Source organism: Euleptes europaea, chromosome 17, assembly GCF_029931775.1.
Source record: "Euleptes europaea isolate rEulEur1 chromosome 17, rEulEur1.hap1, whole genome shotgun sequence".
NCBI classification, from domain to species: Eukaryota; Metazoa; Chordata; class Lepidosauria; order Squamata; family Sphaerodactylidae; genus Euleptes; species Euleptes europaea.
The window spans coordinates 25691342-25811388 of record NC_079328.1 but is presented as its reverse complement, the minus strand read 5'-3'; the positions used below and the strand labels follow the sequence as shown (position 1 = coordinate 25811388).

At 45.8% G+C, this 120047-nt stretch overlaps 1 protein-coding gene across 2 annotated transcripts; it reads right to left on the bottom strand.

Moving 5' to 3' along the window:
• Positions 1-20326: 20326 nt before the first annotated feature.
• ESRP2 (epithelial splicing regulatory protein 2) lies at positions 20327-84353 on the bottom strand. 2 transcript variants are annotated; one of them, XM_056862851.1, is made up of 17 exons: positions 84164-84353; positions 83724-83879; positions 82537-82665; positions 54751-54864; positions 53506-53620; positions 52698-52796; positions 51631-51691; positions 46672-46782; positions 45123-45255; positions 43594-43636; positions 42506-42807; positions 37541-37762; positions 36083-36281; positions 33700-33922; positions 30402-30579; positions 24702-24813; positions 20379-20500 (listed from the first exon to the last, which is right to left on the bottom strand). In XM_056862851.1, exons 2-16 carry the CDS (start codon positions 83859-83861, stop codon positions 24724-24726), a joined length of 2157 nt encoding a protein of 718 aa, XP_056718829.1. In that variant the 5' UTR covers positions 83862-83879; positions 84164-84353; the 3' UTR covers positions 20379-20500; positions 24702-24723. The 2 variants fall into 2 exon arrangements, with proteins under 2 accessions (XP_056718828.1, XP_056718829.1); XM_056862850.1 differs by lacking the exon at positions 24702-24813 and having other exon boundaries at positions 20327-20500.
• Between the last annotated feature and the right edge of the window lie 35694 nt (positions 84354-120047).

Sequence of the window (120047 nt, the reverse complement as noted above, 5' to 3'; positions counted from 1 at the left end):
GCCTTTAAGCTTATATTGTTTAAAAACAGAACTTTTTTAAAAAATAAATGAAATCTTCCAGAGGCGCAAAAGTACCCTGTCATCTTAAGCCAATGCCTTGGAAGTCTTGTGTGTAAGATTATTAGCATTTTCTTTGGATTTATAGGAAGTGAAGCCAAATGTAGGTCTGTGTTCTTTATACATTTTAAAAAAATGTTTGGTTGGCTGAAAAGAGACCATTCCATCATGGAAATATTGGGGTAGAAATGACATTCCAAAATATAACTTTTTATAACTTCATAGATCATCCCCCTTGCTAGCTTAGGCCCCTGTAACAATTTATAGAAATACTACAAGCAGAGAACTTAGATGGGGGGAGGGGGGTTAATACCCACATTTAGAAGTCCTTCTCTATAAGGACATAGTTTAATCAGAGTTGTTTTAAGGAAGAGTTATCCCCACAGAAATGTTGTCTTGAAATCCCTCAGGTAGGGGCTTTTTAAATTCCATCTCCCCCTCCCTTTTTTGGTGGGTAAACCTGTTAAATCTCTTACTCAAACTTGCTACTTCAGAATATTTTCTTGATGGGATTGTGGCAGTTTATTTTTCATAGGAGTTGATGTTGTAAAGTCAGATTAGGTGCAGCATGTAGTGAAGTGGGTGAAACTGATAAATTAATGAAATATTTCAGATTTTGAAAAAATTTCTCTGGGCCTGTATGTTATGGACCATGTCAGGGGTACATGAAACACAAATATTTAATATCAGAATTACCACTGGAGAGGCTTGATAATCAGAATTTCTGTGGCTCTGTTCACAGGGGCGAAATTCTGGCAACAATTAAAGCTAGACTCTGTTCAATTTTGGGTCAGCCTATAACATGTGACACTCTAAATTGTCAAAAATCCTCTTGGTCTTTCATGAGGTAAAAAAATGAACTCCCCCCCCCTTTTTTTTTGATGAATTGCATTTCCACCCAAGTCTTAAATGCAACTGATTTTTTGATTCCCTAGTCAAAGTGATCCGTTACTAAAATGGCCCTTTACTCTCATAATGTTGTCAGCATCCTTACAGTTGATAGAGGCTGAAATGTCTGTCGGGGGGGGGGGGTTGTCCCCATTTGGTAGATCCACTTGCTGCCACCTTCCAAGATGCATAATATTAACATTTGTTAGGGGGCCCCTGCATTGCCATGATTTGAAATTTTTAAAAAAGGGCCAAGGGTAATTCTGTTCTCAAGAGAAGAGTGGTGGTGCTTTTGTAAGTAAATCTGTTTTCTGTTTTGCTGACCATTTTATAAAAAGAAAAACATATGGCTAGTTACATTTTGTAGCATTTCACTCCGTGAACTAGCATAAGCCATTTATCTTGTAATGATGGCTGTATTCCAGTTTTTGCTCATGTAATGGGTCTGCAGTAACCAATGGTTGCACGGAGATTTCAGGTTTCTGAGCTTTTTTGTACTCTGTGGGGTTTTCTGCTCCTTGACGGGTAGGGAGGTAAAGCCTTTTCTCCCTCTAGGTCATCCTGAGTAGTTTTGAATCTATATTGTACCTAAAACGTGGGAACCCAAATAAATCCCGACTTGCTATGCACTAAATGGGCAGTCCATCAAGTTCTGCAGGGTCACAACCTCTCTCTGTTTCAGCAAGGTCGATACAGGTGTACCTTGCAAGCTCACTGAGACACGAGGAGGTTTTGTGGCTGTGGAGTTGGTGAAATGCTCACGAATCTTCTGATGCCTTTTCAAATACCTTGATGCCTGTAGAAGTAGAAATGCTTTCCTATTTAAAAACGAATATAGATTTCGGTACTAAAAATTGTTGTATTTTTGCCTTGTAAAAGCTTCAGTACAAGGGTCTTAATTTTATTTTATTGCTTGTGTGATGCTATAGGTAAGACTGTTGATCTTGTGAAATGTAGTGGATATTAAAAGCACACGATCTCCATTGGACTATGCAAATTTACACATTTTTTTTCCAGTAGCAGCCTGAGACAGGCACTTTGAAATCTCCTTTACTAGCCTCCCCCACCTCAAAATGTATGATCGCTTTCAATGCTAGAGTCCAAATCTTTAAATGCTAGGGAAAGCACTAATGAAAAATAACTCTTTTACAGAAAGGGTAGAGGTTTGTAAATCAAATTGTGGGGGGCAGTATGCGGCCCGTTTGATATGGGCAGTCAAAGTAGTTTGGGTTTTACCAAAGTTTGACCACAATCCGGCACTCGTAATAAACTCTTCATTATAGAAATGGAACTGCCATCATTTTTAAAACCAAAGATTAAAGAAGAGGGGGAAAATGACACATTTTGTTAGGATGCAAACAGCGCTTTGAAAACTCTATTTTTGATACACAGAATGAATGTCATTCCTTTGAGGTTTGGAGATTGTTCAAAATTGAAGTTTTGTATTTAACAATGCAGGACAATAATGATTTAAGACTAAAGGTTACATTCTAGATGTTTACAGAGCCTTGTATTGTAATTTTAATGTACATTTTGTGTATTGAACCTTTTGTAAGTTATGATTGCAGTGCTACATGCAGAAATACAAAGGGAAGAACTTGCATTTTAGGCTCTTGAATCATAGTGTTGAAATAAAGAAGAAAATGCTTAACAATGTCTCTTGCCTTCAAAGTGTATATGCCATTGTGGATCATACTCTGGTATTCCCTGTGTGTGCAACGAAGAGAGAACTCTCATGAATATGTCAAACTATACAGGCATCAACATTTGTGCCTGAACATGGCAAATTTGATATGCCAGTACAACTAAGATTTTAGCAATAGGTAGAGGATTCCATGGGAAGGGAGGCAGCATGGTATAGCCTGATCTTGGAAGCTAAGCAGAGTCAGCCCTGGTTAGTATTTGGATGGGAGACCACCAGGGAAAACTAGGGCTGCTAAGCAGAGGAAGGCAACGGGAAACAACCTGTTAGTCTCTTGCCTTGAAAACCCCGTAAGGGGTCACCATAAATCGGCTGCGACTTGACGCCACTTTATATATATATATATATATATCTATATCTATACACACACACACACACACACACACACACACAGAGGATTCCACATTATGGTGGGGCTACCCCCAGCTGTGTGAGGCAAGGGCTAGGATCCAAAGCACATGACTAGTGAGAGCATTGGCCAATTTAGGATTCGTCCCCTTGATGGTCTCCTGTCATTTATGGGTGGCCCTTGTGTTATAAATAGGGGAGGTGGGTGGGAGTGCCAGTGATTTCATATTGAGCAGGGATGTCTGAGGCTTTCTAAATATAGCTTGGAAGCTTACCCTGTTCTGCAATCGTGCCGTGTAATTAAGAGGTAATTAGAGTCTTAATGCTGGGACTCCAGATGCATTGGCATGAGGGTAACTTGTTGATTTGGGGCGCCTTTCTCTGTGTGTGTTCAGCTGGCACTTGTGTCTGTGACGACTTGCAGAATGGAGCTGTCTCAGTCCAAGCCCTCAAAGCTCTGTCATGTCACATGGGATAATTAGTCCCATAATTTATCGGAGACGTCCTCACCTCGAGCTGAAGAGCTGCCACCAAATCGCTTTGCCCTTCAAGGCAGCAAAACTAAACGGGTTTTCGGAAAGCAGCCTCTGCAATCATGGGTCATTTATGCATGCTCGCTTTTACCTCCTTTATTCCCCGTTTCAGCCAGGATCAAAGTAACCCGGGGAAACTGTATGCATTGGCTGGAATGATTAAGGACGAAACTGTGCTAATGGAGGCATGAATACAGAAAAGCAGTCTCCCAAGTTAAAATCAAGTCCCACCCCTTTAAATGCTGCTCTGTAATTGGCTGACTTCGCAGTACTCGCCCTGAGAAGATTTCCTTCCCCCCAGACCCACCCCCCAATATGAGTGCTGACCTTATGGGGTGGTTGTAAGAATTGTGAAGTGCTTTGAATGCTCTAGAAAGTGCTACATAAATGCTGAATGTTACTAAAAGGATACTCAGCCAGGCTCTGGAAATCCTTTCTGAGCATCCTGTTTCAGGCCTTGCTGTTTGGCTCGTTGTGAACATAGAATATCATTTGCTTGCTGCTCTGGATTGAGTGGTGGATTAGTGCCTGTTTTGGAATGCCCTCTGAATTTATGCAGTAGGGCTGTTTCTCGTCTTTTCTGCAGTCACCTTCCTCTCAAAGCCCAACTACTTCCTCAGTTGCTACCTCTCGGGTAAACTCTAGGTCATGTGGCTTAATCCTCCTGGCTTTTGAGCCAGTAGGCTTTTTACTAACAACGGGGGTGTAGTTACCATGTTATTTATTTATTGACTTGTTTCATTTATACCCTGCCTTTCTTCCCAATGGGGACACAAAGCTCCTTACATTGTTTTCCTCTCCTCTGTGTTATCTGTGTAGAGGTTAAGAGTGGTGGACTCTAATCTGGAGAACCAGGTTCGATTCCCCGCTCTTCCATATGAAACCTGCTGGTTGACCTTGGACCAGTCACAGTTCTCTCAGCCCCACCTGCCTCACAAGGTGTCTGTTGTGGGGAGAGGAAGGGAAGGCGATTGTAAGCTGGTTTGAGACTCCTTAAAGGTAGAGAAAGTCGGGGTAATAAAAAACAACTTCTTCCCCAGTCCTCCACATGCAGCCTGCTGGGTGACCTTGGGTCAGTCACAGTTCTCTCAGAACGCTCTTAGCCCATGCGGAGGCAGGCAATGGCAAACCACTGCTGAACATCTCTTGCCTTGAAAACCCTATGGGGTCACCATAAGTCAGCTGTGACTTGACCGCAGGCACACACACAGACACTTTTTATCCTCACAACATTCCTGTGAAGTAGGTTAGGCTAAGATTATGCGACTGGCCACCTAGTCACCCAGCAAGCTTCCATGGCAGAATGGAGATTTGAACCAGGGTCTCCCGAATCCTAAGCTGACACTCTTAATCACTACACCACACTCATTCTCAGGTTGGAAGATGAATCTGTGTGGCTCGGGTGTATAACTAACACTCTCCCACCTCCTGCCCCCAAATTCTTTCCAGTTGGGAATGTAAAATGAGATTCAACACGAGTGATCAGGATTTTGGCTGAGCAGAATCCTTGTGCAAACGTTCTTTAATCTTTCTGATAGAACGGATCAGTTGCTTGTTTGAGCACCTTTTCTCTGTTTAGGCTGATTTCTCTCGCTCTCGCTCTTGTTCTTTGCATATGTTGTACATGATAGCTGTCTCCCTTGCAGTTCCAAGACCCTGTTTTGCAAGGTGGGCTGGGGAGATGCTGAATTTCCAAGTCGCTTTTTTTGCCATGACTGGTGCTGGGAACTACAGTGTAGGGTAGTGGTTACTATTGGACTGAGATCTGGGAGACCTGGCTTTGAATCCCTGCTCTGCCATGGAAGCTCGTTGGGTGACCTTGGGCCAGTCACACATCCTCAGTCTAACCTACCTTACAGGGTTGTTGTGAGGATAAATTAGAGGAGAGGAGAACGATGTAAGCCGTTTTGGGTCCTCATTGGGGAGAAAGGCAGGGTATAAGTGAAATAAATACATTAATTTCCAACGCCAATACAGTCAGATGCTTGCGCATGGCGGTCCCATGTACAATGCTACAAACTAGGCGAGAACTCTTGGAACCCGGTAAGTTCCCCCACCCCCTGACAAGCTCATAAATGCTGGCCTAACTGCATATGGTTCTAAGAGGAGTTCACCAGCCATACTTTCTCTGACGATCCCTTGAAATGCTTTTTTATTATTCCTTTACAAAAACCATAAAAGCTGTAAATTCAAAATGTAGATGATAACTCAAGACACAGCAATTAGCATAATGGAGCCTATGTCTCGACTCCTTTTTGTTGGTCTCTGTTTTATAGCAGAGAGCTATTACGGTTAGGTGCCTCCCTTTCTCTATAATGTAGGCCTTTTGGTCCTGCAAATTCTCAAAGCTATCTCTCCCCCACATACACACACAACAGTGGCGGAATGGAAAGATTGTGAAGCCGTATCTTAGGAACCGGGTGTATCTTCGAATCCCCTCATTCCTTGACCAGCGTTGAGAGATCAAAAGTGGAGCTTCTTTCTAGACTGACAGGCTGGGTTACCACGTTTTTCTGCACTCTAGTCAATCTCGTCTCCTGGTGGTTAAGAGCAGTGGTTTGGAGCGGTGGACTGATCTGGAGAACCAGGTTTGATTCCCAACTCCTCCACGTGAGCGGCGGACGCCATTCTGGGGAACTGGATTTGTTTCCCCACTCCTACACACGAAGCCAGCTGGGTGACCTTGGGCTAGTCACAGCTCTCTTCGAGTTCTCTCAGCCCCATCTACCTCACAGGGTGTCTGTTGTGGGGAGGAGAAGGAAAGGTGATTGTAAGCCGGCTTGATCCTTAAGTGGTAGAGAAAGTCGGCATATAAAAACCAACTCTTATTATGATGATGATGATGATATGATCATAAGTTACCAAGTCCTAGAAACTGAAAGGGCGAGAAACAAAGCGCCAGGTTTACTTTCCCATCTGAAAAATGGGGGTGTAAACCAGACCACCTGGTGAGTACACAGTACAGGAAAAAGCTAGGGGATGCTGTGGTTGGAGGGTGGAACCAGGGGACTCCAGGTTCGACTTCGAATCCCCACTCTGCCGTGAGGTCTGCTGGGGGACTTTAGGCCAATTACTTTCTTTCAGCGTAACCTACCTCCCAGGGAAAGATCATGAGATAAAATGGAGGGGGAAACGATGTTGTAAGCTGCTTCGGGCGCACTCTGGGAAGTAAAGCAGGGTATAAATATCTAAATAAATGTGTTCTGGGTGTTAACTAATTAAAGCACTGGTTCTCAGAGTGGGTTAGAGCCCCAAAGGGCACATGGATTGTGAAACCAGGAGGAAGAAGAAGGAAGCACAAGATGATGTAGGAGAGAAAACTCTGGCAGTCTTGATGGCAAATTTGGGTTTGCTCTGCAGGATGGCCAAAAAATACAGCTGGTTACTCAGATGTGCTATATGTTTATAAATATCAAAATGACGTTTGTTCAGCATTAATTGATGTGAAACTCCTGTGGTTTATGTTGGGGAGGGGAAAAGTAATGCAGGATGACTTAGTGGCTCCTGAAAATAACAATAAGTGTAGCAACAGCTCCTCAAAACGCAGTAAATTCAGAAATGGCCCCTACATCAAGCAGTTTGAGAACCACCGCATTAAAATTCATCTGTGTTTTATGCATCATTCACATTTGGATAGAGTTGATATGTTCATCTAAAACATTTATATCTCACCTTATCTCCTTAGGCCGAGGGCAGTGGGACAGATATTGAAATGAATATGGGGAGAGAACTTCGAAAACCCGCCCTTAGAAGGAAAGGTTTCTCTGCAATATCTTCCAATTACAAATTGCATAACAGAGCCAAGCTGTAGTTGGGGGACTGATGTGGTGTAGACGTTAAAGCATTGGGCTACGACCTGGAATGACTGGGTTCGAATCCCTCACTCAACCATGGAAGCCTGCCGGGTGACCATGGGCCCGTCACAGTGTTTCAGCCTAACCTGTCCTCACAAGTTGGTTGTTGTAAGGATTAAACCGAGGAGGGCAGAAGAGCCATTTTGTGTCCCCAATGAAGGAAAAAAGCAGGGTATATGTAAAAAAGTTTAAAGAATACGTTCTTTAATAAAGTTGGAGGCTAACAAGCCTGTCTTAATTCACCTCTAGGTTGTTCCTTTTACCATCTTGAGCAACACTTCCTATAAGAGGCTTCAGAAGATCTCTGGACTGGAGGTGACACAGCTCACCCATGGGTGCTCATCTCCGCACGACAGCTGACGCCATCCTTGGTTTTGAGCAACCATTGGGCTTTGACCTTTTACAAAGAGAAACACTTCCCCTTTCTTTGCACCTAGCCACAGAATGTTTGGGGTGACTGTCTCCCTGGCTCGCTTTGCCGCAAAGCTGTTCGCCCCTCCGGTCGGTCACGCCACCTGAGGTTCATAGCCCCCGGCATTGTACTTGCTCAAGCCCCTGTGGTTTCCCCAGCCCACTCAAGAGTCACGCTCTTCCAAAGCAGTCAACTATGCGTCTGGCGCAAGCATTCCTCCCCCCTTCCAAGGCTGGCAGCAGATGATGGTATGCAAATACAGCTGACTTAGACATCCTCCTGCTGTGGTAACAGCTGGGCAGGGAACGAGTCTCAAACCTTATACGGCAACTGAGCCGCCGTGGCGGCGGTGAGTCAGGAGCTCGCAGAGATGAAAAGGAGGTTTCTGAAGCTGAGCACACCTGCAGGGGTGATGGGGGGGGGGGTTGCTGAGACTCCTGTTTGCTGATTTTTCTCTTGCAACGCTGCACTATTGACACCCCCACCCCCCTTTCCTCACCAGCAAGACTTTGAGATCAGTAATAAGCCCAGCTGGAAGGAAAAAATAGATGGCGGAGGGTGGAGAATCAGCAGGAGGAGAAAAGTTGTGTAGCCCCCTCCCGTCTGCTGCTTTTCCAATATCCTTGGACAGCCCCTCACACCCCACCCTGGCAAATGTCTACCGCATTAGACTTTTTGGGAGAATGCTCACCTGAAGAAAGAGGCGTTTTGCCCCGATACTTAATGGGGAGTTCTGCCATAAGAGCTCTGGATTTCTTTTCCCCCAGAGGTATAACCCCCCTCCCCACAGAAAAGGCTGTCTGCCAGTCTCTCAAAAGTTCTCAGTTTTACGGCTGAACTTCGTTTTCATGTACAATTTTCTTGTATGCTATAGTGTTCAACCCACTTCACAGTCACTCTTGGTAGACCTTGACAGGTAGGTCACTCCATCCACCCAGGGGGGTGAAGTCTGAGGCCCCTTCGGAGCGGAGGCGAGAATGGAAGAGAGGCCAGGGTTGCTGACAGCCAATACCTTTAGTAATGTACCAGTGCTTTATGCTTGTGTGAGGGGGTGTCAGGGGAGAGGTTGGCACAGTCAATAGAAATATGAAGCCAGGCAGGAGCGATTCTGGAGACTTCGACTGGATTGCCCTGTTTACAGGGATTCTTCTGTGGCTTTCGTATTTTGCAATGAGGCAGTTGTGGCAGCCGTATTGAACATCTCCACAAGAGACTTCTGTGATAGTGAGCGTGGTAGTGAGTGTGCTGGGTTAGCAGCACCAGGGAGCGCTGGGTAAAATCCTTCTCAGCCACAAAGCTGCCACGGTGACGCTTTCTTTCAACCTAGGTTGGTTGGGAAATTCAGCTCCAGGTTGGGAAATTCATGGAGACTTGGAAGTGGAGGCGAGGGGGAAGGTTTGGGGAGGGGAGAAGAAGAAGAAGAGTTGGTTTTCTTATGTTGACTTTCTCTACCACTTAAGGAAGAATCAAGCCGACTTACAATCACCTTCCCCTCAGACACCCTGTGAGGTAGGTGGGGCTGAGAGAGCTGTGACTAGCCCAAGGTCATCCAGCTGGCTTCATGTGTAGGAGTGGGGAAACCAACCCAGTTCACCAGATTAGCGTCCGCTGCTCATGTGGAGGAGTGGGGAATCAAACTCAGTTCTCCAGATCAGAGTCCACCACCCTTAACCACTGCACCACGCTGCAGGGACTTCAACAGGGTATAATTCCATCGAGTCCACTCTCCAAAGCTGCCATTTTCTCCAGAGTAACTGATCTTAATCATCTGAAGATCAGTTGTAATTCCGGGAGATTTTCAGGCCTCACCTGGAGGCTGGCAACCCTAACATGGGGTTGTGTGTGTGTGTGGTGGGGGGGGAGGTAGATGGCCACACAGGCTGTCCTGTGCTGCTTGGAGGAAGGCTGGGATAAAAATAGATGCATTTTTTAAAACGAGAGTGTGCAAGAGGGGATTTTCGCTCAGTGGATGAGCCTAGTTATGCTTTGCCTGGGCAATGTTGCCATCTGCTCCACTTGGCACCTTTTCAAGGCTCGAGTGAGCGGTGCGAATGAGAATGAGCCAACGGCCTCAGAGGAGAGAGTGGGACAGGGGCTGTCAACATGGGACCTTCCGTCGCCCGCTTTCTTGTGTGGTGTGATGCGAGCTGCGTAGGGCACACCTTTTCTCCTCATGACTGATTCCTGACCCCCAAGCTCTCAAATGGGCCCAGGGAAAGGCAAGGAAAGGGCATGAATAGGGTTGTCAACCTCCAGCTGGTGGCTGGAGATCTCCCGCTATTACAACTGATCTCCAGCCGATAGAGATCAGTTCACCTGGAGAAGACGGCCGCATTGGCAATTGGACTCTATGGCATTGAAGTTCCTCCCCTCCCCAAACCCCGCCCTCTTCAAACTCCGCCCCAAAAACCTCCCGCCAGTGGCGAAGAGGGACCTGGCAACCCTAGCTGAGACTGTTGAATTTGCAAGGGCAGAGATTGAGCGTAGGACCTTCGGTATGCAAAGCCCCCCCTCTTCCTTTGAGGAATGACGGCTGCCCTTCTCCTGCTCACTTGGGTGGGAGGAAAGGCTGGCTTCAGTGCCCTGCACCCTGAAAGGCAACCAGAGTCCACCGTTCTGGGTATCGTCCACAATGAGGTTTATTAACCCTACTTCATCACTTGGGTTATCAGTTCAATCCTCTGATCTCTCTCCTCCCTTATTTGTAACTGCTAATCCTCTTGATTCACGACTGGCTTCCCACCTAACCTTTCTTTCTCATCTCATCTCCTTCCTTTTCCCCTGCTCTTGAAAGAGGCACGATGGAATGGAATTCATACCAAACCTTTTGGCCTCAACGACTCCCCTACCCCCCCCCCATAATCTGCGCTATAAAAATTCCCAGTACGATCTCCCCACATACCTGAAGAAAGGAGCTGTGAGTGACTCACGGAAAGCTCATACTGAAACACATGTTTGGCTTTAAGGAACTGCTGGACTTTTAACAAAGTTTTTACCTAGTTTTAAAAAAGATTTAACTCGCTTCAGTACATACGCATGTAAGTGCCATAATTAAGTGCCGTCAATTTGCAACCAACTTATGGTGACCCCAGCAAAGGGTTGTCAAGGTGAGTGAGAAGCAGAGGTGGTCTGCCAATGCCTTCCGCCACAGACTCTTCCCTGGTGGTAGGGTTGCCAACCTCCAGGTGGGGCCTGGCGATTTCCTGGAATCACAACATCTCCAGACTACAGAGATCACTTCCCCTGGAGAAAACGGCTGCTTTGGAGGGTGGACTCGATGGCATCATTCCCCACTGATATCTTTCCCATCTCAAAACTCTCCCCTCCCCAGGCTCCACCCCCAAATCACCAGGCATTTCCTAACCCAGAGTTGACAGCCCGACCCGTACTGCCTACCCTTCAACGAGCTTCAGTGCCCAGCAGAAAAGATGGACAGAGACAGCCAGCGTGGTGTAGTGGTTAAGAGCGGTGGTTTGGAGCAGTGCACTCTGATCTGGAGAACCGGGTTTGATTCCCCACTCCTCCACTTGAGCGGTGGAAGCTGATCTGGTGAACTGGATTCGTTTCCCCACTCCTACACATGAAGCCAGATGGGTGACCTTGGGTTAGTCACACTCTCTCAGCCCCACCTACCTAGGGTTGCCAGGTCCCTCTTCATCACCGGCAGGAGGTTTTTGGGGTGGAGCCTGAGGAGGGTGGGGTTTGGGGAGGGGAGGGACTTCAATGCCATACAGTCCAATTGCCAAAGCAGCCATTTTCTCCAGGTGAACTGATCTCTATTGGCTGGAGAACAGTCATAACAGCAGGAGATCTTCTGCCACCACCTGGAGGTGAGTGACTGTCCTTGGATCATGAGCACCTGCTCCTGATGATGTGACATTACACATCAATTGTACAATATTATACATGCACCAGTGCTGAACACAGCATCGTGGTATATGCAAGTTACGGTGACTGAAGAAACCAAGTGAAATGGGCTATTAGCAGCATGCCTGTCTTGCCAATAGCAATCTCTATTTGAGATCTTTTGCTGTGTTGCAAGTTTTTTTACTGTGATATCTTTTGTGAACTGGTTTATAAACATTAAAGGTAAAGGTCCCCTGTGCAAGCACCGGGTCATTCCTGACCCATGGGGTGACGTCACATCCCGACGTTTACTAAGCAGACTTTGGTTACATGGTGGTTTGCCATTGCCTTTCCCAGTCATCTTCCCTTTACCCCCAGCAAGCTGGTTACTCATTTTACCGACCTCAGAAGGATGGAAGGCTGAGTCAACCTGGAGCCGGCTACCTGAAACTGATTCCCATCGGGATCGAACTCAGGTCGTGAGCAGAGCTTTTGACTTCATTACTGCAGCTTACCACTCTGCGCCACTAGGCTCCTATATAAACATTATAAACATTAGCATGTATAAATTTCATTTTTTGTAGTAACAACTTTATAGTTATGCAATGGTTGCATAAGTTAGCAACCTTTAAAAGAATTGTCTGGGATAATATACTGTTACGGCAAGTTCACTAATTGTGGATTCTTGGATGTGTAATGACTTTGTAACCTGTAATACTTACTTAGTTGAGCCATAGTGCCACAGTCTTTATAGTTGAGGCACTTATCTGGGTTTAGCCATAGTGCTACGCTTTTGCTTACCACCTGGAGGTTGGCAACCCTACACTTACCTCATAGGGTGTCTGTTGGGAGGGGGAGGGAAGGTGATTGTAAGCCAGTTTGATTCTTCCTTAAGTGTTAGAGAAAGTCGGCATATAAAAACCAACTCTTCTTCTTCTTCATTCCTGTACCTCCGTGCAACTGCTGGGAAGTTGGATATAAGTTTCCTAAAGTCTCTTGGCACAGCCTCTGGCTTGAACCCTCTCAGCTCCTGCCCGGGCCTGTGTTTTCTCTCCTCCATGCTAAGAAGGGGGATCCTGCGGAGCCAGCCATCTCCTCCCCGCTGCTTCCAGCCAGGAGCTCGTCTCGCTCCCGGCTTCATTAAAGAGCTATTAAAAGCAGGCGGGGAGCAGGTTCTTGTTTTCCCTGGCCTCCCCTGACACCTCTCCGCCTCGCCCCTGCCAGCAACAGCCATTAAATAGCTATTTCAGGGCTCCGGCAAGCGGCCTCCATTTAGACATTTCCAAGCATTTCGCAAGCAGCTTGGCACATTAGAACAAACGGTGCCCAGGGTACAGCATAATGGCAGGGCACTTACCAAAGGAGGAGGCAGGAAGGTTGGGGGGTGCCTCCCCTCCCCCTCCTTTTGCTCTGCCATAAAGAGTTTGTGGTGCCCATCACGGCAGAGTAACTAGCACATGTTGCCATGGAGGGACTCTGCTAAGTTTGAAGATGATCACAAAGGAGGACTCTGTATTTATTTAGAGACACTTCTATCCCCCCTTTCATCTATAACTCTTTAAGGAGGCACTTACTAATGCAAACAAAACATTTCGATGAAAAAAGTAGAGCCACGGTTCAAATCTTGTCTCTGGCTGCCTCCGGCTCTGCCTTGAACGCCCTCAGTGGCCTGAGGCTAACTATAAAAGGCATTACACAATTGTGTTCTTAGGCTAATAACCACTCTTTCTCGGCTTTAACCCCCCCTCCCTCCCCAAATCTGCCCTAAAAGGGGTGATATTACCAGCCTACTTTACAGGACTGTTTGGAGTATTGTGATCATGTCCAAGCAGCACTTTGAATCCTGAAGTCACTCTAGAAACGCTTTTATTAAGTGATCAGCAAATGTTTCCAGGCTATAAGCTTTTGGGAGTCCAAGCCCACTTTGCCTTCTCAGATACCATATCTGACAAACTGTGACTCAGGCAAACGTATACCCTGGAAAATTGTGTTTGTCTCTAAGGGGGCTACTGGATTCGAATTTTGTTCTGTTCCTACAGACTAGAATCATAGAGCTGGGAGGGGCCATACAGGCCATCTAGTCCAACCCCCTGCTCAATGCAGGATCAGCCCAGAGCATCCTCTGCTTAAAGACTGCCAGTGAGGGGGAGCTCACCACCTCCCTAGGTAGCTGATTCCTCTGTCGAACAACTCTTACCAAAAAAATTTCCCCCCTAATATCCAGCCGGTACCCTTCCGCCCGCAATTTAAACCCATTATTGCGAGTCTAAACACTGCTACTAATACTGCTACTCACCTGAAAAGGCTTTTATTAATTTATTACTAGATAAATATACAGAACGCTCAGTTGGCATAGCAATGGCTGCAAACACAGGAAACATTCTAATCCTTCCAATGGCTGGCCGAAAAGAACGGTTTGGTGGCTCAAAGATGACACCCTTGGAGCTGGGTAAGTTGGTCTTCCAGGGAGGCTGCTCCATAAATGGGGTGCCACCCAATGGCTTTCCCCTCACATGACACATAGGGTTGCCAACTCCATCTTGGGAGATTCCTGGAGAGGTGGGGGCAATGCCTGGGGAAGATGGAGCAGGAACTCAGTGGGGATGTGATGCCGTAGATTTTTTCCCCTGAAGCTATTTCCTTGAGGGAAACTGAGCTCTGCGCCAGTGTAGTGGTTAAGAGCAGTGGATCTAATCTGGAGAACCGGGTTTGATTCCCCACTCCTCCACATGAGTGGCGGACTCTAATCTGGAGAACGGAGTTTGTTTCCCCACTCTTCCACATGAAGCCTGCTGGGTGACCTTGGGCTAGTCACAATTCTCTTTGAACGCTCTCAGCCCCACCTACCTCACAAAGTGACTGTTGTGGGGAGAGGAGGGGAAGGTGTAAGCCAGCTTGATTCTTCCTAAAAAGGAAGAGAAAGTCGGCATATAAAAACCAACTCTTCTTCTTCTGAAGTCTGGAGATCAGTTGTAGTTCTAGGAGAACTCCAGGCTTCAACTGGAGGTTGGCAACTGTACATCCACAGCCTGGGAACAGCCTTGATGCATCCCATCAAAGGTCCACCCACTGCACCATCTTGTGTCCCACGCTGGCTAGAAACCCAAAAGAAGGCAGAGCCCGCCCTGCTTGTTACTTCCCAGTAGCTGGGATGCGGAGCTTCACTATCACTGAACAGCAGGTCTTCCTTTGGCCATCCTGGGTAGGAACTTTGATGGACCTCTCCAGCAGGAGCTTTTCTTATCCCTTTCTCAAGCCACCGAAGCCGGTGGCCACCATGCCACACATTAACTGTGCTGCGTGATGTCATCCCTCCCACTGCCTGTCCCAGCAATGCCAAAACCACCATCTAAGTAATAGCTTTGGTTTTGGGGATTTTACTTTGGGACCAATACAACTGTCAATAACTTGTGAACATTCTCACCCTACAACAGCAGAGGAAGAAAGGAACCCAGCTTTCCAACCACCCTTTTCTGACAAGCATTTGTGTGTGTGTGTGTGTGTGTGTGAAATGCCGTCAAGTCACTTCCGACTCACGGCGACCCTATGACTCAATGTCCTCCAAAACATCTTGTCATTAATGGCCTTGCTCAGGTCTGTGGCTTCCTTTACAGAGTCAATACATCTTGTGTTGGGTCTTCCTCTTTTCCTGCTGCCTTCAGCTTTTCCTAGCATTATTGTCTTTTCCAGTGACTCTTGTCTTCTCACGATGTGACCAAAGTACGACAGCCTCAGTTTAGCCATTTTAGCTTCTAGGGACAGTTCAGGCTTGATTGGATCTAGAACCCAGTCCCATGCATTGGTAAAGGTAAAGGTCTGCCTAGTAAACGTCGGGATGTGATGTCACCCCATGGGTCAGTGATGACCCGGTACTTGCACAGGAGACTCCCTGTGCAAGCACCGGATCATTACTGACCCCCGGGGTAACGTCACATCCCGACGTTTACTAGGCAGACTTTGTTTACGGGGTGGTTTGCCAGTGCCTTCCCCAGCCATCTTCCCTTTACCCCCTGCAAGCTGGGTACTCATTTTACCAACCTTGGAAGGATGGAAGGCTGAGTTGACCTTGAGCTGGCTACATGAAACCAACTTCTGTCGGGATCGAACTCTGGTCGTGAGCAGAGCTTTTGACTGCGGTACTGCAGCTTACCACTCTGCACCATGGGGCACTTTGCCTAGGGATAATATATTTAAATATATGCATATTTTATATGGACTTGGAAGAGCAAGTGGAAGGAAAGGAGAAGGGAGGGGAAAACAGGGTTGCATTTCCTGTAACTGCCGTTCATCGAGTGGTCTTCTGTGCAAGCACACATTAGACCTTTGCACATGCAGGCCAGTTCAGTGTGTGCATGCACAGTCCCAATGTGGGACTGCACAGAAGCCACGAAGGGGAACATCGCCAACCAATCGGCTTAACACTCCGCGCCACGGGGCTCTATCATTGGTATCCTGGTCTTAATCATGGCATCAAGCATTCTCTGTGTGTGAGCCACCTGCAGTATTATTTTCAGTGGGGATTCCTTCCTCCCACTGGCCAACCATCCCCTCTCAAAGTAGCAATAGTTCTTTACATGCAGGCAAGAATCCACAGCTTTCGTAATAGACCAAACCAGCTAAGTGAATTCACAGTACATCAGACCACATTTGTGACGATAAATGAACAGGACTACTGAACGGTACCCAGTGGTGATAGCTGCGAATCCAACACACTTTCCCTTTTGTTCCCCACACTTTCAGCTTGGTATCAAAGGGGAACCAAACAAAAGAGCACTTTTTCAAAGGATCAGCATCTCTGAGAAAAAGACTCCCCCCCCCCCCCACACACACACACTTATGGCTAAAATGAGAGAACTACTTGAGTGTGTTAAAATCACTGGAAATATTGTGAGAAGTCACAAGCCTAAAAACATTCCCAAGTTCCACTTCGGTGCCTCCTGTCCAGCCAAGTGCAGTGCAAAGGGGACACCTACTGGCAAGATGTTTTCATGTCATCCTTTTTAGGATGATTTTTCCCCATTGCATCTGAAGAAGTTAGCTCCAACTCAGAAAAACAAAACACTAGAATAATTGTTGTTAATCTTGAAGGTGCCACTGGACTCCCAGTTTCATTATGCTGGGATATAGCACCATCCTTTGCAAAATTATTACGTTAGCATTGTTTTAATTGTATTTCAAATTTTGCATTGACTGTGTATGTATAGCTATGATATTAGCTACCCTGAGTCTGTAACTGCCTGGGGAGGGTGGGGTATAAATAAAATTTCTATTCTATTCTTCTTGGCTAACCTTCTGTAGAGCCCAAATTTTCAAGGATTGCAGCCTATAAGTTCTTCCCCTTATATTTCTACAGAGCTTCAGAGCCTATAGAGCCAGTGTGGTGTAGTGGTTAAGAGTGGTGGACTCTAACCTGGAGAACCGGGTATGATTCCCCACTCCACATGAGCGGTGGACTCTAGTCTGGTGAACCGGGTTGGTTTTCCCCACTCCTACACATGAAACCAGCCGGGTGACCCTGGGCTAGTCATAGTTCTCTTAGAGCTCTCTCAGCCTCACCTACCTCACAAGGTGTCTGTTGTGGATAGAGGAAGGGAAGGAGATTGTAAGCTGGTTTGATTCTCCTTTAAAGGTAGAGAAAATCGGCATATAAAAACCAACTCTTCTTCTTCAGAGCACTTAACACAGGTGCCATCAAAGACCTGCCTTACAAGGTTGCTGCCAGGATGTCTATTATTATCATTGTGTTGTAGAGTATACCCGGCTTTTCTTGCCAATGGGGAGCCAAAGTGGCTCACAACATTCTCTTCTCCGTTTTATTTTCACAACAACCCTGTGAGGAGGATTAGACAGAATGCATGGCTGGGCCATGGCGAAATGCCCAAAACAGCCAGAACACAATCAACATAATATGTAACAGTAGACAAGCTTCCATGATAGAGTGGGGATAGAGACCCAGGGTTTCCCAGATCCTAGTCCGACACTCTAACCCATGCTGGTTCTCATGGGTTATGTGGCAACAGTGACATTTGAACCAGGGACCTTCCATTTCACAACTCAGTTTTGCATCTACATCAGTGTGTCTGAGCATTAGTTTCACAAAAAAGACAGAGCTAGATTCAAGTCCAGTAGCATCTTAGAGATCAACAAGATTTTCAGGGTATTAACTTTCAAGAGTCAAATAAATAAATAGGAAGATACAAGTTCTTACTGGTATCTGATGAAGGTCATTTATGCACGGAATTTTATACATGCATTTATGCATGCAGTTTTACCCGAGGTTCATTGCTCGCTGGTCCCACACCTTCCTGTTGGGGGTCTATACACCAGCAGTCTCCAAGCTCAAATCAAGCCCCCACCACCTTTAAATGTTGCTTTCTAATTTGTAGTGCTTACTGTGAGCACTTTGTAGTGCTTACTGTAAGAGAAAATCCCCCCAAAACCGATCTGCCAAATAGAAAGTCATTTTAAGAAGAAAAATACAAAAAACGGAGCAATATGAAAGGGGGGAGGGAGAAATCCAAACCTTGCTTTTTAAAAAGCCTTTCTTCTGCTCAGAAAGAGCTCTGAGGAAGCAGAAAGCATTTGAATCCCTGCCTCTTTACACCCTGCTTTGTAATTGGCTGCATGCTTTCTGTGATAGAAACCATGCTTGGGTGTCCTGCGCTTTGTATTATGCACGGGATATTTCACCTGGGCTGAGCTCAGGGCACAGGGAAGAATCGGGTTAACAAAGGAACAGGAAGGTCCAGGATTTGTGAGGGCTGGCAGCGAGGTCATCTCTAATGGATGAAAAACTTATGCATAACACCAAGGAACAACTGAGACTAGGGTTGCCATCCTCCAGGTACTAGCTTGAGATCTCCCGCTGTTACAGCTAACCTCCAGCCGTTAGAGATCAGTTCACCTGGAGAAAATGGCCACTTTGGCAACTGGACTCTATGGCATTGAAGTCTCTCCCTCCTCCAAACCCCACCCTCCTCAGGCTCCACCCCAAAAACCTCCTGCCGGTGGCGAAGAGGGACCTGGCAGCCCTAACTGAGTCAGACCAGGGGTGAACGTAAGTGAAAGTTAAAAAAAGGTAAAGGTCCCCTGTGCAAGCACCGGGTCATTCCTGACCCATGCGGTGATGTCACATTGTGAAAGTACCGTGTATAAAAGACTGAAGGGAGCTTTGACTCGCAAAAGCTTATACCCCAAAAATCTTGTTGATCTCTAAGGCGCTACTGAGCTCAAGTCTAGCTTTCCTCCTACAGACCAACACGGCTACCTTCTGAAATAAAAAAAAGACAATTTCACTGCAGATCAGCTTACGGTGCGTTCCCAGAGTTCCTCTGCTGTTTCCAATTGAAAAATGTTGAGTGATTTAATAAATCCAGCATTATTTCTTCAAGCATCTTTGTTTTTACATTTCTTGTTATATAAAGAAGCATACATTATAGTTTGGGAGGGGGAAGGGCAGGGGAGATTCCATTTTAAGTACTACTCAGAGTTGCACACTCTTTTAACAAAAAAAAAGTTTCCTGTGTCCACAGGTACCTTGGCGTCTGTTTGCAAAAAACAAAAACAGGCTCCTTTCTGGTTTCCTCTGCTGTTATTGCACATTTGAGAAAAAGCTTGGATCAAAAGGCACAGTAAAAATAAAATCATCTAGTGCTTCTACAGTAGATGCTTCCACACACGCACTACACAACATAAAACTAAATTCTTTGGACATGTATATACAGACGCACATATAAAAAACAAACCATGCACTAGCTGGGACTATAATGTTGCCTTGCTGCTTCGTAATATACAAATAAAGTATAATTTCATATTGTAAACAAATGGCATGCACATAGACTAGAGCAAAAAAAACACACCCCTTTTAACATAGTATCTGAGAGCTAAGATGCTTAAATAAAACAAAATATATAATTTACTAGTCCTCAGGGTTTATGTGCCATTCTTGTCTAGTGAGAGTTTTAAAATTCTGGATTTTTTTTTTTTTTTGGTTCGGTTTGGTTTACAGATTGGCAGCTTGAATGTTTGGAGACAGATATGGCTTTATTTATTTGCATTGTACCCCACAAAGAGGTTTTTTTTTTGGTTAGGTTTTTTTTTTAAAAAAAGAAAATTACTCCATTTGGATGCAGCTTCCTAAGCTACTCTTCAGCTTTGGGAAGTAACAAAAAAAAATATGTATACAGTTTGCCAGGCTGCACTGGAGAGAGAAAAAAATGGGGAACCTTCCAGGGGCATGACCATCCTCCTCCAAAAGGCCCTATCCAGGGGCATGACCATCCTCCTCCAAAATGGCCCTATCCAGCCATTTTGGCTTCAAAACACATGGATAATTTGGAAGAAATGTTGGCTTCAGCTTCCAACTCCAAACTGGTACGTGAAATTAAAACAAAACAAAATAATAGCAGCATCCCATTATGGGGGCCTCTGCTGAAGTGCAGTCACATTATTTCCAAATTCAGTGGTTAGGGATTATTAGGGCAACCGTCTTGAAATCAAGCGGCTTAGCTCTACAAAGTTAGTTCTCTGGAGGGTGTGTGTGTGGGGGTGTTTCTGTCCTATTCCTTCCCTTGAAGCCACTTGAAAGGATTATTTGTCCCATCGCATCAGGAGGAGAAGGCACTTTGGTGGGGGAAAACCTCTTCCTAAAAAGGCACCTGTGTTTAGGCAACCCCCCCTTCCCGATAAAGATGTCTGCTGGTTAGATCAGGCAGAGTTCCACACAGTGGCTGCCCAACAGGAGTCCGCTCCTCTCGGCCACGGCTTTCTTTGCCGAGTCCAGGCTGGGGAAGGTGACCAGGGCTTCTCCGCTGGGCTGCCCGCTGAAGTTGTAAAGCGGGAGGATGGAATCCGCATGGAGCTGCAGGGATAGAGAAGGCGGTCAGAGAATGAAGAAGGGGGGGTGGAGTAGGAAGATTCACAAGGAAGTAATACAACAACTCTGGACAACAAAATTAGAAACAGTGGAAGGTAAAAGGGGAGAGAGAGGTGAGAAACTGGAAGAAAAATTAGATTTGGTAGCTGAGAAATTAGAAGGTTATCAACCAGTGGACTCAGACTGGAGTAACTCTGCTTAGCACTGCTCTATAAGTAGGGTTGCCAGGAACTAGCTGGAGATCTCCTGCTACTGCAATTGATCTCTGGGTGATAGAGATCAGTTCACCTGGAGAAAATGGTCGCTTTGGCAATTGGATTCTATGGCATTGAAGCCCCTCCCCTCTCCAAACCCCGCCCTCCTCAGGCTCTGCCCCAAATACCTCCCGCCGGTGGCGAAGAGGGACCTGGCAACCCTAACTATAAGTGTACTGGGGTGGGGGGAACTAGAGATCCAGGAAATTAAAACAACAGAGACAGACTGAACTTTCTAGGCTGCAAAAATATATTAAGACACCTAAAAGGGGGGGGGGGAGAGGAAAAAATGAATTCCGTAAAAATCAAAGAGAATGCCAAAAAAAATATTCACAAAGGGGGAAAAACATGGACATTTAGAGGATTGGGGAAAGAGTACTTTGTAGGATGTTCTGAAGAGCACCTAGTATATATACGAAGAAAGGCAGGACAATTACCTCTGAGAGGAAATATCTGAAATGGAGATGGGGGTACCAATTAAATTACATTGTAAATGGAATCAGGACAGAATTAATAAGGGATCCTGGCTTTTAGGTTATCCAACCCCACCACACCAAGTTTAGAGTCCTCCAAATAACATACAGCTGTTTTCTAAAACTAAAAACTGAGAAGACCTTTGACAAGCCATGTAATGACTCCAAGACTGGAATTTTGGTTTAGGCCCCCAAAACAGCACTTCACCAACTAGGCTGAGATTTTGTTGTGCTGGTTTTCAAACCTTCTTCCAAGGATTGGTGGGACTGGCTCAGAAGTTTAGTGGGTGCTCCTCAGAGAGAAGATCAATCAATATTGGGCAGCTAGATTGGAGTCCAGTAGCACCTTAAAGACCAACAAGGTTTTTGGGGTATAAGCTTCTGAGAGTCAGAGCTCCCTTCGTCAGATAGAGCTTTGACCCTCAAAAGCTTTAGTCTGGATTCAGCACTACGTCACTGTAGACCTGTAATGAGACTGCTCAGACAGATTCACCCTAGGGTTGCCCACCTCCAGATGGTGGCTGGAGACCTCCCGCTATTACAACTGATCTCCAGGCGACAGAGATCAGTTCGCCTGGAGAAAATGGCCGCTTTGGAAGGTGGACTCTATGGCATTATACCTCATTGGAGTCCATCCCCTTCCCAAACCTGCCTTCTTCAGGCTCTACCCCCAAAATCCCCAGGTATTTCCTAACCTGGAACTGGCAACCCTAATTCACCCTCTAGCATCACTCAGTGAAAGAACTGTTGTCTTCTTTGTGGCTCCAAGTTGTCGTTCTTACCCTTTTCAAACAACTGTGACATCTCCAGCATTTGTTCCGCCTGTGCATAATCGTGGGCGCCCACAAATAATCCAGGAAGAAAATCACAGTGGAGGAAGCAGAGAGTCAAAACGCAGATAAAGCTAGGACTACTCTATCCATTTAAAAACTGTGGGTTAAGTAAAACCCTAGTAAAAGGCTATATATTCCAGATGTGTATTCCCACATAGGGCTGCTTCATGTTATGAGATTATACAATGATGGCCACATGTGACAGGAATGCCATGGCCAATCACCTGACAGATGTATCTGTATGGTGCATGTGGCTGGAACTATATGCTTACACATGCAGCAATAACAGGTACGTGTCAAAATATCGTGCATGTTCCAGGGAAGAGGGGGAAATGCAGTGTGCAAAGCAGCCCTGAGGAAAGATAGGGAAGCAGGAAAGTTGAAGAACTGGTTTCGGCAGGGACAGAGCTGGGAGAATGCAACCACCCCAGTCCCCGACAGAACCATAACACCAGTCTGAAGTTACAGGGAATAGGAAAAGACAGGCCCTGTCACTTCCCACCCTGAGCTTCCTCCCTGGCAACCCATGATCGCAGAGGATGAGAAGAATCCACACAAACCTCAAGTGCAGAAGAAGCTACTAAGGAGGATCCCCCCCTTTTTTTGGATCTGCACTCTCCATAGTCTGGGGGTTCTGCCGAGTGGTTGGTTACTTGCACTAGCTCAGTGCTGGTTGCTTCAGGGTCTCCGGAAGGAAAGGGTCCTTTCCTGACACCTGCTACCTCTTCAGCTGGAGAGGCAACTGAAACAGGGATCTCCTGCGTGGATGCCACCTGCCTAGCTATAGCCCTTCCCCTAATAGATTGATTGTGTGTGTAAAAGATGCTGGAACAGACTAAGAAGAGAGAAGCAGAAGTGATCGCTCTCCGACTCAGCGTCGTTGCTATTTCGTCTCTGCCAGAAAAGCAGGGCCCTCTTTCAAAAGTGACATTCCTTTTAGTCTACAGTTTAGTAAGTTATTCACAAAAGAAATATATATAATATTCTGTTCGGTATTAGGAGAGTTGGAAGTCAGTTTCTGTATTGTATTATATTTCACTTTTTCTTTGCTTCACCTTCTTTCTTTCTTTTGTATACTATGCACCATGTTTTTCCATCTATAAGATGCCCCCATGTATAAGACGACCCCTATTTTTTTTAACCCAAAATAAAGAAAAAAATAGGGGTCGTCTTCAGTGTATAAGATGACCCCCGATTTGGGGACAAAATTTTAAAGAAAAAAACGCAGTCTTATACATGGAAAAATACGGTATATCTCAACATATTCTGTAATATTTTGTATACTTCAATGAAACTTTGGGGTGGGGGGAAGTGACATTCCTGGGTTTGGAGAAGGCAGCAAAGCGGTTTTGAGGTTGAGAACTGCTGGCTTCCTTTCGATGACTTCAGCACATGGCAAGCAATACTCATGGCATGCTTGTGGACAAGAGCATGGTTTCACGCACATGGCAGTAGCCCTCATACGTTCCATTGAACGGAACCCACCAATGGAATTCCTTCACCTCTCACTCCATTGAATGCTGGAATCCATTCATGCCAATTGCTTTGCACCTTTAGAGCTTTGCAGTTATTCAGACTACTTTCGAGTTTCCCAGGTTCAGGGCTAAGTTTAGGTAGTGTTTTTTTTCTTTTTTAAAAAAAATTGGTCCTACTTTGTGCCCCCCCCCCCATGCCACTTGCTATAGAAGCTGGCATTTTCAACTCAATGTGGGGGGGGGGGAGAAAAACACACACTACCCATGTTCAGAAGCATTCTTGCCTTTAAGAATATACATTTTTAGGATGGAAAACTATATATATGTATATATCACACATCCGTGGACTGCCAAAAAAACAAATCAGTGGGTTATAGATCAAATCAGGCCTGAACTGACCCTAGAAGCTAAAATGACTAAACTGAGGCCATCATATTTTGGTCACGTCATGAGACGACAAGAGTCACTGGAAAAGACAATCATGCTAGGAAAAGTTGAGGGCAGCAGGAAAAGAGGAAGACCCAACAAGAGATGGATTGACTCAATAAAGGAAGCCACAGCCTTCAATTTGCAAGATCTGAGCAAGGCTGTCAAAGATAGGACATTTTGGAGGACTTTCATTCATAGGGTCGCCATGAGTCGGAAGCGACTTGACGGCACTTAACACACATCACACATGGCATGGTAAACTGGAGGAAAGCCACCGCAATTATTGGAAATATTAACACCACAGTCACACACATACCCCCAAAGTTAAATGCGTACTGTTTTGCCTTGACTGGCCAACATCCAACAATAGAACTAGAAGCATCTTGTTAAATGCGACTGCCAGAAAGCGGTAAATACAATCGCAACAGCTTAACCAGGAACACCTCTCAGAAAACAAGCGAGTACCAAGCAGCCATGTAACACCACCCTTGCCGTTCCTCACGGGCAAACACAGCCCCCCCCCCAATAATCATCAGCACCACCGGGGTTAGTTGATTTCATGCATGGCGCAAAAGCAAGGGGCGTGTTAGCAAGCAAAGTCCCCACCGCAAGCCGGGAAGGGAGAATGCAGAACGAATCATTCCTCCCCACACACCGGGCTGATCATGTTGCCCCTTCTGCATTCATCCCTGAAGGCTCCGCGGCCGCCGGGCCAAGCTTACCTTCATCAGAGGTTACAAACAGTTACAAACAGACCCATTCTTTCGGTGCTTGTAACACACTCCTGGCTTGGTCGCTCAGCTGCACGAGGCCACTGTAGTCTTCGGGGGCATACTACAGTACAAGTGCGACACACAAGGGTCAGTCTTCATGCAACCAGCCGGCCGCACGGACCGGCGCTTGCAAGCTTATAAGAAAGGGGTGAGCTCCCAGCGTCAGGGTAGACAAAGGCACAGGAATACACAATGCTGCCTTCCACTGTGTCGGACCACTGGGCCGGCCATAGGGTTGCCAGGCCCCTACTCACCTTCAGCGGGAGGTTTCTGTGGAGATCTTGTGTGCGCACGTGCCGAGGAGACTACTCAAACTTTTAGTTTGAGTGGTAAAGGGTCGCTTCGGCACTAAGAGTTTGAGTGGTCTAAGGCTCCTCACGAGGCGGCACATTCAGTTGTAAACCAGCAGTGCCGCGTCGGTGTGCACGATTGCCCGCCGGCTCTCAGCTGGTAACCTCCAGGTAATAGCAGAAGATCTCCTGCTATTACAACTGATCTCCAGCCGATAGAGATCAGTTCACCTGGAGAAAATGGCAGCTTTGGCAATTGGACTCTATGGCACAAGTCCCTCCCCTTGCCAAATCCCTCAGGCTCTGCCCCCACCCCACCCCAAGTGTGAAGAGGGACCTGGCAACCCTATTTGGGGATAGGGTTGCCAGGTCCCTCTTCGCCACCGGCGGGAGATTTTGGGGCGGAGCCTGAGGAGGGCGGGGTTTGGGGAGGGGAGGGACTTCAGTGCCACAGTGGCCAATTGCCAAAGTGGCCATTTTTCTCCAGGTGGACTAATTGCTGTCGGCTGGAGATCAGTTGTATTAGCAGGAGATCTCCTGCTACTACCTGGCAGTTGGCAACCCTATTTGGGGGAGAGGGAGTGGTTTAATGACGACGGCAGTCCAATCATTGAAAAGTTGGGTGGAGGTGGGTGGGAGTGGGCAGGGCAAAAAAATCCGAAAGAAACATAGAAAAAAGCTGATTCAAATTCGGTTTCCAGAAAAACAATGGGGTAAAAGTGGTCTCAAAAGAGCCGGAAAACAAAACGAAGTGAAAGCTGGAGGCAGAAAAATGCATGCAGAAATTGGGGGATAAACCAAAACAATAAGGGGCCAGAACCAACAGGAAAAAAACCATTCAGAAAAGTGTTTGGAGTGACTGTGGGTAGCAGCAGCTCCCCCTCCGCTCTCTTAATTCAAGTATCACAGCCAAAACTTTCATATCAGCCTGCAATACCAGAAGCCGAAACTCAGTTCTGCAAAAACATTGAAACTCAATGTGTTTTCAAAATGGGAAAGTTTGAATTTTGATAGTAAAAGTGACCCTAAAAAACACACCCTGAAAATGTGTCAACTAAACTTAACTGTTTTGGTTTTTCGTCCAAAGAGATATCGTCTGATCGGATGAATATACAAATAAGCAACACTAGAGGATGAACTCTTTCAAATATTGACTAATACTGGCTTAGATGGTGAAATCTTTGGACGATCAAATTCCTGGCACATATAGCAAATCCTCAGAGAACATCTACACATGCAGAAAATATTTGTAACAATAATTTACATAAGCTAATAAAAAATTGTGACCACTGCAGATGCCACTCCAAACATGAGACAGTTCACTCATTCAGCTGCAGCAGCTCTCAGTCAACATATGTGCATGTGTGATTTCACCTTTTCCCTAATAGCTAGTGATCGATTTGGAGCATATCATTTGAGGGGTCTATTCCTGGGTGCCTTTTACTTTACTCAAACCTGTTTACATTCCAAACGATGGTGGTTCTTTTTTAAAGGGTGTTGAAAATGCACAAAAGAAAGTTATGTGGGCAAACAGACTGACATACACTTTTTCAATTACCAGGCTTACTTCAAATTTTTCATATTTTGGATGATGAACCACTGTAAATTTCTTTTTGGAGTGAAGAATCTCCTTGCTACCAGAAGATAATTCCCCCCCCAAAAAGACTGTACGGCTACAGAAACCTAGAACTGGTATTCCTGCCCCTATGAACTCTGAGCTGTCCCATGGAAACTACTAAAAATTACTCTCAGTAACAATATGGGCTAGAAGCTTGTTTGACTGAAATCAAAGCTGAGATTTGCAGGGCTCCAAGTCCTGCACCTGATCCTCCATCCTACACCGAAAGACGGAAAGGACATACAAAAGGGGTTCTCTCTCTTCTGGGTGTTAAACAGAGGCTCTGGCGGAATGGGCAACTAGGAGAAGATTCTTACATGGCTTAGGACTGAGACCCCTGTGGGGCCACACAAGGTGTCAGATTTCTAAAGAAACCCAGAGAAGAGAAACTTCTTTGTTCAAGTATATATTTGAAAGGAAACCTTTAAATCCTAGTGAAGTCATCAACAATGAGGCCTCCTGTCCCGTTGTGGGAGAAATACAGATTGCAAATGCCTTTGGCATTTCGCCATCAGTTCAGTACACCACACACTTCAGTGCTTCCTTAACACCCCCCCCACACACACACATTTTACAGGTTTTAGACCACATCAGGCCATCGAGTCTGTTGAAAAAGCCAAAAGATTAAATGCAATAAAGCTCCTTTTTAGTTGCAGATCGGACTACACGATAACGGAAGTTCAGCACAGGTTGAACTGGTATATATTTGGATGAAGCCACAAAGCACACCCCCAAGGATAGCCCTGTCAGCAGTATTTTGGACCATACACCTTTCCCCTTTTTTCAAGAACACCCAGACTTTGGGGATCATCCAGACCTGGAGATTCCCCAAAATTACAGCTCATCTCCGGACTACAGAGATCAGTTCCCCTGGAGAAAATGGATGCTTTGGAGGGTGGACGCTATGGCATTCAGCCCCACTGAAGCCACCAGTGAGAGGTTTTTGGGGTGGAGCCTGAGGAGGGCGGGGTTTGGGGAGGGGAGGGACTTCAGTGCCATAGAGTCCAATTGCCAAAGTGGCCATTTTCTCCAGGTGAACTGATCTCTATCAGCTAGTCTCTACCTCTGATCTCTACCTCTACTGATCTCTTCCTCTGCTTGGCATCATGAAGATCATACCCCACTGCTTTACTTTAAGAAGACATGACAGAATTTTGGTACAAGGGTGTTTTATGGTACTCACTCTCCAATATCACTACAGTGGAGGCTTCAGAGTTTATCTTTTCACTTGGCAAAATGCACACTAAACAGACAAACCAAACTGTAGCGGATCCAGATGACAGTCTCACAGGCTCTTGCTACACAGAGAACAGGACAATCCAGAGAGGACAGGATATTTTTGCACAAGGCTCTGAACTCTGACTTTGTTGGGACATAAGAACATAAGAAAAGCCATTCTGGATCAGACCAAGGTCCATCAAGTCCAGCAGTCTGTTTACACAGTGGCCAACCAGGTGCCTCTAGGAAGCCCACAGCTCCTAATAGGTATGCTCCTCTGATACTAGAGAGAATAGGTATGCATCATGACTAGTATTCATTTTGACTAATAGCCAGATAGCCCTATCCTCCATGAACATGTCCACTCCCCTCTTAAAGCCTTCCAAGCTGGCAGCCATCACCACATCCTGGGGCAAGGAGTTCCACAATATAACGGTGTCCTTTAATATTCCAGCTGCCCTCCGGTCAATCTCCTGGTGATCAATTTTGGCCAATGGCAACAAAAGCCTCCCCCCCCCCCCCCGAACAAGACAAGGTCAGCTTTTTGCATGACGAACAGTGAGAAACTAATTCAATTAGACAGCACTGGGCAGGTTCAAGAATAGGCTGTTGGATGGATTCATCATTCATATATCTTGACAAAAACAACTCATGCGTAAGGTGGAGCCATTTGGGGAGATTAAGGAACAGATGAAGATAGAGAAGATGTCCAAATCAAACAGCAATGTACTGTTTGTGTGTTAAACTTTGCTTTCTTTCTTTTTAAAAGATGCATCTACAGAGATATCTCCGTGTAATGATAATGGTTCGGAGGAAAGTAAACAAAATATATTCTACCCTTATAAATAACTTATTAGTGCTAATTTTATGATACTACTTATTAGAATAATAATTATTACAACATTAGATGGCCTTCATCAAGTCACCAGCTCTCAGTCCAAGCCTTCCTATCAGAGTTCTTGCGATTGTACAAACGAGATACTCCCATGTACCTTGCCCTGAACTCTTTGGAAGGATACCAATATGATCAGTATATGGGGAAAAATCACTGGCAATTAAAGACAACATACTAAATGCCTGTCATTTTCCAAGACCCAGCTCTGTTGGTAATGCTCTCTTTTGGACATGGCAAAAACACCACAAAGCTTGAGTTTTCTAGGTCAGTTTTATATGGCTGTGTTTTTTTTTTAATTCATCTCCATGTTGCAAGAGTTGGTACTTAGCATGCCAGGGTGAATTAGATAGCTTGCCAGAGGGTTCTCACACATGAAGCTGCCTTATACTGAATCAGACCACCAAGGTCCATCAAAGTCAGTATTGTCTACTCAGACCAGCAGCGGCCCTCCAGGGTCTCAGGCAGAGGTCTTTCACATCACCTACTTGCCTAGTCCCTTTAACTAGAGATGCTGGGGATTGAACCTGGGACCTTCTGCATGCCAAGCAGAGGCTCTACCACTGAGCCACAGCCCACTACATCTCACCACAGAGAGGACATTTTCAACTGAAAACTTCCACCATGCCAAGGCAATCTTTCCAGAAGTGTATCTGCTTATCTCAGGACTGTTTTACATGCAGCTCCCAAATGACATCCAGCATGCTTCTGAGGATAAAAGTGCCAAACCCAGTCCCAGGAAACACAGATGAGTCGAAGAAGACTGAACTTTCGGTGCTGAACTGAAAGCTGCCATTGGTCAAGACTGGCTGCCAACACTACTTGGCACTGCTCTAGGCCTCAGCATGCCTGAAGAGAAAGCTTGACATACTTTGGATTGGACAATAGAATGGAACACCAGTTCATGTCTAGATTGGAAATGCCACTAAGGGTGATCATGGCTACTTTTTCCTATTACTGTCGACAGAAGGGTTTGCTGACATGAGTGGGAGCTGAAAGACAAAGGCCATTTATGCTTGGTAATTAGCAGCACGTTGTAGGCTGAATTGCCCCGCATATATTTTTTTTTTAGTTTTTCACACTGAACAGTCATTTAGGAAGTGACTGCAAAGCTGGCACCTGCTTCGCATTTCTTAAGAGCCCCTTTAATGCAATCTTTTGTGTTTGCTCTGCCCCCGCCTTGAAGAATCCCTTCAAGGAAGCATGCAAAACCATAGCTGCGTATTAGCTATGCAAACAGTGGTTGCTAATGGAAGGAACGAAGGAGCAGGCAAGTGGGGGTGGGTGGAATTTCTCCTTTTGAATTGGGACTGTGAATAGGCATTTTAAAGGTTGAATTTAAAAAAAGAACTTTGAGCGAGCATCAAAATTGACCCTGCGTAAATGGCCAAAGAGTCACATTGGTAGTCGAAATCAGTTCTGGTCAAGGAAAGGGAACAGTTCCTACCCAGCAGCCCAATATGCCTGTCACTTAGCAAGTATTTGACTCGACCACTAGTTTGCACTAGTTTCTCACCCAATCCTTCTCTTCCCATAAAGCCATGAGATGTGGAAGGTTCAAATAACAGTTTGCCACTGAGTGAGAGAGAGAAGGAAGGGAGGGGAAGGAAAGGGAGGAACCCGATACTAACCTGATAGCCTTGGAAGAAACTGAGGATTTCTTTCATGCCCGCGTTGTAGGGTAATCCCTGCATCCGGACAAGAGCGCCAGGCTGGTGTAGCATAGGAGTGTGTGTGGCCGATGCGGCAGCTGCCACAGCTGCTGGGGGAGCAGTAATGTACCCCACTGTCGTCGGGGACACCGGAGGGCTGAAAGAGAAGGAAAGACAATTGGGACCAAATTGGGCTGGCTCACACATGCGGAGCCGACTTGGGGACCGGCTGCCAAATTTACCAATGGCTTCTCTGTATCATAATGTCTTATTCACACGTGCAAGCTAAGATGTACATGGAAACTCTCTAATCAGATCACAAAGTAATCACAATGCCTGGAATTAAGGCCAATGCAAAACACCTTGGACTGTATGAAGTAACCTAATCCTGAGTCCATCCATTGGCTCACCAAGCCCAGCACTGTCTATTCTGACCAGCTTCCCGAAGTCTGCTTTCCCAAAATGTAGAAGAAGAAGAGCCAGCGTGGTGTAGTGGTTAAGAGCGGTGGTTTGGAGCGGTAGACTCTGATCTGGAGAACCGGGTTTGATTCCCCACTCCTCCACATGAGCAGCAGAGGCTAATCTGGTGAACTGGGTTGGTTTCCCCACTCCTACACATGAAGCCAGCTGGGTGACCTTGGGCTAGTCACACCCTCTCAGCCCCACCTACCTCACAGGGTGTCTGTTGTGAGGAGGGGAAGGGAAGGAGATTGTAAGCCGGTTTGATTCTTCCTTAAGTGGTAGAGAAAGTCAGCATATAAAAACCAACTCTTCTTTTTATACCCCACTTTTTCTCTACCGTAACGAGTCTCATGGTGGCTTACAATCACCTTCTCTTTCTCTCCCCACAACAGACACCTTGTGAGGTAGGCGGAGCTGAATGAGTTTGGAGAGAACTGTGACTAGCCCAAGGTCACGCAGCAAACGTCACGCGTAGGAAGAAGAGTTGGTTTTTATATGCCGACTTTCTCTACCACTTAAGGGAGACTCAAACCAGCTCACAATCACCTTCCCTTCCCCTCCCCACAACAGACACCCTGTGAGGTAGGTAGGGCTGAGAGTGTGTGACTAGCCCAAGGTCATCCATCTGGCTTCATGTGGAGGAGTGGGGAATCGAATCCGGTTCTCAGACTCAGATCAGACTCCGCCCTCCAAACGAGTGGGGGAAAATACCGGTTCTCCAGATTAGAGTCCACCGCTCCTCACCACTACACCACGCTGGCTCTTTGTTAAGTTGCAGGTGCTGGGGACTGAACTTGGGGTCCTTTGTGAAAGGGCCCCTCCTCATTATCAAGGCAAGGTACATACAAATCTGCCTTACACAGAGTCAGACCATTGTTCCACGCAGCCGGCGTCACTCTAGAGGGAACGGCTCTCCCAAGTCGTCTTATCTGGACGTGCCGAGGGAGTTTCGGTGCGCCAAGCACACACTCTCCCACTGAGATACAGGCACTCCCTGCATGTCAAAGCTTGAGCTTGTTACTGCAACTGGCTGTGAAGGGAAGCAGTTGATCGCTTTGCCCCGCGCCCAGGCCACTCTTCAGGCCTGAAGTCTATTTACTGTGTTTCCCTGAAAGCAAGATGACCCTGAACGCAAGATGACCTCCCCTTCCCCAAAGTTCTGCTCAATTTTTTAATTTAGTGGACATACTTTTAACATATGCAAAAGTAAGATGGAAACCTCTTTTTCTTGATTGCCTACCTGGGGAGAAATAAAACTCTAGTCTTCCTTTGGAGTAAATACAGTAACTTACATCTCTATACAGAGCATTAGTCATAAGCATTAGACCTTGGGGAGAGGGGGCGAATGGTAGTGCTTCAGTGTATTAAGACAGGGGACTCTTCAATGAAGCCATTTCACAAAACTAGATCCAGATTTTTTATACGGGCTTTTTTTGGTTTTGTTTTGTTTTAACTTCAACTAATTTTGTCACAGGGAAGGAAGACGGAATGGTATAGCCTGATCTCGTCAGATCTCGGAAGCTAAACAAGGTCTGTACTTGGAAGGGAGACCACCAAGGAAGACTCTGCAGAGGAAGGCAATGGCAAACCACCTCTGCTTCTCACTTGCTATGAAAACCCCTTGCTGGGGTCGCCATAAGTCGGCTGCGACTTGATGGCACTCTACGTAATCACTGGAGTGGGGCAATCGATGGAGGGTGAAGAAAGAGGCAAAATTTAACAAAAACCCTGCATGCGGCATAGGGGAGAATGGGTGTCCTGATGCAGCAGGAAGGCATAGCAACACCTACCTTTTTAAAATGCATCCTAAAGACCACAAGGACTAGGAACTTACTTTTTTAAAAAGTAAGATGGCTTTAGTTCTTAAGACTCTGCACTAGTAGCCAGCTTTTGATCAAGATGACCTTTTCAGTGCTGAAAAGTTACTAGCCCAGCCAAAGAATCCTAAGTGGGTATTATATGGCCCAGGCTAGCCCAATCTCATCAGATCTCGGAAGCTAAGCAGGGTCAGCCTTGGTTAGTACTTGGATGGGAGACCACCAAGGAATACCAGGGTAGCTATGCAGGAGAAGGCAATGGCAGTCCACCTCAGACCACCCAGTCTAGTAAGATCTCGGAAGCTAAGCAGGGTCAAACCTGGTTAGTATCTGGATGGGGGACCACCAAGGAATACCAAGGCTGCTATGCAGAGGAAGGCACTGGCAAACCACCTCTGTGAGTCTCTTTTTTAAATTATATTTATTCAATAAAATTAACAACAGCAAAAACAAAAAACATATAGCAGTCTTCATAATTTAAAATACAATATGTGTGTGTGTGTGTGTGTGTGTGTGTGTGTGTGTGTGTGTGTGTGTAAACTTAAGAAAACACACCCTGAATTTCTATATTTCAGCTTCACGGTTTAGTCCTCTATAAAATAGCTAAGACTGTTATCGCAGAAAGTTGTCCTTTCCCACCCTTGATTATAAGATTTTCCATTTTATTTACAGTTTGTAACCATAGCTCATCTAGGTTCACTGTATCACCATTTTTCTGATATGTTGTTAACTTAATTAATACATATATTTCTTTTACTTTAACCAACCATTCCTCTATCTTTGGAGTCGTTTTTTGTTTCCAATGTCTGGCAAAAGTCATTCTAGCAGCAGTTATCATGTGTAACCCCATACATCGTTTACCTTTAGTTAGGTTAGGGGCTAACCTCTTTGAGTCTCTTGCCTTGAAAACCTCATAAGGGGTCGCCATCAGTTGGGTGCTACTTGATAGTACTTCTCACACACACACACACACACACACACACACACACACACATTACCTGGGGTAATACGCTGTGTAGTTCATATAAAGTTGAGCAGCCTGAGTCGGATAGTAAGTAACAGCTGGACTGGCGGCAGCTGCAGCAGCGGCAGCAGCTGCTGCTGCTGAAGCCTGTTGAGTCCTGCTGGGGGGTAAGAGCGCTTGTGACTGGTATATTGCCGCTTCTGCCGGGAGCATGGCCGCCGCCGTCTGGTAAGCGGTGTAGGCTGGAGGTGACAGACCTAAGGAGAAGTCACAGCACAACAGAGGAAGAAGGGGGGGGGGAAGACACCCAGAAAGTTAGTGAGGCTTGTGCCTTTGGGGTGGATATTTGTTTCAACACATCTGCAGGTTGCAAGCAAGGGCACCCACACATCACTGGATTTCGCTCAATGGTCTCATATGGAACCGGACCTTCTTGGGTAGGGAGGAGCACCCAGTTGCAAATTATGGCAACAGCAGCGCAACAGCTGATGACATGTGGGTGCCGCCTTAAAGAGAATGCAGGTGGACAGAAGCCCCCTCCTCGATCAGATGAGAGTTGCCCTCCCACCCAAGTTATCAACTTGGCGTCCTAGACAGGGCCTCAGTACTAAGCTGCTTCATCTGAGTTAACCTTCTGAGGTTCTTCTGTGGGCATCCTACCCTCAGAAATCAGTTGATGAGTGATGGAGAGGGCAACCAGGGCCTCTTCCAGCAGTGGAACCCCGTGTAGATTTGGAGAACTCAACGTTATATTCCTTCAGCTACCAGAATGCAAAAAAGGTTTATTTGCAAAAGTTTGGTCTTGTCGCTGCTTCTGTGACTGACTGCTGCTCAATTTATTGTTCTACCACTGACTTGCGCTTTACTTTGGATCCCAAAAACTCTACACAGGCATTTGCGGGGCCAGGTTTCTAGACCTCATGGCTGAAAGTTTCACAAGAGTGGGCTTTTTCTGCTACAAGCACAAGCAACATGCATGTGTTTTTTTTGGGGGGGGGGAATTGTTTTGTTTTAACTTCAACTAATTTTGTCACTGGGAGGGAAGGCGACATAGTATAGGCCAATGTCATCAGATCTCGGAAGCTAAACAGGGTGAGTACTTGGAAGGGAGACCACCAAGGAAGACTCTGCAGAGGAAGGCAATAGCAAACCACCTCCACTTCTCACGTGCCTTGAAAGCCTCTTGCTGAGGTCACCCCAAGTCGGCTGCAACTTGACAGCTCTCTACACACACACAATTTCGTCACAAGATCTGGTCTATCCTCTTAGTAATTTATTTTGCATTTGCCCTGTTTCTAGAGGATGATTTAAAAGCAGCCACTGGAAGTGTCAACTGCTGTCTCAGCTGGATCAGCACAGGCAAGACAGTAGTGTTGCCAGCTCTGGGTTGGGAAATACCTGGAGATTTTGGAGGGGGGGCCTCTAAACCCCAAGAGGGTGGGGTTTGGAGAGGGGAGGGACTTCAGCGCCATAGAGTCCAATTGTCAAAGTGGCCATTTTCTCCAGGTGAACTGACCTCTATCAGCTGGATATCAGTTGTAACAGCAGATCTCCAGCCACCACCTGGAGGCTGGCAACCCTACAAGACAGCAACTGTGACATCTGCACAGCGACAGTCGCCCCTGAAACAAAAGGTACCTCCTCTTTGAGAGGCTCTTCCTCCCATCTTTAAGCGGTGCATCCTTAAACCCCTGAAATATAGATCATCAAGAGCGGAAGGTCGCAGTCCTATGTAAAGGCCCAACTCTCAAACCACCTTTTGGTAAACTACCCCCCAAACTAGAGATTCCGTCATTCAGCGTACAGTAAAACTGTTTACAAGGCAGCAAAAAACCAATCTGGTTTCATCACTCCTTTCTCGATCTGGTAGAATTTGTCCCAGTAGATGCCGTCTTCAATAACAAGCTGTCCCCAAAGACAGGCACCTCCCTAGTGCTAAGGGGCAGCTTAACAAGAACTCTCGGCTACAGAAGATGGGTTCCCATTCAAATAAAAATTAAAAATCCATAGCCAAGCAGGTGAGGTTTACAGCAGAGTGGGGGGGGGGGAGAAAGGGTGCCCAAAACAGAAGCAGAGGGAACGATAACATGAGAACTTGTGTGTGTGAAACATCTCTCCCTCCCTGTTCTTGAAAACAGTATGGGTGAGGGCTGCAAGCATTGATCTGAATTAACTGGTAGGGCAGGGGGAGATCAGCAGGTGGCCCCCCGCCCTGCCTGGAGCACTGATTCGCCCTAACAAAAACGCTTTCAATCATGCCCACGGTTGCTCCCGCAACCAATTCCATTGAGACCGAGAAGGATGATTACAGATCATGGCAAAAGACTTAAAGAGGGGCGAGGGGGGGACACAGCGTGTGAGCACCTACCAGGCACCAGCTGTTAGCAGCAGAGAGAGCGGAAGAACCAGCGACTTACATGGTAACTTACACGGGGGAGGCGACAAGCCACTACGATTTAAAGTGCCACCCATTAAAACAAAATTCATCTCCTCTCCTGAACACTGGAAGACTTCCACGTAACGGTCCTTCATCATCTTCTTGTGGCACTTCTGAGCCACCAGGAAAGCCCGGTCCGAAGATTTCATCTGGATAAAAGCGTCGCCGGATGGACGGCCCTGAAGAACGGAAACCGGAATTGAGGAAGAGTAGGCAGGAGTCCCAGAACGAGCTTGTAACCCTGCCACCTCTTAGTTCAGGGCTTTTTACATGATTCTTCACAACAGCCCTGTAAGGTAGGAGGGAGAGAGCGAGAGCGCAACTGGCCCAAGGCTACCCACTAGGGTTGCCAACCTCCAGGTGGTGGCTGGAGATCCCCCACTATTACAACTGATCTCCAGGCGATAGACATCAGTTCCCCTGGATAAAATGGTAGCTTTGGCAATTGGACTGACTGGGTAGTAGGGTTGCCAGCTCTGAGCTGGTTCACCAGAATACAGTCTGCTGCTCATGTGGAGGAGTGGGGAATCAAACCCGGTTCTCCAGATTAGAGTCTACCGTTCTTAATCACTACACCATGCTGGCTTTCAGCTTCCCTAGCAGCTTCCCTCAACAACAAAGTTTCCTAGAGTGAGAGAGCAGAACAGGCACAAAACTGGTTCTCCAGAGTGACCCAATTGCTAGAACTAGGGACATTCTGCTCCTGGCTTGAACTGCCTGCAGTTCCTCCTCTGACCAGCAGGTGGTAGCAAGGAGTAGGGAACTAGTGTTTGCACACACAAGGGTCCTGGTTCAAACCCCATAAGTAGAGTTGCCAGGTCCCTCTTCACCACCTGTGGGAGGTTTTTGGGGTGGAGCCTGAGGAAGGCAGGGTTTGGGGAGGGACTTCAATGCCATAGAGTCCAATTGCCAAAGAGGCTATTTTCTCCAGGGGAACTGATCTCTATCGGCTGGAGATCAATTGGAACAGCAGGAGATCTCCAGCTAGTACCTGGAGATTGGCAACCCTACCCATAAAGTGCCCATAAACTTGAAACCAAGTAGTTTTGCTGCTGCAAAGACACGAGCTCAGCTATGAGTGTACGGGGCTGACTAAAGAGAGAGCTGGAACAGTGTCGTGGATAGTGTGTTGGGTGAGGATCCTGGGAGACCCAGTTCGAATCCCCACTCACATGCTCTCAGTCCAACCTACCTCACAGGGTGGTTGTTGTTAGAGAATGGAAGAAGGGAGAAAGACATTCTAAGCCTCTTCGGTTCCCCGTTGGGGAGAAAAGCAGGATATAAACAAATGCATAAGTCCAAACGCGAGGGGTCCTGACAACCACCAGTCCTTCCCCCTTAAAGAGGAGCCTGGGAGATATTGGATTGTTCCCCAGATAGCTAAATTCCAGCCACCCCACTCTATTCTTACTGCATCGTCTATTTTGAGCTCCCCTACTTGTTGATTAAGGACCATGTGGACTCCATGGGGCTTGATATCCGCCGTGGCGTCTCCCATGAACTCCAGGATGTCGTCGATTCCAGCGGTGTATGGCAGACCTCGAAGCCGGACACAATCTCGCACGCTTCCAGCAGCGATGGTGTAAGGAGGAGGTATGACAGGAATGATGGGAGTGGGAAGTGTGGGAATCAGAGGCGTTGACATGTATCTGTTAAGGACCTGTTGGCAAACAGTTTGGTGGGGTGGGGGGGAAAAAAGAGGAGAACATCAGACTTTCCAAGATAGGACCCGCAGTCAGAACACATCCACAGAATCATTAGCAAGCAGGGATAAGTGTACACTACAAATTAGGGTAATCTGTAGGCAAATCATTAGCAACTGAACTAATCAGCCTGTATTTTATACACACACATATCAATGGATAGTAGGGCTCCCAGGTCCCTCTTCACCACCAGTGGGAGGTTTTTGGGGTGTGAGCCTGAGGAGGGAGGGGTTTGGGGAGGGGAGGGATTTCAATGCCATAGTCCCAATTGCCAAGGCGGCCATTTTCTCCAGGTGAACCCATCTCTATCAGCTGGAGATCAGTTGTAATAGGAGATCTCTAGCTAGTACCTGGAGGTTGGCAACCCTAATGGATAGTTCAAAAGTCAATCCTACTGTTCCTTAGAAGGTCAGGGGCTGCTTCCTGGCCCCTGGCTTCCCCATTTCAGGCTCCAAATGAAATAATATTATTTACGCAGGCATTTTGCAAAAATGGTGACCTATTTTATTTGTGGGTGTCATCCCTCTCCAATGCACACTTCGAAAATTGATTTTTGCTTTGGTTGCGCTCCATTGATTTTACAGTGGCATGCTTGTTTGGTGCTTGGGTGTTAAAGAGTAGTATTAACTCTTTTGGATTTTGGTATTGTAAGATTTTCTACTGTTGTTCCCTGCCTCACCGGATCCCAAACACTTATAGGCTAATAATCTAAAACAATTGAAAATTAATAATTATATTTTCAAGGACATAGAAATCTCTCTTTCATAAGTAATGGCTGTTTCTGTCTGAAATTCTCAGGATATGACGAGCGGTATAAACCATACGGAAATAAAGCCAGCTGCCCAAGAACCTGAGATCTTCATATAAAGCAGCCGCTGGACTTGCCGGCAGAAAGCAAGTTAATCTGAAACCCATCTGAGGAGCTGAAATTTTCAAAATTTGGGATTAGGATAGAGAGCGGTTCCTCAACTGTAACCAGAAGTTTCTGCTCTAGAGAAAAAAAGTAGGGGGAAGATGGGAGCCTGTGAGAAACTGCAGGGGGGAGATAAATAGGGTTGCCGACTCTGAGTTGGGAAATTCCTGGAGATTTGGGGATGGAGTTGAGTTGTACCACACTCAGTGGCTAATTTCCCCCACACCCCCAACCCACATGACATCAGCCCTTGCCTCACTTAACTGAATCACTTAATACTGTCAAAGGCCAGTACAAAAGTCAATAACATTACCAAAAATATTATATAAAGCCCTTGCCTCACAGACGGAAGAGCAAAGAGGGACCAAGACACACAGCAGCCATTATGGCAACAAACAAAGGCTGTAAGGCTACTCTAGAGCTGCCCAACCACCAGGTGGGAGGTTGGAGTTCTCCTGGAATTACAACTCATCTCCAGACTACACAGATCAGTTCCTCTGAAGGAAATGGCCGCTTTGGAGGGTGTACTGTATGGCATCATATCCTTGCTGAGCTTCTTCTCCCCAAACTCCCAGATGCCACCCCCAAATCTCCAGGAATTTCCCAACACAGAGTTGGCAACCTTTTGCTCTGCAGTCCTGCTTGGGTTGCCAGGTCCCTCTTTGCAACCAGTGGGAGGTTTTGGGGGCAGGGTCTGAGGAGGACGGGGTTTGGGGAGAGGAGGGACTTCAATGCCATAGAGTCCAATTGCCAAAGTGGCCATTTTCTCCAGGTGGACTGATCTCTATCAGCTGGAGATCAGTTGTAATAGCACAAGATCTCCAGCTAGTACCTGGAGGGTGGCAACCTTAAGTCCCACCCCAAAGCTAACCAGAACCACTTCCTGGATTAGCAGTCTCAGATAACCCACTTTGTGTTAACAAAACCCAAAAGGGAAATCCAAGAAGAAAAAGCCACATAAGAGCTTTTATTAAGACTACCCCAAAGTAACACAATACAGTATGCCAAGTGTAGGTTGTGTTATTCTTTTGGCTGCTTTGAGCAACATCCCAATGCCACCAAAACCACATTATACACTTGACACACTGCGTTGTGTTATTTTGATCTTGGCAACATTGGAAAGCCCCGTAACACCTTTTCACTAAGACTAAAATAGAACAACGTGGTGTGCGATGCTTTTGTTGTTCTCGGTCTTAGTAAAAAAGGTACTTTGTTTTGCAACAGAGCAACACGGCTGCCTATTTTTTCATGTAAACTCCACAAAGGAGTGCATGTACTGAACACACATTATAATAAGAGGGATCACACATTTTCCACGGAATGCCTTGGCTGACTGAATTTCACAAGCGGCCGGTCTGCTCCCTGCCCTGCTTTCTTTTACATTTCAAGACCCTCCAGAAACAGGGTTGCCAAGTCTATGTTGGGAAATTCCTGGGGATCTGGGGGTGAGAATTTGGGAAGGTGCGGTTTGGGGAGGGGAAAGACCTCAGCAGGGTAGGGAGGGGCTGTGGCTCAGTGGTAGAGCATCTGCTTGGCATGCAGAAGGTTCCAGGTTCAATCCCTGGCATCTCCAGTTCAACAGACCAGGCAAGTAGGTGATGTGAAAGACCTCTGCCTGAGACCCTGGAGAGCCGCTGCCAATCAGAGTAGACAATACTGACTTTGACGGACCAAGGGTTTGATTCAGTATAAGGCAGCTTCATGTATTCATGTGTATGACACCATAGAGTCCATCCTCCAAGGCAGCCATTTTCTCTAAGGGAGCTGATCCCGGTAGTATGGAGACTGGTTGTAATTCCAGATCTCCAAGCTCCACCCGTAGGTTGGCAGCCCTATAAGATCACCTACAAAGCGTCACCACCAATTCTTACAAAACACCAACAAAGAACCAGCTCCTGCCTCCTGACAAAGGGACACCCCCATCTGATAATAAATAACAAGCTTGGGGACACCCCCCTCCGCCCTCCCTTCTGCCTCTAGCGCTGCCTTCCAGTTCCCTGGGGGATTTCTTTGCAGCAGTGCCCTACCCGTCCCTCCCGACAGACAGAAACCAGACAGAGATAATTGGAGGCAGAGCGGCTGCCCGTGGGGGCCCATTGTTCAAAAACTAATTATAGAGGAGAGGGAGCCGTGGGGGGGGGGAGGGAGGAGACCAGTGAGTCACAGGTCCAAGCCAACCGGCAGCAGGCCACACTCCAGGTCAACTGGCCGCTTTTCAGCTGGAGATGTTTCAGCCACAAGACAGTTGCAATCTCCCACCACCACCCCTCCACACACATAGCCCTGTTCACAAGTTACAAGGAATGCACGCTCAATCTGTGTACAGTGACACTTGATAGTTCTTTGTATGGAGGAGGAAGAGGAAGAAGAAAAAGAGGAGGAAGAGGAAGAAGAGGAGGAGGAGGAAGAGGAGGAAGAAGAGGAGGAGGAGGAAGAGGAGAAGGAAGAAGAAGAAAAGGGGGAAGAGGAGGAAGAAGGTGGTTTTTATATGCTGACTTTCTCTACCACTTAACGAAGACTCAACCCGGCTTCCAATCTCCTTCCCTTCCCACAACAGACACCCTGTGAGGTAGGTGGGGCGGAGAGAGCTCTAAGAGAGCTGTGACTAGCCCAAGCTTACCCAGCTGGCGCCATGTGGAGGAGTGGGGAAACCAATCCGGTTCACCAGATTAGCCTCCACCGCTCATGTGGAAGAGGGAGGAATAAAACCCGGCTCTCCAGATTAGAATCCACCGCTCCAAACCACTACTCTTAACCATTACACCACACTGGCTCCTGAGTAATTCTTATGTTACCATCAACACATGTACTACTGAACATGTGACTGAAACTCCACATTTATCCAGGTACTGGTCCCCAGTTTCATTGGTAAACTGCATGCACATTGGCTCTTTCTTACAAACAGAGGTACACATGTACAGGTAGTATGTATGTGCATTCACTGTAACATGTGAATGGGGCTACAAATGAACTGCAAAACTGGCTCTCCAGTTAAGTAGACTGAACAGACACTGTTCAGACACTGAACAAACGCCAAAGATCGCGTTAAGTGAGCTCTTTAGTAATGCAAAGCAGGTATGCGTCGGCTTCACAGTCACTTCCGGAATGACAGTTCAGCATGTAAATTTTTTTAAAAAAAATATGCGGGGCAATTCAGACCTGAAACGCGCTGCTAATTACCATGAATAAATGGCCCCAGAGTTTGATTTGATTTGATTCTCAGAGCAGTTTCACGGCATTGCTGGGATTGTTTTGAAGACAGCTGCAGTTCCTGACACACTGTGCAGAAAACTCTTTTGCCAGCTGACCTGGAGCAAAAACTAAGCGGTAGCCACAAGCCAAGAGTTGCGAGAGTGGGCTCCTTGCTGTTACAGGCAGAACCTGCCCTTAGATGCCAGGATGCACCTTGATCTATGCCCAAGTCCTCTGTGGTTAAAAAGGTAAAGGTCCCCTGTGCAAGCACCGGTCATTCCTGACCCATGGGGTGACGTCACATCCCGACATTTCCTAGGCAGACTTTGTTTGTGGGGTGGTTTGCCAGTGCCTTCCCCAGTCATCTTCCCTTTACCCCCAGCAAGCTGGGTACTCATTTCACTGACCTCGGAAGGATGGAAGGCTGAGTCGACCTTGAGCCGGCTACCTGAAACCAACTTCCGTCGGGATTGAACTCAGGTCGTAAGCAGAGCTTTTGACTGCAGTACTGCAGCTGAACACTCTGCGCCACGGGGCACCCCACAAATGACATGCAACAAATCAATGCAAGAAAAAAGACCAGAATTGCTACAACCTGCTGGACTTCTGCCGCTGTGCTCCTGAAGAGTTCAATGTAGCGTTTGCCAAGGATCTCCTTGTGCTTTTTAAGTGCATTCTGTGCATACTCTTCACAGGCAAACAAGACAAAAGCATCGCCCGTGGGCCTGCCGTCCGGGTACTTGACAAAGAGAAGCCCCTCCTTCCCGCCTGTGACCGGGCACTCGGGCCCAAGGAAGCCCAAGACGTCCTCAGGGGTGGCTGTGAACGGAAGCCCTCGCATCCGGATGATAACCTGATTCTCCTTGGACAGGAACTGGGCTACTTCATTGGAGGTGCCTGGTTGGAAAGGCAAGGGGGAGAATTCATTTATTTGCCCTCTCAGCTAGGAGAATAAAGACAGGGGCCAAAATGGTGAGGGATTTACAAAGGTAACGCTGGGTGGGTTATTTCAAGAATGTTTTTTCAACACAGGGTGTTTATGCATGGGTGCTTTCACTCACTGTTCGCCCCCGAGCACTACAAGTAAGCCAATTACAAAGCAGCATTTAAAGGGGCGGGGAGTTGATTTGAGCTTGGAGACTGCTGGTGCAGAGATTCCCCAACAGGAAAGTGTGGGTCCAGTGAGCAACAAACCTCAGGTAAAACTCCCATGCATAAATGACCACAGAGACATTTCTCATCTCACTTGTGTCCACTGTCAAGTTAGAGAACAGCTTGGCTCCAGTTTAATGGATCTGAGCCTCAGATCGACGCACTCCCTCCTCCCCTTCCTTCCTTGTTCCTCACACCCCAACAGTTGGGCTCTACATCCAAATCAGTGACCTATACATTTTTGGCTTGCCTTTCAAACAAGAAAGCGTAAAGCCCACTTTTAAACTGTGGTTTCTATTTTCGGCAAGCGAAAGCCACAGTTTGCCGACATACCAGAATGCACGAATATATTGAGATGCAAACACCTTAAGGCAGGGATCTCCCTTTGGCTTGTTCCTTTGCAAAAACCACCACATTGCAACAGTGCAATCAGAATTAATCAGGCTAAACATTTTAAACGCAGCTGTTCTGCTCATTAAATGCGGTTAAGAATACCAAACTCGCAAGGATGAGTTTACAACTTCTCCTCACCTCCAGCAATCTTTAGAAACTCTTCTCCAGTTGCTTTGTAAACCTGAAATAAAGAGAGAGAAAACGCTGTTAGCTCACTATTAGTTTTATCAAACCCAAATACAGATGTAGCGCCATTTCCGAATATTCCTATTCAGACATGAGTATTTGCTTCTTCCATTTAGACCCAGCTTTTCTTCCAGCATGAGATATGGGTACCTGAAGGACAGCCTTCTCCTTTATCGTCCTTCCTGCCATTGTAAGCTCCTTGGAAGGGAGGCAGGTGGCAATCAGACAGGGCTTTTTTAGTGGTGTCACCTCATCCGGAGAAGGCTCTTCCCCTGAAAACTCACCTGACACCTATCCTTCTTGTTAGTGTAGTGGTTAAGAGTGGCAGACTCTAATCTGGAGAACCAGGTTTGATTCTCCACGCCTGGTTTGATTCCCCACACCTCCACATGAGTGGCAGACTCTAATCTGGTGAACCGAGTTTGTTTCCCCACTCCTACACATGAAGCCTGTTGGGTAACCTTGGGCTAGTCACAGTTCTCTCTGAACTCTCTCAGCCTCACCTACCTCGCCTTGTGAGGAGGGGAAGGGGAGGTGATTGTAAACTGTTTTGAGACTCCTTAAAGGTAGAGAAAAAGTGGGGTAAAAAAAACCAACTCTTCGTCATTCTTCTGGCTTTTTAGGCACCTGGATAGATTTTTTTTGCCCAGGATTTTATCTGAGTTTTTCCCCACTCTTTAGTTATTTTATTACTGGGTCATTTTAGGTGTTCCACCTATTTCATGGCCATATAGGGTTATAGTGTTTCTGGTCTAGATTATGACTTGTTTATTTATTTTTTTACTGCAATGACTTCTTTTTATTCCTCTGCTAATTTTGATTATCTTAAAATGTGCTGCTGCAGGTTGCATTATTGCTGGATAGTTATTAACATCTCAAACAACAATTGTGTTGTGTATTTTTATCCAAAAGAAGTGCACTACATATTTATATGTCTATTTGCTCTTTGAAAACACAAGCAGCTTCATAAATAAAATTGCAACAGCTAAAGCATCTTTACAGCGTAAGTCTGACAATACATAAATGAAATCCAATAACAAGGTGCATAAACACGCAGACTAGTAACCCAATGGGTTCTCCTGTATCAGTTCGATAAACCACAATTGGATATTGGAGCGTGCGACAGAAGTTGAAGCAAATGACAAAAGTTGAAGCAAATGACGAGAAGGGTTTCCGGTACAAATCCCTTTTCACCAAGGTTTCTTTGGTCGTGATCTTCAACTCAAACCAAAACCATGCACTCGCACACAAATCACATTCTAGTGACATCCAAAGTCTAGTATCAGTCTCTTCGATTGGACGGCATAATATCACTACAGTAAGATCACTAAAACCACCTGCACACAATGTCCTTTGCCCACAGATAAATATGTAAAGTCACTTGCCACCCCTCTGGCTTGGCTTTCGGATGCAACCCTCAAGGACCGTGCCCTTTAAAGTCAACAGAGATCTTCGTTCAAACCTTTCACTGCGCGACGTACCTCTATGTACCTGCTCCCCATGTGATGCTTGTGCCTCTCCAGGGCCAAGTCTCTCTGTTCGGAGTTGACAAATCGGACCAGGGCTTCTCCGTTCCGCCTTCCTTGGGCATTTAGACACAGAGCCACGCCGCCTCTGGGGAGTGGGGAGAGAACAGGATGAAAAAGAGTGCTTCAAGGCTTTATATGCAGTGACGTTTGTTTGATTTCAAAATGGTGTTGTTTTATATTCAGACATACGTAGATATTTTATATTATGTGGATATATCAGGCACTGTGGAAACAGCTAATATAGTAGTATAGCAATAATAGGCACAGTAGACAAGCAAGACTTATTCTTCCTAAGCGGCTATAATAGCTTGTAACTTTCTTATATTAACTGTATTAAATTGATATTGATGTAGATCAGCTTAGTTTTGATCAGTTTATTTTTGTTACAGTTAGCAATCTGGGGTCATGAAGGATTATGTGAGCTTGAGCACTGTCAATCTGTATATTATGTTTTACTTACCCACCCACCCCATCTTTTCTTTTTCCTGTATCCTTATATTGAAAAAAATGTTTTTTTTAAAAAAAGGCTTTATAAGCAGGCAGTAAAGAATGTCACATCTTCAAGCATGTATGGAGTCATGCTAAAGCAAGCCAGTTAATTGAACCCTTCTAGATCAGCACGGTCTATTCCCCAGTTGTCCAGAACCTTTTCAGGGTCCCAGGCTGAGAAAGATATTTTCAAGTCCTTTCCCTTGTACTATTCTGAATTACTTAAAGGACCTAACGATTCCTCATTATAGAAGAGCATTTATGCTTGCTCAGTTAAATTCTTTTCCCTCAGCCACACTGGAAGGCTGATTCACAGGCATAGCATATTCAGACAGAGTGGATCTGGTTAGACTGCGCGCTCAGAATATATTTTATTGGAGTGTGAAATCTGGACTGATTTGAGAGAAAGGTATTTGTCCTCCCTCTTAATATGTGAATTTATCATCTCAAAAGCTGTCCAGTTTTCCCTTGTAGACCGGAAAACTACCTCAGCAGTCGCTAAATATTTAGCTGTGGCGATTGCCTTTAAGAGGGTTGGATCTCAATCTGTTAAGACCTTTGAGACAGAAGAACAGTAAGATAAGAAGAAGGTATTTTCAAGCATATTGCCAAGCTACTAGCCATGACAACCACATGGAACCCCCATAGAGGCAGGAAGCTTCTGAATACCAGGAGGCAATATCATGGGAAGGCCTCAGCCTCTATCACCCCACTTGCTGGCCCTCTAGGGCGACTTGCTGGCCATGGAGTTGGACCACTATTTTGATCCAGCAGGGCTTACGTTCACCTGCTACCTCAGAGCTTTGAACTGGAGATGCCGGGTATCAAACCAGAGACCTTCTGCAAGCAAAGCATAAGCTCTTCCACTAAAACATGCCGCCCTATATATTTCATGGAAAATATCCTGGGCAAGGCACATAACAAGCAACCACGGCAAGATTTTGTATCAGAATTGGGGGGGATTAGGAATACACTGATTCTAAAAGTTGAACAGCCCACTTAGCACTCTTACTTGGCAATGTTAAGTCCTTTGAAAAACCGAGCGATGTCCTGGTCGGAAGACTGCCAAGGGAGTCCTCTGGCACGTATTACAGTTTCACTGTCTACTGCTTCTGACTTACTACTGCGAAAATAAAAATAAAAAGAGGGTCAAACAAGCCAACTTTTTACCCAGTGTTTCGGAGTTGCTCGGTAAGGACATACTTAAGGCATGGCTAACAAGCAACATTGGAATATCTTCTACTGACAGAAATGTGAAGCATTCTATTTGGCAGAGCCTACACATACCAAAAATTAAAGCAGAGGATCAGCACCCTTTAAAAAACACAAAAAGGAGATGTTCAGCAAAAAGCTAGTAGGAACTAAATTTACAAGTCATGGTTAAGCAGAACAGGGCTGTGGTGGGGGGCTCAAATTTAAGCAAACACAAGATGGCTGCTTCTTTTATGAGAGAGTGACTCAAGAGTTCTGCTGTTTCTTTCAGTATTAAAAGTGAGTCACGTTCTGGGAATCCAGACCTGGCTTGTCAGAAATTGTAGAGTGTAGTTTGGCCCTATGCTGTCCTAAGAGACAACAAATCCATGATGTTAGAAGTAGACATTGTCACACCTCAGCCTCATTCAGGGCGGCTTTAGGCAAGCCCCAGAAGGGAAATGAACCAGTCCCTCTAAGGACGTCTCTCAGACAGGACTGCATCCAAACATGGAGCTGAATCCAAGTGGTGTCTTTTGGTTCACAAAGTAAAAGACTATTTTCCATGAGCCAGTATGAGATCGTAGGACCAAGAATACCCAGGTCCCAACTCCCCACTCAGCCATGAAGCTCTCAGGGTGAACCTGGGCCAGCCAGTCCCTCTCATCATACACATATCGATGTGAGGATAAAACACAGCCCTAAGCCCTGATCTGGATGGTCCAGGCTAGCCTGATCTCGTCAGATCTCAGAAGCTAAGCAGGGTCAGCCCTGGTTAGTATTTGGATGGGAGACCACCAAGGAATACCAGGGTTGCTGTCCAGAGGAAGGCACTGGCAAACCACCTCTGTTCGTCTCTTGCCATGAAAACCCCCAAAAAGGGTCGCCATAAGTCGGCTGCGACTTGACGGCACTTGACACACACAAGCTCCCTGAAGGACAGGTGGGATAACAGGTTATAGGGAGGGACGACCTCATTCTGTAAGTAAGAACTTTGGAATCAGCCCCACGGCTTGCATCTGGTTCATTGTGTATAAACACACAACGGCTGTTTCTCATATGTGTTTTTAACATGTACATAGCATACACACTAAAAAAATTTTTAAAGTGTGAGACTCAAAGAAGACAGGATAATTTCAAAAAATATGAACATCACCTTGAGGATGGCTCCCATGTATTAAGACCACCACTTGACTGAGTTGGTTGGGGGCCACTGAACTGTGCCCGAGTTGATATTTATTTAGATATTTGATCCTTCACTTTTCTCCCCATAGGGGATCTGAAGATGCTTAGCATCATACCCTCTTCCTCCATTTTATCTTAATAACCACTCAGTGAGGTAGTTTAGGCTGAGGGAGCCTGACTGGTCCAAGGTTACCCAGCAAGCTTCCCCTGGCAGAGTGGAGATTTGAACCTGGACTTGACAGATCCTAGTTCAACACTCTAGCCACTTTAACCCCACTGGGTCTCAGATAATCAGGTCATCAGAGAGTCAGTGTGGGGGTAAGGGATGAAGCTTCAGATCCGGACTGTGTGTGTGCATGTGTGCGTGTGTGTGTTAAGTGCCATCAAGTCGCTTCCGACTCGTGGCAACCCTATGAATCAAAGTCCTCCAAAATGTCCTATCTTTGACAGCCTTGCTCAGATCTTGCAAATTGAGGACTGTGGCTTCCTTTATTGAGTCCATCCATCTCTTGTTGGGTCTTCCTCTTTCCATGCTGCCCTCAACGTTTCCTAGCATGACTGTCTTTTCTAGTGACTCTTGTCTTCTCATAATGTGACCAAAATACGATAGCCTCTAAACTGAGAAGCTAAATTTTAGCTTCTAGCGTCGGTTCAGGCCTGATTTGATCTATAACGGCAGTCCACGGTATCTGTAACACTCTCCTCCAACACCACATTTCTGGATCATGGAGAGATCTAAATCCCACCTCAGGCATGAAGCTCACTTGGTGACCGTAGACCTACCTCAGGGTTGTTGTGGGGATAAAAATGGAAGCCCAGCCCTGTATGCCATTAACAGCTCTTTAGAGGAAGGATGGCAAATCAAATGAAACAATACATGTCATATGACAGTTCTGTGGTGATCACCTCATACATGTTAGTCATGTGTGAACATGTATGCATGAACTGGTTCAAAGGCGACTTATATATGCCAATAGTAACCATCTTCTGTGCTGTGCAAATCCTTGCTTATGATGATGAACGGCTACAAAATAGATAGATACTATTAAATTCATTCTGGATGACTGGGAAACGATGCCTTTTGAAGAAACTGTCACCAGCATAGAAGACAATGATTTTCTCCCAGGAAAAGAATTCTATGAAAGAATCTGTTTTGGCATTTTGTAATAGTACTTAGTGATGTGGGGGCATATCAGCTTCCCAAAAGGGAATATTTTCCCATTTTTTCCCTACTACATTTTTCTGTAGATTAAAAAAAAATTAATCAGTAACTTCATTAATGGAATTCCCGTCATATACTATGTGGGTTTTTGTTGTTGACCAAACCCACAAAATCAGGTGAACCCCTAAAAAGATTTCGTGTATTGGAAATGTTTTCAACTCCCAAACAATTTCTGGAAAAGTGGGTGTTTTAGGAATTTACCGCAATCCATCTGCAAAGGAAAATCTTCCAATCCAAAAATGTCCCACATCACTGCTTCTCCTGACATTTCTCAGTAGAATAAAGCACACGCACAAAACCACAAACCATCCCACACAAACCAGGGCAGTAGGGCCTGGGAAAGGGCGGGGCTGGAAATCCACGGTTCCCTCTGAAACACCTAAAGGTCGTCAACCTAGAGGCTGATGACCTCTATAACCACATCAACTACAACCACACGCACACCCATGTCAGTCCAGCCCAATGAACCACACACGGCCAGAAAAATGCCAATAAGAAGAGTGAGAAACAGCGAGTGTGTGAACGCCCGTCGGTAACTTCTGCTCAGGTGAGAAGCAGCAACCCCCAAAGCCAAACGAGGGGACTTGCGAGAAACTCAGAAAGGGCACCACGATGCACCGAGCCATCCCACCACGGAGCTGTCTCTCCATCTCCTGCTGCCCACCCCTTTAACCAAGCAAGCCCCAAACCTTCCACAACACAGCCTTAGGCAGTGAGTCTTGCAGTGCTTACATTACTTCCAGCTGCAGTTTGCAAATAAAACTGCCGCATTTCCCCATCCCTCTGGACTGGAATGAAAAGAATACGGGATACGCTAAGAGAAATGGGAAGAACTTCCAACACATTTGCGTAACACTGGCTGTGTTTAACCTGGCATGTAGCACGACAACATTGATAAGATATCAAAGGAGCATGATCAGTACTTAGCGAACCTACGAAGAGCCAATGTGAGTTCACTTGACAAATGAAATCGGGGACCAGCAACTGGATCAATATGAGGTTTAAATCGCACATTTCCCTGTACATGCATTGAAAGTAATATGAGAATTACTCAATGCGTATATAATGAAAAAATCAAGTGCACTGTACACAGATTATACATGCATTCATTGTAAGTTGTGTACCAAGTCAAGCCATTGGTCCACTAGCTTAGAGCCATCTATGTCCTCTGACTGACAGCGGCTGTCTAGGGACATAGGCAGAGAACAATCTTTTCCCCAACAAAATTAATCAGGATTCCATTATGAGATGTAACCTGTGTGGACAATTAAATATAACCCAAACTCTGCCCAAGGTATGCTTTATATTTAGGAACATCCACATGAGTAGGTAATAGTAATCTTACTGCGCGGGTATTGTGGGGCTTTATAGTTATATCTGGTAGACTGTGGTAGTACAAGACCTTGCAATATACCAGAATTAGAACTGTGGGTATTAAACAGGAAGTAACTGGTGTTCTGGTATCTGGAGAGTCATTATTTACCTTGTTGAGGTTTTCTTTTTTTCTTTTTTTAAGAATTGACTGGTATTTATGTACAAATAGGGACAAAGAGGCAACATATTTTACGAGCATTAAGAAACAGAGGACCCCCCCCCCAAGATTTTGACTAAAAATATGACTAAGTTTTCTGATTATGTATTGCATTTGGGTACATAATTTTGGAAACTATTTGTGGGCAATCAGAATAAGGGACTACACAATATTAACAGACAAGATCAGGGGTTGGTGTTGTGTTCAGCTCAAAAATAATGCTGATGATGAACTAAGAGAGGAAATGTTAATGATTTCCCCTTGGTAGGAATGAAAGATTAAGTTTGCTTCCTGTAAGAAACTGATTGCTATATTCAGGATTGAACATACCCTTCATCTGATTCAACCAGATCATTTAATACATTCTGCTCCTCAGTGGATTAATATCATATACAACAACCCATATACACAGGGAGTTGCTTATTTTAATTAATACAACCTGCATGTCAGTTTCACTAACCTGCAGCATGATGCACTTTTGTCCACATAACTTTGGATGTGTGCAAAGATGCCCATTTGGGAAGGATCAAAGCTCCCTTTGGCTTTGCCTCTTCCACCAGGTCCTCTAGTCACTTCTTACGCTAGGTGTTCATACACTCTGTTCAAACACCCACCCAGTACATGCAATGGCAGCAGGCATAAGTCTTTAAGTATGGGGCTGCCCCCAGAGCACTTGTAAAGCTGGGTAAGGGCAGGGTAGAAGCAGTGTTTAAAGCATAAAGGAGCACCTTCCGCACCCAAAGCACCTGGCTGAATGATGGTCCTTTTGTAATAGGGGAAGGAAAGGGAGGCCTCAGCCACCCTGTCATGTCCTATAGCTGCACTATGAGAAAACGACTTACCAGGGTCCTGTTTCATACTTGTATTTCACAGTCTCTGGGTCAGTAAACGTGTGCTCTGCAACTGGGATGAAAAGGTAAAATGGAATCGTGAACATGAGGCCAGAGTAGGGGTGAGGATGGAGGAAAATGTCATTTATTGGCTGACACAAGGAAATGTGCTCTTAACGAAAAGTGCCAGTCTCCCAAAGAGGTATTTGCACTTAAAATAGAGAAAAAGTTTCCAGTAATGTTGAAGCCATTCGGGGGGGGGGGGGGGTTGTTAAATATGCACCTTACTTACTTCCCTATCAAACCCATATTGCTGCTTCAACAATATAAAAAGCATTATGTACAACTTAGCATATAAAATTGTATTAATCGGCATATTTATGGATTTCAGGAGCTCCGTGGCACTGAGTGGTAAGCTGCAGTACTGCAGTCCAAGCTCTGCTTAGGACCTGAGTTCGATCCCAATGGGAAGTTGGTTTCAGGTAGCCAGCTCAAGGTTGACTCAGCCTTTCATCCTTCCGAGGTCGGTAAAATGAGTAAAAGCTTGCTGGGGGTAAAGGGAAGATGACTGGGGAAGGCACTGGCAAACCACCCCCTAAACAAAGTCTGCCTAGTAAGCGTCGGGATGTGATGTCACCCCATGGGTCAGGAATGACCCGGTGCTTGTACAGGGGACCTTTACCTTTTTAAGAGTATAAATGCCTTAGCTTTTTACAAGCAAAACTGTAAAGATATCAAACACTAAAGCAAGAGAGAGCTGCAAACTGCTGCACCCTATGCTATATTTGCATAGTTCCCTCATTCCAAAAGAAGAAAATATATTTCAAAGGAATGTTTTCAGTGTTTCCCAAAATTTCCCAATATTTCCCAATTTTTTGGAAACATTGAAAAAACCCTACAATTTGCTGTGCTACTTGTTGACTGAAGAAACCTTGTTTTAGATACCGTTTCACTGACTCTGAAAGGGGGGGAAAGCTCAATAGGAGATTCTTAGTTGGGAAAAACCAACCCCTCCCCAGTTTCCTCCCCGTTTTCCCCCTAGTTTTTTTCCAGCAGGACTTCACATCTCTAGCACTTACCACACGTATCTGAAAGCATGTTGAAAATTATGGCCACCATGGCTTTCACTTGCCATACCCCAAAATCCTCCTCCGTTTCGTCTATCGCAAAGCCAATATCTGGATGTCATGTTCAAGAAAACAATATGAAGGATTTCACAAGCGACAGGGGCACTCAGCTGCTGTGATGTGCGCATCTCAAGCTATTTAATAATCAATTGGCTGAGGGTTTTTTTTCCTAAGTGAAGAGTTTTTTCACAAGTATGGAAGGAAGATCCTGCTACAACCAGTGCCAGATTAAGGTATGTGGAGGCCCTAAACCAGGAGTCCCATTGTGACACCTTGTCTGGAGCCTGCCATGTGTTTTTAGAAAGTGGACAGTGAGTGCCATAGGGGTTGTTTCCTCAGCAAGGCTTCTGAATGGCTGTACATATTTTTAAAAATGATTTTTTGGCAGCAGCTATCGCCACAGGCTGTTAATGATAGGACATGCATTCATAGGGTCGCCATGAGTCGGAAACGACTTGACGGCACTTTACCCACAAAGAAGCAAAGGCAACAGAGTCACGGCACGCTATATTCTTTAAAGCTGAGCCACGACGTGAAAAGTTCAAAGAGAGATGTTGCATCCTAGGGTAGACTATTTCTTTCATGTGTTTTTCCATACGAGTGAAATATTACACCCAACACTTGGATTAAAAACTGATGTGGGTTCCAGGGACTTAATAGAAACTATTAAAAATCTAACCTGCAAGCTTTCAAATTAGCCATGCCTGCCCTTCAGGCTAACAAATCAATCCAGGCACAGAGGAACAATAAACAAGGATACATTCAGCCATGGACTGGATAGTTTGATCCTTCAAGGAGGCCGAGTTAGGGTAGCAGTTGTGAAATTCTTTGCGTAGATCGTAAAAGGAATAAAAGCAATCAGACAACAGGAGGTTCTGTGAAGGAACAACACAGAGAACACACACATTTAGCATTTTCAGGTCTCTCGCAAACTTTTTGGATAAGTCTAAGATGAAGGCAAATTTTACCCAGCACATTATGCACATATTAATCAAAACCCAGGCCCAACCTAGTAACCCTGATACTCACAGGCATAACAGCTAACAAGTAGGGTTGCCAACTCCAGGTTTGGTAATACCCAGAGATTTGAGGGTGGAGCCTGGTAGGGTGGGGTACCATACAGTCCACCTTCCAAAGAAGCCATTTGCTCCAAGAGAAGTGGAATAAATCTTTTAAGCAATGTAGTCTGGAGATCCTTTATAATTTCAGATCTCCAGCTCCCACCTGGAGGTTGGCAACCCAAGCAAACAGGTTTTCTTTTTCAGAGCCATATAAGCACAGTAAGAGTGGGAATAATTAAAGAAAAATGATTCTGAGCCTAAGAAACCCTTGTGGGGGGCTGGAGGCACAGAACTGGGTGGGAAGGTGGGTAGACTTCGAAGAGGTAAGCTTTCAGCGGACATCAGCCGCTACCCATTTTTTAAAAAATTAATCAGCCCAGAACTTTTCCTTTTCTATAGCTTCATAAAGACCTAAAAAAAAGAACCTGTTGTTAAAACAAAAAACAGAGAAGACGAAGAAGAAGAAGATGAAGAGTTGGTTTTTATATGCCGACTTTCTCTACCACTTAACTGAGAATCAACCCCAGTTCTTAAAATCACCTTCCCTTCCCCTCCCCACAACCGACACTCTGTGAGGTAGGTGGGGCCGAGAGAGCTCTAAGACAGCTGTGATTAGCCCTACGTCACCCAGCTGGCTTCATGTGTAGGAGTGGGGAAACCAACTCGGTTCACCAGATTAGCGTCCACCACTCATGTGGAGGAGTGGGGAATCAAACCTAGTTCTCCACCGCTCCAAACCACCGCTCTTAACCACTACATCACGCTGGCTCTCCATTAGTGGAATGAATCAGAGCTCATGGTAGGGTGATGCACCCACTGACTCCAATCTTGACCCGGCCCTTGAACAACATGTTCGTAGCCCATTTAGATCTTCCCTCCTAGCTGCACCCATGTTTTCCTGCCTAGCACCCAGGATCCTCTCCTTGTCCACCAAGCAGGCATACCTTTTTTGAGGCCTCTGGATGAAGGACCTGCCGAATGAGTAACTGGCCATCTGTGCAGAATGTGTAGGAGTTTCTCCCTAGTGCCTTCAGGTCACTGGATACCAACTGACTGAACTGGAAAGCAGATTAAAAGAGAGTATTCATGTTAAAAAGGGCACAAGAAAAATACCAACAGTCTAAAGGAAAGTATAAAGGTGCTTATACAGCTGTGTCCATGTCAATAGTCTCTTGAACATAACTATACGAGTTAACTGGAATATGTTTGCTTCATATTAATACCGTCACTGAAAAAAGACCCATACACGATGCAGAAGATGTTCTGACACTATAGCCTTCTTCAGTGGCTAGCAGACATTTCAGCCATGATCTCTCAGCTAAAACCTCACAAGGTGGCTTCCGATTAAAACAGTAAATCAATAAAAGCAAGTCCCATTGTAGCCTTCAGTAGGTGTGGATCTTGTGTGAGTGATAGGCCACGCTGTACATTCCCACCCCCAGTTTGTGAAGGGCAGAGAGGTCCGCGTGAGAGGGGATCCTCTTGTACAAATTCAGACCTGAGTTTAGCAGTAATCTAGACATGCTACAGAGCTGGACTTCCTGTCAGGCCCAACATCTCATCCATCCCTGCTCTTCTTTATTTTTATAGAATCATAGAGTTGGAAGGTACCACCAGGGTCATCTAGTCCAACCCCCTGCACAATGCAGGAATTTTGCAACTAACTCCCCCCACACCCCCAGTGACCCCTACTCCACGCCCAGAAGATGGCCAAGATGCCCTCCCTCTCATGATCTGCCTAAGGTCTAAGGTCTTCCTAGTCTGATGAAAAATTCTGGAAAATTCAATAGCTTGCTTACTACTTAGTAGCATTTTAATTCATCCCAATGAAAGTATTGCCCTATTTAACAAAAAGAATTGGTCCAAGACATGCCAAGAATTGAACTTGGGAATTTCTGCAAACAGAACATCTGCTTTAACCACCACAGTATGGTTCCTCCTAGGTGGCTGTGCAGGGGAAGAAAAAAAAAGACCCTAAACGGCTCTGCATATTGAAAAAGCGCTATTCTACTAAGTATGGATGGGCCAAAACCTTCCTGGTACTTTTAACCTGCATGAAAGAATTTTGGCAAGGAAGGGCGGAGGGGGGGGGGGAGAGAGAAAGAGATCAAAGAACAGATTTTGAACCTGGTCAAGCAAGATTCTGGCCATTTACCTGGGAGCAAAGTGGTATATCTAGTTTGGTCAGTTGTATATTGGCCAAGAGCCAGCACCTGCCTTCACTCTCTTCCTCAAACACACTCCATGTTTCAAAATATAACCCTCTTTGTGCCTCTACTACTAGACTGAACAAAACCAGACCCTGAGCAGACATGAGTCCGGCACAGCAGACAATTTTGTACCAGCTACAATTTGCTAAGAGCAGCTGTGGCTGCATCTAATCTCCCCCTCGCTGCTCACGGGCAGTAAGAGAAACCTCCTGTCATTCTGGTCCCTCCGCACCTCTGTACGAAACCAATCAAGCAACTAAAATAAATTTATTACACGTGGGACCCCTGCACCTCAGCTGGACATTCGGGTGAGCATGGGTTACCCTCGGGTTAGCCAAGGGCAAAGGAAGAGATTTTAGACTGAAATGAGCAGGTAGCAGCTCAGTTCAGACACAATGGCAAATTATGGCTTTTCTATGAACGAGCCTTGAGCTTCATGCGCCCTCATCTCTCCACTACTCCCTGATGTGCAGCTTGCTGTTACATCTAGACTTGCACCAGATCATCTCACATACTGATTGCACATGGTGATCATGGGGGCTGAATATTCAACAGGCTACATTTGAACAGCTTAAACCCGTCCTATAGGGAGCTGTTAAGACGCTTAGGGCTGTTTAGCTTGGAAAGAAAGAAATGATAGAGGTCTATAAAATTATGCATGGTTTGGAGAGAGTGGACCGGGAGAAGTTTTTCTCCCTCTCCCTTAAAACTATAACGCGGGGTCATCTGCTGAAGCTGGAGGGTGAGAGATTCAAAACAGATAACAGGAAGTATTTTTTCACACAACGCATAGTTAAATTGTGGAACTCCCTGCCCCAGGATGTGGTGATAGCTGCCAGCTTGGAGGGCTTTAAGAGGGGAGTGGACATATTCATGGAGGAAAGGGGTATTCATGGCTATTAGTTAGAATGGATACTATTCATGCTGCATACCTATTCTCTAGTATTAGAGGAGCATGCCTATTATATTAGGTGCTGTGGAACACAGGCAGGATGGTGCTGCTGCAGTCAACTTGTTTGTGGCTTCCTAGAGACATCTGGTTGGCCACTGTGTGAACAGACTGCTGGACTTGATGGGCCTTGGTCTGATCCAGCAGGGCCTTTCTTATGTTCTTATGCCTGGCACAGAAATGTCATGTCTGTGCAAACATGCATTTTGGTGTTTTGCTCTTCCCCACCTATTCCCTGCCAACATAAATGCTGTGTTGCTGAAATTACATGGAGGCGAGAGACAAGTTTCCTATTTATTTTGTGTCTGTCCCAACAGTAGAACTGTCGATCCAAAGAAAGTTGCACATGTGCATTCTCACATCGCCTCACGAGAGCTGTAGTTTACCCACACACACACACACACTCACTGTGTCACTTAGAAAAAGCCTTTTTGAACTATAAAATTAAAGGGATGCCATGTACATACAGCCTTGATCTCTGAAGCTAAGCAGGGTCAGCCCTGGTTAGGATTTGGATGGGAGACCACCCAGGAAGTCCAGGGTTGCTATGTAGAGGCAGGCACTGGCACACTATCTCTGAATGCCTCTTGCCTTGAAAACCCTATAGGGGTTGCCATAAATTGACTGTGACTTGACAGCACTTTACATCTCTGCCATGTGCACAGTGACCTCACTGGCCAACTTTAATGACCTGATCCTGGGGAGGAGGGGAGCGAATGATTTTGCCTATCACACAGGCACATAAGTGGCCACAAAGCGCAAAGGAACTATGCTTATGTACAAATCTACCATGCAGCCACTAGAGGAGAGGCAAACTGGTTTGCCTTGCCCTTAACCCAGTGCTCAACTTATGTGTAGGAGACAGCAGCTAAACAAGGTGGTACATTTGTCAGGTGAGCGGTTTGTCACAGTGTGTGAAGCATCTCTAGTTAACATCTAAGCTAGACAGGCACAGTAATATAATGGGAAATCTATGGCTCTTCTGCAAAAGAGGGGGGTAGGATCACCTGAGAAGGGGGCACACAAGCTGGCAATGCAGCTGCAATCCTAAATCAATTACAAGAGCTCAATGGGAGTTACTGCTGAGCAAACCATGTCAGGGTTATGCTGCCATTTGCACAATGCCAAACCATATCAACCCCAAAGAAGTAAAAGCAGGAAGGTGGGATACAAATTTTGCAAATAAAATAAATAAAAAAACAAAAGCAAAATAGAGGAATGTTTGCAAAACTTTCAACAAAAGCAAACAAAATCAAGTGACATAACCTTAAAAGTGGCCTAATTCCTGCAAAACATTCTCACTTCTTACAGGTCCATTACTCATCTCTGCAAGCTACAATAACCAATACAGGGCAGACTCGCCAAAAGGGGAACCTGCCCACCCACTGGAATAAGTTGCAGGGGCTCAGAGGAAAGGCGCTTTAAGAGGAACAGAACTTATTTGGACCATATTTAACAAACTTGTACAGTGAAACAGCCCCTAGTTTGGAGTAGGGTTGCCAACTCTGGGTTGGGAGATTCCTGGAGGTTTGATCAAGCTTGATATGGTGGGGTTTAGGGAGGGGAGGGACCTCAGGAAGGTATAATGCCATAGAGTTCACCCTCTGAAGCTGCCATTTTCCCCAGGGGAACTGATCTTTGTAGTCTGGAAATCAGTTGTAATTCAGGGAGATCTCCAGGCTCCACTTAGCCCAGGCCAAGATCATCGAGAAGCTTCCTGCAGGATCTCTTAGATTTTTATGATGCCCTTCCCCCAAGGAGCTCAGGGCAGCCTACGTGGTTTCCCCTTCTCTGGTTTATCCTCACAACTAGGGGTGTGAATTTGGATATGCCAAATCAAAAAATAGAGGCACCATTTCAATGGAGCCAAAAAGGCAAATCTGAAAAAGCCACATTTTTCGGGATTTTTCCTGAATTTTTAGGTCCATTTTGCCCTGGGGAGAATCTTTGTGTGGCTCTGGAGCGACTGTTTTTCAAGACAGAGGCACCAAATTTGAAGCATGCCTTCTGGTGACTCTCCTTACACGAACCCCCAAGTTTGGTGAAGACTAGGTCAGGGGGTCCAATTTATGATCCTGTATTTTTTTCTCTATTTGGGGCCCCATAAGATTAGACCCCTGATCCAGTCTGGCTTGGGGTGGGGTCTGTGGGGAAGAGTAACAAGTGTCCACCAAGAGCAGGAAGGGGAAGAACACATGAACACACGAAGCTGCCTTACACTGAATCAGACCCTCGATCCATCAAAGTCAGCACCGTCTACTCAGACCGGCAGCGGCTCTCCAGGGTCTCAGGCTGAGGTCTTTCACATCACCTACCTGCCTAGTCCCTTTAACCGGGGATCAAACCTGGGACCTTCTGCATGCCAAGCAGATGCCCTAACACTGAGCCATGGCCCCTAAATAATTCCTGTCTCACTGCCTAGAAGCTCCGATCCACCTGTGGCTTTTCCTGTGGAATGGAGTCTAGGTGGAGTTTGCAGCACGCTTGAGATTAGAGAGATGAGGGGGAATGGGAGGGATCTGACCCATTTAGCTCTTTGACACAACAATTAAACAAAACTGTTGCCCCACTGGCTCGTCACAAATAAGTAATAGAAAGCAGAGTCATGCCCTTGCCGCGGAAACTAAGAAGCAAGCAGCTAAGATCCTAAGTCCAAACACATTCTTGTATCCTGATTATCACCAGGAATGTTGCCTGATACCACCAGCCGCCCCCCCACTCAACCACCCATCTTGGCAATTACATGTTACTGAAGCCTGTATTTACCCTGTGTGTATATTTACCCTACAATACTCTGTCCATAATATTGCCATCAGGACAGACTAAAGAATGTGCAGTATTCGCTCCAGTGCAAGACTCGTTCCCCCCTACCCAAGGTATACCATCAAAAAAAGGAAGGGGTTTGACTTACATTAGAAAGAGAGACTGCTGAATTACAACTAATAATGAAGCTCAAGACTATGCATTCTCTGGGACTTAATAGAGATCTGGGATTCCTGTCTCACGCCTGCTGATGTCATTTACTTGCTTTTTACGTTTACATTGCCATTGTGTGTCTAATTCATTCTTCTCTACTTAAGGATAGATGGACTCACATTCTAGCTGTATCTGAAGAAGTGAGCTGTGGCTCACGAAAGCTCACACCCTGCCAGATATCTGTAAGTCTTTAAGGTGCTACTGGACTCCTACTCTTTGCTACTGCTGACAGACTAACACGGGTACCCATTGTGATTCAAATGCAAGTTACAGTTATGTCCAGTTAAAAAAAAAATCTTGGTGTATAATTTTTTTTTAGTGGGGTCGTCATATTCAGACTCATCTTCCTTTTGAGTAAATACTTCTTCACACTATTGATCAATGGAACTCACTGCCACAAGAAGGTGGTGATGGCCAGTATGGCCTTAAAGGGACACTAGGCAAAATTAATGGAGGGAGGATAGATCAAAAAGCATTAGCCATGGTGGATAAATGGAGGATCCATGTTCAGAGACAGTGTACCTTTGAATGAAAATTGTTGAGTGGCAACAATAGGGGACAGACTGCTGTTTTCTGCTCTGCTTGGGGGCTGCCTGGAAGTCTCTGGCTGGCCACCACCGGAAAGAGAGAGTTGGTCTGATCTTAGATTTCTGGTCGTGTCTCACTAAATCATGATGCTGCAAAGCTGAGAAACAGCACACTCCTAGGACATGAAGCAAGGCACCATAGGAGCTCACTGGGGGAGCTATTAGTGGCTTGCTCGGGTTGGCAACTGTAGCTTGGAAAATTCCTGGAGATTTGGGGACAGCATCAGGGGAGGTCACAGTTTGGAGAGGGAGCTCAGAGGGGATGTGATGCCATAGAGCTTCCCTCCAAAGTTTCCAAAGTTGGCAACCCTAGGTTCAACTCAGACTCTGGGTTTGCACGAGCTGCAGTTTAGAACCAGTAGAGAGTAGTGACAGGGAAAGCCAAAAGGAGCAGTATTAAACGTGAAATTCCCCTAATGCATTTTGGGATTCCTCCTCAGAGCAGTGGTCTGCAACCTTTCCAGTCGAAGGATGAATCTGTAGCCCCCCCTCCCATGGTATCATAAGAGCCACTGAGCTGTACCACATGACAGGAAAACATATATGTCAAAGGCACAGGACAAGAAGTGTAGGGGCCAGAGTTAGGATCTCACCACTGGGAAAGGGATTCTGCATTACAGGCACATGCGAAGCACTGGAGAACTGACTGGCATGGTGGGGTTGGGGTAGGGTTGCCAGGTCCCTGGCCGCTTTAGCAATTGGACTCTATGGCATTGAAGTCCCTCCCCTCCCTAAACCTCGCCCTCCTCAGGCTCCGCCCCAAAAGCCTCCCGCCAGTGGCAAAGTGGGACCTGGCAACCCTATTGCACAAAGAAAGGCCAGATGCACCCTTATTCTCTATGTACTCACACTAGCAACATAGACTTTCCCTAAAGCAGTCAGAATACATATATATATAGAGAGAGAAACACTTTGCTGCTGTTTGGGGTGGTTTCCCCACTCCCATTGCTTGGCTGCAGAAATGTCAATTTGGCCTTTGCACCAAATCACAGTGATGCTTCCTCAGTCTGCTTATACTGAGCCATGGCTTGATTATTTACACCCTGGAGACGCTAACAGCTTGTTTGTTGCTTAAGCTGGCCTTGCTGTCATCTCAGGTGTGGCCTTGCCGAGAAGAACCTGCTGTCTACAAAACACCTAGAGGAGAGTATTTTTTGGGGGTGGGGGGGACTACCATATTATTTGCTGGCAAGAGAAAAGCCAGGTAACTGTTTCAACGGCGTTCCCCTGTCCTTCAGCGGGGCCTCACCTTTTGTTCGGCAGCTAACTGTTATTCCACGTGGCTGATAACAGGATCACTGTGACCTCATGCAAAAAGGGGGGGGGTGCATGAAACCCATGCAATCTGTCAGGCTCAAGCCAATTTCTTCCTGCTTCTGGCCCCATGCAGGAAAAAAGAAAAGAGAAGGAGTTGCTGAGGCTGGATGCCAAAAAAATGGCATGGGCCACAATGCAGCAGTCAGCTCACAGCCCCAAGATTCGTACTTGTTACTCTGCAAGGACAGAAAAGGCACTTTGCCTAATGTGAACTTTAACATCTCTCATTACAATACATAACTTTCCTAAGCCACAAGCAAAGCATATCCCATTGCGGATTAGTAGAGTTGCCAGGTCCCTCTTTGCTGCCGGCAACAGATTTTTGGGGCAGAGCCTGAGGAGGGCAGGGGTTTGGAGAGGGTAGGTGCTTCAATGCCATAAAGTCCAATTGCCAAAGCGGCCATTTCCTCCAGGTGACTGATCTCTATCGGCTGGAGATCAGTTGTAATAGCAGGAGATCTCCTGCCACCACCTGGAGGTTTGGTAAACCAAAGTTAGCCTGCTGAATAGTGTTGTGGAACAAAACCAGCAGTTTTTAAGCCCAATCAAGTTAACAATTGTTACATTGAAACCAATGCTTATAATTTATGTAAGCTGGAAGGTTGTCATGATATTAACAATCATATCATGTAGTAGTGAAACAACAATTTCTAGCACAAGCTACAAAATCAGTTGAAATAATATCCAACGGCAATCATATCCTGGACGCTTGGGTACAGTTCCTATTTTAAATGCATTGGAGCGTCCCACATGTTTGCAGTACTCCCAGCGTTTACAGCTTTGTGGTTCCGATGTTGCTTCTTGCAAATTGGGGGTGTAGATGTTACAGGGGGACAAAGTCGGCCAACGCAGAGCAGGTTACTAACAGCCTGGGGTCCGGTTATTGCCCTGTTTCGACCCTTTAGGTCTTCCTCATCACGAACCAACGCTGGCGGTTAGTAACCTGCTCTGCGTTGGCCAACTTTGTCCCCCTGTAACATCTACACCCCCAACTTACAAGGGGCAACATCGGAACCACAAAGCTGCAAACCCTGAGAGTACAGCAAACACGCGGGATGCTCCAACGCATTTAAAATAGGAACTGTACTCAAGCATCCAGGATTGCCGTTGGATATTATTTCAACTGATTTTGTAGCTTGTGTTAGAAATTGTTGTTTCACTACTATGTGATATGATTGTTAATATCATGACAACCTTCTAGCTTACATAAATTATAAGCATTAGTTTCAACGCAACAATTATTGTTAACTTGATTGGGCTTAAAAACCGCTAGTTTTGTTCCACACCACCTGGAGGTTGGCAACCCTACGGATTAGGCACACAAGGCTGCCTCTTGACAACATGATCATCTAGGTCTACTTGGACTGGCAGCAATTCCCCAGAGCCTTAGGCAGAGAGAGGTCTTTCCCCAATACCTGTGGTCTGAAGTTATTTAATTGGAGCTGTCAGGAATTGAACTCTGTCCCGGCATGCATGCAGAGAATGTGCTCTGCCACTGAGCCCCAGAAAATAAGTCCACAACTCTCATCGCAGTCTAGGGAGACAGTTGGACAGCTTATACCAGGACAGCGCACGTTTCTCCGAGCAATGGAGGAAAAGGCCTGGGGTAGGCTTGCCAGGCCCCTCTTCACCACCAGAGGGACGTTTTTGGGGTGGAGCCTGAGGAGGGCGAGGTTTAGGGAGGGGAGGGACTTCAATGCCATAGAGTCCAATTGCTAAAGCGGCCATTTCCTCCAGGGGAACCGATCTCTATCGGCTGGAGATCAGCTGTAATAGTGGGAGATCTCCAGCTAGTACCTTGAGGTTGGGAACCCTAACTCCAACAGTCCTGAGACTTCTCAGTTTCCTTGCAACCAGTCCCTAAATAATAACAGTCCCCAATCTGCCTTTTTTTTTTTTTTTGCAAGTTGCCATTGTCAGGTTTTAGTTTCCCCCTCTTCCTCCTGCCCCCCATCTCTGGGTGGGGGGGGAAATGCTGCTCATCTTTGGTCCACCTAAATGCTCCTGTACAAATACAGAGGAGTCCTGTAACACAGCCTGCAATTTAACACATTGCAGCTGGCAAGATTCATCCTGAATTGTCAATAAGCAACGCAAAGGACAATTCTGGTCTTTCTATTAGATTGTGAGCAAAAGCACACACTTTGTTTGCTTTTAAACTTAAGAGTAGGATAAGCTAGTACTGAATCAATACAGCAGACAGAGAAAGGCCTTGAGCGAGGGGTGAGAGGGAAGAGTGTGCTCAGGTGAGAGTCGCAGCATTGCAAACGTGCACAAGAATGTTCTCTTTTTCCTTTGCACAATGCTGGAGAGCATGCATTACAAGTGTATAACCACTCAGCCCATAAAGAGGACTGGGGGAAAGAGGCAGGGCAGAAGAACTCCAGTTTATTTTGTTTTGTAGCCTCCTTCATCTCAAAAGGGGTTTCAACTGGTTGTTATATATTAAAAAGAAAAGCAAAAATGTAATTAACGTCTCCAAGAGACTATTAGCAGAGGAGCAGATACTCAGTGATTCTGCTGAAGTATCCCTCATAGATCTTTTATGCGTGGTTATTATGACCCTGGTTCGTCCCTCTTGTCTCATACTTTTATATCCCGAGATTGGAAAACCTTATGAATGGTGAGGCTGTGTGTGTGTGTGTGTTAAGTGCCGTCAAGTCGCTTCCGACTCATGGCGACCCTATGAATGAAAGTCCTCCAAAATGTCCTATCTTTGACAGAGATGGTGAGGCTAGTTGTGAAGAAAGTCCTGGGAGCCTCAGGAGCACTTGCAGAAATCAGGAAGCACCTGAGTCCCTGCCCCTTGAAATGCTGCACCGTCACTGGCAGCAGTGTTTACTCTGACAAAAACGTCACCCCCACTCCCCCCCCCCATGAGTGGCCATTTCACAACTCATCTCGCACAATGGAGTACTGAATCGCATCCACAAAAGTAAAAGTGGGGGGAGATTCTCCGTTGTACACACACACACACTGTTGAAACTGACTAGAATTGACAATATTTGGAGGGGGAAATTTCTCCCTTTTACCCTGAGTCTGTGAATTGCACAAATGTAAAAGTAGGAGGAGATTCTCTGTTGTACACACTCACTTGCTGAAACTGACTAAACAAAATACCTCCTTCTCTGGGCGCCCTCCACATTTTTTTCCCCTGCTGCTCTGTTAGAATATCAATATATCATCAAATCTTCCAAAATACTAATCAAAATCGCAGAGAGAGGCAGCAGAGCCTAGAATAGTGCACTCGCTCACCCACCCTCTGTTGGTAACCCATCACCCAAATACCGGTGTGTGTGTGTGGGGGAAGCAAACACACGATCCTTGCTTCCGCTGCCTCCCTCTGCAATTGAAGGGACTTCAATGGCATAGAGTCCAATTGCCAAAGCAGCCATTTTCTCCAGGTGAACTGATTTCTATCAGCTGGAGATCAGTTGTAACAGCAGGAGATCTGCAGCTATTACCTGGAGGTTGGCAACCCTACATACAGCCCATCTTCCAATGCAGCCACTTCTTTCTTAGGAGCTGATCTCTATAGCCTGGAGATTTAGCTGTAATTCTGGGAGTACTCCAGGCACCACCTGGCGGTTGGTAACCCCACTTGTTTGGCTGACAAATCCCTTCCATCTGTAGAGGTTTACTGTGAGACCCATTTATTTGCAAGACTTAAAAAGCAGAGACTGCTTTTCCACTTCTGTTCGCAAAGCAGCATATCCAAAAATCTGAAACAATTTCATAAGATGTTGAATACATACACAAACGCTGCTGTGCTCTGGAAAGTTTTTAAACAAGAACAACCGAGATGAAGAATGCAATTTCGATTCCTGGGCCGCAACAGCACTTCTTTGTTTGTATTCCTGGATTTTGAGGGTTGTAACAGACAAAACCTGGCTTCTTCTGATTCAAAATGATTCTGGCCTCTATAAAAACTGGACCTTGAAGCAGGGCTTCCTTGGGTGATCTTAAATTTCAGGAGAGTCTATATGGGCCAAAACACTCCATGGGATAACCAAAACCCACATCATTTAGGGCTTTCTTCACCTGGCTGCTCAAACCTTCAGAGATCACAGGCCACCAACAGATCATGCCATTCATTTCAACTTCCTTTGAATCACAACCCGAATCTGATCTGCACTTGTTAGTTGGTGCAATCCCTTATTCCACCATGAAGTGTATGTAGTTACATCATTTATATTCCTTTTTCCCCTCCCCAACATTCTCCTCTCCTCTGTTTTATCCTCACAACAACCCTGCGGGGCAGATTAGGCTGAGAGTGTGTGACTGGCCCAAGGTCAGCAGGCAAGCTTCCATGGCAGCGTGGGTATTTGAACCCAGCACCCCAGATCCTAGTCTGATACTCTAACCACTACGCCACACTGGTTTATGAATCCTCTGAACACAGATGATAGCAAGTCCCTTCCAAACCTCCAAACTCTCTCTTGCACAAGAATTTACGAACAGAATAAATTTAGCTGTGTAGTCAGTATCTCCCCAGGTTAGGGGTGCCAACCTCCAGGTAATAGCAGAAGATCTCCTGCTATTACAACCGGTGTCCAGCCAATAGAGATCAGTTCACCTGGAGAAAACAGCTGCTTTGGCAATTGGACTCTATGGCATTGAAGTCCCTCCCATCCCTAAACCCCACCCTCCTCAGGCTCCACCCCAAAAACCTCCCGCCGATGGCGAAGAGGGACCTGGCAACCCTACCCCAGGTGGCATTACGCCGTCCTAGGCACCAATGCATTTCTTTAGGTAGGAGAGGACTGAGCTGTGTATATACAGCCACCTACTTTCAAAAATTAGATGTCGGTAAGTTCTTTCACACATAGTCCTAACAGGCCTCAGCTGACACCGTGTTTTGCTTCCCTTCCTCTCTTGTTCTCTCCCCTTCCTGTTTCAAGGACAAGCTTTCATTGGCAACGTGATCTTTAGCACTGGCTCTATTGATTGGCAGCCGTGTTTACCCAACACGGTGGCACTGTTTGCAGTGCAAAGCTGAGCCTGTCAGGAGGAAGCCAACCAAGGCCCTCCGAGGGAGTCAAACATGGGTGTTACTTAAAACCCGAAAACCTAGACAGGCCAGACTTAGTCACCTACTATATATATTTTAGGAGCCAGTCCTCAACATGGCGTTAGTCACCTGTGTGACCAAGAAACAGGATCCAGGACAAACGGTGTCTTGTTGCATCTTTGAGACTAACAAACTTATTCTCACAGAATTTCGGGAGACCACTTGGGGCAAATGCGTGAAGTGTTCAGCCGATTGTATGTCTATAAATGCAGAGAGGGGTATATGCTGAAGGAGAGCATGTGTGTAGGCAGATCATGAGAGTGAGGGCAGGAAGGGATGAGTCCGTGCTTAGCTCTTGTGGCCCTTTCTTAAATGCCCAGGGTAATGCCAATCGCCACTTTGGGGACAGGAATGAATTTTACTCCAAGCCAGATTGGGCAGGGATCCTGATGGGTTTCTTGCCTTCCTCTGGGCAAAGAGCAGAGGTCACTGGGGGAGTAGGGGGGAGGTAGTTGTGAATTTCCTGTGTTGTGCAGGGTTTGGACTAGATGACCCTTGAGGTCCCTTCCAGCTCCATTTTTCTATGTATATGCATGTGCGTGCATGTGTGTGTGTGTGTGGGGGGGGGTATTGCCAAAGAAAGTTGCAAATACAGAAGCCAGGCAGTAATTTAGAGCTGCCTCCATCACTATGCCTTGGTTTGTTTTAATGGCTAATTGTAAGTGGGACTCTGGAGAGGTGGCCTAAAAACCTCCTAAATAAAATAAACAGTGAATCCCTTGTTTCACAGAGAGCAGAAGTATAGGGCTACCATGCAGTCTGAAGAAGAGTTCTGGTGTACTTGAAAGCTCCCTCACTATTTTGTGATGGTTTAAGTTGGCATTACCCTAATGTTACTTTTGGTTCTTTTTTCATATTGGCCAACATGGCTACCTACCATTCGGGTTATCAGCACTGCCTTGGCAAATGCCAGAAAATTTTGAGGGCAATGCCTGACAAGGATTATTACACTTCTGGGTGAGCTCCAGGAATTTCCCCTAACTGTTATGGTGGTGGTGGTGGAAGAAGAGGAAGAAGAAGAGTTGGTTTTTATATGCCGACTTTCTCTACCACTTAAGGGAGACTCAAACTGGCTTACAATCACCTTCCCTTCCCCTCCCCACAACAGACACCCTGCGAGGTAGGTGAGGCTGAGATAATGTGACTTGCCCAAGGTCACCCAGCTGGCTTCATGTTGAGGAATGGGGAAACAAATCCAGTTCACCAGGTTAGCCTCCACCACTCATGTGGAGGAGCGGGGAATCAAACCCAGCTCTTCAGATCAGAGTGCACTGCTCCAAACCACCGCTCTTAACCACTACACCACTGCAAAGGGACATGGGGAAATTCTAGAGAGTCACTATGGAGATCATTTTCTGGCCATTTTTCTTCCCACTCCACAATTTCTCGAGGACAGGGGGTTGGGTGTGAGGGCAGGCAAACGGCAAGCCTAACAGCCACGTCATACTGTCCAACATTTCCATGGGTAAAAATAGGGATACTTTTTAATAACACCCCTGTCCTCACACCCAAAATGAGAGCACTTCCCCATGACTCATTGCCAAAGGCATTTATAGTTGAGGACAGCTATGGTACTCCATCAGTGCTGGCCTCCCTATCCTCCCCCCACCTCCTTTTACCATCTATATTTATTCTGATTACTAGGGGGGGGGCTTACCGGCTTGCAGGCCCTGCAAAAGCAGATATACCACTGAGGAGCATCATCTGATGCACTTGTACATTTATATATTTATTACCGATTTTATTGACTGATGAAGTCTAACAAGGCCGGATTTTATTTATTATAGGAATTGTTTATTGTGCTTTTTATATAATCATAGATTGTATGGTTTTGTTGTAAGCCGCTCTGAGCCTGGCTTTGCTGAGGAGAGCGGGATATACGAATAATAAATAAATAAAATGTCAATGCACCCAGGCATATTTGTGGACGTGTACCCACATGAAGATGTCCCCCCCACCTCAAGATTTACAGTGCCATTCTATAAAGAGTTACTTCAGTCTAAGACCAACAAAACCAACAGGCTTAGGTGAACCAATAGGATCACCTCTGCATAGGATGGTTAATTTCTAGAGTCCTGAAGAAAGGACCTGAAACCTGTAGAAGTCTAGTGCTTATTAACTGTTTTGAAATGGCATCTTCAACAACTCCACCCCCCCCACCCCAAGGCAAAATAAGGACAAATTAGTGTTTATTACCATGGGGGTCATTAGAAAGAATCCCCTCTTCAAGTCACAACAGTGGCTTTTTCTTCTCCCTGTAACTGAATGCCATGCACTCCCTATACTTATGGGTGCTAAGGGAGAACAAAACCTAACTTCTGCTCCAATATTGGATTGCCTGCCCTTGCTGACACAGGGAAGACGGTGACCCAGTCCTTGCAAGACACAAATCTGGTCCCTGTACACATCCTACCTATCACGGCAACAGGCATTCTCCTATAATTTATTAATACGGCCACTGACCAGCAAAAAACAACAACAGGCATTCTCCTAGCTCCAGTTTAATTTCTGGCCTTTCTGGAGTAGGGTTGCCAACCTCCAGGTGGTGGCAGGAGATCTCCTGCTATTACAACTGACCTCCAGCCGATGGAGATCAGTTCACCTGGAGAAAATGGTCACTTGGGCAATTGGAATCTATGGCATTGAAGTCCCTCCCCTCTCCAAACCCCGCCCTCCTCAGGCTCCACCCCAAAAACCGCCCGCCAGTGGCGAAGAGAGACCTGGCAACCCTATTCTGGAGAGATGTATGGGCAGCAGGGAAGCAGCTGCATACACCCCCTGCCTGGAGGCTCAACAGCCATTAAGGGGAGGATTTATGGCAGGGAGAGCAAAACTAGTAAGAAAGGTACACCGAGGTTACTAATTGACTTGCACAAAAATCTCTGCAGCAAAACTTCCATTTTCTCCCAGGATTAACACAGAACTTTCTACACATTCCGGTGGCCTCTTTGATCTCCCAATTTGCCTCGCATCCACCCAGATGCTGCACCTTACCCACAAATGCCTATTCCTTTTCTATCAGCACACACCCTTCACGATAGCACAAACACATTTAAATCAGGGTAAACTCCTGCAAGAAATACCAGCATGCAGATCAGCACGTTATCCTGAACCAACAGCTGTTCTGTTCTTCAAGTTGATAACAGCTACTTTTTTAAAGCCAGCAGACCGCTAGCATGGTGCAGAGCTTAGACTGCCAGGCTACAGTCTGGGAGACCCAGGTTCGAATCCCCGCTCTGCCACAAAAGTATGCTGGGAGACCTTGAGCCAATGACACACAGTCAGCCTAACCTATCTCACAGGGCTGTTTTGAATACAAAAATAGAGAAAGGAAGAATGGTGGAAGCCAATTTAGGTCCCCACAGGGAAGAAAAGGAAGTCATAAGTAACAAAATAAAATTAATAAATAGTCATGCAAACAGTACAATTTTTCCCCTACCTCATCTATCATCAACAGTGTCGAAAATTACCCAGTAACTTAAAGGTGGCAACAGAACCAAAGTCGCACAGTGCCCTCAACCAAACTTGCGCAATGCTCTCAGCCTAACAGTGCTACATTTCCATACCAGCACATGAAAGATACGTTCCTCCTTCCGTTCCTTGGAGTCAGTTCAGCATCTCATTCCTACTCAGCATCGCTGTAAGCAGTTTGTTTCCCCCCCCCCCCTTCACTGTTCTGACCTTCCATTCCCGGCTCAACGCTGAAGTTCACACTAGCATTTGGTTTGCGTTAACACCACACATACACACCGGGTGGTGTTTATTCTGAAGGCAGATCACCATATTGGTGGCAAACAATTAGGGTTGCCAGCTCTGGGTTGGTCAATGCCTGGAGATTTTGGGGGTGGAGCCTGAGGAGGGTGAGGTTTGGGGAGGGGAGGACCTCGGCAGGGTATAATGCCATAGGGTTCACCTTCCAAAGGGGCCATTTTCTCCAGACGAACTGGTCTCTGTCGCCTGGAGATCAGATGTAATAGCGGGAGACCTCCAGCTCCCACCTGCAGGTTGGCAACCCTACAAACAAGGCATCTGTATCTGTTGCCAATGTGGAAAGCAAAAGAGGAGAGAGATATGCCAGGGAGAAGCCCCAGGAGTGACCAAGTGACAACCCCCCCTTTGTTTACTAGTGGATCTCTGCAACACTTCCCCTTCTGCTTGTACTCTGAGAAGTGTGTGCCAGTTAGGGGAGGCAAAAGGATTGGAAGAGAGGGGTGGCAAAGGGGGAGGGAAAACATTCCACGCTTCCAGTGGGCCATTTCTCCGCTCTCCGGTTTCCAGTTTGCCACCAGTGAGGTTCTGCCAAAGTTCTCAAAGTTTCTGTCCGGAGTAGTAGCTCAATAAATTCTCTTTCTGTAACAACTCGGCGACAAGTTAAGTCTAGCCAAAGCATTCCAGAGCCACCTGCATCAAATGAGATGTGCCTGCTCTGTTAGGCAGCCGATCAGGTTGTAGCAAAATCATGCGTGGTATGATCCAGAGCATTACCAATTGTTTTCCCAACTCACGTGCTAATGGTACGGGAGGGGCAGGAAGAAATAGGGGAAGATATAAGAGTAGAACTTTGCTTTTCTTAAGATACTTTATCAAAGTAGTATGCATTTTAATCTCTGCCTCGTAAATTTCTCCTTTAGGGTCCAAGAAACCCTTGAGGACATACTCCACCTATCATACTGTTGCCACCTGCCTTGAGCAAATGGGTCAGGTGTACTTAAAAATTAACACTGAAGTGTTTTATAGAGCCCTTAACCCCCTCCCCCTCAAGTTAAGGGTCAAGCCACAATTATATTTATAAGATGTATATCCCCCCCTTTGGCGTCATGACTTTCAAGGCAACTTATGAGTAAAACCCACAATTTAAATCAACCAATAAGATAAGTTTATTAAATAGCACCTGATCACAAACCTTAAACAGCAGCCAAAACAGGCCATTCAAGCACACCAGAACATCACAGAAACAGACACAAAACAGATACAGCTGTAGAGAGGGATCTCGAGGCCCTACCTTGGTGATCCCCAGCTCTTCTCTGACGATGGGGGTCCACAAAGAAGGGCATCCATAGAAGATCTTAATTTGGGGGCAGGTTCATAAGAGAGCAGGGGGTCTCGTCGGCACCCTGGCCCCAGATCATTTAGGGTTTTAAACGCCACAAACTGTGAAAGAGAGCGGGTACGGCCTTCTTCGGATCTTAGCACTTAAGAAGGCAGATGCACAGGGCAAAGGTACAGCCCCTTATAGGCAAGGGGGCAGGGTAAGCCTGCCTCTGCCCAATTGCTGAAGAGCTGAAATCGTGAATGCAGAAGCCGAGCTAATAGCAAACCCGTCCAAGCAAACAGAACAACCCTCTCTTGTGTTTTTGGTTATGCGCTTCGATATTTAATACCTTTCCTGGGAGATCCTCTTCCATTGGCTGAAACCCTGCAACTACAGATCAAACCATAAGAGATGGAAACTCCAGGGTTTCCTCATCTATGATTCCTGTGGGGTTTTGTGCAGAAGGCAGAAGATTCTGACCTTGCTCCATCAAGAGTAAAGGCCTGGCCAATCCAGATTTGACACGGACTACCAATCAGAAGGGATGTGGTTTCACATGGTGCCTGAAAAGGATCCCGGTGCCTGAAAAGGATCCCAGTGCCTGAACACACTGCAGTCCAGGGCACAATTCAGTCCAGAACTCCTCAACTCGAGCCCCGATGTTCAGAGATTCTCTGATCTTGTTAGTGTGCAAGAAAGACATTGGCAATCCCATGGAAGAACTCTCAACTGAATGTAAACCCTTGCTGAACACAATGGGACTCACTTCTGGAAAAGCATGCATGTGATCAGGCTGAAGAAAGAATGGGTGGGAAGATGGTGGTCCCTTCCAATTCTATGATTCTATGATGGTGAATAAAAACAATCAAGGCTTATCTTTCAGGCAGAAAGCTTGACTTGCTTCACCAGAGGGCTTTTGAGGGAATCTCCAGTTCAGTATCCCAAGGAGATGAATGCCACTTGCTCAGAAGTAAGACCCCCTCCCCACCCCCACTGAATACCACAGGGCAGGCTTTGACAAATTTTCTTTGGCTCCAGAAGTCAGCCCAAAAAGTTAGGAGCCAGGCTCATTTCAGCATTCAAGGTATGTATGGCCATATTTCCTAATTATTGCTACCACAAAAAACAACAACAACTAGGAACCACAACTAAACATATAGGCACCATGGCAACCTGTCTTCTGGGATTTGTCAAAACCCTGACATGGGACTTTTTTCTTAGTAAGCAGCATGCACAGGATCAGAATGAGGGGAGGACAGGACGAAGGTGAAATTGCAAGCCATCCCCACCACTTGACAGAACTGGGGAAATTAATAAAAGCACATGACTAAGTGAGATTTTCAAATCCTGCTGCCTTTTAAATCCCCCCCCCCCCCAGGAAGAAGTTAAAATACCTGAGGCACAATTCTGCCTGCTGAATCACTGCTAGCCTGGGGGAGGGGGGCTGGACAAAAGGAAGGAGGGGTTGTTCTGAGAAAGCATCATTGATAAAGGAATGCAACTGGAATGACAGTGTTGCTGTGCGCTTCCCTCTCTATATGCAGGAGGCTACTGAACAAACATATTTCTGCATTCAGAGGTCATGACAAAAGCATGCAGGTGAGGAACCATATATGACCGGCATGGTTCATAGTTTAGGATCCCAGTTCAGCACCTGCAAAACCACTACAGTTTTTTGGGCAGCCTCCTTTCAAAGACCATACTGAACTGGAGTTTAATCAAATTATGTCTGAGGGAGTAAACCTCAGGAGGCAACATCAGGGAAAGGCCTCAGACTCTATGCCTTGTTGCTGGACCTCCAGAGGAACTGGTTGGCCACTGTGTGAGACAGGATGCTGGACTACATGGACCACTAGTCTGATCAATCAGGGCTCTTGTGTTCTTATCAACTGTGGTTTACTACGATGTCCTAGTTGTAGACTCACTCTATTTTACTTTGAGAAAATGCCTTGTAACAATTTTTAGTAGGAATTTAGCATAGTCCAGTTTCTCCTCTCAAGGATCTCTCAAAGTTAAATGCTAAAGTGGGATGTGGAAGCATTTCACATATGCATGTGAGCAGTGAGCACACACACACATAAAAATGCTAAGGTGACATGAAGTGCACAGTCTGCCATGTCACACACTTCAGCCTCTGGAGCATATTTTGAACTAATGTACACTAAGAAAGACACAATGGTCCTAAAATATATTTTGTTTAAAGCGCACCCCCTTTGCTTTTAAATTGCTGGGTAATAGGTCTTTGCAGAGCAAACAAGTATAGCATAAAGAAGGCAAAACTACAGACTTCCGCAAAATGTAAGGATGGGAGGTCCCTCTTGGACAGTGATCTTCGGCATAAGAATTGGGGTCTTGCATGTTTCTATTGGACCCAAGGAATGTTGGATGTCACAATAGGTCTCAGCAAATACTACGGAGAAACAACTAAATGCCATTTCATCCAGATCTGATTTGTAAAGCTGATTTAGAGCGAAGGAATCCAGCTTAGACAACATTCCTACTCCTGTCTTTCTGAGTACGTCAAGAGGGGACAGGTGCAAACGAAGTTGGCAAGGACTTCTATTCCCTCGCAGTTGGAGAGAAGTGTTTTCCTTCCCTCCCCCCCACCAAACACACTACACGGTATCACAAGGATCTCAGCTTGGTCTCTTCTTTTGAAGTGCAATAAAACCAAAACTGTTTCCAATGCCATTAAAGGAGGCAGAAAGGAACACACCCTTTCCCATCAGGAGGAAAGGCTGAAGAACAGGTTTGCCTCCAAGCAAAGCTACAACCTGTTCATCAGGTTGCAGGAATCCAAGAGCTGTACCACCTCTGGCTTTCAAAACTAAAGGTTCTGCTGACTTGGCTGGTGTCAGCAAATATGCTGCATGGAAAAATTAGGAAGGCCTCCCTTCCCCAAAAAAACCACCTCCTAAATATAGAGAGGGAAGCTCCAAACCACCGCTTTTTACCACTATAACATGCTGGCTATGAAAAGGAACACACTTGCAGCAAGCAGCGTTTAACTTTTAAAAAATCTTCTTTATAAAAATAAACCAAAGATTCAGCCAATAAATGGCTCATCCAATAGATGGGTTTAGCGCCACCATCAGTCTTTCAAGATCAGTAATGTGTACTCTGACTGGCAACAAATCTCCCAGGATCTCAGGTTGAAATCTTTCACACTAGCCTCTATCTGCTCCTTTGAAATGCAGGTACTAGGGACTGAACCTGGGGCCGTCTGCATGCAAAGCAGATGCTCTAGTACTATGCCATGGCCTGGTTAGAAGCTGGTTGATTTGGGTGGCAACTAAACACTGCTCCTTAAGTCTTCAGCCCCATGATCAATTAATGAACACTCCACCTGAATGCTTATCCAAAGTGCTTGACTCTCTAGCACAACGTACACACATTATAGAGGATGATAGCCTTATGGGAGAGCTATACCCCTTAAAACAAAAAACGAAATGGTTAAATAATTATAGTTGATTAAGTCAGTTGCCTTTTCACAGTTTAAACTATGGTAAAAGGTAAAGGTATGGTAAAAGGTAAAGGTGTGCAAAGCACCGGGTCATTCCTGACCCATTCCTGACGTCACATCCCGATGTTTACTAGACAGACTTTGTTTGTGGGGTGGTTTGCCAGTGCCTTCCCCAGTCATCTTCCCGTTAACCCCCAGCAAGCTGGATCCTCATTTTACCGACCTCGGAAGGATGGAAGGCTGAGTCAACCTTGAGCCGGCTGCCTGAAACCGACTCCTGTCGGGATCGAACTCAGGTCGTGAGAAGAGTTTTTGACTGCAGTACTGCAGCTTACCACTCTGTGCCACGGGGCTCTTGTTTAAACTATGACCAAGATATAAATGCATTTTGAGATGCGGAAGGAAATCCAATCAAATTTTCCTCCATTAAATCGCAAGTTACCGCTCGTTAGAAAGTATTCTCTCTCTCCCCCTAGTACAAGGACACACCAGAACTAAGATCTTTAAAATAAAAGAGTACCTTCAACTTGCAGCCTCAGCAACTAAAATCTTCCTTCTCTGATTAATCAGCCGACACTTTATTTGATCTACTGATTAAAGCTTGCATCCTTTCATAAATGTAGAATGTTACACTATGCCATGAATACGCTTGTGTGGGATGAGACTATGACAAAGAATATACCTACACTACAATTATCAGGCCTCTGGAGAGGTGGCACTTATAGGATTGCCAACATCCAGGCTGGGCCTGGAGAGCTCCCAGAATGACAACTGATCTGCAGACTACAGAGATCAGTTCCCCTGGAGAAAATGGATGCAATAAACACGGTGTTGTAGTATGTAAATAAATATTGGGTAACCCTGCTTGTCATCACAACAAAAAGGTAACCTCTGACCCTCACCTAAATAAGTTTGGTACTTCTACTGAGAATCACCACAAGGCACTTACAATAAATGACTGCTGAAAATACTAGGCGTCACAATGAAATTGCTAGGTAACAGGGTGCCCTGGTGCCTGGGATTTGTGGAGCCCTTACTAGTGGATCCATGGATCCCAAGGATAGCAAAAACCTGGAGGAGATGGGGTGGAAATCAAATCATCCCAACAACAACAGTTTTGAGTACTGGTAAAATCAGAAGCCCCCCCCCCCCCCCACAACAGATACAACTACCGGAAAGGAAGACATTTGAGACTGCAAGCAGGGACCTGTCTGATTTTTGCCTATGGAATTTCTGCAGCGTGCCATGTCCTTCCCACAGAAGTAAATCAGAGTTTGGACACTTTCCAACCCCTTCTTCCTTCATCTCTAATGGCAAAAAAAGGGAGCCAAAGGAAATACAGAATGCCATTCATGCATATCAAAACCTTGACATACAGTCTGTGTGCCGCTGACCAGAATAACAGCCTCTCAACTGGAAAATGGGAGAAAAAGATCTGCCCATTCATTTTGTCAATTTCTGGGTCACACTGAGATTAGTCATCTTGGCCGAACAGCATACAGAGGGAGTTGGCCTTGCCCTGTGTCACAGACTTTAATGTAGCTCCAAGTGGAATTGGAGCTACAGATGTCAGTCATTGTTCCTGTGCATATAAGCAAATACTTGGATCTAAGAAAAAGCCATGCGCAAGGTATGCAAAGATCTCCTTTGATATTCAAGCACTCCTCATAAACACATGAAGACGCGGAGAGCCAGCGTGGTGTAGTGGTTAAGAGCAGCGGTCTCTAATCTGGAGAACTGGGTTTGATTCCCCGCTCCTCCACATGAGTGGTGGGTGCTAATCTGGTGAACTGGGTTGGTTTCCCCCACTCCTACACATGAAGCCAGCTGGATGACCTTGGGCTAATCACAGTTCTCTTCGAACTCTCTCAGCCCCACCTACCTCACAGGGTGTCTGTTGGGGGGAGGGGAAGGGAAGATGATTGTAAGCCAATTTGATTCTTCCTTAGGTGGTAGAGAAAGTTGGCATATAAAAACCAACTCTTCTTCTTCTTATTCTGTATCAGATCATTGGTCCATCAAAGATAAAATGGAGGGGGGATGTGCTGGGCGATTGCCAGTGTCCCAACATGCTGACATCACTTCCAGTGTGACCAGAAATGATGTCACTGCATCACAGGCGATATCATTGAATCGCTGGTGAGGCCCTTGTACGTTCAGTCTCCCACTGGTTGCCAGCCTTGTGTTGGCAATCATATGTGTGTGTGTGTGTGTGTGTGTGTGTGTGAAGTGCCGTCAAGTCGTGCCCGACTCATGGCAACCCCTTATGGGGTTTTCAAGGCAAGAGACTAACAGAGGTGGTTTGCCAGTGCCTTCCTCTGTATAGCAACCCTGGACTTCCTTGGTGGTCTCCCATCCTAGACCTCAGAAATCTATTCCCTTGGGGAAAATGGCTGGTTTGGAGGGTGGGTTCGGAGGCATTATACCCCACCAAGCTCCCTCCGTCCCCCAAACTCTGACCTCCCCGGGCACCACCTCTGCAGGAATTTCCTAGGACAGCGCTGGCAACCCGAAGGCTAGAAAAAGGCTCAGGTTCTCATGACTGCAGTAAAACAGGAAAAAGCTTCCCACCTCTGGCTTGAGAACTACTACGGAAGGGCCAGGCTGTTACTGCTCAAGATTCTCTGCCAATCCCACCATCTTTCTTTACTCAACCAAGACATGGGAGAAAGTCTCCCTCGCCACCCTGCCAGTCTCCACCACACCAAGGCAAAAGAGAGCAATTTTTTAAATTTCTGTCTACTGTAGCAGCTGCACCCAACTTGCAATTTGTGGCCATAGGATACAACCCCGATAGAAAAAATGGAGCATAATTACAGTGTTCGTCTTAAAAAAAACACAACGAAGTTAACAGCAACGTGCACCTAGCTAAGCTGTTCCAGCTGTCTTTGGCTGCAAGATTCAGGACAAGATCTAACTTGCAGCCGGTAACATTTGTCTCGGAGAGATTTCCAAGCTATCGAAGTCATTTATTTCTACAGCCCTAACCTGCCTTGCATGAAATCTAACGAAGAAAGCAAAACAAGAAGAACCCCCACATCTAATTGTTTCTTTTGCAGAATTCTCCCCCCTTCTCCTCCTGGAGGTCTGCTGTGCTCCCTCTTGAGGCTAAGACCTCGGGGGAAGGCACAGCGAACCCTGAAAGGCGTTGCACACAGAAGCCACTGGCTGAGCTGATCCTTGTCTCTAGAACCTGTTTTACTGCCTAAGCGAGTTTCTCCCACAAACACACACTCCCTGAGATTCAAGTGAGATATGAAGAACCTGTTTCAGACATTCCACAAAGCCCCACTATTGTGCTTTTCCATTTGAATTCTGTTTTCTTAAAGGTCGCCCGGGGGGGAGGGGGGGGAATAATCTAGAAAAGGGAAAACATCGACGCTTGCATCATGTGTTAAAATTCAGACCAACTATTCTCTACCCTCTGTGTCAAACCACAACATCCAGGCCGTGATGCTGTTCTGTTGGAGATCAGCACAAAATAGCCCCATGTAAGTTAGCACACAGGCACATAATTCAGTTGTCTGGAAGCATCAACAATTTTGCAGTTTTTTTTTTTTTAAAGGAAAGTGCCTAGCCTTTGTGGTTCAGATAATTTTAAGCTTATGCAAAGAAACTAGGTCTGCATAATTTCTCCTGATCTGTAGAATTGGTACCGGTCGCAGAGTTATTATTGCCGATGACTTGGGCATAGGGTTGCCAGCTCGGGCATAGGACTGCCAGCCAATGGCTTTGTTAGCTGGATGTTACTCCCAAACACCATGGGCCTCTCATCTATGTATTTGTGGAGCCGCAGTTCCAGAGGACCTAATGCATTACATTTTATTCTCTCCTCTTTATACAGAGCCCAGATCTAAATTTCTTGCAGCATTTCTAAAGAGCCCAAATCTTTTTTCAGATCCTGAGAAGCTGCTCTTTCTCTTCTCAGCCTAGTTATGCACGGGAGGTTTTGCCTTGGATCTGCCGCTCAAATTCTCAACACTCTGCATAGGGGCTTACTGTTGAGTTTTGAGAATTGAGATGGGGAAAATGTGCATCTAAAGAGTGGCAAATCCAAGGCAAAACTTCCCATGCGTAAATGGTCTCAGACTCCCATCCAGTTGTTTCCTATAAAAGTGTCACTCTTTGCCTTAGCAGCTAAGAAAATCCGGGCTAAAGCTGTCTTTAATCAGGGTCTTTAATGTATTTAATTACTACCCCCTTTTTTGTCAGACTGTTTTAATGTTATTATTTATGAATGGGTTTTGTATGGCAGATTGTGATGGCCTTCTGCCACAAACAATCTTTTATAGTATCGTATCAAGTAGGGCAGTTCCTGGAGACGGGGCAGAACCTTGGAAGGTGGCATTTGGGGAGGGGAGGGACCTCAGCAGGGATGAGACATCACAGAGGCCATCTCTGAAGCTGCCAGTTTCTCCATGGGAACTGATCTATGTGGACTGGTGATCAGTCATAAGAGCTTCAGGCCCCAACTGGAGGTTGGCATCCCTACAACACAGAATATTCAAGTTTTTTTTTTTAGTGTCACGCACAGCTGCGTACATGATCGAGGTAACCAAGCCTGGGCTTCCAAGCTCTTCTGAAAAAAAAAAACTGGACAGAAATAAGAGTACCAAGTTGTGAGGAGCACAGTAGACATGGCCTCTCCTGCCACTTGCCTGTGAGAATTATGGCAAACATGGAATCTGATTTTCAGTAGCAAGAGTCCTGAAATCTGTGGAATTAATAGCAAAGCCAGTGTGGTGTGGTAGTTCGAGAGCTAGGCTATGATCTGGGACACCCAGGTTCAAATCCTTACTCTCCCAGGGAAGCTTGCTGGATGACCTTGGGCCAGTCACACACTCGCCGCCTCACGTACCTCACAAGGTTGTTGTGAAGTTAAAATGGAGGAAAGGAGAAAGATGCAAGCCGTTTTGGGTCCCCACTGGGGAGAAAAATGGGGTATACATGAATAAATAAATATGAACAGCAATAGCAACAGCTAGAACTGCGCCAGGGCTCAGTGGGCATAATATACTCCTAGCACACAGAAGGGGCCAGATGTAATCCCCCTCTTCTCAGTTTAAAGATTCTTAGCTAGCAAATGTTGAAGGGGAGGAGACCCAAGACCCAACTTCCACAGAAGCTTCATACCACCCTTAATTTCACACTGAAGAACAAAAGACTGGGCTTCACATAGTTCTCCATTCAAATTCTCAACGCCAAGGAGCTCTAGGCCATGGGTGTGCCTAGAGTGGTGGGAATTTGTCTCTTCAATTCATTTGAACTTGACGCCCATGGGAGAGGTGGTATTGGTTTTAGATGCCCAGGTTTCAGGCTCAAATCCCACAGAGCTCACTGAACAAGTCATTTGTTCACCTGTCTAACCTCTGTTACAGGCTTGTTTCGTGTGTGTGTGTGTGTGTGTGTGTGTGTAGGGAGAATTGTGAAGTATTTTACACAGTTGAGTCACTTCACACTTGATAATCTGTAAATTTAAAGAGTCACCCAATATACTGCAAGTAAGAACACAACATTGAAGAGCTTTTCACACGAAACTAGCAGCTCAAAAGGTGTAAGAACACATATGAACTCTCAAGGGCGAGTTCACACCTGCGAGTCCACCACAAAACAAGCACAACATCCAGCTGTCACCTTAATGCGTGAAACCGCTGTCACTGATCAAGCACCACAAAATACCATTTTAATTAAATACCATTTTAATTATACATAAGTAAACCCCCCTGTTGAGCCAGACCAAAAATCCATCTAGTTTAGCATATTGTTCTCTAGTGACCAACAAGATGCCCAAGAAACCCACAACAAACCCTACTGTAGCTCTCCAGCAACTGGTATACTGCTCCTGAAGTAGGAGGTTCCATTTAGCCATCATGGATAATAGTTTTCTTTCGTGAATAATGTTTAATCTTTTTTTAAAGAAGCCACCTAAACTATCACCCTATCCTGTGGCAGAAGATACCACAAATCAACTATGAGTGTTGTGAAGGAAAGTTTTTTCTCTGCCCTGAGTCTAATGCCAATCATAGAATAGAATCATAGAATCATAGAACCATAGAGTTGGAAGAGACCACCAGGGCCATCCAGTCCAACCCCCTGCACAATGCAGGAAATTCACAACTACCTCCCCCCTCCTCACCCCTAGTGACCAGAAGATGGCCAAGATGCCTTCCCTCTCATCATCTGCCTAAGGTCACAGAATCAGCATTGCTGACAGATGGCCATCTAACCTCTTCTTAAAAACCTCAGGGAAGGAGAGCTTACCACCTCCCGAGGAAGCCTGTTCCACTGAGGAACCGCTCTAACAGTTAGAAAATTCTTCCTAATGTCTAGACGGAAACTCTTTTGATTTAATTTCAACCCGTTGGTTCTGGTCCGACCTTCTTGAGCAACAGAAAACAACTCGGCACCATCCTCTATATGACAGCCCTTCAAGTACTTGAACATGGTTATCATATCCCCTCTCAGTCTTCTCCTCTTCAGGCTAAACATACCCAGCTCCTTCAACCTTTCCTCATAGGACTTGGCCTCCAGATCCCTCACCATCTTTGCAGCCCTTCTCTGGACACGTTGGAATCAGTTGGAATCAGTCTAGCATTTTGATAGACTCTGACCTCTTCCCCATCCTAGGAACAGTTTTGTAAGCCTCTATCACACCTCACATTCCCTCCCCGAGATATTCTTTATATTGTGCTTTTGAGAATTCAAAGCATTTCATTTTTATAATCCCAGTAAATCCCTACAGCCATGGAGAGGAAAGAGGATGCGGTTGGCCTAAGATTGTCTACCGAGTTCAAGGAAGAGGAGTAATTTGAACCAGGGGCTCTGAGCCTCCTAGCTCAGGCTCCTGGTTGCCACCCTATACCAGTTCTCCGAATTTGTCAAGCTCCCTGTCACCCAACTACGAGCAAAGCTGGCGTGTGCATACACGTCACAAAACCAGTCCCAAACTCTTTTCACGAGTCCGGCTGAACGGGTTTCTTTTCAAAGGAGAACCCTTCCCTGTTCCACCGCTGCTGCCCAAAGGGACATTTTGACTTTGATTCCTAAGCCTACAGCAAGTCTGTTTGCCCTGTTGCATCAGATGGCGTCTCGCTCCTTGTGTGTTAACCCCCTCGCCGTCCTCACCTGTTGGAGAACCCGATCCAACGGCTCTGCTTTGCTCAGTCCCTCGGGGGTTAAGCCTGTCACTTCTTGACACTGGTCGCTCAACTCCAAGTTGTCTGCTTTCACCAAGCATTTGTGCAGCGTCCCTACCTGAAAATATTTCACATAGTGGGGAGACGGGAATTGGGGAGAGAGAGACAAAGTAAGAAGCTGGAACTGTAGGGCGTTTCATGTTGATTTTGTTAAAGGTAAAACATAATGGCTTGCATTGCTGGAGTTTTACAGACGGGACAAGACTCCCTGTTTGAAGAAGGCATTTATTTCTGTTTCTCAGAATTCAAGATCTTTTTGATCCTTCAATGCCTCTTTTTTCCCTGGAGAGGTAGAGAGACTGCCGCCCACCCCCTCTGCAAAGAGACTGGCCTGCCATTCTTATATAATCCTGAGAAGTACATGTTTACCCCACCAGAAACTGGCTGGTTTTCATGGGAAGATCAAATCACACGGCAGGCAGTGAGTCTCCTTTTTAATTGGGTTTGGCCACACTGACAACTGGGCAGACATTTTTTTAAAATAGCAATGACTTCAAGAGTTCGCTTCATTGAAAGAAGAAGGGGGGATTTAGATTCGCTCTTATCCACACACAGAAGACCTCCCCCGGGGTGTTCAATTCCCATATAAAGCGACAGGTCCCAAGAGCAGCACGCAGGCCTGATTTTTTAAAAACACAACCACCAGATAGCCCAAATGAAGAAACCGCTCGACTTCTAGAAGAAGGAAAAGCTTTGCCATTCCTAACCTAGCATATATATAAAAAAAAATTGTGTTTGGGAAGAGGGGGACAAGAGCGGTTATTTTGTCAATATCTGTAAATTTCGTAATTTTCAAGATCACCCTTCTCTCTTTAACCTTTCAAGCACAATTGTGAAATCAGCAAATCTACCCCTATGGGAAAGGGGACAATTCTGGTCAGACAACTGAACTCTTCCCCCCCACAAAAGTTTTGGGAGGAAGAGGGATAACAGCCCAATGCTTTCTCAAGGGTAAACCCTAGTGAACTGGGTGGGATTTATTCTCAAGCAAGCATGGGCAGCCACGGAGTTTCTTTCTTTAAAACACATGCACGCACAAAGAGATTTGCTTTTTTTGTTGTTTTGTTCATTTTTGCATATCATCCAAATTTGGAACAAGAGTTTGGGAAGCCATACCTTCTTGCTGTGTAGATCCACAACTTGCCACACCAAGAGAATTAGTTCCCTCTCATCGGAACCCAGCTTAGCCCCATATGCACCAGCTGTTGCCCCAAACAAGACCACCACAGAGTCACTGTGCGAAGAAGCCGTCATGACCACAGGGAGAGACAACTACAATCAAAAGCACAGGTAAAAACAAAAAAAGAGAAAGAACAAAGGAGGAAAATAAAAAGGGAAGGGGAGGGGGGGAAAGGAGAGAAGAGAAGAGAAAAAAGTAACACAAACCAAAAACACAAAACCCCCACACGTAAAGGGTCACCCCCTTCCTCCAAGTGGAAATCAAAAAGGGCAATATCAGAAAGCCAGAACTATGGGGTAGGGGAGGGTCAGGAAGAAAGTAGCGCTTTACACACACCCACAAAATAGATCAGGGAGAAGAAATCTCGCCATTGTACCTGGTTGGGATGGATCTCTTTTCTCCCTGGGTCTGACTGGGAGAGGAAATCAACAAGCTGTGAGCTTCTGTCCCTTTGACATCATGGCAGGAACTCAGGCTTCGGCATATATTTTTAAAAAATCTTTCTTTCGCCCTCTCTCCTCTCCTTCCCTAAGTTACCTGCCCATGAGAGAGACCATGTGACCCTAGTCAATCTCCCCAAAGGGCAACATCATTGGACCTTTGGGAAAGGTGTAGGAGGGACACAGAGAAAGCAACGCCTGCCACAGCCTACCTGATTGGATTTTTTTTGACTGAGATTAGAAGGGAGACTCCCTTGCTCTCTCCCTCCCCCCACCTCTCTCAGTTTTAATTCTGGCTCCAGGAAGTGCTTTACCTGCTTTGAGTTTAACTGGAGTCTTTTTATCAGCACTGAGCAAGTGGAAAGAGGTGGATTGCTTCCCCCCCCCTTCCACAATGGTATGGGGGCCTCTTTTTGCTTGCAGAGGACTCTTTGACTAAACAATATTGTATTTCAGCAGTTTTTGTTCTACTTTTTTATTTGCCATCTTTTGTCACCTGGGCACAAATCTCTCTCTTTCTCTCACTCTCTATTTTGAATCCTTTAATTGTTTTGAAGTTACAATCCTCTACATGCATAGAGCCCAACCCTACGCAGAGCTAGTGGGTGCTTACAACACATCGATCAACCTTATTAGGAAGTAAATCCCATTACTTTGAGGAAACAAAACACAGGAGCCGGCTTATTGAGTTGCAACCTTATGTTCATTTGCAGCCAGAGCATGTTCGGTAGTGGGAAGTGCTGTCAAGTTGCAGTCAACCTATGGCTACCCCATAGGGTTTTCAAGGCAAGAGAGAACAGAGGTGGTTTGCCATTGCTCGCCTCTGCTTAGCAACTCTGGACTTCCTTGGTGGCTGACCCTGCTTAGCTTCCGAGATCTGAGGAGACTGAGCTAGCCTAGGCCATCCAGGTAAGAGTGTGTTTACTCAGAAGTAAGTCCCACTGTGTTTGATGATCAGGAGTAAATTCCATTCAGCAAGGCTTCCAGATGAGCCCTAGGCCTTTTATATAGGGACATTTCCCCATCGTCACCCTGCTGACTGCTTCGGATCTCTGCCTTGATTATTCATGCCTTTTCCGCCCATCAGAGGTTGCCTTACTCTCCCCAAGCGTTTTTCCTGTGTTTTCCAGATTCAGGCTAAAATAGCATCTGGAAAATGTGAGCAAAACGCACAGGGAAAGCAAGGCAACCTCTGAAGGGCAGAAAAGGCATGAATAATCAAAGGGAAGCCCCAAAGCAATCAGCAGGGTGACCATGGGGAAATGTCCCTGCATAAAAGACCTGAGCTTCTGTTTATGTCCATATAGAATTAAATATGCTAAAACTTGTGCAGCATATGTATGTTTATCTGAGTTTTATCCCACTGTTTCTTTAAGGCGATCCAGGCAGGTCCCCCCTTCCCCATTATTTAGCCTTACATAGGATTGCCAGGTGTCGTCCCCCCCCCCCGGCCACTGATGGAGGGATGGGGAGGTAGGGCTCCCAAATCCAAGTTGGGAATGGAGTCTGGGGAGGACAGGGTCCTCAATGGGGTACAATGCCATAAAGTCCACCCTCCAAAGCATCCATTTTCTCCACAGGAACTGATCTCTGTAGTCTGGAGATAAGCTGTAATTCCAGGGAATCCCCAGGTCCTGCCTGCAGGCTGGCATCCCTAGCCATACAGAAACCCTGTAAGCTTAGGGTTGCCAACCTCCAGGTAGTAGCAGGAGATCTCCTGCTATTACAACTGATCTCCAGCCGATAGTGATCAGTTCACCTGGAGAAAATGGCCGCTTTGACAATTGGACTCTATGGCATTGAAGTCCCCCACCTCCCCAAACCCTGCCCTCCTCAGGCTCCGCCCCAAAAACTTCCCGCCGGTAGCAAAGAGAGACCTGGCAACCCTATGTGAGCTAGGTTAGGTGAAAAGACGCTGACTGGTTCATCCTGGCTTCACGGCAGCAGGGGCCTTGAACTGAGACTCCCTAGCCCAATGGCAGAAATGTAATCCTAAAATGATCATCTAGAGCAAACTGTGTATGCAAGTTTCCACATTTATAGACCCAATACTTTATTGTTTGCAGTGCTTGGGTTGTGTGTGTTTTTAAAGGAATTTTCACTGGAAGGAAGAATTGAACTCAAAAGGATACTTGTGAATCACAGAAAGAAGCATATGTGATCTTCTGTTAAAAATGCACACTACCCCAAAGCAGAGTTATGATAAATGGACTTTAAAAAGGTAAAGGTCCCTTGTGCAAGTACCGGGCATTCCTGACCCATGGGGTGACGTTACATCCCGATGTTTCCTAGGCAGACTTTGTTTATGGGGTGGTTTGCCAGTGCCTTCCCCAGTCATCTTCCCTTTACCCCCAGCAAGCTGGGTACTCATTTCACCGACCTCGGAAGGATGGAAGGCTGAGTCAACCTTGAGTCGGCTACCTGAAACCGACTTCCGTCGGGATCAAACTCAGGTCGTGAGCAGAACCTTTGACTGCAGTACTGCAGCTTAACACTCTGCGCCACGGGGCATGAAGTTTAAAGAAATTTAGCCTTTCCAAGTAAACTGCCAGTTTTCGTGCTGCGACTTTAACCTCAGGCAAACCTGAGCAGCTTTATAAAGTACAGATCTAAAGGGATTTGCTATTCTCTTTACACAATCCTCTAAGCCATTGCTGCTACCACTAGCAAAAAGAAATCTCCCAGCCAGCCTTGAGTGGATCAGAAGTCCCTCCCTTCCTTGTCTTTGGGGAAGCTTGGAGGTCAATTTTTAGCATCTCTTTTTTTCTGATTCTTGTTTTTTTTGGGGAGTGGTTTATCTTCTGAGATTCTCTGCTTTGATGGAAGGGCTTTCCCTTCCCAAATATCTCTCCCCACCACCACCCAAAGCATACAGCACCTTGCATTCAAGCTGGGTCTCTCTTTCCTTAATAAATCCAGAAGAATAGCTGTGTTAAGTCTATTGTCGAAACATAAGAGTCTAGTGGCCTCTTAAAGACTAACAATGCTTCGTGAGTCAGAGCTGACTTTTTTCTAGTCAGACCTGCCCCGGGTACTGGCTCAAGACAAGCTTGGTTGCTTGATGGTGGCAAAACCTCATGAAGCAGAAAGAAAACTCTTGTAAAGAAATGCAACCTCTGAGACCTATTACACTGCTTGATGTACACACATCCTCAAGAGCCCAGCATGTAACAGAAGGTGAGACATGGAAGCCATGTTCTAGTATATAAGGAATAAATGAACTTACAGGGAGCTTCATTATACTAGAAGGGCTTTTATACATTTTTTACAGTTTATTATGACACAATTATATTATTAGGATGTGTGCTAGATTATAACTCTATGACTGACCAGTGAGAAAGGCCTTCTCAGGCCGAAACGCGTTTGGTCCTCTTTGGATCCTACTTTGGTCAATGTAAAATTGTACATCACAGGTGTTTAAGTTTGCATATATTGAATGTGGATATCTTGCCTCTATCAGCTAGAGGCCTTATGTTTTTAACTTGACTGTGCACCTTATTAAAATTTATATATTTGTAATTTTAGCATTTTTCAGCTCAACCTCTTCGGTTTGGAAATAGGAACTGACCAGGAATAACATTTGAATATGCAACTAGGACATAACCATGAGGGCTGGAATACGGTAAAGAAAAACAGGTCCCCTGACTTTCATCATGAGGGCCGGAATAAAAAAGGAAAAGGTCCCCTGTTCAAGCACCCGGTCATTCCTGACCCACTGGGTGATGTCACATCCCGACGTTTTCTAGGCAGACTTTGTTTACGGGGTGGTTTGCCAGTGCCTTCCCCAGTCATCTTCCCTTTAGCCCCAGCAAGCTGGGTACTCATTTAATCGACCTCGGAAAGATGGAAGGCTGAGTCAACCTTCAGCCGGCTACCCAAAACCAACTTCCGTCAGGATCGAACTCAGGTCGTGAGCAGAGCTTGGACTGCAGTACTACAGCTTACCACTCTGCGCCACAGGGCCGGAATAGGGTAAAGAAAAACAGGTCCCCTGACTCTAATAAAAAATCCAGGGAATCTTTGTTAAATGCTCTGCAGAGAGATAGACGCTCTCTTTCCCCCCAGAAAATTGCTTCACATCTATTATTTAGATATATTTATACCCCAGTTTTTTCTCCCCAATGGGGAACCAAAGCAGCTTACAATAGCACCTTCACTTCCTCCATTTTATCCCCAGAACTACCCTGTGAAGTTGCTTAGGCTAAGTGGCCTCAGATCAGCAAGCCAGCTTCTGCGGCAGAGCGGGGAATCAAACTGGAGTTTTCCTGAAGCTAGTCTTACACTCTAACCACTACACAGTGCTGGCTGAACAGGTAAGAGTTATTAAATATGAAAGAATCTAAATAAAGCAAAGTTCCCATCTCCTGGGAATTTAATATAGTAATAGGTGCAAACTCCCTTTCCGCTTTTGTATCTGGCTACCTTCATTTTTAAAAAATTCTCATTGCAGATGTATAAAAACTTCAATTCGTTACTAGAAGTACAAAATATACTCTGCATGTTATCTCTTGCTGACCACCGGTTAAAAAAATTAAGTTTCAGAGCCAAGTCTATCTGAAATCAAAACTCTGGTTAAAAAAAAGGACATCTATTGAGAGAAAAAAATAGCTAGTAACAATACATAGGGTTGCCAACCTTCAGGTACTAGCTGGAGATCTCCTGCTATTACAACTGATCTCCAGCTGATAGAGATCAGTTCCCCTGGAGAAAATGGCCGCTTGGGCAATTGGACTCTATGGCATTGAAGTCCCTCCACTCCCCAAACCCCACCCTCCTCAGGCTCTGCCCAAAAAACCTCCCGCTGGTGGCGAAGAGGGACCTGTCGACCCTAACAATACATTTCTAGCCTGTGCCTTTAACAACTGCAAGATCAGCACAGATATAGCATCTGAAGCTATCTCTAATGATAAAAAAGAGGAATTTCTGCCACTCTTGCAGTTATTAAAGGCACAGAAACCCCACCAGAAAAAGTTGTAATCTTTGTTATCCTCCACCCCAGATTATCTCAACTATGGAGTAAATTGAGCAAGATTTTCCAAATATGAAAAGTGCTAACTGGTCTGTTTTTGGCTGCAGTCTGGCTTTAAATTCCATGCAGCTTGGAACATTGCCACTGGTCTCTCAGCTTTAAGAGTCTGCTGATAACCTAACCAGAGAAAGAGAACCATAATAGTGCAGAGCGGATGATGGGAGAACAGCAAATATGTTGTTTGGATGGGGCTACTTCCATATGAGTGCTCAAAAAGTAGAAGATTTTAGATCAGAGAAAGCCAGAATGTACTTGAGCAACCCATGATCATATACTAATTTAATTGACAGGAAAGTACAGGTGTGAGACCTTGCATACTCAGGACCCTTTCACCCTCTGTTAGTGCAATTCCAACCTGGTCTACACAGAAGTAAGCCGATTTTATTCAGTGGAGGGGAAGTGTTCCTAGGATGCAGCCTAGGCAAACAGATACTCTACTCAAAACAATTTTGTTAAGAATTGTGATATATACCTTTATTTAATGGAGAATAATGTGGGGAGGTAGTATGGTGTAGTGAGTAGAATTGTCAACTAGGATTGGGAAGATTTAGGTGTGAAATCCCCACTCGGCCATGGAAATTCACTGAGTAACCTAGAGCTGGTCACTCTCCCTCAGCCTTGTATGCTTATAGAGTCTCACTGAACTGAAAACTGACTTCTGAGTAAAACCACACAGGATCACTACAGTTCTTTAAGATGAGAGGCCCAAGAAAAATAAGCATACTTTAGAAGCGCCATCATTGGGTTGGAAAATCCAGATTCAAATTCCTACGCAGCCGTGAAGCAGGATTTTGAATCAGTGCCTCCATCTCAGCCCTGCCTACCTTACCGAGTTGTTGTGGGGATAAAAGGAGAAGGAAGACCACAACTTAGAAAAAAGGGCGAGGTAGAACTGCGATACTGCTTCAGAGGGCCGCTCGCATTGCAAACAGCCCGGTGGCCACTCAGACAGGATTGCAGATAATGCCAGACGAACTCGGAATTGCTCAGAGCTAATCAGGGGCTTATCCAAATGCAACAAGCATTTAAACAAAGGCATTTCAGAGGTGTGTACAGATAAGCCAAGGTGAGAGAGCCAGCTAAAATGGAAAAAAAAGATTAAGGGCACGTACATTTCGGGAAGGCAAACCTACCTGCCTGTGGGTTACAAATTTCGGCATCCTTTGGCGAAATTCACCGCGGAGCGTGAGCAGCCGGTGGGTCTTGCCTCAAATAGAGCGGCCTTTTCCACAGGTGCTGCGTTTCCTGTGGAATGTTAAGTGGGCTTGTTGCATTCCTGGGGCAGGTGCTTCATTACCATGGCCTCCAACCCGACTCCCCCCCCCAAAAAAAACAAAAAAAGAGTGGGAAAGTGCTGAGGTGAATGTCAGCCATCTATCCTGGGGAGAAAAAATGTTTTTCTCCCCAAAATGAATCAGTGAAGATGGTTATTTTGCATGTGCAATAAGACTACCATTAACAGAGTCTCCAGAAAGAAGGGAAACTACAGGTCGGTGTGAATTTGTTGGAAGAAATGTCAGCATAAAGTTTTGAGAATGAAGGCCTAGGAGGGGGAAGTGTTATCTGTAACTCTATCAGTTTAGGACTATGCTCTGTGCATCTTGTAGGAAGCATTTTTGCCATATAATTACAATTAATTTCTAATGCAGTGGCTCCGAAATTGGGAAGTTATTCCTTTTTTAAATAAATTTTTATTAAATTTTTATAACATACAAAACAATACAATATCAAAAAGTTACAATAAAAAGACAAAAAAAACAAAATTTAAAAAAGAAAAAGAACTACACAAGAGTATCTTTATATACTAAATATTACTTTCATTTATATCAAATCATTAAATTCAAAAAAGATACCCCTCCCTCCACCCACCTCAAAAAAGTGACCCTTCACCGGACTTCCGTAGAAGTGTCTAAACAGTTTTTATCATAGACTTATCAACAATATAATATAAAATTATTAAATCTGATTTCTATAACTGGCTAAATAAAATTGTAAAATCCATTTTTGCCATCTTATCCCAATATGAGGCGGCCTTAAATCATATTTTTTTAAATTCTTCCATGTCGTTTCCATGTAGGAATTCCGTTAATTTGGCCATCTTCATATACATCCATATTGGGGAGTTATTCCAAGTGGTCTGTGAATCCACACGCGCACTAAGCGTTGTCATTTTGATCTTTGTCATTATGTATTTTCTCAGTCAATGGATACTATTACTAATTTTACAATGATTATCATGGGGGGTTTCAGTGAACTTTTTTGCTAGTAAAAAAGGGTCCTAATACTATCAAAAATTATGGGAACCACGGCTGTAAGGTTCTACAAGATTTGTAGGTGATTGTTATTCTTCTGAGGGAGGGGCTGTGGCTCAGTGGTAGAGCATCTGCTTGGCATGCGGAAGGTCCCAGGTTCAATCCCCGGCATCTCCAGTAAAAGGGACTAGGTGAGTAGGTGATGTGAAAGACCTCTGCCTGAGACCCTGAAGAACCGCTGCCGGTCTGAATAGACAATACTGACTTTGATGGACCAAGGGTCTGATTCAGTATAAGACAGCTTCATGTGTTCATGTGGATGCCTACTCAAGTGAGTGTCTGGTATTCCCAAGCCATATCTGTGTCCAAAATCACTCAACAACTTCTTGGCTATATGAAAAATCTGATGGTCATCTTCTTGTATTGTACTATAACGAAATTATGGGGTGCATCCCTTTCCCCCTGTCCTTGCAAGGAGGGTTGCTAACCTCCAGGTGGGGCAGGGAGTTCTTCTAGAATTGCAACTGCTGTCCAGATCACAGAGATCAGTTCCCCTGGACAGAATGGCAGCAATGGAGGGCGGACTTTCCATCCCACGCTGGTATACCCTGTTGAGGTCCCTCCCCAAACTCCAACCCCAAATCTCCAGGAATTCTCCAACCTACAGTTGGCAACCTCAGTGGGGGCCCAGGGCCCAGTCTGTGCACTTTATAATGCATATCTCATAAATAGTTACGGTTGCCATCCTCCAGGTACTAGCTGGAGACCCCCTGCTAATACAACTGATCTCCAGCCGATAGAGATCAGTTCCCCTGGAGAAAATGGCCCCTTTGGCAATTGGACTTTATAGCATTGAAGTCCCTCCCCTTCCCAAACCCCATCCTCATCAGGCTCCGCCCCTAAAACCTCCTGCCAGTGGCAAAGGGGGACCTGGCAACCCTATAAGTAGTTCCAGAACCATTTAGAAGATTGCCACTTTCACCCACCCTTGCCCTCCCAAGCACGCAGCTGTTCCTCATTGCTGTACTTCCCCGATTCATGAGGTGTGCAACCTTTTCTTTACTGAGAATGTCAAGAAATAATATTGTTCATGTTTGCCAAGAACAAAACCAGGAGCCACTTCCTGCAGCGGGTTAAATCCTTTGAGCGCTGGGCACTCTGAGTTAATTTGTAACTGAGGTCTCGATGAAATGAAGAGCTACGGCAACTCCAATGCTCCTGGTCGCACTTAACGAGAGATTCTTGTTTTTGTGCTACAGACCCAAGACAAATAGCACAAAGAAGAAGAGTTGGTTTTTATATGCTGAATTTCTCTACCACTTAAGGCAGAATCAAACCGGCTTACAGTCACGTTCCCTTCCCCTCCCCACAACAGACACCCTGTGAGGTTGGTGGGGCTGAGAGAGCTGTGACTAGCCCAAGATCATCCATCTGGCTTCATGTGTAGGAGTGGGGAAACCAACCCGGTTCACCAGATTAGCCTCCACCGCTGATGTGGAGGAGTGGGGAATCAAACCCGGTTCTCCAGATTAGAGTCCAGTGCTCCAAACCACCACTCTTAACCACTACACCACTCTAGACTCTTGGCATTATACCAGAAGTGGTATCATCACATCAGGAATGCCAGTTGTGCCCTCCCGTTTGCCCACATATTTTCTCCCACTATCCTACTCCTCCACATGGAGGGGAATGTCACAGCCCTCTGTTTAGTGTTGCAACTCCTCCTGCTTCCCAGTTCCTTCCAAACATGATGATGCAAAGCTAGAACCATTCAGGACATCATGCAGGGCATTCACAGGAGTATCAAGCGGGAACAGGGCCAAATGCAGCCGTTGTGGAGGCTCTTGTTTGTTCTCTGGGTTTCTCTCCGTAAGGAATGCAATCTTTAAAGGGGGTGGAGAGTGTAGAGATCCTTGACTTCTCCGCATCAGTATTTCCACGCTGTAATTTCTCCTAGCCTTTATGGTACACCAGAGGAAAAGCAGACATCAGAAGAGCCTCACTAGGATATTTGCTTCTCCTAGACTCTGTGGTATACCTCCTAAAGCTGCCATTCCCTCCAGGGGAATGGATCTCCATAATCTAGACATCAGTTGTAATTCTCAGGCCACACCTTGAGGTTGGTGACCTTAGGCAAAACTGGCCTGGGTTGATCTTGAGCTTTAAGAGAGGATTAACCCTTAGATATCAGGCAGTGAACATTTTCCTGGCATGGAGTTAAGCATGGCTACTTGCTCATTGCTGCGGATCAAACAACTCTTGTAGGGATAACATATACTCCAGTGACCCCTGTTTCCTGGAACCTCTGCCCGATAAATCACAGTCCTGATTTTTGGGGATGGTTAGGTTTATCATTGGCCATTAGTTGTGCCTAGAGTTGCCAGCTTGTCACCTGCTCATAGTTGGAGCTTTCAGGGCGCAGAACCCTTGAAAAGAAAATGTGTCACAATGTCACTTCTGGCAAACACTCAGAAGTTATGTTATAGCCTGCCATGCTCGAGGAATCCCCCAAATCTCAATTCCTAGAGTGTTGCAGAGTGGCTGTGACATCACTTCCAGGTTTTTGCTGGAAATAACACAATGCTGACTGGAAGAAAGCAGAGAGTGTGTGGCAGCAAAAGTGGGTGAATGCCTGCCACCACCGGGTAAGTGACAAAACGGTGGCTAAATGAAATACCTTAAAGCGTAATTCAATACCTTATGATACAACGGTAAAAAGGTAAAGGTCCCCTGTGCAAGCACCGGGTCATTCCTGACCCATGGGGTGACGTCACATCCCGATGTTTACTAGGCAGACTTTGCTTTACAGGGTGGTTTGTCAGTGCCTTCCCCAGTCATCTTCCCTTTACCCCTAGCAAGCTGGGTACTCATTTTACCGACCTCGGAAGGATGGAAGGCGGAGTCAACCTTGAGCTGGCTACCTGAACCCGACTTCCGTTGGGATCGAACTCAGGTCGTGAGCAGAGCTAGGACTGCACTACTGCAGCTTACCACTCTGTGCCACGGGGCTCTTACAACAGTACAGCTTTTAAAATAGTAAAATAAGTATTACAAATAAGAGAATATTTTACTATTTAAAGAGCTGTACTGTTGTATCATAAGGAGCCCCGAGGCGCAGTGTGGTAAGCTTCAGTACTGCAGTCCAAGCTCTGCTCACGACCTGAGTTCAATCCCGATGGGAGTCGGTTTCAGGTAGCCGGCTCAAGGTTGACTCAGCCTTCCATCCTTCCGAGGCCGGTCAAATGAGTACCCAGCTTGCTGGGGGTAAAGGGAAGACGACTGGGGAAGGCACTGGCAAACCACCCCGTAAACAAAGTCTGCCTAGTAAATGTCGGGTTGTGACGTCACTCCATGGGTCAGGAATGACCCGGTGCTTGCACAGGGGACCTTTACCTTTTTACTGTTGTATCATAAGATATTGAATTACGCTTTAAGGTACTTCATTTAGCCACAGTTCTATGGCTTTGTCCTATTCTTTCTTTTAGCACAAGGTTTTTTTCTATTCCTTACCACCGGGTAAGTAGCTACCCTAGTTCTGCCTCTGATTGTTGAATGCTGGGGAGCAGATGGCAGATGAGGGCTATGCCCTGCTTGTAGTTTTCCCTGCAGCATCTGACTGGCCACTGTTAAAACAGAATTCCGCTCTAGATGGACCTTTGGATAGCTACTCTTGTATTCTCATTTAGCAGTGATATGGTTGCCATTGTTTAGGTTTCAGGCATTTTTGGTATGCACGTCCCACAAGTAAGGAAGTGGAAAGCTTTGGGCAAACTAAGAATAAAACTCAAGCTTATAAGAAGGATGAAATTTGTATTGATTTAGAAATATCCATGTGCATCTTCTGAGGAAGAAATCTTCAAAACAGGAACAACCAACCGGTAACCTGTAAAGAGAAAAAAACAGCATTATACATGGAAATATACAGATAAAACACCAGTGTTTATGGACACTTACCTTAAGAAGAAATAGTGACATGTCGCATGGACTTCACTTGTTACACATGGAGACTGTACCCTCCAACTTTGAGATGTCTTTATTAAATGTAATTATTGAGTTGTTTGTAGAATTATGTTATATAGCACATAGGTGGGATATTTTGTATACAGAGATATAATTATTATAGAGTTAGCATATTGTGTATAGTGTAGGTGCATGACGTATAAAATAGAAGCTTTCGCAAAGAATGTAGTAGGTTGTTTTTGTTTGGGTATAATTATACTGACAACCTAGGTTCTTCTTTTCTTGGTTATTAACCTCCAGGTAGTAGCTGGAGATCTCCTGCTATTTCAACTGATCTCCAGCCGATAGAGATCAGTTCATCTGGAGAAAATGGCCCCTTTGGCAATTGGACTCTATGGCATTGAAGTCCCTCCCCAAACCACACTCTCCTCAGGGTCTGCCCCAAAAACCTCCCACCGGTGGTGAAGAGGGACCTGGCAACCCTATCTTTAGGTCTGTAGCAGTATGGGTATTGGGAGGCAGAGGCACCATGCCTCTAATGTACATTCATGTCAATCTGAGTAGACAATACTGACCTTGATGGACTGATTCATGTGTGTTCATGTATGAAGTACTGCTTTAGTGGAGGGGCTGTTGCTCAGTGGAAAAGCATCTGCTTGGCACACGGAGGACCCCAGGCTCAATCCCTGGCATCTCCAATTAAAAGGACCGGGCAGGAAGTGATGTGAGAGTCCTCTACCTGAGACTTTGGAGGGCTGCTACCAGTCTGAGTAGACAATATTGACCATGATGGACCAAGTGTCTAGTTCAGTATAAGGTAGCGTCATATATTCATATACAAGGCCCCGTGCAGTGCACACCCTGCCATTTTGCAAGCCATAGATGGCAAGGTTTATTTTGAACTGTAGATAAAAAATTGCACAGCAATTACATTTTCTCTAGTGTGTCTTTAACCCAAAGAACAAACACTGCCCTGTTTCTTAAACCAGTTCAGGGCAGGCTACTGTTCTTCCTAGGCAGGTGGATGGAATTGCCATGTTCTGCTGCTGTCATATGAACTGCACGCACACACACGTGGAGAGAGACGCGCTCATTTCAACTCATTGTCTGTTGTTGTTATGCAGTCAGTGTTGCATGCAGCACATTACGGACCAAAGTAAGCAAAAGACAGGTCCGTGTCCCTATGCTCCTAAACAGCTTGCGGAATGTAGTGGGGGAAACATGGGAGGTGAGGGAGAGACCCATATAAACGTGTGTGTAAAGTGCCATCAAGTCACAGCTGACTGATTAGGGTTGCCAACCTACCACTCTGTAAGACTCAAACTGGCTTACAATCTCTTTCCCTTTCCCCTACCCACAACAGACACCTTGTAATGTAGGTGAGGCTGAGAGAGTTCTGAGACAACTGTGACTAGCCCAAGGTCACCCAGCAGGCTGCATGTGGAGGAGTGGGAAAATCAAACCCAATTCTCCAGATTAGAGTCCTCCGCTTTTAATCACTACACCACGCTAGCTCTAGTGGTGGGCTTGAGAGAGATTTGGAAGATGAGAGACAGAATTATGGGAACAACCAATGCCACTGGTTAAGGTTGCCAACCTCCAGGTACTAGCTGGAGATCTCCTGCCATTACAACTGATCTCCAGCCGACAGAGATCGGTTCGCCTGGAGAAAATGGCCGCTTTGGCCATTGGACTCTATGGCATTGAAGTCCCTCCCCTCCCCAAACCCAGCCCTCCCCAGGCTCCGCCCCCAAAGTCTCCAGGTATTTCCCAACCCAGAGCTGGCAACCCTACCAGGGGTTGCGGTTTTGCATGAGAGCAGAAGACAATCCGGTGGCCTCTTAGAGTGGTGGAACTGGAGGAGTGAAGCTGAGGGTTGTGGGCAGGTTGAGAAACCAGGACCGAAACACACTGGAGGGGGCAAAGAAATCGAGGGCTTTGAAGGTAAAGAAAAGTAGTTTCTGCCAAATGTGGCAGAGGATGGGAAAACCAGAGATGGGAGTCTTATTTATTTACTCCTACAATGCGACGACTTGGCCCATTTTTAATAGCTGGGAGGTTTTGTATCATTTTATTGCTACAGGAGTCACAGTGTCAATATTGATAGACTATTGGCTGTGCTGCAGAACAGGTGCTGAACGCTCCATGCCTCTCCTCTCCTGGCAGAACCAGGCTGATAAAAATACGTGCCCTGGCAGAGCCCTTGCAGATGCTTTCAACTGCCGGTGCCACCACACCCAGTTGCTTTTCACACTTAACTATGCTTCAGAGGGCACGCCCTTGTTTGCCCAGAAATAACAATAATCATCCTTAACCAGTACAAGTTTGTTTCTCAGTCCATTGTAAGGCATTTGGAGGCCCAAATCAGAAAACCCAAATGGAACCAAACACCTTTCTAAGAATGATTATGCAGCACAATCCACCACGAGGTTTCTCTGCACAAGCTTCATGGCAATAACTTGGGATTGGTCAGGAGATCTTCGCAGAGGGCTGTGTTATAATTGCACACCTAAGAGCAGGGCTTGTCTGGTTGGGGCTCCACAACGGGGCAGGTTGATTTGGCCCAATTTTTGGTCACCTTAAAAAAAAAAGATTAGTTGCAACTAGGGTTCCCAGGTCCCTCTTCGCAACTGGTGGGAGATTTTGGGGGTGGAGGCTGAAGAGGGTGGTGTCTGGGGAGGGGAGGGGCTTCAATGCCATAGAGTTCAATTGTCAAAGCAGCCATTTTTCTCCAGGTGAACTGATCTCTATCGGCTGGAGATCAGTTGAATTAGCAGGAGATCTCCTGCTACTACCTGGCAGTTGGCAACCCTAGTTGCTACATATAACAGAATGTGTGTGTGTGTGTGTGTGTGTGTGTGTGTGTGTGTGTGTAAATCAAGGGCATATGAGCAAGTGAAAACTCTTGCACATAAATATATAAGGATTAAAACTTGCTTCATGTGGCAATAACTTGAGTGTTGATTATTTAGGGACAGCCCAGGGGAGGTGCATTTCTAGTGTGGCCAACAAGTAAATGCATGGATGGCTGAGGGTACTAGATGGCTGGAGATAGGGTTTCCAACCTCCAGGTTCTAGCTGGCGATCTCCTGCTATTACAACTGATCTCCAGCCAATAGAGATCAGTTCACCTGGAGAAAATGTCCACTTTGGCAATTGGATTCTATGGCATTGAAGTCCTTCCCCTCCCCAAACTCCGCCATCTTCAGGCTGTGCCCCCAAAACCTCCCACTGGTGGTGAAGAGGGACCTGGCAACTCTAGCTGGAGAGCGGAAGAATTTTTTCAGGTCTACACATGAAGTTGCTTCATACTGAGTCAGACCGTTGGTCCATCCAGGTCAGTGTTGTCTACTGTGGGGAGAAGAAGGGAAGGTGATTGTAAGCCGGTTTGATTCTCCCTTAAGTGGTAGAGAAAGTCAGCATATAAAAACCAGCTCTTCTTCTTCTACTACTCTGACTGACAGCGGCTCTTCAAGGTCTCAGGTGGAGGCCTTTCACATCATCTATTACCTGGTCCTTTTTTAAAACTGGAGGTGCCAGGGATTGAACCAGAAATCTTCTGCATGCCAAGCAGATGCTTTTCCACTGAGCTACTGGCTCCTCCCCAACTCTAGTGCTGTCACTAGGGTGACAGCAAGGGATATTTACTGTGCAAAAGAGATGTGGGCATACATGGAGTGGGGGTATATCACTCTGTATCTGAACATTGGCTTTGCATGCAGAAGGCCTCAACTTTGGTCCCCAGCTTCTCCAGCTAAGCAGGGGTTCTCAACAAGGGGGGAATTCCCCCTGGGGGGAATTTTAGGGTTCCAAGGGAGAAATTGGGACCACTATTCAGCAAAATGTGATGTCCTGTAGATTATGTGCAATCTGTAAAATTATAGTTTGTTTGTTTTTTGAATTAGACTATCTTGGGAAGGGGGGAATTATATTCTGAACAATGGTGAAAGGGGGGAATGGAGCAAAAAAGGTTGAGAACCACTGAGCTAAATTCTTGCCAGTAGCAGATATTGGGGAAGATCTTCCTTAACATAGACTCTGGACAGTTGCCCCTTAGTTGGCGTAGACAATATTGAATTAGGCAGGCAGAACAATGGTCGGACTGTATAAAGCAGCTTCATGGCACTACCGGCAGCAATAGCTGCAGAGGTTGGGAAATTCCTGGAGATTTGGAGGTGGAGTTTGGGCAGGTTGCTCACCAAGGATGTGGTGATGTTGAGTCCACACTCTGGGGCGGCCATTGCTCTCCAAGGGAACTGATTTCTGTAGGCTGGAGATCAGTCATAATTCTGGGAGAATTCCAGGCCCGGCCTGGAGGTTGGAACCCCTACAGAAGAGGGATGTGGCAAGGGAAAGTCTGAGGGTTTTCTATGAGAGCCCAGAGAAAGGAGAAACCCTGCTTCCCTTTGGACTACCTTTGGTGTGAGTGATGGACAACTGTTAGCACTTGGAGTATTTGCTGCTTGGGGTGAGAGGAGGGACTTGCTGAGGAAAAGGACCCTCCCTGAAGGTGCTTTCTTGAGGCCAAGTGATTTGTGGGGCTGATAAGACAGAAAGAGGAAGAATGGTAGGACTAGGGTCGGGCTGGCTTCTATGATCACACCTACCTCTCTCCCTGCTGCCTCCCCGCTCTGTAGACCTGAGAATTCCAAATTGTTCATCTGGTGACTTAAGGCCAAAGAGCAGTATCCTCTTTTGGAAGACATTTGGAGTGGCGTGGCACTGTTTAAAAAGCTCGTTCCGTGCCTAGAGATGGTTTTATCGCATCTTTTAATTGTTTTACTGATGCTCGTTTTTTGTTTTATGGCTCTATGTAAGGAGTCAAAAGAAGGCAGGTCATGACCTAACAAGATGAACAGGTCCATGAATTAATCTGCTTCTCGAGACATTCTCGTCTCATCTTGTGCAATGGGTGGGGCTGCTGTTGGGTTTGTTTTAAGCACAGAGGGGTTTTTTCCCTGCTGGTGAATCTCATAAACATAGGAAGACTTCTCCATTTTATCAATATCCTGAATCCTCACCGGTTTCCTGCATTTCTTTGCTCTTCCTGTGTTTTTATCCTGTTCTTCCTTCCAAGACTTCTTGGGGTCTTTAAGGTCATATCAAAGCAGTCGCACTGTCAAACCAATTGTTTCCTCATCTCACTACCACCTGGTAGGGAGAAAAATGAACAACCTCCTAGCTGCATGTCATGAAAGTGAGGAATGTATCTTTTTTGGGGAGGGGTGGTGAATTATTCTTTTATTATAAATTGAGAATGAATGAGCAATGAAAAATAATCCAAATGGAGTACCAAAGCAGCTTACAAACCAATCAGCATTTTAGTAGCATCTCAACAGTCCCAGGCTCCCAACATCACCCAAAGGCCCATTATTTTCACGTCCGGTGCAATAAAGTTTTTAAACAAACTGGAACACCCAGGCAAAGCAAGCTAAATCCTGCCTGCCTTTGATGCATGCAGTACGTTTTCCCTAGTTAAATTTTGGTACTGGAGTCAGAACGCTCGATTACAGACTGGTCCAGCTTGCTTCCTGATAGCTAGCTAGATAAGATAGATAATTTATTTATGGCCCCTTAGCCAGATAAAACAAGATAAAACAGAAAACATGGGCTAATAAATTCTTACAAACAAAGAATCACAGTCCGAGTCTTATAACACCTAAAAAGAAAATTACAGCTGGGACACATCTGTCAATTGCACTAAGAGGCTGTTCTATGGTGTCGAATTTTCATTGCTGCCTTGCAAAATTTCGCAACCTGAAGAGTGATTGAAGGATTATCCCCTTGTAGGAGCATCTCAATCCTTTCTCCTGCCCTGTCAGGTCCCATTCTCAATAAGAGGGGCCCAATAAACTTCGAACGGGGTAAAGCTTGCTTCCTATTTGTGGACAGTGACCACAGCAGCCAACCATTCAACAGGCTGTTCATCTGTTTACGAACAGATTAAATATTTCCTATTCCAGGAGAAAGATCACGGCCGTTAACGCGTGGTCGTTTTGTCTTACAGTTCTCCCTCTCATGTCTCACACTTTTCTATCCCGCGATCCAAAAATTAAACGCATGGTGAACTCCGTCCTGCATCGATTCCGCAAAAGATGACGGAGGAATGTTCCCAGGTAGCGCTGCAGGATAGTAGGGGAGTGCTCATCATTCTCGTCAGTGCTTTGTGATTGGCTGATGCCGGTTAAGGGCTGAATTTGGGAATGGAGCTTGGAGAGGGCAGGGTTTGGGGATGAGAGAGATCTCAGTGTGGTACAATGCCATAGAGTCCACCCTCCACAGCAGCCATTTTCTCCAGGTGAGCTGATCACTGTGGTTTGGAGATCAGTTGTAATTCCAAGAGAACTCCAAGTCCCCACCTGAATGCTGGTGATTCTAATAAGGACCCAGTGGCTTACACCACAACCTTGTGAGTCAGTTTAGTTACAGAGAGTGGGAATGGCTCATGGTCACCCAGTAAGCTTCCATGGGAGAACTGGGTCTCCCAGATCCTAGACTCAGATTATAACTACTACACCACACTGGTGACATATGATTTGTTTTCATAGAAGAGTTGGGTTAGAATCATAGAATCATAGAGTTGGAAGGGACCACCAGGGTCATCTAGTCCAACCCCCTGCACAATCCAGGAAATTAACAACTAACTCCCCCCCACATCCCCAGTGACCCCAACACTCCCCCCGCCATGCAGGATCCCACAATCAAAGTACTCCCGACTGATGGCCATCCAGCCTCTGCTTAAGGACCTCCAAAGACTGGGTGGGGTGAAGGGAATTGAAACTGGGTGGAGTGAAGGGAATCTTTGCCTGGGGAACTTCACGACTCTTTGGTTAGTTCTTGATACCTGCAACAGAGAAGGCCTTGAAGAATGCAGCTGCCTTTGGGCAGCTGGTTGCTCTCATCTCCCAGGAACCCTTGGAAAGCGGACTTCATCACTGGCTGCCGGTTCCTCCCACTCCTCCCAAGGCAATCAAGGTTTGGTGAAGAGTCTCCTAGGGCAGGCCGCTCAAGTTCCTTCACACTGTTCTGGAGGATTTCGTACTGGTCTTCATCTCCAAGCTAGCATGGATTGGTGGCACCGCAAAGCTGTAACATTTTTACTGCCGAGGGAGAGAGCACAAATGTTCTGCTCCCCTCTTGTAAATCTGAGCAGCCAACTATCCTGGCTGCTGGACTTCGGTTTCAGAGAACTAAGGGAGGGAAAAGAAGTTGCCACATTGGCCACTGGTCTTAGGCCAATAGTTTCTGGACATCTGCACAGTTCCACCTCGTTGCTACACCAGCTTCACTTGCCCTCCTCAGTGCACTGGGCATATATGGTATATTGCCTCTGTGCATGGAGGTTCCATTTAGCTACCATGTTTAACAGCACTGATAGACCTCCATGAATTTATATGACTCTTCTTTACAAAAACCATTTAAGGTTGGACCTGTTGCTGTGTCTTCTGGTAGCAAATCCCATAAGGTCACTGTTGTTTTTTATCTTTGACTCTCATCAGAGTCCTCAGAAGATATGAAGTCTGCTAAGTGTCTTGAACTTTGTGGGGGGGGGTTGATTCTAGCTTCTTTAACTTTAATGAAAAGGTAGGGGGAAATCTGACATCCCCACACTTATGATTTCCACAACGCCTGCTTGTTTTACTTCAGGTTAATGTACTGTAATTCCGGTTACCTTGGAAATAGCAAAAAGGCAGCCACTCCTTTGCGAACACCACCCAGGTGACTCAGGAGCAAGAGAGGAGATAGAACCTGACCTCACACCAGTCTAACCAGGTACAAAAAAAAAAAAAAAGGAGATTCAGGCACTCCCATTTCTGCAAGTCCGTGTCATCTGCCCATTTAAATTGTGCCGTGCAGTTATGGAGCAGAAGGCCGTCAAGGATTCATTGCCCTACAGTAGATTCCCCACATGGTAAACTGCCTACAGATCAACCAAGAAAGTGGGAACAGAGCTTGCAGAACAAACCATGGATCCATCAAGGTATTATCTGCTCTCATTGGCAGCACCGCTCCAGAGTCTCAGGCAGAGATCTCTCCCATCACCTACTACCTGATTCTTTTAACTGGAGATGTCAAGGACTGAACCTGGGGCTTCTTGGCATGTTCTACCACTGAGCTGGGGGAAGCCACTGTTTGCCCACTGGGTTGCTACTAGTCAGAGAAGACAGTACTGACCCTGATAGATCACAGGTCTAACTCATTTTAAGGCATCTTTGTGGGTCCAGGTTTCTTGGTTATGGGGCTGGTGGTCTTCTGATACCGCAGGGGAAAGCCATGCCTCTGAAGTCACAGCAGCAATGCACCAACTCCTGCCAAGTCCCTTCTGCTCCACCTTGCCATTCGCACCCTCTCCAAGGTAATGTAAAAAGGGTCCCCTGGTCTATGTTTCCCAGTAGCCTCAGGCAAGCCCTGATTTGGGGGACTTTGCAGTTCTGCTGGGGAGAAGCACTTGGGTAGAGAGATCTTGTATGCCCCAAATCCCTAAATAGGATTGCCATGTTTTATGAAAGCTGGTTTTCTTTAATAAGTGTATTACACATTCTTTTAAAACTGTAGGTCCTGGGGATTGACAAATTAAGTACCTTAAGGTCAAGAGACAGCATACAAAAGGGCCAAAATGAATACTAAGTATGAATGATCTTATGAAAATGTATCTAATAGATTTATTACAATAAAAATCAACAGCTTATCTAAGGCCCTAATATAGCCTCTATATTTTTATTGTACATATGAACATATAACACAAAGGGCGAAAACACATGGTCGCTTTAGCCTCCTTTATTCCATTTCAGCCAGGATTCAGTCAGGATCGAACGCATGTTCGGCGAAACGCATGCGTTCAATCCTGGCTGAATCCTGGCTGAAACAGGGAATAAAGGCGGCTAAAGTGACCATGCGTTTTCGCCCATATAGACACAAAATAAAAACATTTAGACCAAAAGTGCAAACATACGCGTTTCGGCCATGGGGCCTTCTTCAGTGGTCTACGTACATAAAATACAGAATGCTATTACTTAAAAAGTATATGTCAGTATACCAGCCTTTGTGACTGAGTTTAAAATGGTGTTCTGAAAGATAAATGGAAAAGAAATGTTTAAGCAACATGCCATACTTAACCTGCTTATAAAGTGGATACTCTGCCACTAGGCCACAGGACTATGCAGCCCTGACCTAGACAGCCCAGGTGTGCCCAATCTCATCAGATCTTGGAGTCTAAGCAGGGTTTGCCCTGCTACACAGAGGCAGGCAATGGAACTGTGGAACTCCCTGCCCCAGGATGTGGTGATGGCTGCCAGCTTGGAGGGCTTTAAAAGGGGAGTGGACATATTCATGGAGGAGAGGGGTATTCATGGCTGTTAGTTAGAATGGATACTAGTCATGCTGCATACCTATTCTCTCTAGTATCAGAGGAGCAGGCCTATTATTTTGGGTGCGGTGGAACACAGGCAGGATGGTGCTGCTGCACTCGTCTTGTTAGTGGCTTCCTAGAGGCACCTGGTTGGCCACTGTGTGAACAGACTGCTGGACTTGATGGGCCTTGGTTTGATCCAGCAGGGCCTTTCTTATGTTCTTATGGCAAACCACCTCTGAACATCTCTTGCTTTGAGAATCCTATGGGGGTTGCCATAAGTCAGCTGTGACTTGATAGCCAAAAAAAATGCAGCTTCTTGAGTGGGCAGATCTGCAGGGTCAAGCAACATTGACATTTGTCACTTAGAGAATGTTGTCTGCTCTATGTATGTAAATCTACTTTCAACCATCCTGCCTTTTCCCTAAAGAATCTTGTTAAGTATTCAACTCCTGACAGGATGGTGTAATAAAACCCCAAAGGAACACCGTACATGTATCTGTGGATCTTCATCACTGGAGGACCTTTTTCATTATGTGTTATCATGTCTGTTGTATAGTGAGCCTAGAGCCAAATTTTTGCATGGAATTTTGAAGGGAGTAATTTTTCGTTCTGAAATCGATAAATCGGTTTTACTTTCTGACTCTGATTCGCATGTCACTTTCAGAGTGTCTCAATTTGCTATTGCGGCCAGGAAGATTAGAGCCCTTGAAGATATCAAGAAAAACTCTGTATAGGAAATCAAATGAGTGGGACCTTTGTTTTAATAGAGATTATGTATGAAATAGTTTTATCTGGGCAATGTATATCAGTGCAATTTTATTCCTTTTCAGATACCATTTTAGGGTTTTTTTTGTACATATGTAAGGATATTTTGTAATGGCCTATGGCTAAACAAATGAATTCATTCATTCAAAAAAGTATTCAACTCCAGTTCCTTGCTTACGATGCTCTTGACATGAGTTGTTCCAGCTACTGAATCATTCTTTCAGTAGCACGAACTGGCCACTCCCCGAGTTTCAAGGCACACAAACTGGGTGTGCTGTTGGTATCGCCGACGGCCATTGGGCCGGTAAAAGAGTGTTGGGGGGGGGTAGGGAAGAGCCCACGAGGGTGCTTATTACTCTGAGAACCCAATTAAAATTATGGAGATTTGGGCCACTGCGTAATTTAAAACCATAAATGTTTTTGTAATATGTGCCGTAAAAGCACAACGTTCAAGGATGCTGCACAGTGGGCCATTCCAAGGACACAAAAAGCCAACTTAAGAGTGAGTAGGCTGGAATACTGAGGAGTAATTGGAGCCGATCCAGCATTTTCTTCAACTTCAGAGCATGAAAACTTTTGGAAACTGCTGAGTTATACAGAGCTTTACCCTTGGGGATGGGAGGGTAAACAGCGGCTTAATCCTGCTTAGGTGATTTTTATTTGTACTGTTTCCAGGATCACCCCTTGGTGGAACTTTTACTTGCCAAGGTATGAGGCTAGGGAAGTTATTTAGATTGACCTTGTCCATGTGATCTGAAGAGAGTTGACACCCTATTTCATATGATGTTGGAATGTCCCCATTACAATTCTTATCGCGATCAGTGGATTAAAAAAAAAGGTAAAGGTCCCCTGTGCAAGCACCAGGTCATCCCTGACCCATGGGGTGATGTCACATCCCGATGCTTACTAGGCAGACTTTGTTTACGGGTTGGTTTGTCAGTGCCTTCCCCAATCATCTCGGAAGGATGGAAGGCTGAGTCAACCGTGTGAGCTGGCTACCTGAAACCAACTTCTGTCGGGATCGAACTCAGGTTGTGAGCAGAGCTTGGACTGCAGTACTGCAATTTACCACTCTGCGCCATGGGGCTCTTTGATCAATGGATTACCCCTATTTTAATTAAATTACCTCCCATCGTAACAAAAGATAAAATAGTTAAGGTTGCAGGTCTCCCCTCTCCTCTGGCAGGAGGCTTTTGGGGCAAAGCTGAGGGGATCACGTGTGCACATGGCTGCGCCGATGTGCACGCATAACTTCCGGTTTACACCTGGAAGTGCCACATTGCAAGGGGCCTTTTACCACTCAAACTCCCAGAAAAAAAGGCCATCTGTTCAGGTGCTTCCAAACATTGTAACAATGGCAATACCAAAACATGAAATGCAACAGAATATAGCTCTGTAATATGGTTGCCAGCCTCCAGGTGGGGCTTAGAGATCTCCAGAATTATAATTGATTATTGTACATAATTGTAACATGTGTGTGAATGTAATGATGATCACCCTCTTTTCCTGTGGGGTTAAAAATGACTAGTCTTCCTTTTAGGTAAATAAAGTAATTTTTTTTTTTACCATTGTGAGCAAATTCTTGGCATCCCTGTGTAGGATGCTCGGTTCATGAAAACAATAGGTAACAAGAGCAAGGTACGTCTGATTTATTTTGAACGCCTTATTTGCGGGGCAGCGGGGGAGAAATCAGATTGCCACTATTATAAAGTGCCCAACTTTTCTTTTAACATTCATGGGCATTCACCACAAACAGCAAATTACAAGAGCCAACAAAAACAGAATTTAAAGCACCTGTAACCTGCTTTTGAATCGAAAGCTTTGCTTAAGCCTCGGAGGGGCTCTAATAATATACACACATCTCCGTGGACCGGGGCTCAGCTGTTGTCGCACTCTCAAATTAAGGGCTTGTTCGTTTCCTCCACAAACGCCTGAGACCAGACTTCTGTTACTGAGAAGGATAATCCACGGCTTCGGAAGGAGGCAGGTGGGAAATTCAAATCCTTCCTTTTAAAAATGTACGCCTCTGGAGCTTTAAACCCGGTACTCGGCGCTGGGGTTTCTAATGAGGTTGAATTTTGTTGTGCAGCTCTGGTAGAATACTAGTCACAATTGGGAGAAATTCTTATTTCACATCCCAGGGAGATTTTTTTATTATTATTATTGTTTCTTTTTATACAAGTTTCAATACGGTATATATTTCTTATTCTACATACATTGTTTGTATAATGTACTTTTCTCATTCCCTTCCATCCCTCCATCCCCCTCCCTAGCCCCACTCCTTCTCCTTATAATTTTAACTCTCTTAACCCCAGCCACGGGCACAAAGTCTGGATCTTCCACCGAATGTCTTTTCTTCCTTCCATTGATATCCACTCTAAGTAGGTCTTCCATCGACTCGTGATTTCCCTGCTCTTGTCTTCCCATGAAGTCTTCTGGCGCATCATCTCGACGATATACATCCCAGGGAGATTTGGGTTATTGTTGTGTTCTGTTATATGGGTTTTAAACATCACATGTGTATATTTCGTTAGGTGTTGAGTGGATGTCCCAATGAGAGATGGCTGATGTGTGTTTAGCCGATTCTGTGGTAAGGGATTGAACCCGGGACCTTCTTCGCACAAAGCAGATTCTCTTCCGCTGAGCCTCAGCAGGTTACCATCCGGAGGCAGATCCTGCCTGGCTGATGCCCACACCGGCCTTAAACTGTCTCTTTGCATACCACGTATCCTCCCTGGGGTTCCCCCACCCCGTGAGACATACAGGTCTCTCTCTGCTAGAGGTAGCCTCTGTGTTGCCAACGCAACAGAGCTGAAACTCCAATTCTCGCTTAACTTGTCACTGCCGTGTTTGTTATTTACTTATTTCCTTCATTTGTAGTCCGTCTTTCCCATTGGGACTCAAGGAGGATTACAATTATTTTTAAAAATTGCAATAAGACAGTATAATAATGCAAATAATGCAGGTGGGATTGACTAAAGTTTTCAGAGACATTAAAACTTGCAGCTGTGGCAAAGCAGCCAGGCCTGTTTCCCCTGACCAAATCTCCTGGCTTCCATTTGCAGGGGGAGGGGTTAGGGTTGCCAACCTCCAGGTGGCCAATTCCAAAAAAACAGCACAAGCTCAATAATTAGCAAAAGACAAATGCTATATTCAAAGACGATGAGTATAACACAACACACTACCATAAACACAAAATGAAAACTACACCAAAGGCATACAGGCAAAAACAACCCATAACGACAGCTGAATAGAAAAAAATCAACAAGGTAAGTAAGCTGTAAAGTTCATTCCCAAAGTTGGTAAGCGCGATGATTGATCCTGCTGGGGGAAAAAAAGGCTTCCGGTACAGCACTGGGTGAAGCAAGATGTCTCCCAGGATTTCCCTCCCTGAGAGACCCCAAGATACGTTCGAATAGGGGTGAAAATTAACACCTTACCCCAGTTCTAATTAGGGAACTGGGGAGCAGGATTTCCTCTGCAGCCACGACGGGTGGTTTGACTCCCATATACTCTGAGAGTGCTTAAAAGCCTCCCGGAGATATGGACGCTGTCCCACAGGCAATTGAGAGGATTAACATAGCCATGAACGGCTTCTTGGTCTGAGGCTTCACCTTCCTTTATCTATCAACACTTAAGGAACAACTTTATTGCATTGATCCTGCTGAAAAAAATCAAAAGCAGAAGCTGATAGACATGCGCGGAACAGTGGTTGCCAAGTTAAAGTTGGTCATGCGCAGTAGCACAATTGAAGGCAAAGGAAGGCTGGAACGAATGGACAGGCGCAGTGGACAAGCTAACCGAAAATTGGAGCAGCGCAGCTTTTAAATCGAAGATAATAACTTGATAGCTGTCTGGAAATACAAACTGATGCCTTGGTGTGGAGAGCAAGATAAACGGAACGTGTTCTCTAGCTTGTAATCACGTTTCGCTGGAAGGCTTCGTCAGCCTGGGGAGGGGAGTGTGGGAGATAATTGAGATAATTAAGTAATGTGCCAATATGGACATAAATACATTTACAAAAGTTCATTTACAAAAGTTAAGAATTCCATAACAAAAGCCAACTACAAATAAATAAGCTCAGGTTTAAACTCACCAATAGTAGAATATGTTGAACAGACAACTTGCAGCTGTGGCAAAGCAGCCAGGCCTGTTTCCCCTGACCAAATCTCCTGGCTTCCATTTGCAGGGGGAGGGGTTAGGGTTGCCAACCTCCAGGTGGTGGCTGGAGATCTCCCGCTATAACAGCTGATCTCCATATGACAGTTCCCCTGGAGAAAATGGCCGCTTTGGAAGGTGGACTGTATGGCATTGAAGTGTCCCTCCACTCTCCAAATTCCGCCCTTCTCTGGCTCTGCCTCCAAAATCTCCAGGTCATTCCCAACCTGGAGCTGGTAACCCTAGAGGGGGCACTTCTGTTCACTCAGGTCATGATCCCACGAGCCCTCCATGCCAGGGCAGTGGCTGCACTCAACTTGTGACCTACCCATGGTTTTCACTTTTTCTACCTGTGGGGGAACTCTTTCCACATCAATTAATTGGCTGAGGAACTCCTGGACTTCTGCCAGATGTTCATCAGGAAGCAAGCAACAGATGGTTGGTTTCCCTTTCAAGAATACCACCAACCTAGGGTTGCCAGGTCCCTCTTCACCACTGGCGGGAGGTTTTCGGGGCAGAGCCTGAGGAGGGCAGGGTTTGGGGAGGGACGTCAATTCCATAGACTCCAATTGCCAAAGCGGCCATTTTCTCCAGGAGAACTGATCTCTATTGGCTGGAGATCAGTTGTAATAGCAGGAGATATCCAGCTGTTACTTGGAGGTTGGCAACCCTACACCAACAGCTGGTTTTTCTGTTATGCTCTGTAACATCTTTTTCATCTCCCCTTTTCTGCACTGAACACTCAATCTGAGGAAGAGTTATGGGGAACTTGGAAGCTTGCTCGCTCTTGAGTGAAAAATGGGGCCTCATTAATAAATAAATAACGCATTACAACTTCTGCATCCCCATGAAATCCAAACTTTCTGCCACAAACTCTGGAAGCCCAAACTTAGACCACCCCCATCTTGAAATCCCAAACTTGTAACACCTTTCCAGAAGTTTGCAACCTAGGAAATCCATTTGAGTGTATTTCCATTCACAGTCATTGGTTTTCAGCATAATAATAAAGTTGTGCTTTTTTGACCCATCTTTTCAGCACTACTTATAATTGCTGTTTTGTTTTTAAAGAGCTGAAAGAACTAAAGAACTAAAAAAAAAAAAAAAAACAACCCTGAGTGAGTGAAGAGTGAATGTTGCTGCTTTGACAAAGGTTCGCAAATCCCTGAACCTTACTAAAGGTAGCAGCTGACATTTCCCACTGCAGCGTGAACCCTCGGGTGAAAATGGACGAGAATGAGCTCATCCTGGATGGATTATTTATTGCTTCGAAGCCACCCACTTCCATTCATCTGCTACACTTGTCAAAACATGCTCTTCTCACTGACTTTATTACATCCAAATGAAGGAGTTTCCTTTTTAAATCCTAATAGGCTTTTAAATGTTGAGTACATCAAACTAGAATCTTTCTTTCTTTCTTTCTTTCTTTCTTTCTTTCTTTCTTTCTTTCTTTCTTTCTTTCTTTCTTTCTTTCTTTCTTTCTTTCTTTCTTTCTTTCTTTTAAAAATATTCTTAAGTTAGGGCCAACTTGGATGTGATGCTGGGAGATTCATGGCAGTATCTTCCCAGCATTTTAAAAATACTCATGAATACATGAAGCTGCCTTATCCTGAATCAGACCCTTGGTCCATCAAAGTCAGTACTGTTTACTCTGGCCGGCAGCGGCTCTCCAGGGTCTCAGGCAGAGGTCTTTCACATCACCTACTTGCCTAGTCTTTTTAACTGGAGATGCCGGGGATTGAAACTGGGACCTTCTGCATGCCAAGCAGAGGTTCTACCACTGAGCCACAGCCCCTCGCCTAAATATTCCAGTAGGGCTCTGATGCGAATCAGAACTGTGGGTGTGTGGGGAGGTGGGGTTTAGCACTCCCCCCATTCCATTTTGCTGAGTGAAATTGATATCCACCAGTACAAGGCATGGTCATATCTGCTTTGGACATGGTGGCCAGAGTGATTTGTATGAAAAGTTGAGGTGAAATTTCTGAGGATGGGCAGGCACATTACCTTTCCCAAACCTGCGTTTCCTCCTATGGTCAATGTGTTTGTAGGGCTAGGGATAGGGTTGCCAGCTCCGGGTTGGGAAATAGCTGGAGATTTTGGGGGTGGAGCCTGAGGAGGGCAGGGTTTGGGCAGGGAAGGGACTTCAATGGGATATAGTGCCATAAAGTTGCTCTTCCAAGGTGGCCATTTTCTCCAGGTGAACTGATCTCTGTTGCCTGGAGATCAGTTGTAATAGCGGGAGATCTCCAGCTACCACCTGGAGGTTAGGAAAAAAATGGTAGGCTTAAAAATACTACTGTTTTTAATTAATTTATTACATGTATGGTAATGTAACTTGATGATGTTAATAATTAGTTTTATGTAATTACGGTCTAGCAGTTTGCGTTGTATTTTTATGTAATTTCAGGCTGCTGAAGCCTTGGGCGAAACGTGTGGGTTACATATAGATTCCACGTTCCTTTGGATTCTTTTGGAGTATGCTGTGAAGCCTGACTTTACTGCGAAGAGGACCTTGTTCCATTTTGTAGTGCTTGGAAGTTCGTTCCTTCAATTAATCATTGCGGCTATTATTATTTTGAACTGTATCTGTGCTTGCGTGAATTGTTACATTGGAGCAGCATTTCCAATTTGAACTGTATTTTTTGACCGGGAGCCGCGTTTCTAACTAGGTGCTGTTGGACATTCTAAGACACTTCCTGGCTACATATTTGTACTATTTTGGTGTATGTTTGTGCAATGCTAGTTGTTTAGACCGATAGTACACCAGTACATTTGTTATTGTTACATGTTGTAAATGTTGTGTAATTGAGCCTGCGTGGTGGTTTCTTTTGAGTAGTTTACCACCTGGAGGTTGGCAACCCTACTTCAGCCTAGATAGGATACGCCCCATCCTTTTTGAGAAATCTGACAGGGGTGAATAAGAAGAGGGATGTGCGATGCTCCTTCCCTTGATATCCCAGGTACCATCCAATATGAGTTCAAGACACTAAAGCAGACACTGCTCCCAGACCCAGAACTTTGCTCCCTTAGAGGTAGCCATCACACCGTTGTTTACAAGCAACTACAACCAGAGGTAATATTGTGGTCAAAGAGAGTGACCCTTGCACAGTGGGAGCATTTGCTTGGACAAAGCCATCTGGCAGTTCCAGGCCCTATCTCACTACCCTCTCAAGAGATCAGTGCCTGGAAAGGCCTTAACTTTGTGTACAGAGAGCTCTTGTAACATGCCAGGGGCCTCAGAGCTGAGTTATAAGGGTGTGTCTGCAAGGAACTTCCTGCTTTGCCAAACCGTGGGAAGCGCAGTGGCAAAAGCTGATGGGAACAGTCAGATACAGATTTCTGGAAAACCATCCCATCCTTGTTCATCACCTGAATTAATTGCTTAGGTGGGGCTCGGTGTTAGCTGCGTCCTTGATATATGTGTGTGTGTGAGAGAGAGAGTGCATATTGGCATCACTGCAGACCTCCAATTCATCTTTTAGGGTTGCCAGCTTTGGATTGAGAAATTCTTGGAGATTTGGGGGTAGAGCCTGGGGAAGGTGGAGTTTGGGAAGGGAAGAGACCTCAGCAGGGTATAATGCCGTAAGATCCACCTTCCAAAGCAGCCATTTTCTCCAGGGGGATGGACCTCTGGAGATCTGTTGTAATTCTGGGAGCAGGGTTGCCAGGTCCCTGTTCGCCACCGGCGGGAGGTTTTGGGTGCGGAGTCTGAGGAGGGCGGGGTTTGGGGAGGGGAGGGACTTCAATGCCATAGAGTCCAGTTGCCAAAATGGCCATTTTCTGCAGGTGAACTGATCTCTAGCGGCTAGAGATCAGTTGTTATAGCGGGAAATCTCCAGCTAGTACCTGGAGGTTGTTAGTTATGAAATATCACCAGTACTGCTAAGTTAGTTGCTAAGAAGAACCAGTACTAAGCCAATATATACTCAATAGAATTCAGTGAGCAACAATTTGTTTATTTCAACAATTATACGACAATGCAAACATTGGAACCGTACCTGGAGGTTGGCAACCCTAACCTGGAGGTAGACCTGTGTGTTGTTCTTGAGGGATCCCCTATTTCCCCAAAGCAGCAATTCATGGAGTGCTTGGGACTGCCGTGGAACAGAGAGCTGGGAAAGTCATGGAAATTATCTCTGGATACAACCCAGTGGTTTCTGGACTATTAGAGGATAATTTTTTTATTCATGGCTACAATCCATGTGTGCTGTCAATGTAAGAACCACCATTCCACAAGCAATCGTAGTTTTGCGGATGATGATGGTATTAGGATCCTTGCCTTTTTTTCTAGCATAGCTAGAGGGTTTTTATTTGGATCAGCCTGTCCTATTAATGAGTAGCAAACGGAGGGACTCATTAGGCATGCAATGACCTGGAAAACGGGCGGGTCTTTCTTGTGTCACTAACCCATGGATAATGGGCTTTGGTGGGGAGAGGTGGATGGAATCCAATCTGCCTTGTGTCAAAGCTATAACAAGGTAACGATCAGGATCAGTGGGTTTCCACCCATGCACAAACTCACTTGCTTCCAAAGCAGACGAGCCCTGGTCGTGGTTGGACGGAAAGGTCACACTAAAGAATGATGCCGGGGAGGAAGGATCATGTCACTAGGTGCTGCATGTCATGATATGCAGAGAGACAGTTAAAAACAATTGCATTCAGCATCCAGCATCCTGAGAACTATCTCTACTTGCATTTTCAGTGGTGTCTGGTCCTTGGAGCTGCAAATATATGCTCAAAAGTGGGTGGACAATGCATGCACGGATTTTCAGGCTTCTGTCTCTCTTCTCCCTTTTCCTTCCACTCCTCTTCCCCATGGGTGTTAGGTGAAGTTGCCAGCTCCTGGTTTGGAAATACCTGGAGAATTGAGAGGTGGGGCCTTTGGAGGGTGAGGTTTGGTGAGGGAGGGATCTCTGCAGGGTATAATGCCATAGAGTCCACCAAAGTAGCCATTTTCTCCAGGTGAACAAATCTCAATCACCTGGATATCAGTTGTAATTCCAGGAGATCCCCAGCCCCCACCTGGAGGTTGGCAACTCTACTGCCAGGTCTTTCTTTTGTTCTTAAATCCAGTGGCAATAGATTGGCAATCCAGTGGCAATCCAGGTGGTAGGTGGAAATCTCCTGGGATTATCTCAAGGTGACTGAGATTAGTTCACCATGCTGACATCTCTCCCCTTCTTAAAGCCTATCCTTCTCCGGTTCCACCCCCAAATCTTCAGGAATTTCCCAACCGAGAGTTAGCCACCCTACTAGTATCCTAGGCCTCTACACCTCCCTCAATAGAGCCACTCGTCAGATTCTCAAAATACACCGGTGCATCCAGGAAACCAATTGGATCCATCAGGTATGGTGCTTAAAGCGTCAGAGACACCAGCAGGCCTGGTTGGGAAATACCTGGAGATTTTTGGGGCAGAGCCTTCTCCAATCTTAAACAGGCAACAGCTGTGGACAGGGAGAGAAAGAAGGAAGGCAAGGGAGTGCTGCCACCATCACCTCATGAGCGCACTTCTTCTCATGCTGCGTTCACTCCCTTCACCCATTACAGGCGTGTTCTGGATGGCCTGTACTGCCTTCCTCTTTAAATGGGCGACAGCTGCAGAGGGAGGGAGAGAGCGCGGGGGCACGTGTCAATTGCCTCCCCACCTCCACACATAGGGTTGCCAGGTCCCTCTTCACCACCGGTGGGAAGCTTTTGGGGTGGAGCCTGAAGAGGGCAGGGTTTGGGGAGGGGAGGGACTTCAACGCCATAGTGTCCAATTGCCAAAGCGGCCATTTCCTCCAAGTGAACAGATCTCTATTGGCTGGAGATCAGTTGTAATAGCAGGAGATCCCCAGCCACCACCTGGAGGATGGCAACCCTAGATAAATGCAAGAGACAGACCATCATTTTTGGAAGCGTTGAAGATGGTATTTTTAGAGGCATTCTTGCCCATTAGTTACACACATAGTTCTCATTGTCTTTGTTCACATAGGTTTTCATATTTTTAAGCATTACAACCACCTGCAGATGGTGGCCTTGATGTAACATTTTCCACATGGATGGGGAGGGGGGGAGAATGAGGTGGGAATCTGTTTTCTGAGAAATTAGGAAGTAAGCAGAAAAACAAGAACAATGTATTTTGAGCATTGCTAATCCTGAATTTTCCCCATCTTGGTTAGCCCTATTTTAATCATCCCCCCCTCCCAATTCATGAAGGCTACAAGCCTAAAATCACTTCGTTGGGAGTAAGGCCCGCTGAATAAAAGGGGGCTTACTTACATAAGAACATAAGAAAGGCCCTGCTGGATCAGACCAAGGCCCATCAAGCCCAGCAGTCTGCTCACACAGTGGCCAACCAGGTGCCTCTAGGAAGCCCCCAAACAAGACGAGTGCAGCAGCACTGTCCCGCCTGTGTTCCACCACACCCAAGATAATAGGCATGCTCCTCTGATCCTGGAGAGAATAGGTATGCATCATGACTAGTATCCATTTTAACTAGTAGCCCTGAATACCCCTTTCCTCCATGAACATGTCCACTCCCCTCTTAAAGCCTTCCATGTTGGCAGCCATCACCACGTTTTGGGGCAGGGAGTTCCACACTTTAACTATGCGCTGTGTGGAAAAAATACTTCCTTTTATCTGTTTTGAATCTCTCACCCTCCAGCTTCAGCAGATGACCCCACATTCTAGTATTATGGGAGAGGGATAAAAACTTCTCCCTGTCCACTCTCTCCAAACCATGCATAATTTTATAGACCTCTATCATGTCTCCCCTCAGCCGCCTTCTTTCCAAGCTAAACAACCCTAAGCGTTTTAACCGCTCCCCATAGGACAGTTGCTCTAGTCCCCTAATCATTTTGGTTGCTCTTTTCTGCACCCTCTCAAGCTCTGCAATATCCTTTTTTAGGTGCGGTGACCAGAACTGTACACAGTATTCCAAGTGTGGTCTCACCATAGATTTGTACAAGGGCAGTATGATAGCAGCAGTTTTATTCTCAATTCCTCTTCTAATTATGGCCAGCATGGAATTTGCCTTTTTTTACAGCAGTTGCACACTGGGTTGACATCTTTATTGAGCTATCCACTACCACCCCGAGATCCCTTTCTTACTTCTGAGTAGACGTGCTTAGGCGTGCTTCCACGGAATCACAGCTACTTAGCATCCATTTATAGGAAACAGCTGCTGGGTTTGCCAATCACAGATTTGTCAGATTAACTTGGAAGTCCTAAAGGAGGAAGTTGTGCTTGCACAAGAGACGGTGAGAATACTTTATTTATTTTTACAAAAATACAGCACAATAAGCCGGGCATCATTCACTTGTCACAGGCTTGGCTCACTTGTCACAGGCTTCTTCTTTTGCCACCTGGTCCTGCATTCTCTGAAGTTCATCTTATTGATTTCATAGTGGCGCAGAGTGGTAAGCTGCAGTACTGCAGTCCAAGCTTTGCTCACGACCTGAGTTCGATCCCGACGGAAGTCAGTTTCAGGTAGCAGGCTCAAGGTTGACTCAGCCTTCCATCCTTCCGAGGTTGGTAAATTGAATACCCAGCTTGCTGGGGGTAAAGTGTAGATGACTGGGGAAGGCACTGGCAAACCACCCCGTAAACATAGTCTGCCTAGTAAACGTCGGGATGTGGCGTCACCCCATGGGTCAGGAATGACCTGGTGCTTGCACAGGGGACTACCTTTACCTTTAAGAATGCTTAGGACTGCTGCTTGCAGTGCAAAAGACAAGCTGCTTTCTGTCATTCAGACATAAGTCAGACTTGCTTGGAAGTTCTCCAGGTGATCAAATAATTTATACCAAAAGAAAATACACATTCATTGATACTAAAGCATAGCAATTTTATAGTTTCCTTGCAGAAGCCCTATTTTATGGGATACTCCCCCGGGCTCTGCCGTCAGTACTCTTGTGAGTGCTTCTGATTTCCTCTTCTGCTGGATCCTAGTGCTCAGTGTCCAACACAGGCAACCTGATCTGCTGATGGTATTGTTACTAGGGTTGCCAACCTCCAGGTACTAGCTGGAGATCTCCTGCTATTACAACCGATCTCCAGCCGACAATGAAAATGGCCGCTTTGGCAATTGGACTCTATGGCATTGAAGTCCCTCCCCTCCCCAAATCCTGCCCTCGTCAGGCTCCACCCCAAAAACATGCCGCCGGTGGCAAAGAGGGACCTGGCAGGTAATTGTTACACATAACCCACTTTATTCATTTATACCCTGCCTTTCTCTCCAGTGGAGACCCAAAGTAGCTGACATCGCTCTCCTGTCCTCCATTTTATTCTCACAACCCTGTGAGGTACGTGACTGGCCCCATGTTACTCAACCAGCTTCCGTGAGCATTTGAAGTGTTGGAGTCTGACACTTAGCCACTACACCACACTGGCTTTCACTTCTCCAGATAATGAGAAGTTTTAGGGGTTATGCTGATCAAAGTTTGTTCCCTTTGGGGGAGGGAGCCCTGGATACTTAGGGCAGTTTTTGCACTCTTTACTGGGAGAGCCCTGACCTGGATGGCTAGGGTTGCCAGCTCCAGGTTGGGAAATACCTGGATATTTGGGGGGTGGAGTTTGCAGATAAACAATAAAGAAGGTAAAGGTTTAGTATTAAGTTCTAAATGGTCAATTGCTAGACTTTGTATAGACATAAACATAAGTCTGGAGCTGACCTGCTGCGTTTCCCCCCTTCCCTACATCTTGAGCTAAGCTTCCCCTCGCATTTGCAATGCATTTGACAGATGTACTAGGTGGACAAATTGAAAGCTGATTTAGCAACCTGTTTTACCTCTGCCCCGATAAGCTCCCCCCCCCCACCACCACCCAAAGCATAGTATCTACATTAAATATACATTCATACGTTTTTTTTAAAACAGGCAGAATCCATGTTTAAAGGTAGAGAAACAGCTTCAGGGAAGAAGGGGAAAAATTTGTTTGGAGACACTGCTGGTTCCCGGCCATTCGTCACAGTTTATTTATGTAATTTACTTAATTTATACTCTGCCTTTCTTCCCAGTGGATACCCAGATTGGCTTGCATCATTCTCCTCACCTCCATTTTGTTCTCACAACAACTCTGTGAGGTAGGTTCAGCTGAAGAGCATATGCTCTTCCTGCACCAGACAGGAAGAATGAATTTCACTCAACCAAATCTTAAGTAAAAGATTGTGATGCAAAGGAAGCGAATGTCTACTTCCACACTGGGCACACTGCTAGGATTCTGTATTCTTAGGACACCAGATTATTTTTAATGCTAGGTGATGGTTGGCTTCATGCCAGCACCTGCAGGCTGCATCCTCACATCATAGGCTATTGCACCATCATTCCGCTATAGCAGTGGTGGGGAACATTAGGCCCGGGAGGGCGTTTAAGGCCCACAAAATAATTTGGTCTGACCCTTTGTGGGTCCTGGCAGATCTCTAGCTTAGAAGGATCTAAGCTCAGAAGGATCTAAGTCCCTCCTGCGGACAGGAATAGCCTCTATTCAAGGCAGATGTGAGTTTGTTTTGCTGAGAAAAGGAACCTTCTTTCCCTCTTGCAGAAGAGTCGTTAGCTATGGAGCTGCTAGGACCGCCCAAGAAACTGTGTTAACCCTTTCCCACCTGGGCCATGGAGAAACGTATTCCCTCTGTACTACAAGAGGGCTGGAGGCGGAAGTGGCGACGAGGGGTTAAAAGGGGCAGGGCCATAATGCGTGTATGGGGGGGAGTTCTTAGCCAGTATGTCCTCATTTCATCCCTGCAGGTGGAGGTAGCAGAAGCTGGCTGTAGAATCCAGCCCCGACTATGCGGAGCAGGAGCAACTCCGGCTGGACGGCTACGCCCGGCTGGTGCAGCAGACCATCCTGTGCCACCAGGTGGGCGAGTGCGCCACCGGTTGGATGTCTGCCTGCTTGCCCGCGCCAGGGGGGGTCATCTGGGGACGCTGCCTGCTTGGGGCTTGGTCTGCTAATTTTTAAGTTGATAATTTTGTATGGCCCGCAAATGATGTTATAAATATCCAAATGGCCCTTGGCGGAAAAAAGGTTTCCCGCCCCTGCGCTATAGCAGTAATGCACAACTGGATGTTGCTGTGTGGACGAGACAATCCTGTTGCAAACAGTTGCTAAAGCACAATGATGTTGCAATAGTCGATGATGTGCGAAGGCAGCCTTCTTTTTTAGGAACAATGCTGTCATCAAGTTCAAAGCGGCAAAAAGGGAAACCAAAAGACTTAGTAACTTAGATGAGGGAAATAAGACATACGCATCCTCCCGCATATGCTATTCTTTATGTATATTGTCCCAGGGATACTGGGATGGAAACAGTTGGCTTTCCTGGATTAAA

Bases quoted from the DNA above. Each gene is read 5' to 3' on its own strand.
- ESRP2 (XM_056862850.1), bottom strand. From the start codon at position 83,861: ATGACGGCTTCTTCGCACAGTGACTCTGTGGTGGTCTTGTTTGGGGCA. The intron at 46,783-51,630 runs GTAAGTCGTTTT...TTATTTTCGCAG, and splicing joins AAGTATGAAACAGGACCCTG to TAGTAAGTCAGAAGCAGTAG. The intron at 45,256-46,671 runs GTAAGAGTGCTA...CCCACTCCCCAG, and splicing joins AAAGGACTTAACATTGCCAA to AGGCGGCGTGGCTCTGTGTC.